Consider the following 132,353-nt stretch of genomic DNA (forward strand, 5'->3'; position numbering starts at 1 on the left):
GACTGCACACACTGTAAGTGTTTTGTTCTTGTACTGAGTTGGGTAGCCTATGTTGCAAATGCTGTGCGCTCCTGTGGGGGCTTTCCTCGGGCTGTCGCCCCTCTCCTCCTTTACTGCTGTTTTGTTTGAGTGTATATTTACGGAAGCCGCGAGAGGCCCTTCATATAATCTTTTTTTATTCACCTTGTTATCCCGAGATAACGACATAATTAATTCAGGATCTCGAGAAAACAACACAACTAATTCGAGATCTCGAGAAAACAAAACAATTATTTCATGATCTCAGCTGGATCACTGTATCTCCGTCAGTAGAGACGAAGCCGGGACAGTCTTCTGCGGAGGTGCCGCGGACTAATTTTGAAATGATCCCTTATTAAAAGACTTAATGCAATCTCTCCCTGTGTCAACCCCTGATCAAAATATTGCCTTATTAGGTGATCGATTATTCCAGACATTCTAATGACCAAGTTGCGTCTATACAGAATGAGAAATAGCCCCAAAGTCAGCATATCACAAGTCTCTTGGCGCACCTGAATGAACCATTTCTCAGCTGTTTACTCGAGATCATGAAATAATGGTTTTGTTTTCTCGAGATCTCGAATTAGTTGTGTTGTTTTCTCGAGATCCTGAATTAATTATGTCGTTATCTCGGGATAACAAGGTGAAGGAAAAAAAGGATTATATGAAGGGCCTCTCTCGGCTTCCGTAGTATATATTCTCAAATCACTTGTCTCTTTTTTGTTTCTGTTTAACATACCATTCTGACAGTTTGGCCATATTGCTGTGTTGAACAGCTTGTTGCACCTTCCATTAAAGTGTTCACTTTTGTACACATCTTCTTGCTTTATTCATTCAGTTGTGGGGAATGGTTAGTAAGGTTGATTCTGACCGAGGCTATGTTGAGGTCACATATCTACTTTTTAAGTTCATGCTATAGTGCATACAATTTTAGAGATATAGCCTCCATGTGCATATGCATTCTTCTTGGTGTCTCACAAACAGGTGAAATAAATCAGTTTAAATTTGGCCTATGGACATAGCCTGGCCTATTCTCAGCCATTACTAAATCTGTTGTCTGACCATAATTTAACTGATCTGTATACCACTATGCTACTAGATAACAAAATGCCTGTTTGTTTTATTTCATGTGAGATGTTGATAAATGTGAGCTTCAACAAAATGATAAGAGCACCTCTCTGAGTGTCACGTTTACGTAAAAAAAGGTGTGCATGCACGAGCATGGTCGCACGCAAAAGTGTCCCGGTTTCAGACTAGGGAAATCTGGTCACCCTACCCAATACAAGATACTACGTCCTGCATCACATCATGTGGTGGGCTTTCCCTGTTCGCGCAAGGAGGCATTGTGGGATACAAATTCAAAACAGGAGAGAAAAATGAAGGACGTGAGTGTGCGAGATGTGAAACGTGAAAGACCGACTACAGTAATGGAAAGAAAGCGAGAAGAAATATGTTATTTACCAGCTGAGAGGTCCGTATGGTGAAATACCGTGACCGAGGTCTTGAATACTGACCTCGGCCCAGAGGGCCTCGTTCAGTATTCAAGGCCGAGATCACGGTATTTCACCATACGGACCGACCTTAAGCTGGTAAATAATATATTTATTTTTTTCTTTCCCAAATTCTAACAGAAAACGAGAGCGCCCGAAAGGGAAAACCGAGCCGAGCCGCCATTTTGAATCCTCATTCACGGCTGTAATGCAAATGGCTTCCTCCTCGGTATACAAGTGCACTTCCATGGCAGGAAAAAAAACTACATTTTGCCGCCTATGTAGTCCCCTATTTATACAAATCGGAGTTACTCAGGATTCAGCCATGTTTTTGCTCGGCGTTAGCAGCAGTTAGAGGTTTTTAGCTTTCTCCTGAAATGTTTTCTTTTATTTCTTCTTCCTCAGGGTAGTAAAACTCGCTTTCGCTGTGAACACTGTCGTTATCGCTATCCATGCTGTAAAATTAATGCTATTCTCCTGAGAAATGCTGGCAAAAATTTATAAGATTTTTGATAAATAAATCTTATTTAAAAAAAAAAGATAAATGTTGACAAAAAATGCGACTATGTTTGTTGTTGTTGTGAATAAGCGAGTCGCCAGAGGTCTGTAACCGGGATCCGTATCGTAGGATAAGGACCCGCTCGCCAGCCAATCAGAGCGCGGGATTTGATGGAAACCGCACCGCGAAAAAAATAATGTATGATATTTTTTAAATATTTTCCCACTGAATTGGATCACTGAGAGAAAATTGTTTCCCCTTGTATGTATTTTTTATTTATTATTTTTTTCCCTGCCTGTTTACTTATTTTTCTTTTTGTCTGTGTACATCTTTAACGACAACCTTTCCTACATAATTTTTTTAAATTTTGTATTAAAAGTTGTTCATTCGAGTGTTTTTATCACATTTTTCCCTTTGATAATTTTTGTTCTTCCATAGTTGTTTTGTCCATATGCACTTTTTTTTTGAATAAAGTGTTCTTTTCAAAAACCATCACAACAAATCAAAATATTAAACCCGAAGTAAATCCTAAAACTACTAATTATATTTCATGCAAGTGGAAACGTTTAATTTTCAAAAACATTTTCGCTGTTAAAGTTTGTCGAGAATAAATAAACTTTTTTCTTTTTTTTAAACAAAGGAAAATGTACAAACTCTCAGGGAGGATATGGATTAAAATTAAGGGGGATACATGTAAGAGAAAAACAACAACCAAAACAAAAAACAAACAAAAAAAACATATAAGCTACATGTAAATTACATTTTTAAATTAGGCAATTAAATAAACACATAACGGAGCAGAGACACAAAAGGAAAAGGATTCATAAATTACAATAACAAATAACGAGCAATATCTATACTTGTTTTTCTTGTAATTTTACAGTCTATTTTTTTGAGAGACAAGAAAAACATTTTAAAATCATTAATAAATCCAGGGAAGGAGGGCTTACAGTTTCTCCATTTTGCACAGTGAATATGATATTTCCCCCTTAATAAAATTATGTTAATAATGTCCGAAACAGAAGAGGGTAAATTATCCATGTAGAAAATAATATGATATAATTCAAAGGGGGGCGGCACGGTGGTGTAGTGGTTAACGCTGTCGCCTCACAGCAAGAAGGTCCGGGTTCGAGCCCCAGGGCCGGCGAGGGCCTTTCTGTGTGGAGTTTGCATGTTCTCGCCGTGTCCGCGTGGGTTTCCTCCGGGTGCTCCGGTTTCCCCCACAGTCCAAAGACATGCAGGTTAGGTTAACTGGTGACTCTCTAAATTGAGCGTAGGTGTGAATGTGAGTGTGAATGGTTGTCTGTGTCTATGTGTCAGCCCTGTGATGACCTGGCAACTTGTCCAGGGTGTACCCCGCCTTTCGCCCGTAGTCAGCTGGGATAGGCTCCAGCTTGCCTGCGACCCTGTAGAAGGATAAAGCGGCTACAGATAATGAGATGAGATGAGATGAGATGAGTCTCATTTGAATCGTTTAAATTGAATCATTCAAGTGAATCATTCAAAGTGAATCACTTAAATTATTATGATCACTTACCATATGACATAACTTATATGCACCTTTCTGAATTCTTTGGGAGATTGTGTGACTTCGGAAATATTATGCACAACAAATAAATACACACAGTTTCAATAATAAATGAATTTATTATAACAAAGATAAAAAATGGATAATAGCAGATTGAAATATATACAAACAGTGAGGTGTGTATGTGTGTGTGTTAGGCCTAGCTTGATTGCTAGCTGAGACAAAGGAATGTTATCTAAATAAAACAAAGGATTAGCTCTGTTGCTAATGTGTGCTTGTGTGCGTGGCCTGTGTGTGTGAAAGGCCCTAGATTAGCCTCGTGTGGCTAAGCTAAGACAAAGGAATGCTCGCTAAAGAGGGTGTGTCTGTGTGTGGGGGGGAGGACTGCCACGTGTTAGGATTAGCAATGTGTAGCTAACTCCACGTGGTGGAGGCCTTGTGATCCCTTGAGACAATACAATTAGCTTTGGCGGCTAATGGGACAAAAGAATTAGCCATAGGCTAATTTCACTAGCTTCCCAGATAGCAGAGGGACGTTGAAACGGCGCCGATTCTTGGTCAGAATGGTTGGTTTCCGTCGTAAGTCAGAAAATCAACGCTGAAACGGCGCCGTGAAACGTCGATTTCTCCGCCGTCGGAGAAGGTCGATTTATCACTGTTGAATCACCGTGGGTAAAGGTTGATCTGTCGACCGTCAGAGAAGGTCGAATATACGATGTTGAACCATCGTCACTTTTGCCGGCCAGTTTTCAACATTGGTAGGAAGATCATCGCTGTCCCATAATGCAGTGCGATTACCACTGCTAGCACGTGAAACTCCCACACCACTCGGTTGGATCGCGACTCTCTTGTGGATCGGCCTGCTGTTACGCTTGGACCATTGAAACAACATTGAGAAAAACACTGGACCACGCTACATTTTCATTCATCCCTGGACATCTGGTACGTACCATTATTCAGTCACTATAATAAAGGGAATTTCGAATACAATTTCAAGCAGTTTAAGAAGTTATGATGAACTTCAGTCATATCACGCGTTGGAGAAATTTCCCTCAACTAGTATCCATTTGAAACAACAACAATGCAGATGCATTATTCAATCGAAAAACGAGTCAAAGCACTTGTCTTGTTGGAGTGAAAACTTAGCGTTGGAGTGAAAACTTAGCGTTTAAATCGAGCATGTAGGCCTAGGTCGCATGTCGTTTTGAGCTGACCTGTTCTTTTGTGTAGCCATGGGTCGCGCCTCGCGGCCATGAACTTTAAAGATTATCCAGGCTACCAACGCTTCTGTAGTGACCACTACTGCTGACTTTCTTTATCAATGCTGCATCAAATTAATTTTGGTTATGTTTTTCTGTTTCCATGTACAGGTGTCTGCGCCGCAGGAGGAATAGGCCACAATTATAAATTATAAATAAATCATAAAATGTTTCTAAGAACTTGTTCAAGTGTGTTCTGTTCCTCATAAATGTTAAAAGTTATGCCTCATTAGATAGCTTGACAAACATTAGGAGAGGTGCATTGTTGCATGCATTTTTATATCCTGTTGTACATTAAACAGGACGTAGCCTACGCACATTGATATAAATTAAGTTTCACTTTCATGGTTGAAGTATGCATGTGTGTGTTCATCCTAGGCAAGAGCCCCGATGCTTTATTGTTAGCTAGTTTAATTTAGCCTGTTTTGCTTAATTTGTAGCCTTCCTGTTGTACATAAAACAGGAAGTAAAGTTGGATGAATCATCGCCGAAAATTAAACTATAAATCGACCGAAATCCGTAGTTGAATAAAGGGTGAAAGGGGGTCTATTCTCTGTCGGCCACCATCCACTTTTCAACGTCGTTTCAACGCAAACTCGTATGAGCAAAGCGGTGTTGAATCAACGCCGGTGATCCACGATGATTCGACGGCGTATGGTCGAAGAACATGCCGATGATTCCCCGTCGAATCAACGCCCTTTTGCTATCTGGGTTATAACAATACTGAAACCACTGAAATCTTGATGCAGTCAAGATGTATAATAAGAGAATTATGTTAGTAGGAATAAAGAAAAGCATGCACAGCCTATCTATTAAAAACAATTGAGAGATTAACAAAATATAACAATCATCAATTTGACACGCTGCGTGTCTAATAGTGTAAACAAAACCTTCCTGAGTTTAAATTCACACTGTTTCAATAAAAGCTAAATTCCTAAAGACTGATCTTTATTTATGCCCAGAATTTGCCAGTCTTACTTCCTATCCCGCTTCTACGCGAGATTATGAAAAGATTTTCCGAGACTTCGGAGGTTCGCCGTTGTGGAGCACGTGAGTCGATTCCGTGAGTCGATTCTGTGGACAGAGAACTTCTCTTGATCCGACGCGTCGCTCGTGATGAAAATAAAGTCTCTGATTAAATTAATGTGCACAGCGCTTCAATCAGGAGGAATTCTGGTCGCTCCTAATTATAAATTAACTGCTTTGAGCTGCAGTCGTACGTACTTAATGAATGAAACCGGTTGTAACTCACTGAGTTTAAAATCACGCTATTCTGGATTTTACCGTGGCCAGTGGTAAACAAAGAAATCACGCTAACTCGTGGATCTTGCAAGAAAGAAAGAAAAAGATGTCTTTATCCGGTATCTCTTTGTGCGTCCAGACTGCTTGGAATCCGGACATGAGAGAGAGAGATATGGCGGAATTCCAGGTCCTTTACGGAATCATGGAGGATGTGATGTTGGTGATCCCGCCCAGGCGTGACGTAGGTCAACGCGGAAGTTGGCTGATGGGAAATGTAGTTTCTTAAAGAGACCGTGGACTGTACCTACACCGCCTTTCGCCCGTAGTCAGCTGCCTGCGACCCTGTAGAACAGGATAAAGCGGCTAGAGATAATGAGATGAGATGAGATAATTCAAAGGATGGAACATCATAATTTTAAGTGATACCCAGTTTTTTATATCTGACCAAAAACAACGAGAAACAGGACATAAATAAAACAAATGCTCTAGTGTTTCATCGTCATTATTGCAGAAGGAACACTGATCCACCTCAACATTAAATCTTTTTTTTAGAAGCTCTGCCACAGGATAAATCTAATTGATCTAAATAAACTTCCCTGTCATCCCTCCTTTAAGTCTACTTTTATTTTGACATGTGTCGCTCCGACGTTTGAGATTTTACTTCCGTGTTTTTTCACGGACCAATCCCAAATGTCGCCTTTCTCCCTAGTTACGTATACAGCGTATGACCGCGCTGACATACCCTACCTAGTGCCCTATATTTCTACAGGCGGTTATTTGGTATACAAGTGTGTGTATGTTGCTCATGTGGATGATAAATCCCCTGCTTTTGGACAGTTTTGTCTGATTTCCAGGCGTTTCAGTGGTGAAGTGTGATCGAAATCTCACCTTTAGTTATTTTTAAGGTAAGAAAATGAATATTACGAATGAAAGTCAGGTTAACTGTGATAAGCATGCTGTTGTTTGTAGTGTCATGAGTGTAGGTTTTATATTTCTTAAAGCCCAAAGCAGGTAATGTTACTGTATTGAGCTTTATTTCTGTGATTTTCTTTTTTTTTTCTTGCCAAAATGAACACAATATTTATTAACTTAGTGTAGAAAAATGTACGGACCAAGATTAACGTGTTCCTTTTCCTTTGAAATTCTGTTTAAACGTACCCATGAAACTTAAAGGTGCCATAAGCGTAAGTGCCATATTAAAGGTGCCATAAGTGTTTATAGACCCTTTTCAGTCACGTGACCTTCGTAAACGCGACCACCATTTTGGACATGTAGCGGACTTCGGCTCGAATTGGTTTGAATGCGAGGAAGGCGACAAACGGAGAACATACAAGAAAAAGGAGCGAGATGCAGAAAACACCTTCGCTATCCAGCGACGTAGGGCATTTACAGGGCGAGCAGAGGGAGAAATAACAACAGTAACGACACATTAGCAACGCCGTACAGAAATAACGGTTTATGGCACAGACCCTTTCGGTTCTCGCTCATCTAGCTGCTACAATGACTGCTTAGACTGCAACAATAATACCTAACACACATTTAAGTATCCGTCGTAAAGACGTGAAACTCGTCGAGTGACGAGTGTGTTCATTGATAAGCTAACACAATCTAAAAGTAGACATACCATCACACTGCCCTGGCGCTGTGTACAGTTTACCTTCTATGGTTTGTGCACTCACTATTTGCCATTACTTTCTCCAACCGTTGTTAGAGATTACAGGGAACGGCCTGGATTTAAGAGACAAATACATGTTCCTCTTGTTTTGAACACTTAGCCCATGTTTACATTAGACCGTATCAGCGGATCATCAGATTAACGTTTTTAAAAGCGATTAGTGTGCACACAGCAACACCAATACACGATTCGTCTGCACACAGCAACACCAATACACGGATACGCTCGGCTCCGCAGGCATCCTGCGCTCCAAATCACTCCGCCCTGAACAGCGAGTGCCCTCTGGAGGGTGCGCACTCCGGCCCTGCGCAGCTCACACAGCGCGCGAGTGAAGTGCACGAGCCACGATTCGGGACTGAGCCGCTGTGTGTGTGATCCCAGCGCAGATCACTTACCACTCGCAAGTGGAAGGATGGCAAGCCTAAAGACAATCGTTTTTTTTTGTTGTTGTTGCATAGTCAAGAGAGGTGTCGGATCACCGGATCCAGTGTAAATAGCTGCCGGAGCCAACGCCCGAGGTTCCGGAGCGCGCTCCGGCTTGCTCCCCCTCAAATTAAGCGCTGTTTGTAGGACACTGCCTCTGATCTGTCCTACAGTCTGCCAACAGCAAAGGAACACAACGCTAGCTAATGTCGTTAGCTAATAGCTACTACAGAAGAACAAAGAGGTTACAATGGGTTATTTTAGCCTATTTGGTTACACACTCGCCGCCACAGAATGTTAACAGCAATGTAATGCCTTTTCTGGCTAATTTTATTCGTCTTACCTCCAACAAAGTGGTCACTACACAAGCGCTGGTATGCCGAGGGAGGGCTGCCAATCTGTTAATGGCCGCTATCCATCTTCTCCGTCGGGATCCGATAAAATGATAACCCTTGCCTTGTTTGTTGATGGTTACTACATCCAGGTGCACAACAATATAGTGGCATGATGGAAGTCTTGCTGAAAATAAACACTTTCTTTGCTGCCGTTCCTCAATGCTGGCTGTGGTAAACTACTGGTAGTACATGTCCAAAATGGCGGCCGCGTTTGTCGTGACGTCACGTGAAAAGGGTCCATAGAGATCTTGCAGTCACGTGACCGGAAAGTACACAGACGCCATCTTGTCGGTCAAAAACACCGCTGAATACTGCTGCACTCGTGTACAGAATGGATCAATTTCAACCGACGGACTACACGGCTCATTTTTCTAATGAACAGATAACTAGATATATGTCTAAAATAAACAATCTACAGATTAGTGACCCTTATGGCTTTCTGGACGTAGTTTTCACGACCGTGTCAGTGGATATGGAACTGCCAGCGGAATACCCAGACGTCTATGATTACCTCATTAACTTTCCCTCGCTGCTCAGTGGTGAAGCACTGCGTGCTTATAAATCTCTGGACAGTTATCTTTACAGAAATTCAGGATTTGTCAGCGACTCAGATGTGGCATCTTGTAAACAAGAAAATAATCCTCATTGGATGGGTAAGTCACTTAAGTATTACTAGTACTGCACTGACCAGCTGATTATAGAATAGAATAAGGTAATTCCAGCTGTAATTCCAAATCATCCATTTTGTTTACCATGGATCTGGCGTTGGAGAGGTAGAGGCTTAGCAGTGGAGGTTTGAGTGGCTGTTTTCTGAGCTTAGTCAACAGGCCGGCTCTGCAGCCTCGCTTTTGCTTCCGCTCCCGACGCCGCCTCCTTCGCTTTGCTTCCGATAACAATCCACGGAGACCCCGCTGGTCTCGCTATCTTGTCTGGAATGTTTTTTTTTTTTTCTCGTCCGGAATGTTGTGCATGCGATGGAAATCACTACAAACCGTCATTTTCTGCTGGAAACCAATGTCCAGTAAGTCCATACGGTTGTAGTGGATATTGAAGTCCGGTACAGACGAACAACGCGCAAAAATACACACAAAAAACATAAAAAACGTGCACAGGTAGGGAGAGCTTGTAGCTGCAGCCGTTGTAGTAGAATTGTATATAGTAGGGTTTTCCAGAAGAAAAGGTAGAAGCAGAAGTAGAAGGCGGAAATATGGCGTTTGACCGACAAGATGGTGTCTGTCACAATCTGGATCGGCTGTGACGTCACATGCAAGTGCTCCATAATGCAGAAAACGAGGTTCTGTCCGAATCAACCAACTTTCACGTGTGAAGTGCACTTCTTCAGGAATTTACCAAGATTGGGTTTCTGTTCATCTTTTATTCATCAGTAAGTGTTGCGTTTTGGTCAGGGCCGGGGTCAACCTGAAGCCTGTCCGAGGAAGATTGGGAATACATCATGATTGTCCATCATGGGGCACCATGCACACACTTTTTCAGACATTCGTTCACACCTCCCGGCATGTTTTTGGGGGGTGGGAGGAAACTCACACACACCCCTTTTCCACCAAATCAGTTCCAGGGCTGGTTCGGGGCCAGTGCTGGTGCTGGTTCACAACTCGTTCAACTTGCAAGCCAGCTGAGAACCAGTTTGCTTTTCCATAGCTCGCGGTGCTAAGCGGAGCCACGTCATTACGTCGCTGTATACGTCAGTTACGTCGCTGTATACGTCAGTTACGTCGCTACGTTCGCTTAAACCTTGGTGCGAATATCGAAGCAAAAACAACACGGAAGAAGCAGCAGCAGCAACAACAACACCAATAATAATGGATGACTTCGTGTTTGTACAGCTGCTGCCTCTCGTCGCTTAAAAATGGTGATCTTTCGCGGTCTTGTTATTGTTGTTGGTCTTAACTCCGCCCCCTGGCTGACGTAAGCGGTTCTTTCCTCTGGCCCAGCAGAGAGTTGGTGCTAGCCTGGAACCGGTTTTTCTGGCCCCAGAGCCAGTTCTTTGTCAGTGGAAACAGAAAACCCGGTTCCAAACTAAGCACTGGCCCCGAACCAGCCCTGGAACTGCTTTGGTGGAAAAGGGGCATTAGGGACATCATGTGAAACTCCACCTGAACTCAGGATCAAACCAGGGACCCTGAAGCTGTGAAGACCCAGTGCTCCCCCCTGCAGCATTGTGGTGCCTTGGACACCTGTACAATCCGTCTCGTTATTTCCGTGACTAACCTTTCATTCTGCGTGTTACCTCGGGTCATGTACTCAAAGCACCTCCCCGTCCTTGAGATCCCAGAAATAGGGAGAACTACTTCCCTGTGCCATCCTTTTATTCCTGATTAGTTTACATACTCTGAGCTTTTTTTTTTTCTCAACAGACGGCGTCAGCCCCATGAGCGCATCCGAGGGAGCCTTGCAGGCCCGTGTGAAGGCGTTGGAGGAGGAAGTGGAGCGACTGCAGGCCCAGCTGAGGGGAAAGAGTGATGGAGCACAGAGTGACAAGGGAACGAGCTCGGTCTCGAAGGTTCAGGAGAACGGAGGGAACAGAAAGAAGGGGAAGAGGGTGTTCGATTTTGCCGCGCATCCACGGCGCCATGTAGCTCTGCGCCTAGCGTACCTGGGCTGGCAGTACCAGGGATTTGCTGTACAGGAGAACACGGACAACACGGTGGAGGCACGAGTGTTCGAGGCTCTGCTGAAAACGAAGCTGATCCAGGACCGGCAGAGCTCGAATTACCACCGCTGTGGCCGCACAGATAAAGGAGTCAGCGCCTTCTCACAGGTACGACAATATGTGCAAGGTTTCGGTCCGAGGGAACGTGCGCGTTCAGGTCGAACATGAAGCGTATATAATTTAATAAACTCGGCTCAACTCAGACAGTTGATGATGGGTTAGTGAATGCTGATGCATTTAATAATGTTGGGGTTATTAGATACTACAGGGCACACGTGTAATAATGTACTCGATTATTCGAGTTGGAGTCGACTCATGCCCTTGGTTACTCGAGTTGGAGTATACTTGTACCCTCATGAGTCGTTGTGAACGCGTCCCTTCAGTTCTGTGAACTGGCGTGTGTTTGAGTTGGTGTATATCTGTCATCGGTTCTTTCGAGTTGATGTCCTCTTGTGCTCTGTTATTTGAGTTTGTATATATTTGTGTCCTTGTTTGAGTTAGTGTCAACCCTTGTGTTCAGTTACTTGAGTTTGTATATATTTGTGCCCTCGTTTATTTGAGTTATTGTGTACCCATGTGTTTTAGTTATTTGAGTTTGTATATATTTGTTCTCTTGTTTTGTTTGTGTATACCTGTGTTTAGTTGTTTGAGTTTGTATGTATTTGTGCCCTCGTTTGAGTTCTTGTGTTCTAGTTATTTGAGTTTGTATGTATTTGTGCCCTCGTTTGAGTTCTTGTGTTCTAGTTATTTGAGTTTGTATGTATTTGTGCCCTCGTTTGAGTTCTTGTGTTCTAGTTGTTTGAGTTTGTATATATTTGTGCCCTCGTTTATTTGAGTTATTGTGTACCCATGTGTTTTAATTATTTGAGTTTGTATATATTGGTTCTCTTGTTTTTAGTGTATACCTGTGTTTTAGTTATTTGAGTTTGTATGTATTTGTGCCCTCGTTTGAGTTCTTGTGTTCTAGTTGTTTGAGTTTGTATATATTTGTGCCCTCGTTTGAGTTCTTGTGTTCTAGTTGTTTGAGTTTGTATGTATTTGTGCCCTCGTTTGAGTTCTTGTGTTCTAGTTATTTGAGTTTCTATGTATTTCTGCCCTCGTTTGAGTTCTTGTGTTCTAGTTGTTTGAGTTTGTATATATTTGTGCCCTCGTTTGAGTTCTTGTGTTCTAGTTGTTTGAGTTTCTATGTATTTGTGCCCTCGTTTGAGTTCTTGTGTTCTAGTTATTTGAGTTTCTATGTATTTGTGCCCTCGTTTATTTGAGTTAGTGTGGATAGTGTACTTGATTTTCATTTTCCATCTTCCAAAAGTTAAAGAATTGCCTCACAGTTTGAACATGATGTGCACTTGATAGGGTGGAGAAACTCTTATGTACTGTAGTACTTAAATGGTTGGAAGGTAAATACGAAGCTTTCGAATAAATAGAATTTTCCAAAATAAATATATATAGACACTAATTTGATAATAATGATGACCCTGATGAAGGTTGTTCTGTATTCCAGGTAATATCCATTGACCTGCGCTCGAGTCAGTTCAGTGGTTTGGGTGTGACCGTCCCGGCTGGTGTCGAACCTAAAGCTGGCAGTGGAGCTGCGACGACCGAGTTGCCTTACGTAAAGATGCTGAACAGGGTCCTTCCTCCAGACATCCGGGCTCTTAGCTGGTCTCCGGTCCCCAGCGGCTTCAGCGCACGCTTCGACTGCCAGTCTCGAACGTACCGGTACTACTTTCCCCGTGGAAACCTGGACGTAGAGCTCATGGCTGAAGCGGTCAAACGGTACACTGAATAACGAATGAAAGACATGTCGCCTGTTGGAGTGTTTTGTGTTTTCTAATGCAGTGATCTGTGCAGATATGAAGGCACTCATGACTTCAGGAACTTGTGTAAGATGGACGTGGGTAACGGCGTTCTGCAGTTCCAGAGGACGATCACAGCCGCGAGCGTTCAGCCGTGCGAACCCCGTCACCCCTCGCACGCCGACCCTCAGCGCTTCTACATGTTCGAGGTCAAAGGTCTCGCCTTCCTGTACCACCAGGTCGGCGCATTCTTGAGTCAAGTCCAGACAATTTTATACTTTTCTTTTCAAGCTCAGTGATTGGTTGTTGCCTGGATCAGTTGTCCAGTCGCATCTTTGACATTGTCATGTCACTTTTTCAGGTTCGTTGCATGATGGCTGTGCTGCTTCTGATTGGCCAGAAGCTGGAGGCACCAGAGATCATCACTCAGCTACTGGATGTTGAGAACAACCCCAGGAAGCCTCAGTACAGGTGACACAATCAACAATTCATGTTTTTTTAAAGGGGAACTGAAGTCATTTTTAAACTTGCTTTATTTCTTCATGAACGTGTTATTCAATGATGTTTTCGGTTTTATTAACCTGACATCGTGACTCGTGTTGGCGTATTTCTTACACTTATCGGCCTTTTTGGTTTTTAGCCATGTTGGATGTAGTTCGTTTGGTCCACGGCAGGCGTCACTTATCTTCGCGAGACTTCAAACGTGAAGTGTCGGTGCCGCCATTTTGAAAACTGTTCACACAGCAGCCAGATCGCCATATCATCCCAATTTAGATTAATTTTGAGATTTCCCAGCTTCATCAGTGATGAAGATTATTCCACAAACGGCGTCCACGCTATACAGTGCCCTATATAGTGAGTCGGGAGCGATTTTGGACACAGGGAAAAATTCCAGCTTGATTACATCAGCATTTGAAAGAGGGCGCGCGCGTCTTTTGACAATGTTGGCAGATGTCGGTCACTTTGATTTCTGCTGTACATTTTACTTCCGTCCTACGATGTCTCGCACAGGTCTCAACGAATCTCGTTTACGGCCATCGCTTTGACATACGGACTGATATATTACAGAGCATATTTCAAACACTCAGAACTCGCTATAGCAGCGACAAAATAGCGATCAAACATGCATTCCTGTATTTAATAAAATGAGAAATAGAATTTTGAAAATAAAAAAAAAATTGCCTTTAGTTCCCCTTTAAGGATTGGTGCTGCCACACTGTCACTTGATTTATTGTTTTTCAATCATAGTCCATTTTTGGGGCGTGTAATTACGACTTTCCGCCAGGTTCTTCTTTGATCACAAGAATATATCAGTGCTTAATATTTCTCGTTCGTTAAAAAAAAATACAACCCCGATTCCGAAAAAGTTGGGACAAAGTACGAATTGTAAATAAAAACGGAATGCAATGATGTGGAAGTTTCAAAATTCCATATTTTATTCAGAATAGAACATAGATGACATATCAAATGTTTAAACTGAGAAAATGTATCATTTAAAGAGAAAAATTAGGTGATTTTAAATTTCATGACAACAACACATCTCAAAAAAGTTGGGACAAGGCCATGTTTCCCACTGTGAGACATCCCCTTTTCTCTTTACAACAGTCTGTAAACGTCTGGGGACTGAGGAGACAAGTTGCTCAAGTTTAGGGATAGGAATGTTAATCCATTCTTGTCTAATGTAGGATTCTAGTTGCTCAACTGTCTTAGGTCTTTTTTGTCGTATCTTCCGTTTTATGATGCGCCAAATGTTTTCTATGGGTGAAAGATCTGGACTGCAGGCTGGCCAGTTCAGTACCCGGACCCTTCTTCTACGCAGCCATGATGCTGTAATTGATGTAGTATGTGGTTTGGCATTGTCATGTTGGAAAATGCAAGGTCTTCCCTGAAAGAGACGTCGTCTGGATGGGAGCATATGTTGCTCTAGAACCTGGATATACCTTTCAGCATTGATGGTGTCTTTCCAGATGTGTAAGCTGCCCATGCCACACGCACTAATACAACCCCATACCATCAGAGATGCAGGCTTCTGAACTGAGCGCCGATAACAACTTGGGTCGTCCTTCTCCTCTTTAGTCCGAATGACACGGCGTCCCTGATTTCCATAAAGAACTTCAAATTTTGATTCGTCTGACCACAGAACAGTTTTCCACTTTGCCACAGTCCATTTTAAATGAGCCTTGGCCCAGAGAAGACGTCTGCGCTTCTGGATCGTGTTTAGATACGGCTTCTTCTTTGAACTATAGAGTTTTAGCTGGCAACGGCGGATGGCACGGTGAATTGTGTTCACAGATAATGTTCTCTGGAAATATTCCTGAGCCCATTTTGTGATTTCCAATACAGAAGCATGCCTGTATGTGATGCAGTGCCGTCTAAGGGCCCGAAGATCACGGGCACCCAGTATGGTTTTCCGGCCTTGACCCTTACGCACAGAGATTCTTCCAGATTCTCTGAATCTTTTGATGATATTATGCACTGTAGATGATGATATGTTCAAACTCTTTGCAATTTTACACTGTCGAACTCCTTTCTGATATTGCTCCACTTTTTGTCGGCGCAGAATTAGGGGGATTGGTGATCCTCTTCCCATCTTTACTTCTGAGAGCCGCTGCCACTCCAAGATGCTCTTTTTATACCCAGTCATGTTAATGACCTATTGCCAATTGACCTAATGAGTTGCAATTTGGTCCTCCAGCTGTTCCTTTTTTGTACCTTTAACTTTTCCAGCCTCTTATTGCCCCTGTCCCAACTTTTTTGAGATGTGTTGCTGTCATGAAATTTCAAATGAGCCAATATTTGGCATGAAATTTCAAAACGTCTCACTTTTGACATTTGATATGTTGTCTATGTTCTATTGTGAATACAATATCAGTTTTTAAGATTTGTAAATTATTGCATTCCGTTTTTATTTACAATTTGTACTTTGTCCCAACTTTTTTGGAATTAGGGTTGTAAGACATACTTTTTATCTGTTCATAATTCCACTCACCGGCCACTTTAATAGGAACTTGTTGTTGTTTCTAAGATCCCTGTTCTTCACAGGAGTGGAACCCAATGTGTTCTTCTTTCTCCTGTTGCATGCTGAGATGCTTTTCTGCTCACCACGGTTGTAAAGAGTGATTGATGCTATGAGTTCCTGGAAAAAAAAAAAAAAGCTTGAACCACCTCGAATCTGTCCATTTTCTTCTGACCTCTCTTATCAACAAGGCGCTTGTTTCCACCCACAGAACTGTCGCTCGCTCGCTCAATGATTTTTGTTTTTCGCCCCATTTTGTGTAAACTCTCGAGATTGTTGTTGTGTGAACAACAGTTTCTGAAATACTCAAACCAAAAATACTCATCTGGCTCAAACCAACACCCATTCCACAGCGAAAGAAAGAAAGTCACAAAAATTGAGATCACAATTTTTCCCGTTCTGATGTTTGAACGCGGTGAACGTTAACCGAAGCTGTTGATATGTGTCTGCGTGATTTGATGCATCGTGCTGCTGTCGAGGGATCGGCTGATTAGATAGCTGCAGAAAACAGCAGGTGGATGTCGGGGTGCTCCGAATAAAGTTGCCAGTGAGTGTACGTTTGATGTCTCGTAAAGTTAATGGAGCACTTGCATGTGACGTCACAGCCGATCCAGATTGTGACAGACGCCATCTTGTCGGTCAAACGCCATATTCCGCCTTCTACTTCTGCTTTTACTTCTACCTTTTCTTCTGGAAAACCCTACTATATACAATTCTACTACGACGGCTGCAGCTACAAGCTCTCCCTACCTGTGCACGTTTTTTGTTTTTTGTGTGTATTTTTGCGTGTTGTTCGTCTGTACCGGACTTCAATATCCACTACAACCGTATGGACTTACTGGACATTGGTTTCCAGCAGAAAATGATGGTTTGTAGCGATTTCCATCGCATGCACAACATTCCGGACGAGATAGCGAGACCAGCGGGGTCTCTGTGGATTGTTATTGGAAGCAAAGCGAAGGAGGCGGCGCCGGGAGCCGAAGCAAAAGCGAGGCTGCAGTGCCGGCCAGTTGACTAAGCTCAGAAAACAGCCACTCAAACCTCCACTGCTAAGCCTCTACCTCTCCAACGCCAGATCCATGTAAACAAGACGGACGATTTGGAATTACAGCTGGAATTACCTTATTCTGTTCTATAATCAGCTGGTCAGTGCTATACTCAATACTTAAGTGACTTACCCATCCAATGAGGATTATTTTCTTGTTTACAAGATGCCACATCTGAGTCGCTGACAAATCCTGAATTTCTGTAAAGAAAACTGTCCAGAGATTTATAAGCACACAGTGCTTCACCACTGAACAGCGAGGGAAAGTTAATGAGGTAATTATACACGTCCGGGTATTCCGCTGGCAGTTCAAAATCCGGTCGTGAAAACTCCGTCCGGTAAGCCATAAGGGTCACAAATCTGTAGATCGTTTTATTTTAGACATATATCTAGTTATCTGTTCATTAGAAAAATGAGCCGTGTAGTCCGTCGGTTGAAATTGATCCATTCTGTACACGAGTGCAGCAGTATTCAGCGGTGTTTTTGACCGACAAGATGGCGGTTGTGTACTTTCCGGTCACGTGACTGCAAGATCTCTATAGGATGTGGAAAAAATCACAGTTTATGTTCCTGAGCCACGGCAAAACTGAAACTTCATTGTTTTGCTGATTGTGAGATTATCCTAATTATGAGTTTGTTGTGGGGTTTTTTTTTTCCCCCTCCAGTATGGCAGTCGATTACCCACTGGTGTTGTACGAGTGCCATTTTGATGGCCTGAGTTGGATTCGTGAGCCTGAAGAGGAGAGCCACGTGCTCAGCTCTTTTCTCCAGCACTGGACTCAGACTGCAGTCAAAGCTCAGGTGCTGCACGGTATGATCCACGGCCTGCAGAGCACAGACACGGGTAGGTGTGTGTGTGAGATCAGCCACTGCGTGTCAGAAATACAACATTCATTATTTTCCATTTACAGTCTAGACCAGGGGTTCTCAACCTTTTTCAAGCTGGGGGGCCTTGCAAAGACCCTCAATTCTTGGTGCAATGTCTGATAACCAGCCTCAGATCATCCTCGATTTGTGCACGATTGCGGTATTTCGTTTTGAGTGCAGTCATTCTTGAGAATCCTGCCTCACACAAACATGTCGACGCGAAAGGGAGCAGACTCTTCAAGGCGACGTCGCAGAGTTGAGGGTATTCCTGCATCAATGCTGCCCAGAATGACGCAAGAGGGCAGGAGGTAAAACGTTCCTGCAGCCGACTGTCACTCTTCATAGCCCAGGAGTAATAGGGTTATACCCGGAACAAATTAGTAACAAGCTGAATTTTTCAGAATATGTTCAGAATACCTTTAGGAATAACATACTAAAAGTCCCCGGAAATCCCCCTTGTGCTCTCTGAGAAATTCAAGATGGCGTCCAAAATGGCCGCCAAATGGAGATCTGCCCATATCTCAGGCCCAAAACAAAATATTAATGCAATTAAAAGGTCAGAATATATGTTTTGTAGGGTAGGAGAATACATTCCAACATGTGTGTATTAATTACATTGTGTATTAACTAGTGCTGTCAAAAATGTCGCGTTATTAACGCGTTAACTTGACTCAATTTTAACGGCGATCATTTTTTTATCGCGAGATTAACGCTCTGTGACATGATGTAGGTTTTTCATAAGCTTTTGAAACTGCCAGGAACTTGGAACAGAGACTTTGCATAGCAGCTAGACTGTAATGCCACGCCCCGCACAGCCAGAGTCCTCTGCCCTCCTCCCCAAAGAACCAGCGCGGGCAGGGTGCGCTAGTAGAGATGGGATTTACGGCTCTTTGATGGGATCCGCATCTTTGTGATCCGTTCTTTGAAAAAGACTGGCTAATTTGGCTCTTTTTAAATATTTATTCAGTTTTAAGAAGACAGCGTCTAAAGAAGCCAGATCCCTCTGAACTGTAAACTCAATGCTATCCCAGAAATCCTTCCTGTAATATGCAAATTTGGCCGCCTCTGATTGGACAGCGCGACGCATCAGCAGGCAGAAAGTGTAAAAGTACAAAATGTGTTAAGTGAGCTGAAACAGTAAAGATCAGATTCAATGCAATATTTATCAACGAACAACTTAAAGTTAATATAGTAGTGTACTTTATATTACAGTGAACCCTCGTTTATCGCGGGGGTTACGTTCCAAAAAGGACCCGCGATAGGCGAAATCCGTGAAATAGTCAACTTTATTTTTTTTACAACTATTATACAATACAAATGTAAAGCATTTGTTTAAGAAATAAAAAAAAACGTTCTTGCAAATAACTATGACAGTTTTTAATACTTTTAAAATAATAATACTGTAATAATACTGTAAAATAATATTTTTAATAATGAATACGAGGTTAGACACATTGCGACTCACGCGTATTTCACAGTCCCTCTGACTGTGCCTCTTCGTCCTGACCCCGCTCCGCTGTAGCGTCATTTTCTGCTGAAGGCTGTGGTGCAGGTGTCTTTTTCCGAGAGAAGAACATAGTTATGGGTAGTTGTTGGTCTTGTTGCGGACAGTCACAACCCTTTTTGCATCCTTGTTAAAACTTATTGCTGCTGTCGTCCTTATTTTATTTTCCTCCTTCTTTATGGAACGAACCGAAGATTCATTTATTCCATAATGGCGCCCCACAGCAGCATAGCTTCTACCTTCCTTCAACATGTCCAAAAGTTTAACTTTTTCTGCGATAGTTAGCATCCCCCTCTGCCTTTTGGGCGCGTCTGGAGGTGCCTTTGTCGGTGCAGGACGTTTCGTCAACATTGTGGGTTTTGGCATGGAAAAAAATTGCAAACGTAAATTTGGCAGGCTGTACACTGGTGTAAGTGAAAGACCAATATCAACTTTTTTCACTTCTAGACTACAGTCCCTTAGCCAATCAGGATTCTGAACACAATGCACTGTAAAAAAAAAAAAATCCGCGAAAGATGAACCGCGTTATAGCGAGGGTTCACTGTATAATCAAGCATGTCAAGCCTACCGTCACTGTGTAACCTGTCTCACTTCACTCATGGTTCTTTTGCTAGCCCCGGTGCTCGGCTTAGGCTTCACTTTGCAGTGGCTGTGTCAAGACGTGTTATGCTTTACAATAAAAAAAACATTGGCACAAAACAAGCCCATTCACTTTTTTATGCTGATAAGAGAATTACAATGGTTTTTCATGTGACAAAAATGTGCGATTAAATTGCGATTAATCGTGAGTTAACTATGACAGTTGCGACATTAATCGCGATTAAATATTTTAATCGCTTGACAGCACTAGTATTAACATTATATAATAACAATGTACACATTATTATAACAGTATATTTGTGTATAATGTGTTCGCTTGCCATGTCTGGTTAGATTGTCATATTTTTGGCACTTCACCAGTTCACATTTATGAATGTGCACAGTACTATGAATGTGTGTAGGTTTCATCCAGTCCGATCCTTGAATCAAGTATCGATCTTGAAACGCCCTGGCCCATAAATTCACATCCAAGAAGAAATAACAATGACTGTTATGACAAAATAATCGTTATGGTATCATGAAGATATCTCATATATGTTTTTGAAATGGCTTCAGTTCTTAATGTTTAGGACTAATAATTACAGACTTATAATTGTAAATCTATCCATGTGCTATTTAATGTACACTACCGATTATAGAGTGTGGATCCATTGGTTACTCGTTCACTCCGTATCATCCTATTCTGTTCACAAAACAACCAACACAATTACTAGGGGTTGGAGCACTTATTTTCATTAATATTAATTAAAGTAAATTGGTGGTGTAAAATGAAAAATGGCATGTTAAAAGGTCATGCTGAGTTCAGTCATTTTTAAAAGGTCATGCTGAGTTTAGTCATTTTTTTGTCCGAACACATTGGCATTGCTAGTAGTAAAGACTGGCGCTAGAAACTCAAAGATTAATTTTTTCCACCCTTAAACAAGCTTGAATAAATTCCCTACTTCATTGATGGTACGACAAAGGTCCAAGCATTACAACTGAGGCACTGAGAAGTGTTTAAAGGCGTCACGCAGTGGCGATAAAAGTCGCATTATTCTGCACCAGAATGCTTTCGAGATTCGAAATAAATTGACCGTCGATTTTTCAAAAGCTTCCCGTGGTTGTAATCAGTCCTTATTTGGTCATGCCCATCACTTGAAATTTCCCGCGTTCGCAGCGCCCCGTCTCGGTCAGTGGAACAGCTGCGTGACGTCATACCAGTAACCACTCGGTGCAGTTGCAATGGCGGACACACCAGAAAATAGGAGCGATGCTGAGGAAATTAGCTTTGATTTTACCGATACAGAAGAAGAAAATGGCCCACAAGTAGAGATTTTGACAGCTGAATGTCCTGGTGGTATCCAGCCGTACAGATTTGAACCTGAGCGCTCATCTTCAGAAGAAAATGAGGACAGTTCTGACGAAGACGAGAATGAAGAAGACCGGCGACTTGAAGACTTGTTTTGGTTGGTTTCTCTGACTAAATCACTACTTGTGTGTATTTTTAAAGACCGTTTTCACTTGAATTAGAATGCTGTGTGATTAATCTATGATTATGTGTAATACTGATAGCTGTAGGGGGTGAAAGTATAGCTAGAAAGATTGAATTCTAGCAACTTGACAGCTTGCGATCTCGCGAAATGCAGTGGGGCTTCTGATACAGTAGACCCCTTGATATTCCAGTTTTCATCATTTTCCTTTTATTGCGGTTGATTTTAACTTGATGTTATAGGCTGGGAGTATTGAGCTTTGTATTGTATTGTTTAGTAAACGTACAATCGTCAGTAATAAGTGATAATTATTAGTTAAAGGCAGCTCTGTGGCATAAATCTTTCAATTAATCTTCTGTCATCCATTTGCTAAAATTATGTGCCGCATATGTTATCAAGACAACACTTCATGTGACAAAGAAAGATATGACAAATACATAAATGTATGAAAATCATTTTGTACAATTAATGATTGATACATAGAAACACTTAAAACAGGGGTGCCAGGGTGAAATTGGTAAGGGGCCAGATTTTTTTCAAGTGGGACCTTGGGGGCCGAATTACACTTTTGGCCTGAAAAGACCAGACACTAACTCAACAAAAGGACATTATTTTATATGATTTTTGAAGGCCTATACACCCAAAAGGAATTGTAAAGCTATAGCCTCAAAATGAGGCGCACAATAACATGGCAGACAAAAGCAATTTACCCTCTGAAAATGTGACAGTCTAAGCATGCAAGTAGCCTACATTTATAAAAAAAAATGCTACAGAAATGGACGAAGACACAAATAACACAAGTGTAAACTGTAAATGACTTAGATCAGATTTATTGATCTTGCACATCAAAAACATGTCAATGCATAGGCCTAATTAGGCCAATTAAAACGATTGGCAAGTAGGCCTAAACGAGTCAAAAGAAAAGTGCCAGGGTAAATAATTCCACCAATAGGTCAAGTGACTAAATATCCAGTAGCATTAGTTTAAAAGAGCCAAATATGACTGAACATACCAATAAAAATATGTAGTGAAAATTCATTATGTCTAATAATTATAACTATTCTTTTAAGTTCGTTTCTTAAGACACGTATTTTTAAGTATGTTACCTCGCTTGTTGACAGTTTCGGCGAACACTTCCGCCTTCTTCAAAACAGTCACCAGATGTCGAGTGGTGACGTGCCTTATCAGCTGATGTTACTCTAAGGAGGCGTGAACGTCCCGCCCAATTTGACAGGTAGTTCACGCCTCCTGCTGTCAGGTCACTGCCCCAGGACTGCGCTCCAGGTGTGTGACAGCGCGTACGCTCCCTCATCCCGGTTCATGGTCCTCATACGACCGAGCACAGAGCATCACAGAGGAGAAAGACAGACAGGAGGAGGAACAACACATCCAACAGGCATTAAAAAACTGCCAATATCCAGCGTGGGCAATTCGAAAAGGGAAACTACAGACACAAAAAAAGGAAAGAAACAAACAAACAAGAAAAAACACAGAAAAAACAAACCGGGGCTTTGTCACATTACCATATATAAAAGGAGTTACAGAACGCATCCAACGATCCATGAGGAAATACCACATCAACACCCCGGTCAAACCATACAAGAACCTCCGACAGCTGCTAGTTCACCCCAAAGACAAAATACAACTGGACAATAAATGCAACGTCATATATGAAATCCCTCGCCGTTCATGTAATAAAGTTTATATTGGTGAAATGGGCAGATGCTTCCACACTTGCAGGAAAGAACACCAAATAGAATGTGAAAAAGAAACAACAAAAAGACTCACAAGATCCGAAAAAGAAAAAGCAAACCAAGAAAACTTAAAATCAGCCATTTCAGACCACTGCAAACGACATAATCATATAATGAATTGGGAAGAGGCCAGAGTCATTCGCGCTGAAGAGAATAGATATCAGCGTTGGATTTTGGAGGCAGTGGAGATACGCAAGCGTGCGCCGAGAACGATGAACCGGGATGAGGGAGCGTACGCGCTGTCACACACCTGGAGCGCCGTCCTGGGCCAGCGACCTGACAGCAGGAGGCGTGGACTACCTGTCAAATTGGGCGGGACGTTCACGCCTCCTTAGAGTAACATCAGCTGATAAGGCACGTCACCACTCGACATCTGGTGACTGTTTTGAAGAAGGCGGAAGTGTTCGCCGAAACTGTCAACAAGCGAGGTAACATACTTAAAAATACATGTCTTAAGAAACGAACTTAAAAGAATACCAATAAAAACAAACTACAGATGGCACATTAACTTTGCTGGTCAAGTCCCACATATATTTCCACACACCCATCCTGTTTATTCCCCCTCAAGCACACAGCAACATGGGGGAGAAATACCAGCTACGTTTTACATGTGGAAGCCAGAAGTCTTTTGCTTTTTACCAGCTTGTCGACATTGGGGGACAGACTCTGGGCAGTTGCTATTTTCATGACATCGTTGAGATGTCCATGGGTCAGACGACTACACAGTTTCGATTTATTAATATTCATTACTGAAAATGCCTGTTCACATAAATATGTTGTCCCGAACATACAGAGTATTTTACCGGCAAAGGCCGTGATAATTGGGTACTCTGGTGGCAATGACTGATAGAAAGATTGGATTCCAACAGATGCGTATTTATCCTTGACGAATGCACCCTCCGAAAATGGCTTGGACACTTTTTTTTGCGATCTCCCACGCGATGATGTAGCTCGCCTTCACTGCCCCGAACATGAAATAAAATGTACAACAAAGATATTGAGACACCCCTCTTTGAAAACAGCCGTATTTAACATTAAAGGAGAACTGAAGATGATGTATGATATTAAAACGAACCTTCATGTGTCTCTCGAGACTTTGAGAAAGCTGCTTGCTGTTTTTGAAGGTTTGAGGCAAGCTCATTTAGCTTTCCAGTCCTGCGTTGCCCGGTGAATTTGTCGGCGTGGGTCTCGTAATGTCTTTTGACATTGTATTCCTTCGGTACAGCCACTTGTTGCGAACAAATCAGACAAACAGGTTTTCCCCCTACTTCCCAGAAAAAATATTTCTCTCTCCATTTTTCCTGAAAGATGCGACCCTCAGAATCAACTTTTCTCTTTTTAGACAACATCTTGTGAACGAGCAACAACTAGCCGACTCTACGTTAAATCCGGGTCACTGCACCTGCGCGTGCTGCAGCAAGCAGAGAGCAGCTAAAAACGAACCGATGGATTACACGAAAATGGAATCAAATTGAAACATTAGATTTAAAATCATTACGAAAAAAAACACAAAACATTCGATTTTTATTAATTTATTATTTAAAAAAAAAAGTCTCATGAACCACCGGGCCGGATGTGATGACCAATCGGGCCGTAACCATGGCACCCCAGACTTAAAACGTGTTTTTTAAAAAAATATTTTTTTTTTCTATCAATACCATGACCATGACCTTGAAATCAGAGCCATTGATAACAGTCACAAATAGTGTTCAGTGTTCGTTGTTACAGCCAAACACAATACACCGATTAGGCATTTTGAATCACAGAATATTAATACATCATTTCATAGTGTTTTGAGTGTTCAAAACTATCCACAAACTGAATAAATCCACAAAATCCGCAATGTAAACAACTCTGGTAAACGCACGCTATAGAGAAAACATGGCGACAGGCCAGCATCACCCAAGGGAGGTTACTGGTATGACGTCACACATAAGTTGACCTAGTTAACGGCTGGCTGCCTAAATTTGGCTGTGCGCGTCAACTTTAAATGCTTGTAGCGGGCGCATCGCGACCAGGGCTCGAAATTTAACTTTTTTTCTTTGTGTCCCCCAGTGGTCCCGAATTCTGTGTTGTATTGTCCCGAATGGAAGCAATAGTGTCCCCGTTTTTTTCCTCTCTGAAATAACCAGTGGTTAATATTATCATATGAAGTGACTATTATATTTGTAACTATGCGATTTTGAACCCTTTATATCATTTTTACAATAAGTCACAAGACACAAGCGACATGTCCTATACATCATCTACTTCAAAATTACAGTTATTGCATTTTCAGTTTATTAAACTTTGGCGATCTCACTGTATGAATAGATACCCGTTTATTTAAAGGGGCCAACTAGCTCATTCAGAAAATGTTTCAACTCCCTACATCTGCAGTACACTTTAGTTGAAAATAAGACCCCTTTTATGTTCATTTCATCTACTTATACCTTGAATATCTGTTGGCACTTATAAGGCCAACTTATCATTTTCACCATTACCGTTATCCATAGCCCTGTGATGACCTGGCGACTTGTCCAGGGTGTACCCCGCCTTTCGCCCGTAGTCGGCTGGGATAGGCTCCAGCTTGCCTGCGACCCTGTAGAACAGGATAAAGCGGCTACAGATAATGAGATGAGATGAGACCGTTATCCATTTTTATGAACCTTCCGTTATCCATTACCGTTATCCATTTTTATGAACTTTCGCTGCCGAAGCGTGGGTGCAAATGTTAGCAACATCAACATAGTGGCAGGTCCGAGCCTAGCTGTGCTGCTGACTGACTAAACTTTCTGAACTAGAAAGACACCAAGAAAACTCACTTATTCTGTTGAACGGTATCTTCCGTCAATATCATCCACATCATTCCTGTTGTATTTTATAACGTGTCTAACAGTGTTCATTCAGTTCATTCAGTTGCTAGCGTTGCCTGCAGACCAGGCGATGACACTTTGGATCCTGAAGGTCCCGGAGACGTTATGTCTGGGCTTTCAGTTTCTTCCCCGCGGTCGGTCCGCTTCAACCACTTCAGCATTTTTGTTCTGGCAAGAGTCGGCGCAGCGTGTGCGGTAGCAATTCCATTCCAAGTCCATATAATGCGGACACCGGCCGAAGATTCTAGAACAGAATGCGCTGCTCTGTAGCCTACGGATGCAGGTGCATCGAAAGTGTAGCTACTATGTATTTTTCGCTGTTAACGTTTTAAAATTAAAATTGACAAATTAGGTGAATGTCTACGTATGTGTTACGGCTTTGTAAATAATATTAATGTAGAACTTTTTTTCTAGATCTATTTTTTTCCATTGTCCCGGGATTGTCCCAGATATGATAATTTTGTGTCCCGATGACATTTTTTATGGTCCCCGGGACGTCGGGACACCGTTAGTTTCGAGCGCTGATCGCGACACTGAGATCGCGGGAAACCGAGGGGCTTGAATAACCCACCAAACCCGACATTTTGACACATGATATAGCCTGATTGCTGAAATTACCGCACGACGCCTTTAAGTCTACTCATTGTTTATAAGCAAGAGCTTTTATTGAGGCAGACCTTTTTGTCATGAAAGTCGCTGGAATGTTGAAGAAGTGTACTGAAACAGCTTGCCATTGTAGTTTTAGAAGATAGAGTTCTCAAATTTAATTTCCCTTTAATATTTTATCAAAGCTTAAAGATGCACTAAATATTAAGGAAATCGATGTCTAATTGTTGTCTTACATTATGTTCATGTATGTAGGTAGCCTACTAAGCTAATCTGTCAATCATGTCAACCATCAAATTCCATGTAATTTCCACATTAATGACCTTGTAATCTTGGTTAATTTTAACAGTGTGACATTGGTGAATTTGCATTGCTTGTATGCGAGAACACATAATTTAACATTTTAATTGCATTTATATTCTGTTTTATCCCTGAGATATTGAAAACTCTCCAATCGGCGGCCATTTTGGACGCCATCTTGAATTTCTCAGAGAGCACAAGGTGGATTCCCGGAGACTTTTAGTATGTTATTCTGAACATATTCTGAAAAATTCAGCTTGTTACTAATTTGTTCCGGGTTGGACTCAATTTTGAGCTAATGCTCTTGGGCTATCAGCTCAATAAGCTGTTCCTGCGGATCAACTGATGGCTCGTTTGCTGTGCACACAAATGGATCTCGAACCCACGCAAAAGAGCGATAATCCTCTTTAAAGTATGTCGCAAATTCTTTTTTCTCTTTGCAGACAGGTGCTCAGACGCTGATTGAAATAGTGATAAAGTCTGCAAGGCTGGGGAACGTGTCGCGGTTCCCTCGACTGATGCGGCCATGCCAGAGGTCAATTTTTTGCGTGAAGACGTCCACTCTGTCTGCGAGGAGCAAAATATGAGTTTCGCAGCCTTGCAGAGACGGGCTGAGGCCATTCAAACGGTCAAATATATCGGCCAAATGGGACAGAGACGCAAGCCACATAGCGTCATCCAGATGCTTCGCCAGATCTGATTTGATTTCTGTCAAAAAAAACACTTCACCTCCTATCGCAGCTCATACAACCGCTGCAACACCCGCCCCCTGCAGCTGTTCGTGCCCTGACGCCATCTCCTGGCGGAGGACCCCAAACAAGCGAGAGTTTAGCGGCCGTGATTTGATTAGATTTGTCGTTTTCACGGATTGGTTCAGCACGGAGTCAAAGAGAACCGGCATTGTGTCCGACAATGTGTCCATTTCACAAGTGGAGCTACTTGCTGAACACGAGCAACTAGGCCACGCTCGCGGCCCGTCGTTGCCCGTGCACCATCCGTGCACAGGCCAACGCATCGGTCCCAAGCCAAACCATTTTCACGGATAAAAATATCAAGGACATTGAAGATGGCTTCTCCTGTAGTGTGCGACTGAAGAGGCCGGCAAAACAGGAAGATTGTAGTCCTGGGCGGCATGGTGGTGTAGTGGTTAGCGCTGTCGCCTCACAGCAAGAAGGTCCTGGGTTCGAGCCCCGTGGCCGGCGAGGGCCTTTCTGTGCAGAGTTTGCATGTTCTCCCCGTGTCCGCGTGGGTTTCCTCCGGGTGCTCCGGTTTCCCCCACAGTCCAAAGACATGCAGGTTAGGTTAACTGGTGACTCTAAATTGAGCGTAGGTGTGAATGTGAGTGTGAATGGTTGTCTGTGTCTATGTGTCAGCCCTGTGATGACCTGGCGACTTGTCCAGGGTGAACCCCGCCTTTCGCCCGTAGTCAGCTGGGATAGGCTCCAGCTTGCCTGCGACCCTGTCGAACAGGATAAAGCGGCTACAGATAATGAGATTGTAGTCCTGAGTGAGTGAGTGTGTGATTGTCTTAGTCGCGTGTGTCGTATGTGTTGCAACACGGTGAAAAAGGCAGAGGCTTACCCCATTAGCTACCGTAAGTGCACGCTTAGCAGTTAAAAAATAGCGAGGGCTGAGATTGGGAAAGTCTTTAAAAAGACTTTTTGGGTTTGAAGTAAAGGCCTAAAGTAGATCGATATCAACACTGATAACAGAAAGACTAGCAAGAGCTGGCACAAGCGAACTTGGCAAGAGACTAGACTAGAGTGAATGAAGCTCAACGCGTGCGCAGACACTTATATAGTAGGCTAGCCTAGCAGTTACGTGACATCGCGTCACGGGCTCAAAATACAGTACTACCCCCTGTATTGGTAAATTTGAAATGAAACTGTGTGGTTGATTTGTTTCTGTGTTATAGTAGTCCAACCACTTGCATTTTCGACATGGGAATTTTCCTGCTATTTTTTTCCCCCTCATCCTAGCCTACTCGCGCCCCCCGGGAGAGTGTCCGCACCCCACCGGTTGAGAACCACTGGTCTAGACCTATTGACCAATCAGATTTGAGGATTTAACAGCATGACCAAATGAGCAGTAGGGTGCATCAGTTGCCCTCACTTTCATAAAATCTGATGCATTTTTGTCTGGGTGTTCCTTTTCACCAATAAAGACGTCCTGTAAAATGTTTTGACCATATTCAAAAGTCTAATGGTGGCACCATGAGGTTCATTTTTTTTTTTTTTTGCCAAAAAACGCTTATTTTACAGTATGTTTTTGCGTAAGGTTTGAATCACAATGTTGGACTCCGTTTATTGATTTCTTGTGACCCAGAGATCATGTTAAAGGAACAGTCCACCGTACTTCCATCATGAAATATGTTCTTCTCTGAATTGAGACTTTATACTGTTGTTATTGACCTGCCACAACCACTGTTGCATGGACACGCGTGCACACAGAGTGATTATTGGAATAGGCAGTCACAGATCAATTCTGTGTGTGTGTTGGCATGCCTGAAGATAAGAGTCCAACATCTGGGAACAATAGGACAACACACACACACACACTAGGGTGCATCAGTTGCCGTCACTTTCATAAAATCTGATGCATTTTTGTCTGGGTGTTCCTTTTCACCAATAAAGACGTCCTGTAAAATTTTTTGACCATATTCAAAAGTCTAATGGTGGCACCATGAGGTTCTTTTTTTTTTTTTTTGCCAAAAAACGCTTATTTTACAATATGTTTTTGCGAAATCACAATGTTGGACTCCGTTTATTGATTTCTTGTGAGCCAGAGATCATGTTAAGAACCTTCACAAGGGATTGAGAAGCATTAATGTGATTCATAATACATTTGTATTGTTTAAAAGTAGTTGAACGATGATTCAATGAACAGCTAAAACTCAAACTGTGCTTGATAATATATTTAGAATCTGGACTAAAAATGTGTATCTAAGATATTTGGTATACTCTATAAGGTGCCATAATGTTTCATGAAAAGTGATCGAAATTTTGTCATACAAGTCATAAAATAGCAGCTTTTTCTAGCCTAGTAAACTAGACCCACCCGCCCGCCTAGCAGCCAAAAATATTTTTTGCCTAGCGAATGGGTCTAGCCTCGCACCATATAAACAAAAACACCCCGGGCATCAAATCGTGCCCGCCAATCACAACGCAAGGTTTTTGTTTGGATTCTTTGGGCGGGCTTTTGCAGGAGTGACGACAAAGCTGCGCGACGCTGGAAAAAGCGCAACAGGAAAGATGGCTACGGCTAGTGAACAGCGTGCGTTTGACTCCGCTTTGGAATCAGTTTTAGAAGAATTAGACTTGGAGTTTTCGTTGAAACATGAGCAGGAAGAGGCTCTCCGCTCATTCCTTTTCAAGAAGGACGTTTTCGCTGTTTTGCCGACCGGCTATGGCAAAAGTCTGATCTACCAGCTGGCTCCGCTCGTAGCCAAAAGGATGGGGCTAGTTTGTGCAGTACGAAGAATTAATAAACAGCTTTGAAACATTTTTTTTGGGGGGGCTTTTTTCACCTTTATTGGATAGGACAGTGTAGAGACAGGAAATGAGCTGGAGAGAGAGACGGGGAGGGATCGGGAAATGACCTCGGGTCGGAATCGAACCCGGGTCCCCGGATTTATGGTATGGCGCCTTAGTTGACTGAGCCAATATTTCACCCAGTGTGGTTTCTTACCAAAAGGAACATAAAAACAAAAATGCATCATGATCGGAGGAACTTTTCATTTTTAGGGGGCAACTGATGCACCCTAATGAGCAGAGCTAAATAGAGTTTGATATTCGATCCACAGATCGAGGACCAATTATGCAGTGTTGCCTCATGGAGGGATCCAAACAGCGCAACTATCGCCCCCTGCTGGAGCGGCCGTGCTGCGAGAGTCTGGAATCGCGCATCCAACACTTTGTGAAAAGAGGACGACTCGAGCGGGACGAAGGAGAGAGCGGGGAGGATGGCAACGCCATCTTCAGGGGCAAGAGGTCAAAACACTCGCATCAAACGAGCTCCACAAATCAAGAAGTAGCAGAAGAGAGTCTCCTGAGCCGAAAGGACGTTCCTTTACATCCCTCATAATAATCCTTTATCAACTTCTTCTGTTTTTAAGATGCACATGAAATGGGAAAAAAATGCTCTATTTTTTGGGCTCTTTATTTAGAAAGCTTCAGAATGCAATAGGGGTGGAGCTTGAGTTCAACCCGATCAGCCAGTCACACACTTGATTGTCTCACCACGAGTGTTTTTTTTTTTTTTTTTTCCAGTTCTTCAACCTGATGTACGACTTAATACGAAATGATTTAGTCTTCCAGTTCAGCAACATTAGCACTCGTATTAATGAGTTTGCCAGCGTGCAGGTTGGTGTTGCGCATGTTTTTTCTCCAGCGGTATCTGTTTTGGAGCGAAAGTTAGCAAACTTGTTTTATGTGAAGGGGGAAAAAACCCAGACGCTCTGGAGGATCAGGACATGTGTAATATTGATGTACTTATTTTTGTGTGCGTTTTTGAAAAGGTTTTTCCGAATCATATTTTTACTTTGAAGATTTTATTTATAAATTTCTTAATCACATTATTTTCAGCTGTGCATATTTTTAGTTGGATTAAAAAGTCATGAGCTGAGTCTGTTGTGAATTATACTTTATTTATTCATCATGGCAAAAAAACGACACTTGATGATAAATTGATTTGACAGTCATTTTAATCACTTTGGTTTTGCTGAACTTAAAGGGGCGGTATGTAATTTTCAAAGTCTTCTATTACACTGCAAGGCAAATTTTATGTTCTAGAATGAAAAAATGTAAAAGCCTTGAAAGCGTGGCCTTTCTCCCCGGTTTCCCACTTTTTCATGAAAAGGCAAAACCGGGTTGAGCTGAGCTGCTGTGTTTGGGTTGGCAGCAGAGCAATTTTCTGGGCCTGAAAAAAATACTTACAGATGCAAGAATATAAGTAACTGCAGAGTCACTGGCTGGCAGTGGTACCGTTTTTCCCACATGGATTTTCTTCCAAATTTATCCATCTATTCATCCTCAAGATCACTTTTCAGTCAGGGTTGTGGGGGAAGCTGAAGCCGATCCCAGCTGATATTGGTGAGGGGCAGAGGACACCCTGGACTTGTCACCAATCCAGAACGAACAATTGTTTACAACTCTGGGCAATTTAGTCTGTTTTGGACTGTGAGAGGAAACCGGAGCACCTGGAAGAAAACCACACAACATCCCGGTCAGCTACAAGGTTTGAACCCAGAACTAGAGGTCTGCGCGGGTCGGATTTTTCAGTCCCGCTCCCGCCCGCGCCCGCATTGTGCAGTCCCGCTCCCGCCCGCGCCCGCAAAGAATTATGATTTTCAGTCCCGCGTCCGCCATATTGTGTCCCGCTCCCGCCCACAAATCCCACATGATGCAGACGTTCGCGTTATTTCTCAGGAAAGTTCTTGTCTTGACACAGCGTGATGGTGCCCCGCCCCCTACTTTGAGTGGATTTGAGCATAAATATCTACAGCTCACGTTTGTTATTATTTACCTTGTTTCTGAATTCGGAATGTTGAAATGGCAGCATGTAAACCTAATAATAATAATAATAATAATAATTATTATTATTATTATTATTTAAGTAGGCTAATCATTTAAGTATGCGCTCTCTCGTGTGAAAGGAGAGATGGATCGCACTCTTGAACTTATTCTTTTAGTTACATTTCTTTTCAGTTGTTTTTAGCAGCAGAAGGAGACAAACGTTTTGGCCGTTGCCTTCGTCAGTGTCTCTAATAATAATAATAAACAATAAAAAAAAGAGAGGCGAGCACGTAATTCCAAGTGGAAATTTGGTATATTTATTGTTCAGCCATACAAAACATTAGGCTAACCCAGTTTACATTTGTAAAGCATTTCTAACTAAAATGTCCGATTTCAGGACTCTTGACTTTTTAACGGTAAATGCACCTCTTTTTAAAGCAGCACTTACTTTTGAAGCACTGTGAGCTTCAGTAAAGGAGCTCTGCTCTTCTGCCATGATCGGAGATCTCAAACACGGAAGAGGAAAGGAATCGGAAACGTACGAGAGTTATTTATCCTCTCCTGGATCAGAATCAGAATTCTGATGACCAGCTCATCTAAGGTGTCATTAAGGCCAAGTTTACATTAGACCGTATCTGTCTCGTTTTCTTCGCGGATGCACTGTCTGTTTACATTGAAACGCCGGGAAACGGGAATCCGCCAGGGTCCACGTATTCAATCCAGATCGTGTCTGGTCCGGTGCTGTGTAAACATTGAGAATACGCGGATACGCTGTGCTGAGCTCTAGCTGGCGTCGTCATTGGACAACGTCACTGTGACATCCACCTTCCTGATTCGCTGGCGTCGGTCATGTGACGCGACTGCTGAAAAACGGCGCGGACTTCCACCTTGTATCACCTTTCATTAAAGAGTATAAAAGTATGAAAATACTGCAAATACTGATGCAAATACTGCCCATTGTGTAGTTATGATTGTCTTTAGGCTTGCCATCCTTCCACTTGCAAGTGGTAAGTGACTTGCGCACAGCGGCTCAGTCCCGAATCACTGCTCGTGCACTTCACTCGCGCGCTCTGTGAGCTGCGCAGGGCCGGAGTGCGCACCCTCCAGAGGGCACTCGCTGTTCAGGGCGGAGTGATTTGGAGCGCAGCCGCTGAGGAGGAAGCGATGAGCCACACTGACACATTTCTCAACTTACGTGCCGAATTAGCCCATGTTTACATTAGACCGTATCAGTGGATCATCAGATTAACGTTTTTAAAACGATTAGTGTGCACACAGCAACGCCAATACACGATTTGCGTGCACACAGCAACACCAATACACGGATACGCTCGGCTCCGCAGGCATCCTGCGCTCCAAATCACTCCGCCCTGAACAGCGAGTGCCCTCTGGAGGGTGCGCACTCCGGCCCTACGCAGCTCACAGAGCGTGCGAGTGAAGTGCACAAGCAGTGATTCGGGACTGAGCCGCTGTGCGCAAGTCACTTACCACTTGCAAGTGGAAGGATGGCAAGCCTAAAGACAATCATAACTACACAATGGGCAGTATTTGCATCAGTATTTGCAGTATTTTCATACTTTTATACTCTTTAATGAAAGGTGATACAAGGCGGAAGTCCGCGCCGTTTTTCAGCAGTCGCGTCACATGACCAACGCCAGCGAATCAGGAAGGTGGATGTCACAGTGACGTTGTCCAATGACGACGCCAGCTAGAGCTCAGCACAGCGTATCCGCGTATCTCAATGTTTACACAGCACCGGACCACACACGATCTGGATTGAATACGTGGACCCTGGCGGATTCCCGTTTCCCGGTGTTTCCAGGCGGTTTAATGTAAACGGACAGTGCATCCGCGAAGAAAACGGCACAGATATGGTCTAATGTAAAATTGGCCTTAGTCATGTGATTAGCGTATCCGTGTATTGGCGTTGCTGTGTGCACGCTAATCGTTTTTAAAAACGTTAATCTGATGATCCGCTGATACGGTCTAATGTAAACCCCACCTGAGGCATCATGTTAGTGTGGGTCACTGGAGGCTGGGTGTGAACGGCGAGCCATTAGAGTGATCAAAGGATTGCCCGTTAGGGTGATCAATGGCAAATTTAAGATGCCATTCCTCACTCAATCTGGCAATCTGACTCTCTCTGCAAATTTAGGCATCTTAAAATGTTTTTATTAATGCCAAATAAAATATCCAGCACAAATTATATATGAAAGACATAAATTAATAATTTATAAATTTTATTTTAAACACGTTTTTAGTTAGCGGGACTGCAGCTTATCACCGCTCGCGCCCGCAATGAGCTTTCAAAATTTGTCCCGCGCCGCACTGCTTTGCAGCGGGTCCCGCGGGGCTCCCGCGGGAGTGCAGGGCTCTACCCAGAACCATCTTGCTGCGAAGCGGCGCCGCACCACTGTGCCACTTTTTTTTCTAATTTTAATTGTTGCAAATTCATCCAATAATTTTGAACTTGTATTATGACAGGGCTGGGCATGCTTTTAGACAAAAAATACAAACAGCTACTTTCAGATTTTTGAGCTTTAAATGCATTCACAGACAAAGTAGTTCATGTATTCCTTTAGTTCAAGTCACTAACTGTGACATTTCGTGTTGTTTTTGGAAGGAGTCTCCAGTGTCGGCGCTTTGTAACAGTCAAAGGTAAAGTGGTTTTCCCAAACAGGAAATTCTTCAGGAGTTTATGCATTACAGGTTCTTGGTAACAAGATGTTTTGTTTTACCAAAAATGATAACAGTAACGAACTTGTTTCACGGATATTACACAAAGTTGCTCAAAAATAATGGGAGTAAAAGCAATTTTTTTTTTAAAAGACATTTTCTTGAATAACAAATTGCAATTCTTGGCAAATCACTGTGGTAGAAAGCTACAGTCACACGACAGCTCATGATGGATCTGCGAATACGGGGCAATGAAAAATTGGTAGCATCGCCACCAATTGTGCAACGCGTGACAGGACTTGTTTTTTTGGTGTCTCTCCGCCTCATGAGTGGCCAAAAACGTCACGGAAAATTTCAATGCGTGCACTGAAATTCAGTGGCAATGTTTGTTTTCATTAGCAATCCAAGCGGTGAATACTCACAGATGGGTTTGGGAATACAGTGCCTTGCGAAAGTATTCATCCCCCTTGGTGTTTGTCCTGTTTTGTCGCGTTACAAGCCGGAATTAAAATGGATTTTGGAGGGTTAGCGTCATTTGATTTACACAACATGTCTACAGCTTTAAAGGTGCACGTTGTTGTTTTTATTGTGACACAAACAATAATTAAGATGAAAAAACAGAAATCTGGAGTGTGCATAAGTATTCACCCCCCTTCGTATGAAACCCCTTAATAAGAGCTGGTCCAACCAATTCACTTCATAAGTCACATAATTAGTTCATTAAGATCCACCTGTGTGCAATCAAAGTGTCACATGATGTCTGTATAAATCAACCTGTTCTGGAAGGACCCTGACTCGGCAACACGACTAAGCAAGCAACATGACAACCAAGGAGCCTCCAAACAGGTCAGAGACAAAGTTGTGATGGGTCATAAAAAAAATATATCCCAATCATTGAATATCCCAGGGAGCGCCATTAAATCCATTCTAGCAAAATGGAAAGAATATGGCACCACTACAAATAAGGCCCCGCCCACCAAAACTCACAGACCGGGCAAGGAGGGCATTAATCAGAGATGCAACAAAGACACCAAAGAGAACACTGAAGGAGCTGCAGAGATCCAGAGCGGAGATGGGAGGATCTGTCCATAGGACCACTTTACACCATACACTCCACAGAGCGGGGCTTTATGGAAGAGTGGCCAGAAAAAAGCCATTGCTTAAAAAAAATCACGTTTGCCCAACAGCATGTGGCAGACTCCCCAAACACATGGAAGAAGATTCTCTGGTCAAATGAGACAAATTGAACTTTTTGGCCATCGTGGGAAATGCCATGTGTGGCGCAAACCCAACACCCTGAGAACACCATTCCTATCATGAAGCATGGTGGTGGCAGCATCATGCTGTGGGGATGTTTTTCATCTGCAGGGACAGGAAAGCTGGTCAGGACTGAAGGAAAGATAGCTGACACTAAATATAGGGTAATTCTGGAGGAAAACCTGTTTGAGTCAGCCAGAGGATTGAGACTGGGACGAAGGTTCACGTTCCAGCAGGACAACGGCCCTAAATATACCGCGAAAGCTACACTGGAGTGGTTTAAAGGGAAACATTTAAATGACTTAGAATGGCTTAATCCAGGGCTTTTCAAAGTGTGGGGCGCGCCCCCCCGGGGGGCGCCAGAGTTCTTCAGGGGGGGCGCAACGTGAGAGACAAAATGGATCGATTTTTAGTACCTAAAGCTACAGTGAGTGAGGAGACAGAGTCTGGGCCAAGCAAAAAAACAGAGCCTCCAGGATGTTGCGATTTGCAACTTCAGCGCAAATTCAACCAATCCCCGCGAATTCAGGGCGGTGTTGCAATTATATCCAATCACCGCAACTTTCCCGCAAATTTGACCAATCGTTGGCGTCGTCTTGAGGTGACGTCGACAAACTACCTTCCGCCTTACTTCCGTGTGTTCAAGAGAAGCAGCATGCGCGTCGTGTTGCCAGATTGGACGATTTCAAGTGCATTTTGACGGGTTTTGAACATATTTTGGACTGGAAAACGTCAGCAGTATCTGGCAACACTGAAAGTGTGTTATGTTTACAGTGAAGGACTGTGTGCACTTTTTATTTTTTATTTTTTTTACTTAATACAAGAAGTTAATGGATGCCAACATTTTTGCCAAAATGGTATTTTATTTCCCATTGTTTAGGCAGCTTCAGCATCATACTGTGAGATTCTGTTCAAATTGTTTTTTTTTCTTCTCTGAAGCCTGAGCCATTTATTTTATTAGTTTATAATTATTGTTTAATTTAGTCTTCAGGAGAGACTGCCTGCACACAGTACTAGTATTAATAGTTTTTTTTTTTTACATGAAAGCTGAGGCATTTATATTATATTTTAAGGTAACTTCATGTTGTGCTGTGAGGTTCTCTGCACTTTAACTTTTGAACCAACAGGTGCATTTGGATAAGTAAAGCCTATTTTTCTGCATTTTTGTAGTCCTGGTAATCTTTTATATTGGCAAAGTTGTTTATAGGACCATTTCTCTTTGTTTTTTTAATCAATAGTTTTTCAGTAATAACTTAATATTTAACATATCACTCAATTTTAATCACAAAAAGAGAAAATCGCAACAATTTCTCGCAACTTTCACTTCCTCCCGCAATGTAATCGCAACAAAAACCTAAAAAACACCGCAACTTTCATCGCAATTTTTTTGGAAACCCCCGCAACATCAGACATTTTAGCCCGCAACAATCACAAAAAAGGCCCGCGGAATCCTGGGGGACTGGAAAAAGAAGGAAGTATGACCACGATTATTTAAAGTTTGGATTTTCATGGACTGGATCTGAAGATGCTCCACTGCCACAGTGTGTTGTCTGCCAAGAGGTGCTAGCTAACGATGCTATGGGATGTTTAAAATGTGTAAAACAAGATGTTTTAAAAAGCACAGATGTTTAAAATGTGAAAAAGAAAAAAATAATGTGTACAACAACCATTTTTTAAAAATACGAATGGAACATTAAGTATAGCAACAACAAAAATTGTAAGGGGGGGCACTGTTGTTTATTTGCTCTCCGAGGGGGGTCCGACTCTCCCACACGAAAACCCCTGGCTTAATCAAAGCCCAGACCTCAATCCAATTGAGAATCTGTGGCATAACTTGAAGATTGCTGTACACCAACGCAACCCATCTAACTTGAAGGAGTTGGAGCAGTTTTGCCTTGAGGAATGGACAAAAATCCCAGTGGCTAGATGTGCTAAGCTAATAGAGACACACCCCAAGAGACTTGCAGCTGTAATTGTAGCAAAAGGTGGCTCTATAAAGTATTGACTTGGGGGGGATACTTTGGCACACTCCAGATTTCTGTTTTTTTCATCAAAAACAACGTGCACCTTTTAAAGTGGTAGGCATGTTGCGTTAATCAAATGGTGCTAATCCCCCAAAATCCATTTTAATTCCAGCTTGTAATGCAACAAAATGAGACAAACACCACGGAGGATGAATACTTTTGCAAGGCACTGTACTTCCCAAAGCTTGGCGAAGTATCGCCACCAAACGCCTCATTTTCATCGATAACCCATCGCAAAGCATCGCCAGCTGTAGTGTGACCGTAGCCTTAGAGAAATAAAACACCTTTTGATGCCCTGCTATTGGAAAATAATCAACTTCAAGGTGGTAAAAGAAGCTTTGCTTCATCACATCAAGTCAAGTTTACTTGTATCGCGCTTTTAACAACAGACATTGTCGCAAAGCAGCTTTCCAGAAAATTAAAGACTTTAAACATGAGCTAATTTTATCCCTGATGAGCAAGCCTGTGGCAAGGAAAAACTCCCTTAGATGACACGAGGAAGAATCCTTGAGAGGAATCCGACTCACAAAGGAACCCATCCTCATCTGGTTGATAGCATGATTATAAATAATTTGCTTCGATAACAGTGTCCTATAGAGTCACAAAGTACAACTGTGTAACCAGGAAAATCATTATAGTCTTAACATTAAGGCCAAGTTTACATTAGACCGTATCTGTCTCGTTTTCTTCGCGGACGCATTGTCCGTTTACATTAAAACGCCGGGAAACGGGAATCCGCCAGGGTCCACGTATTCAATCCAGATCGTGTGTGGTCCGGTGCTGTGTAAACATTGAGAATACGCGGATACGCTGTGCTGAGCTCTAGCTGGCGTCGTCATTGGACAACGTCACTGTGACATCCACCTTCCTGATTCGCTGGCGTTGGTCATGTGACGCGACTGCTGAAAAACGGCGCGGACTTCCGCCTTGTATCACCTTTCATTAAAGAGTATAAAAGTATGAAAATACTGCCCATTGTGTAGTTATGATTGTCTTTAGGCTTGCCATCCTTCCACTTGCAAGTGGTAAGCGACTTGCGCACAGCGGCTCAGTCCCGAATCACTGCTCGTGCGCTTCGCTCGCGCGCTCTGTGAGCTGCGCAGGACCGGAGTGCGCACCCTCCAGAGGGCACTCGCTGTTCAGGGCGGAGTGATTTGGAGCGCAGCCGCTGAGGAGGAAGCGATGAGCCGCACTGACACATTTCAACTTGCGTGCCGAATTAGTCATGTGATTAGCGTATCCGTGTATTGGCGTTGCTGTGTGCACGCGAATCGTTTTTAAAAACGTTAATCTGATGATCCGCTGATACGGTCTAATGTAAACCCCACCAAAGTCCGTTTTGTTGAAGTTCTCAACTGTTCATTGATGGAAACTTGAGTGCAAAACTGTTCATGACAACTGCAGTCCTCAGACATTAAAGCATGACTGTAAGAGTCCTTCCAAGTGTGACTTTCAACTGTCCATATGGGGCCGTCGTCCACAGGAGCGATGCGATGAGACTCCAGACAGACACAGGGCATCAGGATTGATCAGGCAAGTATGAGGAGCAGAAGATCAACCAACATTGATTTATTATTTTCCTGTAACAGCATGACACAGGACTTATTTATCAGGCATGAAAACGGGTAAGGGGTGAAAAAGGTGAGAAGGGTGCGCGAGTGGTGACGTGGCCTCTGGTGTTGTTTTATTTTGTTTGGGCGGTCCTCCTGACGATACCCAGATTTATATGCCACTGAAGCCCACTAACTCCCAGTCAGTTTCTAAGCTCATTGATTGTCTTGAGGACATTAAAGCCTGGATGTCCTTGAATTTTTTAAGTTTAAATGAAAACAAAACTGAGGTTTTACTCTGCAAACCCAGCAAGGCCTGCAAAAATAACTTGGACCTTGGCCCTCTGAGTCTTTTTGTCAACGATTCAGTAAGAAATCTAGGTGTAATTTTTGACTCAGACTTCAAAATGGAGAAACAAATAAATACTGTTGTCAAATCTAGTTTCTTCCATTTAAGACTCTTATCAAAGGTCAAACCTTTTTTTATCTCCTAGTAATCTGGAGACTGCTATACATGCTTTTATTACGTCCCGCCTTGATTACTGTAATGCTTTGTATGCTGGTCTTAGCTGCTCTTCCTTGTCAAGGCTCCAACTTGTTCAGAACGCCGCGGCACGGTTCCTGACCAGAACACGCAAGCGTGAGCACATCACACCTGTTCTGAAGGCTCTCCATTGGCTCCCTGGGCGTTTCAGGATACATTTTTAAAATTCTGTTGTTTGTTTTTAAGTCTCTGAAACATTTAGCCCCATCCTACATACAGTGCCTTGCAAAAGTATTCATACCCCTTGAACTTTTTCACATTTTTCCACCTTACAACCACAAACTTAAAAGTTTTTTATTGAGATTTTATGTGATAGACCAACACAGAGTAGCACATAATTGTGAAGTGAAATGAAAATGATAAATGGTCTTCAAAATTTTAAACAAATAAAAATCTGAAAAATGTGGTGTGCATTAGTATTCAGCCCCCTGTACTCTGATACCTCTAAATACAATCCAGTGCAATCAATTGCCTTCAGAAGTCATCTAATTAGTTAATAGAGTCCTACTGTGTGTAATTTACTCTCAGCATAAATACACTTGTTCTATGAAGGCCTCAGTGGTTTGTTAGAGAACACTGAAGAACAAACAGCATCATGAAGACCAAAGACCTCACCAGACAGGTCAGGGATAAAGTTCTGGAGAAGTTTAAAGCAGGGTTAGGTTATAAAAACATATCCCAAGCTCTGAACATCTCAAGAAGCACTGTTCAATCCATCATTCAAAAATGGAAGAAGTATGGCACAACTGCAAACCTACCAAGACATGGCCGTCCACCTAAATTGACAGAATGAGCAAGGAGAGCACTGGTCAGAGAAGCAGCCAAGAGGCCCATGATCACTCTGGAGGAGCTGCAGAAATCCACAGCTCAGGTGGGAGAATCTGTGCACAGGACAACTATAAGTCGTACACTCCACAAATCTGGCCTTTTTGGAAGAGTGGCAAGAAGAAAGCCATTGTTGAAAGACAGGCATAAGAAGCCATGTAGGGGACACAGCAAACATGTGGAAGAAGGTGCTTTGGTCAGATGAGACCAAAGTTGAACTTTTTGGCCTAAATGCAAAGCGCTACATGTGGCAGAAAACTAACACTGCTCATCACCCTGCACACACCATCCCCACTGTGAAACATGGTGGTGGCAGCATCATGCTATGGGGATGCTTTTCTTCAGCAGGGACAGGGAAGCTGGTCAGAGTTGATGGGAAGATGGATGGAGCTAAATACAGGGCAATCCTGGAAGAAAACCTGTTGGAGGCTGCAAAAGACTTGAGACTGGGAAGGAGATTCACCTTCCAGCAAGACAATGACCCTAAACATACAGCCAGAGCTACAATGGAATGGTTTAGATCAAAGAATATACATGTGTTAGAATGGCCCAGTCAAAGTCCAGACCTAAATCCCATTGAGCATCTGTGGCAAGACTTGAAAATTACTGTTCACAGACGCTCTCCATCCAATCTGGCTGAGCTTGAGCTATTTTGCAAAGAAGAATAGGCAAAAATTTCAGTTTCTAGATGTGCAAAGCTGGTAGAGACATACCACAAAAGACTTGCAGCTGTAATTGCAGCAAAAGGTGGCTCTACAAAGTACTGATGCAGGGGGGCTGAATACTAATGCACATCACATTTTTCAGATTTTTATTTGTTTAAAATTTTGAAGACCATTTATCATTTTCGTTTCACTTCACAATGATGTGCTACTCTGTGTTGGTCTATCACATAAAATCTCAGTAAAAAACTTTTAAGTTCGTGGTTGTAAGGTGGAAAAATGTGAAAAAGTTCAAGGGGTATGAATACTTTTGCAAGGCACTGTAGCAGACCTCCTTCATCATCATACACCCCTGAGATCACTGAGGTCCTCTGACCAACTACTGCTAACTGTCCCACCCTCTAGACTAAAGAGTAGGGGGGATTGTGCTTTTGCAGTTATAGGCCCCAAACTATGGAATGAACTCCCACTGCATGTAAGGCTTGCCCCCTCAGTGCCCATCTTCAAGTCCCGCCTGAAAACACACTTTTTCTCCCTGGCGTTTGACTCTCTATGAGTGGTGTGATGTTATGTGACTTGGTATAGTGAAGATCCATGTCTGTTGTCCATGATTTGGTTTTAGGGTCTATGTGTGATTTTATGTCTCTGTCCTTTATCTGCTTTTAGGTTTTATATATGATTTTTATGTATATTCACTTCATTCTTACTTATTTTTATTTATTTATTTATTTATTTATTTAATTACTCTCGGGGCGGCACGGTGGTGTAGTGGTTAGCGCTGTCGCCTCACGGCAAGAAGGTCCTGGGTTCGAGCCCCGGGGCCGGCGAGGGCCTTTCTGTGCGGAGTTTGCATGTTCTCCCCGTGTCCGCATGGGTTTCCTCCGGGTGCTCCGGTTTCCCCCACAGTCCAAAGACATGCAGGTTAGGTTAACTGGTGACTCTAAATTGACTGTGAGTGTGAATGGTTGTCTGTGTCTATGTGTCAGCCCTGTGATGACCTGGCGACTTGTCCAGGGTGTACCCCGCCTTTCGCCCGTAGTCAGCTGGGATAGGCTCCAGCTTGCCTGCGACCCTGTAGAAGGATAAAGCGGCTACAGATGATGAGATGAGATGAAATGAGATGAATTACTCTCATCTTAGATGGACTGTACAGCACTTTGGTCAACTCTTGTTGTTTTTAAAGGGCTTTATAATAAACTTGAACTCCCCCAGAATAAATATTATAGCCACCTTACTAAGTATACTGTATTGACATTTGCACAAGGACATACAGTACAAATACAAATTCAAATACATGCAGTTATAGTGAAATTATGCTCTGGAAAAAAATGCGAATAATAGAACGAAGAAAGTGGAGAACACACAAGGAATAGTGATCATTTTTTCCTTTCATTTGCCTGGACCACCAGTGTCTCCATGGCCCGCTTTCGCCGAGTTGCCACATGTTTCAGCCTTGCCCGCTTCTCTCCTTCAGCGGTCGGTTTCTTGGCCTGCTGAGCACTGCAAGTTGCTTGAGAGCCATACTTGCTCTGCTGCTGCTGCTGCTTTTCCTCCTTGTTCACCCTCTGCTGGTGTTTGTATGTGGCTGCTGCAGAGTTAATGTTCTGTCCATGTCCCCAAACTTCACGTCCTCCCTTCTAAAGAGCTGCATAGCTGTCTTCCCCCTGGACATCAGCGTCTACTTGACCGTCTGTATTGCATTAAAGGTTTCCACATTCATGTTGCCACTCCTTTGATCAATTACATCATTCATCAGACTAAATGAGGACTCGACTCGAGGTCCATGAAAGATGGAGAGGCAACACTTAACCAGTGCACCCAGGGAAGGGTACTTGTCTGGTTTGTCGAAGACATGACCCCACCACTCCACGATGCTCTCTCCGTCCTTGAAGCTGGGGATGGTCAGGTCAACACTGAACCGCACAAGTTCCCTCTGGATCTCCTGGTCCGCTGGCAAGAGGTGCCCCAGCATACCACTCAGCCTGCCGAGATATGGAAGTACCTGCAGCTTTCAGCTCTTTTTAAATCAAGGCTGAATACTTTCTTCTTTGCTGCTGTCTGTTATTAAATCAAATTTGAGACTTTTTTAATTTGATTTCTTTCAGCACGGACAGCACTACAAAATGGCGTCTCCACTATACATTGCCCTATTGAGGTATTTCACGTGACGTCACAGGGTCACGTGACGCCCCGGTGTCCGCCATTTTGAACGTCAAGCTACATACTAACGCTGCAGACAGAGAGGGAGAACCGGCTTGAAAAAAAACGTGTTACAGACACCTAGAATCGATTAATTTGTCAGTAAGCACTCTATAAATAACCATGGTGTTTGCTTGTTGTGCTGTGGGCTGCCACAACAGACAGGGACAGCGTGCAGGACGCTCCTTTTACCCGTTTCTAGTGATGGGAATTTCGGCTCTTTTGGCTCTTCTTACTATAAGGAGCCGGCTCTTTCGGCTCCCAAACGGCTCCCGAGATTTTATTTTTGATTTAATTGCTGCAATTAACTAGTTAATTAATTACATTATTATTTATATTTTATCAATAGGATGTTTTCCATTTTATTTTTTAGTTTTTGTAGCCATTGTAAAGCTTTGTAAAGTATAGCAGTGTAATGCCGCTTTTCCACTACAAACGTGGCTGAGCCGTGCCGTGCTGAGTCGGGCTGAGCGGGGCTGTTGGAGTTGCATTTCGACTACAACCGCGCTGAACCGTGCTGGCTGGAAGTGGGTGGACACATTGGGTGGAGTTAGCGAAAGTGGGTGGACGTCATGTGTCGTTAAGCAGCGCAAACAGTGACATCAGTGATCTTTTAAGCGGTAGTCTCACGACCCGAATAGTAAACAATAAACATGGAGGACATGGAGTCGTTAGTGTTGCTGGTCTTGGTTCTGTGGCTTGTTGTCACCGACAACGCCAACAGATACTGGCAAGAGCGTATAGATGAGGCGAGGCGCATAAGGCTTCAGAAATTCTCGTAATTCATAATTATTATTCTTCCGGGTTTGCGGTGTTTACAGATCCCAGCGCGCTCGCGGGGCGTGTGTGGGCATGTGAGGACACTCCTCTTCACCAATCAGTGCACAGGGGAGTGTCTGCTCACGCCCCCAGCCTCACTCGGCACGGCTTGGCTCGCTTCAGCCCCACTCCAAAACGGTGCGAGTTTTAGGGGCTAAGCAGGGCTGAAGCGAGCCGAGTCGTGCTGGTTTTTGGTAGTCGAAACGCGAGCCGTGTCGGGCTGAAGTGAGCTGAAGCGAGCTGAAGTGAGCTGAAAAAGGGTAGTGGAAAAGGGCCATAACAATGTTCTAGCTATAGAAATAAAACTTACTTACCAATTAATAAATTATTTTCTCACAAACATAATGCAAAACTGTGTTATATTACCAATATAAAATACACAGCTGATTTTCTCCTCCTCAGGTGCCTCACAGACTCCTCTCCCCTGCGCTCCACAGCTTTAAGCATTACAACAATTTTCGTATTTTCGCAGCTGTGAATGACATCAACCCCCCCAACCAAAAAAAGTAGGCGTACACCATGCTACTTTTTTTCCTTTGAATGGTAATAGACAACACAAAGACGCAATCGGACAGCAACTTTTTTTGTGAAAGTCTCTCTCTCTGAGGCACCTAAGGACAAAAAACTAATTCGGCTCCCCAACTCGGCTCCCGTCGTTCACTTCGAAGAGCCGGCTCTTTGAACCGGATCGTTCGCGACCGACACGTCACTACCGGTTTCCTACTGACCCAGACAAGAGGGCCAAATGGATTGCAGCTGTGAAGAGACAGGATTGGGAGCCAACAGAGTCCTCCAGACTTTGCAGTGATCATTTCATTTCAGGTTAGTTTATCAGTTAACGCAATTTTGATAAAATATATAGCAAAAAGTAAATGGGTCAGTGTTTGTTAACCCATCTGAGCAGTGAAACAAGGCAGTGTTAATTTGTCTAGGGTTGCATGTAGCAGACATCAGACATAAAACGCAATAACAGAGGCTAGAAAGAAACGGGACACAGAAATAAATAAACAGGGCTCCATACCAAGGCTGGGTACAGTGTTTGTGATAAAAGACAGATCCAATTTAACACGAATCACAGCTTACTTTCTTGTTAAAATGTGCAAAGGTCTCCACCATCTCATACCGCCTTGGACTGAAGGACTTAAGCGTGCCGTCCAAAATGGCTGCGTTACGTGACTTGGTCACGTGGGTGAAATACCTCAATATAGTGAGTAGCGAGCAATTTCGGACACAGGGATTGTCAAAAGACGCGCGCGCCCTCTTTCGAATGCTGACGTGATCAAGCCGGAAGTTTTGTTTGTTTTAATAGCAATCAGGAAAGTTTGAAAAAAGTAGGAAATTCAGTCCGATGACTCAATCCAGCTTCTGGTGGTCTGGTCTGCACTCTGACTGATGTGTGCACGCTCTGGCCAGCAGGAGAAGAGGCGCGAAACGATGCTGCTTGCCCTTCGCAGCGAGATGTACTCGTCGCTATGGTGTCAATATCAAAGCAGGAGGAGGAGGCGCAAACCGGCACGAACTGTCTATGGGTGCGAAGCGACCTCCTTGCCCTTTGGGTCAATATCAAACACACCCCCAACCCCCCCAATTTTTTTTCTCATCGGATTGACACGATTCACGTAGGTCACCCATTTTGGTTTCAAAACGGCGAATTTATGTAAAATATCAATTTTATATACACAACGTTACTGAAGGTTATACAGCAATGGAGAGGAAAAAAAAGAGGCCGCTATTTCCCATTTTCTCTTCTATTCTCCAGAGCTCTTATTCCAACATCATAGAAGTTCACCACTGGGGCAGTATTTACGCTTTAAAGGGAGACTGCCTTTCACATTTTTCAAGTTTAGGTAAAAAAAAAAAAAAAGAATTTTCCCTGACACAATTATTTTTGTTTAGTGGACCAAAAGTTACTGCATTTGAATCATCGACTTCCAATTTTATTAGGTTTTTTTAAATCAAACAATTAATGAATTTCGGGCCACATGGCCCTAAATTCTCCGCTATGGTGGTGGGCTTTCCCCGTTCACGCAAGGAGGTATTGTGGGATACAAATTTGGAACAGGAGAGAAAAATGGAGGACGCGAGTGTGCGAATGAAACGTGAAAGACCGACTACGGTCATGGAAAGCGAGAAGAAAAGATGTTATGTTATATACAAAGGAAAGGAAACGCAGGACCAAACTAATAAATATGGGCGCTCAGCGAGCACCTCGGTGTGATCAGCTGTTCGTTTAGCGACAGAATGATGGAACTGTCGGTGCACGCTCAAAGGGAAACCTGTAGATGGCAGTAATGTGACACTGTGGATGCCAGCTGCTGTAAAACCCAAAAGAAGAAGATAAACCTGCGCATGCGCCCACGGACTTCCTCTGTCCGCTTGACTGCACCAAGCGAGCGATTTCATGCATATTATTTGCTTTAATCCCCTCAAATTAAATAACTTCCCAGCCACAGAATGGCCTGTTTTTTTTTTTTTTTTTTAGATATTACAGAAATAAACTTATCACAATGCCCACATTTCAGAGGGAACTAAATTTCACCGATTTTATGAAATCAAAAGGCCGTCTCGCTTTAATGGGACATTTAAGAACGAGACGGGAGTTCTAGTTTTCTATGAAACTTTATTGTAAACTCAACTGAACAATGTTTGAAGTGACTGTGACAGATGAATTTCCACAAATCTTTCCTCACTGTTCGCATCATTAGCATGTCGAGGAAACACATCTGAGCTGACCAATTAAACATGGATTACTGTGTACATTTCATTTATTGAGATGTAAACTCGTTTGTTTTTATTATCCCCCGCTGGCTGAAAGGTCCGAAATGGGGATGATGTCGTGGCGATGTCCATCCGTCCGTTCATCCCGGGAAGGGTACTCACCTTCTGAAATCAACTCCTCTCACGATTTTTGGAGGAATTTCACGAAGCTTTGCAGGACTTTGTTTTATGTCGGTAATACGCATGTTGTAATTTCGTTAAATTCGGTCACATTTCACCAGAGTTACAGCCTTTGATTAGCAAAATTATACTTTGACAATTTCATGAGTGTGTGTTTTCCTTTTGAAATCAACTCCTCTCACAGTTTGTGGAGTAATTTCACCAAATTTGGCAAAAGGCATTGTTATATGTCGGTAATACACACATTGTTTTGTTCAATTCAGTCACATTTTCCCAGAGTTACAGCCCTTGATTAACAACCTTGTACTTTGACAGTTTCATGAAGGTGTGCTTGCCTTCTAAAATCAACTCCTCTCACAATTTGTGGAGGAATTTCACGAAACTTGGCAGGATTCTTTGTCGTATGTCGCTAATACGCATATTGTAATTTCGTTCAATTCAGTCGCATTTTCCCAGAGTTCTGGCCGAGTTCCCAGCGGGGGATATTGTGCTCTCAGAGCACTCTTGTCCATTATGTAGCTATCTTTTTTTTAGTAGTCTATAACACGTCTTATTCTGTGTATCGCTTTTAAAGAGTCAGAATCTTTTGAGTGATTAAATAACTTGTACTTTGACAATTTCATAAGGGTTCTTCTGAAATCAACTCCTCTCGGAATTTGTGGAGGAATTTTACCAAACTTGGCAAAAGGCTTTGTTATATGACAGTAATGCGCATATTGAAATTGTGTTTAATTTGGGCAAATTTTCCCAGAGTTACGCCCTTGATCAAATAACTTGTACTTTGACAATTTCATGAGGGTGTACACTCTTCTGAAATCAACTCCTCTCACAATTTGTGGAGGAATTTTACCAAACTTGGCAAAAGGCTTTGTTATATGACAGTTATACGCAGATTGAAATTGCGTTTAATTTGGGCAAATTTTCCCAGAGTTACGCCCTTGATTATTAACAAACTTGTACTTTGGCAATTTCATCAAGGTGTGCTCGCTTTCTGAAATCAACTCCTCTCACAATTTGTGGAGGAATTTCACCAAACTTGGCAGGATTCTTTGTTATATCTCAGTAATACACATATTGTAATTTCGTTAAATTCGGTCGCATTTTACCAGAGTTACAGCCCTTGATTAACAAAATTATAATTTCACAATTTCATGAAAGTGTTCTTGCCTTCTGACATTAACTCCTCTCACAATTTGTGGAGGAATTTCACAAAACCTGGCAGGATTCTTTGTTGTATGTCGCTAATACGCATATTGTAATTTCATTAAATTCAGTCAAATTTCCCCAGAGTTACGCCCTTGATTATTAACAAACTTGTACTTTGGCAATTTCATCAAGGTGTGCTCGCTTTCTGAAATCAACTCCTCTCGCACTTTTTGGATGAATTTCACGAAACTTGGCAAAAGGCTTGTTATATGACGGTAATACGCATATTGCTTTTTAATTTCGTTTGTGAAAATTTTACCAGAGTTTTGACTCTTGATCAAATAACTTGTACTTTGACAATTTCATGAGGGTGTATGTTCTTCTGAAATCAACGCCTCTCACAATTTTTGGAGGAATTTCACCAAACTTGGCAGGATTCTTTGTTGTATGTCAGTAATACACATATTGTAATTTCATTAAAGGGGTACCAAACATAATATATACAGTTGCTGATGTGACAAAGTAACGTGTTCCTAAGTATTCTATCAAATTTATATACTAGAAAACAACGAAATATCTTGGTAATTGTAAATATAATAGTCGGTACGCTAAACAGCACAAGAGTCGCCATTTTTAAAAGACCGTGACGTCAGCCCTACCCACTGCACTAGGAGAGAAGCGTGTAATCATGGCGTCGGGCGCATCAAGTGAAAGCGACAGCTCTGTCGAATCGTACGAAGAGATCCCGCAAGACACACTGCAAGCAGGCTATGGCTTAGAAGGGTACCAGTTTGAACCTAGGAGAGGTACTCTCGACTCCGGTGATGACGAAAGAAGAGAAGAAAGCTCGAACTCGCTTGGTGTTTTTCAGCGGAAACGAGTGAAAAGACGCGTCTGGAGGATCGTTATGCTTTCCATCTGTCCTGTTATTACACCCGAAAGCAACACACTGTGGCATCGTGTAGCCGATCACTTACAATTCATCCTACTTTCCGATTCACACGTGCTATTCCCAACCAGGCCCGGCGCCAGGAACAGTTTGCTAAGGGGGCAATTAGAAATCGCAAGGGGGCAAATATTTTTTCATATAGTGTGTAGTAGTGATGGCGGTCTGACAACGTGTTTCAAACAATTAACTGCGCCAACCACAAAACCACGGCCCCGAAGGTTGCTTTAGTCCGGGAAAATCATGTGGCATATTACCAGGGCAGTTGCGCTTTATCAACCCCCGTGCCCACCTGTTACCCCTCCCCTCCAATTTTCTCACAGACACGCGTTACAACCGGAAAGATGCCAAACATAAAACAACACACAAACCTACAGGCAAGTCCTTTAAATTTAAAATACATACAAATAGCTCCGCAGCATGAAAACAAAACGTCAATGCAAGTCTAAGGTACTTGGCTCGGTGGCCAAAATCATAATTTAAAAAAATCAACAGACCCTGCGGCGGCACCAGTAATAGCCTTCCTGACTCGCACCAAGTCAACGCTAACCACTTAATCCGCGATCCCAGTTTAGGCGTGTAGGGGACTAAACACTCTGAAGTGATGAATTTTCACCCCCGCTGCATGGGGGGTGACGTCAACGACGCATATTCTTACGCTATTTGCGCACAAAGCGGACCATATATGAACACGTACACCAACATAAACGGAGATAAACTTAGCCTACAAAGAAAGAAAATGGATTCACAATATTGTGATTGAATTCGTTTAATTCGGAGGGGGAAAGACTACTCCCGTAAACTGACTGCGTATTGCAGGATATTGCAGAGACAGTGCACTTGTAAGTGTGCATGTAAAACCCCCGCCCGCCCGCACGACCCCGCCCCTTGTCCTTATCACAGGTCTGTGTGTGCGCGGCTGTGTCAGCATTTCACACATACACCCACAATAACTAGTCCCCAGCAGTTAGGATTGATACATATGTCTAAAACAGGGTTAATATTAAATTCAGGCTTTTTGAAATAATCCTACCTTAATACAGTTGAATTCTACGATTGCAATGTAAGAATCATAACAACCAATCAGATTTGTTCTACCGTGCCAGTTTTAGTAGTGATTTATGTAAAATGTATTTTTGTGCAATGCGCAACCACTTAATATTTCATATTTGAAAATGCAAGTTATTAATACGTCTATAATACATTATATTTTCATAAGAAAACAATTAAGTGATCTGAGTCTCCGTTGAGGGGGCGGGGCTGTAGCCACGAGGGGGCGACGCCCCCTTTCGCCCCCCCATGGCGCCGGGCCTGTTCCCAACCTCAATGAGCCAACACAACTGGGCACATACATACGTCATGAGTGTTACGCAGAGAAAATGAACGTGCATTCTGATTGGATAAAATTAATATCATGGCGGGCTGTTCAAACTGCGGAAATAGTTTGCTCGAGCTACTTTCAAAACACTATAACTTTCCAACCTTAGAACAAAAAACTTTTGTAAGTCTTGAATAAGATTCGTTAATGTGTGTTTTATTGTTATATTTACTCTATATATTGCCCTCTGTTCCCCTTTAAATTCGGTCACATTTTCCCAGAGTTACAGCCCTTGATTAATAAAATTATAGTTTCACAATTTCATGAAAGTGTTCTTGCCTTCTGAAATCAACTCCTCTCACAATTTGTGGAGCAATTTCACCAAACCTGGCAGGATTCTTTGTTGTATGTCGCTAATACGCATATTGTAATTTCATTAAACTCAGTCGCATTTTCCCAGAGTTCTGGCCGAGTTCCCAGCGGGGGATATTGTGCTCTCAGGGCACTCTTGTCCATGATGTAACTATCTTTTTTTTTTTTTTAGTAGTCTATAACACGTCTTATTCTGTGTATCGCTTTTAAAGAGTCAGAATCTTTTGAGTGATTAAATAACTTGTACTTTGACAATTTCATAAGGGTGTACGGTCTTCTGAAATCAACTCCTCTCGGAATTTGTGGAGGAATTTCACCAAACTTGGCAAAAGGCTTTGTTATATGACAGTTATACGCATATTGAAATTGTGTTTAATTTGGGCAAATTTTCCCAGAGTTACGCCCTTGATTCTTAACAAACTTGTACTTTGGCAATTTCATCAAGGTGTGCTCGCTTTCTGAAATCAACTCCTCTCACAATTTTTGGAGGAATTTCACGAAACTTGGCAGGATTCTTTGGTGTATGTTGATAATACACATATTGTAATTTCGTTAAATTCAGTCGCATTTTACCAGAGTTACAGCCCTTGATTAACAAAATTATAATTTCACAATTTCATGAAGGTATGTTTGCCTTCTGACATCAACTCCTCTCGCACTTTTTGGATGAATTTCTCGAAGCTTGGCAAAAGGCCTTGTTATATGGCGGTAATACACATATTGCTTTTTAATTTCGTTTGTGAAAATTTTCCCAGTTTTGACCCTTGATCAAATAACTTGTACTTTGACAATTTCATGAGGGTGTACGCTCTTCTGAAATCAACTCCTCTCACAATTTGTGGAGCAATTTCACCAAACTTGGCAGGATTCTTTGTTGTATGTCGGTAATACGCATATTGTAATTTCATTAAACTCAGTCGCATTTTACCATAGTTACAGCCCTTGATTAACAAAATTATAATTTCACAATTTCATGAAAGTGTTCTTGCCTTCTGACATCAACTCTTCTCGGAATTTGTGGAGGAATTTCACCAAACTTGGCAAAAGGCTTTGTTATATGACAGTTATACGCAGATTGAAATTGCGTTTAATTTGGGCAAATTTTCCCAGAGTTACGCCCTTGATTATTAACAAACTTGTACTTTGGCAATTTCATCAAGGTGTGCTCGCTTTCTGAAATCAACTCCTCTCACAATTTTTGGAGGAATTTCTCGAAACTTGGCAAAAGGCTTGTTATATGGCGGTAATGCACATATTGCTTTTTAATTTCGTTTGTGAAAATTTTCCCAGTTTTGACCCTTGATCAAATAACTTGTACTTTGACAATTTCATGAGGGTGTATGTTCTTCTGACATCAACTCCTCTCACAATTTGTGGAGGAATTTCACCAAACTTGGCAGGATTCTTTGTTGTATCTCAGTAATACACATATTGTAATTTTGTTAAATTCGGTCGCATTTTACCATAGTTACAGCCTTTGATTAACAAAATTATAATTTCACAATTTCATGAAAGTGTTCTTGCCTTCTGACATCAACTCCTCTCGGAATTTGTGGAGGAATTTCACCAAACTTGGCAAAAGGCTTTGTTATATGACAGTTATACGCAGATTGAAATTGCGTTTAATTTGGGCAAATTTTCCCAGAGTTACGCCCTTGATTATTAACAAACTTGTACTTTGGCAATTTCATCAAGGTGTGCTCGCTTTCTGAAATCAACTCCTCTCACAATTTTTGGAGGAATTTCACGAAACTTGGCAAAAGGCTTGTTATATGACGGTAATACGCAGATTGCTTTTTAATTTCGTTTGTGAAAATTTTACCAGAGTTTTGACCCTTGATCAAATAACTTGTACTTTGACAATTTCATGAGGGTGTATGTTCTTCTGAAATCAACTCCTCTCACAATTTGTGGAGGAATTTCACCAAACTTGGCAGGATTCTTTGTTGTATGTCGGTAATACGCATATTGTAATTTCATTAAACTCACATTTTACCATAGTTACAGCCCTTGATTAACAAAATTATAATTTCACAATTTCATGAAAGTGTTCTTGCCTTCTGACATCAACTCCTCTCACAATCTTTGGAGGAATTTCACGAAACTTGGCAAAAGGCTTGTTATATGACGGTAATACGCAGATTGCTTTTTAATTTCGTTTGTGAAAATTTTACCAGAGTTTTGACTCTTGATCAAATAACTTGTACTTTGACAATTTCATGAGGGTGTACGCTCTTCTGAAATCAACTCTCACAATTTGTGGAGGAATTTCACCAAACCTGGCAGGATTCTTTGTTGTATGTCGCTAATTCGCATATTGTAATTTCATTAAACTCGGTCGAATTTTCCCAGAGTTCTGGCCGAGTTCCCAGCGGGGGATATTGCACTCTCAGAGCACTCTTGTCCATGATGTAGCTATCTTTTTTTAGCAGTCTATAACACGTCTTATTCTGTGTATCGCTTTGAAAGAGTCAGAATCGCAGCCATGTTCGTGTTCCTTCCCACACCGCGGAAATGAAGTAATCCGGACTCTGTTTGGAATTCGGCCATGTTGGGTTCTGTCACATGACCGGAGTTTATATGTCACGTGAGCTAAGCTCGTATGTCAGTGTATTATTGAGCACTGCAGCGGCTTCCGGCTCTCAGACACTTCAGGACCCGAAGCTCGGCACGGTAAGCTGCTTTAAACACTCAAACCGCTGAGTTTTATTTTGTTTTGTTTCTTTGTTTGCCTTTTTTTTTTTTAAACGAACGAATTCGGCTAGCTTATTGAGTTAACGCAGTTGAACCCTGTGTTCATCCCGAATGGCTCTTCCGTCCCTATCTAGGGTCACTCAGGAGTCTGTGAAGTCTCGCTGTATTGAAGCAGCGTAGTGCACTCGGTAGTGTTTTTCGAAGCCGTTTGACACCGAGCCGCTGTTTTGGGAGTTATTTGGGATTGAGCGGTTTTAATCACAGCAGGTTTATGAATATGACGGTATTATTCAGTGCATGAGGGGAATAGAACCTTCACTCAGGCGCAGATTGAGGTTCTAAAGTGACACTGTATCCCTGGAAATAACTGCACGGTCATCCAGAAGAATAGTTTTTGAAGGTGCAATAGTGAATTATTATTGTTTATTATTATTTTTTAAATTCCTGATTTGTTGAAATAACTTGTTAAGTGTGTAGAATATGGTAGGGGGGAAAAGCAGCAGCAGCAGTAATGGTGGATGAAGTTGTGGCTGTGTTAAAAGTCTATTCTGTTGTTAAGACCTGTTTTTGAAAACTGCTTCCGGTCTGTAAGGCTTGTTTGTGTTGAGCTGAGGCTCCTGTCAGTCACCTGATGGACTCTGGAGGAAGGGAGGGAGGAGGTGGAGGAGGTGGTGGGTTCTAATCCCGGAAATTCTCAGTGATTTGAGGTGACCTAGTCCTCTTAAAGACTTGTTTGGCTCTCACTTCCGGAAAGACCTGTATATTCCAGCTTGTTTGTTTGTTTTTGTGCACTTGATTCCTCTGAATCATTCAGCTCCTCCTTTTGCTGCTTTCAGTTTTTGATTGACATGCCAGTGAGCCAGTTGGGTTGTTGTACAAAACAGGAGCAGGGTGATGAATGAACTCTGGAGATGAACAAATGAGTCCGGGCTCGATTGGAAAGACAGTCGGACGAACAGATCAGTGGTGAGTTTCCCAAGAGCATCTTAACGCTAAGAGCATCTTAAAGCGCATATCCTGGACCAAATTCCGTTTTTTTTTTTTTTATATGAAAGTACACTACCGTTCAAAAGTTTGGGGTCACTTTGAAATGTCCTTATTTTTGAAAGAAAAGCACTGTTCTTTTCAACGAAGATCACTTTTTAAACTAATCAGAAATCCACTCTATACATTGCTAATGTGGTAAATGACTATTCTAGCTGCAAATGTGTGGTTTTTGGTGCAATATCTCCATAGGTGTATTGAGGTATTTCACTCACGTGACCAAGTCATGTGACGCTGCCATTTTGGACGGCACGGCTCGAATCAGTTTGAATGCGAGGAAGGCAACAAACGAAAAACATAAAAGAAAAAGGAGCGAGATGCAGAAAACACCTTCACTATCCAGCGACGTAGGGCATTTACAGGGCGAGCAGAGGGAGAGGTATTTGCAAAAATTGAGGTTAGCAGGCTTAGAGAACGACGTTTACCTGCTTCCACCAGGATTGTTCACTGACGTACGGAAGTACACGAAGCCCTCGTCTTTACCTGACTTCGGCCCACATGATCTGTATACCTATGTCGTTAAAAACCCATCGCCATACACAGGTATTGATCTGAAAGCGTATACAAGTTTGGATGCCTACAAATATTTTGTGTCAGGCTGGGTAACATGCCTACATCAGCGGGTCGTCCCTGGAGCCGGTGGTCGCCATCTGATTACAGCTAAGGTTTGTTCACATTTTCATTTACTTTCAGTCCTCAGGATAAACAAAATGTTATTAAATGTCATTGAAATAACTTCTTAGTCTGTTGAGACATGGCCCGTTATAAATTTGCTGTTACCAGGCAATGACCAAGAACTGTATTATTAGGGTCGGTGTAGTTGTAGCAGTGTATTAGCAACTAGCTGTTAGCAGGAGCTAATGTCAACAACATCATAGCTGGTATGTTACTGTAGCAATGTTTACGTTCAGTCATTTGGATGACTGTTAAAACCTTTCAGTCTCAAGTTTTTCCTTTACTGGATTTACTAGTTTACTGAGCTAGCGCGCTCTCCGGCCGAGCCGGGAGCCATCGCGCGCTCTCCGGCCGAGCCGGGAGCCATCGCGCGCTAGCTCAGTAAACTAGTAAATCCAGTAAAGGAAAAACTTGAGACTGAAAGGTTTTAACAGTCATCCAAATGACTGAACGTAAACATTGCTACAGTAACATACTAGCTACTGTTGTTGACATTAGCTAGCTTGCCGTCCAAAATGGTGGACACCGGGGCGTCACGTGACCCTGTGACGTCAGGTGAAATACCTCAATAGAGGCCCATTTCCAGCAACTCTCACTCCAGTGTTCTAATGGTACAATGTGTTTGCTCATTGCCTCAGAAGGCTAATGGATGATTAGAAAACCCTTGTACAATCATGTTAGCACAGCTGAAAACAGTTGAGCTCTTTAGAGAAGCTATAAAACTGACCTTCCTTTGAGCAGATTGAGTTTCTGGAGCATCACATTTGTGGGGTCGATTAAATGCTCAAAATGGCCAGAAAACCGTCTCGACTATATTTTCTATTCATTTTACAACTTATGGTGGTAAATAAAAGTGTGACTTTAAATGGAAAACACAAAATTGTCTGGGTGACCCCAAACTTTTGAACGGTAATGTATGTCCCTTTACACACTCATCCAGAAGGGTAATTTTTTCACAAGGCCGTCTGTATACAGCAGAAAAAAAGTAAAATAACAAAACGCGTCTGGAAAAATCCCAACGGAGTCTGGAGCCAGATTCGTGACGTCACCTGCGGAACCCACAGCAGGCTGCACGAGCTTGCACGGTTTCAGTGCACAGCCTGTGTAGACCAAGTTTAGCAGCTAGCGGTTTTGCATTGGAATCGTCACTGGAGTGCAATGTGGGAAACGATGAGTACTAATCCCATCGTGATTGGTGTTGCTACACCCTCCGATGACACGTCTGTTAACCATTTTAATAATTACGTGATAATGTTGAAGAAATTTGCAGAAAACCACCAGGTCGTTTTCTTATAAACAAACCAGCGCTGACGTAGGATTCAGAATGAGGCGTCCCGCACGCGACGTCACGAAAATCAATGTTTGCCAGGAAATCCAAATGCCAAGTTTTTTCAGAGGCGGACCAATTTGTGTCAAATGGCTCGATTTCAACTGAATTTTTCAGGTGTTGCGCAAGGTAAAAAAATTGCACAAAACGTGACAGGTATTTGACATTGATCTCGCTCCTGAATTTACCCATGATGTGCACTTTAAAGCAGATACGCAGAACCTTTATTTTTAAATACGTTTCTGAATGGATAGTATCTCCATCCTTGACTCTTGTATGCTGCATCAATGGGAATTTTAAAAAATATCTATTTTTGAGAGTTAAAATCGACCGCGAAGTTAGTGTTCGAGCTGCCCCGCTGAGCCAGCCAGCCAGCCCTGAGTGCGTGACGTCATAGCGGGAACCGGTTTTAAGGCCGAGGCCTTTTACAGCTATTGACCAAAGTCATAAAAATAAAAATTTACAGTGAAAGTAAGAAATAGCGTTACCGACTTTCTCAACTAAGACTGATTACTTCATTGATTGTGGGTTGACACTCATTAAAACAGGATGGGTGCTATAACTTATGCAACATACATGTACATGCATGCATTTTCACTGATAAAACGTAAAAGGCTCATTAAATAATCAGATGAACTGAGACAATCGCATTCTGAAGCAAATTAAATAATCTTATCCCGCTAACTTAAACACACAATACAAGTTACATGGATTAATCTAAATGCAGGTAAACAACGTGTTGTTTTTTTATCTAAATGAGAATCGGAGTTGACCCGTCTGTGCTCTCGCTTGTCGAAGGCAGATTGTTTTGAAACAGTCTGACTTTCAGTTGTTCGTTCAGTTCTCCGTTCATTCGCTTCTTCCATGTAAGGGAAAGATGGCAGCGATATCCAGTTTAGAAAAAAGACGGCTGGTCCATTCATTCTCTCCATACTGTGTATTCCACCATTACTGCTCGGCTCAGGCGATTACTAAAACCCGGGACGGGACGGTATGTCACCGGTTTAAGCAGCAACCGCGGAGAGGTCACTGCTCGAGCGATATGTCCCATCCCGGGTTTTACCAACAACCCTCGGTTCACGCTCCAGGAGGACTGGTGCAACTGAACTCACTTTTTAAAAAGATAAAATAAATACTTTCCTTTTCTTGTTTTATTTTTCTTTAATTGTTGGGACTGCACCCTCTTTCAATACGGGTTTATAGCCAACGCTCCTCAACAGATCAGAGGTCTCGTATGAGTCTTCAGTAAAAAGTTCAGAGCAGAGGAGAGACCACTTCATAGGCGCCCAATGTGCCCGTGAACAACTCGCAAAACGTGTCCAAATCTTTGCAGTTTGAACATTCTTGGGCCATGAATGCAGCATAAATCCACCTTCTGCTGTGTTGCTGCACCGGCCAAAAGCACATCCACATGTCATGGCGATAAATTAGCTCAAAACGGAAGCTCGGAGCTGCAGTCAGCTCTGTGTTTTAGTATCGCGGAAATGGCGTTGAGACCGATGGACTTCCTGCTGTGACGTCACAGATGTCAAGGTCATTCACTCAGACCGCTACCCATATAAGTCACTTTAATCGTAAAAATTACTATATTAGATTTATCGTCAGCGCTTAAAACTATTCTTGTGCCATTCTTGAGGTCTCAAGGCGTTTATAAACGCAAGTGAGGCCATTGTTCTGCGTATCTGCTTTAACTAGGAAAGCAGGGATGGCAATTTTCCGCCGAACGGCGGAAATCCGCCGTTTTGAATTTCAATTTTATCATTTTTGTGGAACGTCTAAATCCGTAGAGAAAAGTTTTAGGGGGGTTTAGGTACCTAACTTTTATTGCTGCTACCGAGATTAGTGTCAAATCGTATCGAAACCACATGTCTCGCGAACAACGGAAGCTTCTATATCGAGTGTAACAATGAAAATAAGCAAACGAGTCTGTGATTGGTTGCGAAGTGAAGGATTCAACCAATGCGAAAGCATGTTTCATTTCACTGGCCACCATTTTGCCTTTAGCTAAATGTCTTGCATGAGGTTTTGAGAGCATTGTTTTCCGCGGAAATATGAAGTTTTTATCACGAGATCAAGAAGCATCGGTGGCTGAAATTGACAAAAATGTCAAGAACAAATTTCGTTGGGATTGGCTACAGCGGACAGTTACTACGAAAGTGAAACTTGGAAAAAAGATCGAGGAGATCAGCGAGACGCTTGAACAGTTTATCAAGAAGTGCGATTTGCCTGGCAAAGCATTTTGCATTTATTGTAACGATGTGATCACCTACGGATCCCGTGGCTGTGTGGCATTAATTGACCATGCTTCTAAGGTCAAGAAACACTCGGATGTTATTGCACTTCGTAAATATGCCTGGGGCAGTCAGAGTAAGTTGTCTTTTTTTCTATTAAACTTTAGATACTTATTTTTATCATGTATTTTTCACACAATATACATGTAAAATGGCTAGAAAATAGGTAGAAGAGGCTAAAAAGACTAAAGATTCAGGGGGGCTCCGGCCCCCTGAACCCCCTGTTCGGAGTTTCAGCTGAAATAAAATTTTCCTGTTGCCATCCCTGGGAAAGAGAGAGAGAGAGAGAGAGAGTGTTCGTTGTGCTGCTTGCTCGACCATTTAACGATGATCTTTGTGCTATGATGCTTTTGGGAAACTCAGCACAGTTCATTTTCAGTTTGTTTGGGCGATGCATTTGAAAACCTTCCTTCCCTTTTCCCTTCTTTCTCTCCCTCCCTCGGGCTCAACAAGTGGAAAGAAACAGTAAACTATCAAACCTGCCTCACGTTTAGAGATGAAGACCCCGTCCACACGTAGCCGGGTATCTGCTAAATCGAAGATATTTTTCTACGTTTTGGCCTGTCATCCACATGAAAACACATCAAAAACGAATATTTAAAAAAACTCCGGGCAAAGTGAAGATTTTTGAAAACTCCGTGTATGCCTTTTCGTGTGGACAGAGATAACCGGAGTTTTGCGTTTTAGAACGTCACAATCTGCGCCAAAAAAATGACAACAAATCTGCCCTGACGTCAAACGTGTGACCTTTGTTTACTGCAGAAGCCAGATTAAGCATGGACTTAAGCTAGCCGCACACCACGGCGATCCACGCGGTACCGAACCGACCCATTTCAGAGCCGACTCCCGACAGGGCACGCACATATCCCCCGACTGCTGACGAGTGCAGTCGCGATTGAAGCGACACGTGACAACTTAATAGCTTTGTGATTGGCTATTGGATATAGTTACTGTTAAATCCAACACTTGAAGATGCTACAGGCTGAATTACAAATGACACAACATGGAATATGTAGCGCACTATCTAGGCTGCATGAGCTATTATTCCCAACCTTAAATAGTGCACTTATATAGGGGAGTTAAAGCGATTTGGAATTCAGCCACACAACTTGAGCAGAGTGGCTTTCCAGCCCACTGTGTCTATGGATAAAGCTTCAGTCTATGGAATTACAGTATATACCTGCATTAGGTGCTACCAACACGTATTTCTCGCGCTAGAAATTGTGTTTAATGATGTCACGTGTTATATGCGAAAGATATGATTGGCTATTGCTAGCGACTCTCGCCGATCAGTCTGGCTCCCGATTAGTTTTTCGAATCGGCTGTGAGATGAGTCGGTACCATCGAAAACTAGTCTTTACGCCTGACTCGCGACTTCAGTTGGCTCGGTACGCTGAAAATCGGCGTAGTGTGCGGCTAGCTAAAGAGTAATGGATCGGAGTAGTGCCTTGAAAGCGTTAATTATTGTGCAGGTGCTATTTACATGTTTAATTTTAGAAGCCCGACTACTGCTCCAAGAGCACAGGCGATGTGATTAGGCGGTAGGATTTGGGGAAATAATGCCATCTACAGGTTTGGAATGCTTATGAATGTGATTGAAAACGCAGATGTTCGGTTATGTGTGGAAGGGATTTTTTTCGAAGACGAGGTGGTGTGGATAAAACATTTTTATAAACGGAGGAGGGGGAAATGTTCGGTTTTAAAAATACCTGGCTACGTGTGTACATGGCAGAAGTCTTTGGAAAAACACTGTTGCCTAATGTAAAGTATAAACATGTAGATGTTTTGGCATGTGTGTGGTTTTAGGTTGAAGTTGAAGGACGGATTTTCGTCGGGAATTCAAGTCAACCGACGCCAGAGGTGAGCGTCGACATCATTCTTCTAGTTCTGAGATGTTTCGCAGAACAAACGGCGACCAGGTCCGAATACGGTCTCGTTCCTCTGGGAACAGCAGCTGAGCGACTGATTATTTTCCGAATATCTTGTACCACAGCAGCATGTTGCAACATGAGCGACCAGAGGATTTTACTTGTTTCGTGGACGTCCCACAACATAAAACATGACAAACTGGTCACAAGTTAAAATTTCACAAGCATAGATTTGGAATGATCTGCAGGAGCATGTGTAAAAGTCATAATGATGTGTCGGTTTTAGGGATGTTAACCGATGACCGTTTGACCGGTGGTTGACCGAATCAACGTCAACCGGTTAATTTTTTTTTTTGGTTGTCGGTTAAAAAAAAAAAAATCAATCATTTTGAAGCTGCCGATTTTGGAGCGGAGGACTTGGAATTCTGTGTTGTAAACGCTTGGGGCATGCCATGCGGTGTAAAGGCCAATTTATGCTGACAACCCAGTCCTCGCAGATAGCGTCTGCGTAGCCCCCCCACCTTCGCAGACGCTCTGCGTGCACCTCCCAAAAATTGTGACCACCGCAGAAGCCTCGCAGACAGCATCGCAGACAAGAGGGCTCTGATTGGTCCACTCTACATCCGCTGTACACGCACTTCCGCTTCCCTACTTTCCCGGTTTGGTTTGTTTTCACGACCGCCATTTTTAAAAACACGAGCGAAGATGGAGCAGCACGAAGAGCGGTTGATCGAGGAAGGGAGGAAGTACGGACATCTATACGACTCCAGTTCTAGTCATTATAAGTAACCGGAGGATAAACACTCCACTAACCACACCCACCAACTACTCCTAGCGACTTTGCGCCCCCTTGCGTTGTGCCGGTGAATAACATCGCGCACGCCTATTCCTCCCCGCTCAACGATAAATTACAACTGTCTGCGAAAAGCTGTCTGCGAAAGCCTTGTTGCAAGAGCATGCAGAGGCCTTGCGGACGACAGCGGACGAATCAGAAACACCCATTCAGTCATGTCCCGCCCTCCTGCCCCAGTTAAAGACAGCTAACAAATCAGAAACACCCATTCAGTCATGTCCCGTCCCAGTTGAAGACAGCTGCCACTCGGCGAAAGAAAAGTGTAGACACAGGCTTTTTAGCTTACAAATTACTATTGTTTTTTATTTTTTATTATTATTAGAAGGCCCATGGAGTTTAGTCCTGCCTTGGCCAGTGCATTCTGAAAGTATGTTTGGGTCTGTAGCCAACAATGCATGTTACTGCAGATCAGATCTCTCCACACAAACTAAAGGCGCAGATGCCGACTTTTTCATGGCTGAATCGTGCAGATCCGATTGCTTTCCTTTGAGCATTTACTCTGATGAAATTATTCAGACACTCCAACGCCCCCCCCTAAAAAAAAAATCGGATCTTTGCACGATTCAGCCGTGAAAAAGGCGGCATCCGCTAAAAGGCGCGTCATTTGCATCCCTGTTTAAACTCATAGGTTAACCGACTTTAACTGGCTAATGAGGCTCGGTGGTCGGTCAAGATTTTTTTTTAGTTTTCGCCATCCCTAGTCGGTTTATTTTTAAACCGTCACTAGAGCACCCCCCTAAGTATTCTTTAAATTCGTTTCTTAAGACAAGGATTTTTTAAGATGTTACCTTGACAGTTTCGGCGAACACTTCCGCCTTCTTCAAAACAGTCACCAGATGTCGAGTGGTGACGTGCCTTATCAGCTGATGTTACTCTAAGGAGGCGTGAACGTCCCGCCCAATTTGACAGGTAGTTCACGCCTCCTGCTGTCAGGTCGCTCGTCCAGGACGGCGCTCCAGGTGTGCGACAGCGCGTACGCTCCCTCATCCCGGTTCATCGTTCTCTGCGCACGCTTGCGTATCTCCACTGCCTCTAAAATCCAACGCTGGAATCTATTTTCTTCAGCGCGAATGACTCTGGCCTCTTCCCAATTCATTATATGATTTTGCCGTTTGCAGTGGTCTGAAATGGCTGATTTTAGGTTTTCTTGGTGTGCTTTTTCTTTTTCGGATCTTGCGAGTCTTTTTGTTGTTTCTTTTTCACATTCTATTTGGTGTTGTTTTTTGCGAGTGTGGAAGCATCTGCCTGTTTCACCAATATAAACTTTATTACATGAATGGCGAGGGATTTCATAGATGACGTTACATTTATTGTCCAGTTGTATTTTATCTTTGGGGTGAACTAGCAGCTGTCGGAGGTTTTTGTATGGTTTGACCGGGGTGTTGATGTGGTATTTCTTCATGGATCGTTGGATGCGTTCTGTAACTCCTTTTATGTCTGGTAGTGTGACAAACTACCATACATCCAGACATCTATGAAGAAATACCACATCAACACCCCGGTCAAACCATACAAAAACCTCTGACAGCTGCTAGTTCACCCCAAAGATAAAATACAACTGGACAATAAATGCAACGTCCTCTATGAAATCCCTCGCCGTTCATGTAATAAAGTTTATATTGGTGAAACGGGCAGATGCTTCCATACTCTCAAAAAAGAACACCAATTAGAATGTGAAAAAGAAACAACAAAAAGACTCACAAGATCCGAAAAAGAAAAAGCAAACCAAGAAAACTTAAAATCAGCCATTTCAGACCACTGCAAACGGCAAAATCATATAATGAATTGGGAAGAGGCCAGAGTCATTCGCGCTGAAGAAAATAGATTCCAGCGTTGGATTTTAGAGGCAGTGGAGATACAAAAGCGTGCGCAGAGAACAATGAACCGGGATGAGGGAGCGTATGTGCTGTCGCACACCTGGAGCACCGTCCTGGACGAGCGACCTGACAGCAGGAGGCGTGAACTACCTGTCAAATTGGGCAGGACGTTCACGCCTCCTTAGAGTAACATCAGCTGATAAGCCACGTCACCACTCGACATCTGGTGACTGTTTTGAAGAAGGCGGAAGTTTATCGCCGAAACTGTCAAGGTAACATCTTAAAAAATCCTTGTCTTAAGAAACGAATTTAAAGAATAGTTTCAATAGGTAGACATAATGAACTTTCACTACATATCAGCACTAAGTAGTTGCGTAACCTCATGACACAAACGCACTGTAGATTTGAGCTCAAAATGTCTTCACGAAAAAACCAACAGAGGTCTGAGTTAGCCTGGGCCCGCCCATCCTAAGCGTGACGCAACACGAGGGCCTGTTCCGAGCTTAGTCTGGCCAGGCAGGCTATCTACAGCTCTTCCAAGCTCCCGAAAAATCGGGAGCCAATCAACTTTGAGCATCTCCAACGGCCCTGGGTAGAGGCGTGTTCAAGGCACTGACGTACGGTAGTAGAACTGCGACCGGAAGCCATAGATTGTTTACAGAATCTATGCCAGAAGCGCTTCATTCACTAGAAACATTACGAACATGGAGCAAGTTCTCATTGAAAACGGAGCAAAGAGCAGCCCTGGAGGTATTTATTGAAAGGAAGGACGTTTTCGCCTTGCTCCCGACCGGCTTCGGTAAGAGTTTAATCTACCAGTTAGCCCCGTCGCGTCACATACGTCAGAGGAAAGAGTGATGTGATTGGTTTAAGCTTCGTCACAGCCTTCGACCAGTAGCAAACTGAGGCATTTCAGGGAGGCGGGTCAACCACGGGCTCTGGGAAACGGTTTGGCTTAATAGCTTGGGCAGACCAAATGCTCGCAGAGCTTTGAAGTCGCGTTAGCCAGGCTAGGTCTGAGTGACATCCCTTAGGGTGGGGGGGAAAAAAACGTGCACACTCACAATACCCGCATGAGTGTCGTCCTGTTCTGATAAAGCCCTGGACTCTGTCCTCTTGTTTATGAGCTCGCACTGAGCCCTGGCTAAAGGATCTTAAAGACTTGTTGTTGTTTTTTTACAAATCTAGCTGTATTTTTGTCTTATCGGTCAGCCTTCCTTCCTTCCATAGTTTTCCCTGAACAGGAAAGCTCTAAAATGATGACACTAGATGTAAAAATAAATGGTTTGATGTTAAGACCAGGTCTGTGTGTGTCTTACAGATGCGTGTGTGTGTGCTGGTGGGTATGCTGAGTGTGTGCAGCGCGCTCATCTGCCCCGATGGAGGAATGTGTGACGACGATAACACCTGCTGCAAGTCACAGCGGGGCGGATACGGGTGCTGCCCGCTGCCTAACGTAAGTGTGTATAGGCCAGAGAGAGAGAGACACACGTTTTTGATAAAATCTGTCCATTCTACGAAGTGTGTGTGTGTGTGTGTTCTTGCAGGCCGAGTGCTGCTCAGATCACCTGCACTGCTGCCATGAGGGAACGCTGTGTGACCTGGAGCACGGCAAGTGCGTGAACAGGACACACACTCTGGAGTGGGTCAGTAGAGTCGCTGCTAAGCAGAACACCCTGCTTCAGGTAACACACACACACACACACACACGATTTGCATTGCGCTGCATTATTAGGCGACTCATTTTAGATTTTTCGGATCACGGATCCGCCGACGGCAGTTAAATACTACCGCTAGAAAAATAAAAAGTCTGTGCGTATTTTTATTTTAACCACTGGGCGGCACGGTGGTGTAGTGGTTAGCGCTGTCGCCTCACAGCAAGAAGGTCCGGGTTCGAGCCCCGTGGCCGGCGAGGGCCTTTCTGTGCGGAGTTTGCATGTTCTCCCCGTGTCCGCGTGGGTTTCCTCCGGGTGCTCCGGTTTCCCCCACAGTCCAAAGACATGCAGGTTAGGTTAACTGGTGACTCTAAATTGAGCGTAGGTGTGAATGTGAGTGTGAATGGTTGTCTGTGTCTATGTGTCAGGCCTGTGATGACCTGGCGACTTGTCCAGGGTGTACCCCGCCTTTCGCCCGTAGTCAGCTGGGATAGGCTCCAGCTTGCCTGCGACCCTGTAGAAGGATAAAGCGGCTACAGATAATGAGATGAGACGAGATGAGATTTTAACCGCAGAAACATACAAAAAGAAATGGAAAAAAAAAAATAGTCACACATTTTTCTTGTAACAGCACTGTATCCCTGGTACTAGGTCATATTTCTTTGAGTGAAAAGTATTAGAATTGCAAATACAAACAACAACGTGTGTTGTACATATCCACTTCAGCCGAGTCCGAAAACGAAACTATTTACGACACTGAGTATTCACTTGAATGTTTTTATGGCGTTTACGACAGTGTCAACCTCGTGCTGACCATGCCTGACGCTGACAGCATGGATTCCGAGCTATCGCCTCGACTGTACGTAAGCATAAAGTGTGGTAAAGAAAAGTCTTTTCACTGTCTCACTAACCAAAACGTGGGCGATTTCGTCTCTCAAGCGTTGAAAGTAAACAATGAAAAGATCAAAACGATCTTTGGTTCTCAGAAAGAAGGTGGTGAGGTAACGAGCGCGATGCCGAATACGCCTGCCGTAACGTTAGTTCGCGATTTTGGCTGCAAGTATCTGAGTGTGGAATTGGAAGAGGATGGAGCCGCAGAGAGTCCTATCGAATCAAGTAGCACGAACGGATCAGCCTTCGATGTGCTCATGAGAGCTCAACGGTCATGTGACCACATGCCTTCAGAGAAGTAAATACTGGAATGCTGGTCCGTGTTATAAACTTATACACAAGAGAACACACACTATATATACCGTATTTTTCGGACTATAAGTCGCACTTTTTTTCATGGTTCGGCTGGCCATGCAGCTTAAGTCCTCTGCATGCTCTTGCGACAAGGCTTTCGCAGATAGCTTTTCGCAGACAGTTGTAATTTATCGTTGAGCGGGGAGTAACGGGCGTGCGCGATGTTATTCACCGCCACAACGCAAGGGGGCGCGAAGTCGCGAAATCGCTAGGAGTAGTTGGTGGGTGTGGTTAGTGGAGTGTTTATCCTCCGGTTACTTATAATGACTAGAACTGGAGTCGTATAGATGTCCGTACTTCCTCGATCAACCGCTCTTCGTGCTGCTCCATCTTCGCTTGTGTTTTTAAAAATGGCGGTCGTGAAAACAAACCAAACCGGGAAAGTAGGGAAGCGGAAGTGCGTGTACAACGGATGTAGAGTGGACCAATCAGAGCCCTCTTGTCTGCGAGGCTTCTGCGGTGGTCACAATTTTTGGGAGGTGCACGCAGAGCGTCTGCGAAGGTGGGGGGGGGTTACGCAGACGCTATCTGCGACGCCGTCTGCGAGGACTGGGTTGTCAGCATAAATTGGCCTTTATGCTCCAGTGCGACGTATATATGTTTTTTTTTTCACCGCGAGAGGGCGCTATGTAGCTTTGCATGCAAGTATGTGCTGTGTACTCTATTAATACCACTGAAAGAAAAAAAATACCGTTACAACGGACAACAACAAAACAAATTAGCATTACAACAACGACGACTGAACAGAAACATGCCGCCAAAAAGAAAATCATATACTGCTGAATTCAAGCTGCAAGTAATTAAATATGCAGCCGAAAATGGTAATAGGGCAGCTGAACGAAAGTTTGGATGCAGTGGAAAAACTTGTTCGGGACTGGAGAAAAGCGGAGGATAATTTGAAGGGAATGAAGAAAACAAAAAAAGCTAACCGAGGGCTAAAGGCTAGATGGCCACGTTTAGAAGAGGAGGTATACAAATGGGTCCTCTACAGCTTTAATAACACAGATGAAAGAGCCATGGGGCGATAATAAGCCCTACCGGTAAAAATATTCTAAAAGCAAACTGATTAATGCATCAGTAATAGTCTACTAATATTAGTTATAATAATAATAATATAGGCTATTAGTAATAACGATAGTGATAGTATTAAAGATAGTAGTAGATATTTAAAATAATCAGACTAGGCTACTTACAGGGCAAAGGGCGCGTTATCACTGCTCAGCTGTTCGTTTATTCAAGGTCCCATGGCATGAAATTTTCACTTTCTGAGGTTTTTTAACGTTAAAATGAGTTCCTCTGACCTTCTTAAGTCACCCCAGTGGCTAGAAATTTCATGTGTAAACCAAACTATGCCCAACATTTGAGAATGGCGCGTCAAAACGGCGCGTTGATAAGCTCTTCCCTTGCCTACGTCAGCAAGGGAGATGATCCCCACGCCCCCCCTCTGGATTCCCACCCACTGTATGGATTGCCCCGCCCAGTTGTAGTGAGGAGACCATAGAGGACACAACAACATGGCACCACCTAAGCGAGCGAAACATGGAAATTGCACTGTACATGGATGTGACAACACAGAAAGGAGTCTGTTTTTACTGCCGACGGGAGAGCCCCTGAAGACGCAGTGGCTTAATTTTATTTACTCCAATAATACACCGTCGAGTCTACCTAAGACGGTGTATGTTTGTCGGAAGCATTTTCCTGAGGAATGTTTCCACAACTCGGGACAGTACAGGGCAGGTTTTGCACATCAACTGTCACTGAAGCCTGGGTCCGTACCAAGCATCCCTGCCGCATCAGCCACAAACACCGAACAAGTAAGTGTATAACTGTTAAGTCGTTTTGCCGTGTTTTAAAATTGGTGCCATGTTAGCCTTGCAATGGCTACATTAGCTGTGCAGCTAACCGCTTCCTGCAGTTAGCCAGGTACTCTGCGCTACAAAACCAAAAAGCATGCAGCATGCTCTGTTAAACTGAGTTTAGTCTGGAAATTGACTGTAACTTATGAGCTTATGTTTGACTATCGCTCCGCAATGCATGTCTTCTGTTGGATAAGCGATATGTTGTTGTAGTTGCTGCTTCTATCCTCTTTGGTTATGGAGTGCGTGTTGAAGCCTAGGGTATCATACGTTCGTAAACTACCACTCCGAACACTCTCACTCGCTGTTCTCTGTGTCATGTTGAGTTTACGAAAGGAGTCCGAGGTTTTGTCTTAGCAGCGTGGCTACAGGCGCTGATAGCAGCGAGTATGTGCGCGCGCAGCTTGGTCAATCCCCTCCCCCCATGGCCCGCCCCCACCCTCTACCCTTCCCCTCCTCCCATGGCCCGCCCCCACCCTCTACCCTTCCCCTCCTCCTGCTTCTCATTAGCAAAACGACGCACTGGGAAAAGCGCTGAAATGGGGCTTTCTCCCAGGAGGCTATATCTACGTGCCGAGGGTTCATTTCGAGAAAGGCTGCGGATATAACATCCGGAAACCTCCACGAGCCCGTTTAAAGCATCAACAAACCACCATGCCATGGGACCTTTAAATAAACAATGCAGTCGCGCAGTAACCACGCGCCGCTTATCAGACAGAATCACAGATTCTGTGGATAGAATAACCCTTCAAAAAAGTGCGACTTGTAGTCCGGTGCGACGTATATATGTTTGTTTTGTTTTTTTGTCTTCATAATGCATTTTTTTGGCTGATGCGACTTAAACTCCGGAGCGACGTATAGTCCGGAAAATACGGTGTGTATGTAAAGTGTGTCTCTTGAATTTAAATTATGTTATCTTAATCCGACATTGAAATTTTGCCATGCAAAAAAAAAAAATTGGACAAGGACACTTTATTTTTATTTTTATTTCGACTGACATCAAAAATATGTTGAAAAAATCCGTGAACCTAAAGATTAAAAAATGGGTGGCCTTATTTGCATTCCACTGGGTTGGTGTCAACAACATGCTCTACTTTTTATCCGTTTCTGGTTGCATGTGCATTTCTCCGGAAGGTCATAAGACAAAAAGGTTTAATATCCTGTACGTGTTCAGCTACTGTTTTAGGAGCTCATGATTATTGAACAGCGTGTGTCCAATCCTCTTTTGGTCGCTCACAGGCAGTGGTGTGTCCTGACCAGGAGTCTGAATGTCCTGATGGCACGACCTGCTGTCAGATGCCTGATGGGAGTTGGGGCTGTTGTCCAATGCCTGATGTACGTGTCTCTCTGTCTGTGCATGATGACTTTGTGTGGAGTTGATTTTAAGGCTGATGAGCTTTTCTAACTCATTGTCACGTGTGCGTAGGCGGTGTGTTGTGAAGATAAAAGACACTGCTGTCCTCACGGCACGACCTGTGACCTCTCGCGCTCCAAGTGCGTATCGTCCACGCTCGGCTCCACCCCTCTCCTGAGAAAATTCCCCGCCATCCACAAAGACGATCCAAAAGGTACGTCGTCACTTCCTGTCCCTCCTCTCACTAATAATCGCCAATCCATATAACGACTGTGTTTATATCCGTCCACCTTTCAGACGCAGTGCGGAAAGAGACGTCCGTGAAGTCCCCGCATAGTAACGATGGTAAGGCATCAAGCTTCGCAAAACGCCTTTTCACAGACTCCTCTTGGTGACTCGAGTCATTTTAATCGATTCGTTTGCTCCGTTTGTCCAAATGTGCGGCTGGTCCTGTCACTGTTGAATGTAAAAATCATACTTGTTGCTCTTTCGCATGATCTTGAAGTCGCTGGCTCATGATTTGCTGGACTCAGATTGAATCAGTGGAGCTCGGTCGAAAAGGATTCACTGAACCGCGAATATGTTTTGCGCAATTTGTGGCGGATCCCCCTCCATTTATTTATCGGCAACTGAAGAAAAGAAATGACTCCAATTCATCTTGGTGACTCAAAGACTGAATCATTTGCAAACGAATCATATCGAGCACTGATGACACACTCAACCCATTTCCTGTTGATTTATCCAATGACATCGGCTCCTGCGGTGGAAATACCGTACGGACCAGGAACTGTAGAGTTGTTCAGTTTTGTTTTGTCCCTCCAAAAATCCTGTCACTGTGGTTTAAATTTACTTATCGAAAACCGAAAAGATGTCACTCTTTCTTCTGAGGTTCCTGAACATTCTGAGGACATTTTTAGGGAGCAAAAAAGGTTCCCGAGGAAGTCCACAGTTCCTGGAAGAGTTCCATTTCAGAATTCCCACCCCATTTCAGAAACATGCCTGCCAACTAGTACGGTTTGCCCGTCATCGTTACGCTTTTCACAGCTACGGATTTTCATGCATTTGTTACGGTTTTACGTAATTTTATAGATTGATTTTTTTTCTTTTCTGAAGAAATAAAAGAAAACCAAACCTTTTGTTGATGATGACATTGAAAATAACCTGAAAGCTTCGCTGTTAAACTCCGCCATCTTGCTTCCTTATACAATACATACGGGGCTACGGAAATGACAGAATCGTAATTGGCTATGGCTGTTTTTAGCACAACAGTATTCCGTGCCAGCACCACTGGTCAGTTGCTCGATACAAGCACACGATCGTGTCATGGATGGTTATGACCTCATTTCTGAACAAAAGGTCAAACAAAAATGCAAGTTGCAGACATTTCCGGAGGAAAACTCCGTTATCCAGGTGTGTTACTTCCTTCACGAAAAGGGGAAAATGACGCACGTTGCACCTCGTGCCGCCAGGACGTGGAGAAATCGGCGACACCAAAGATCGCGTGGGTACGAAAAAGCACAAATCTTTCATCCGTGCTTTTGATTCTCGTAGCAAACTCGGTACTTTTGTTGTTGCTCCTTCTGACGCGTTGGAAATCATCAATGCAGAAGCGTCAGTTACGGAAGCAGTTATTGAACATGGGCTTCCAATAGCCTTGTCAGACCACATGGGACCTCTCTTCAGAAAAATGTTTCCAGACTCTAATATTGCCAAGAAATACGGATGCAGTAGAACGAAAACATCCAGCGTTCTTCAGTGTCTGGGTCCTGAATCATCGTCCTCAAAAATTGGCACAGCAATTTAAAAAAAAAAAAAAAAAATGCACTGACTCCGAGGACACGAAACCGTCCCCAGTCTGTGTTTGATGATGAAATCGGACAAGTTCTGTCTGTTCTTCTTTCCCTCTGGAAGTCAACTGGAGAAAAATATATATTAACATTTCTTCAAGAGGAATTGGAAACTCGAGGAATTCTATGGAAAAATGTAGTTTGTTTTGCAGTTAACAGCACATCAGTCATGATGGGCACGAAGAAAGGAGGTGCAGCTTTCATCACGGGGAGGGGGATCCATCGGTCTATTTGTCTGGTTAGTTGACCTACGTCAACTTATGCTGGGCATACACTGTGCGATTTTTGGCCCGATTTTGACACGATTTTCGGCTCAATCGTGCGTCTCGGATCGTGTAGTATACATGGGGTAACGACAAGCGATTAACACCTCACGACCTCCTCCCGATCGATCGGATGAAAATCAAACCTGTTTGAAATCCTGAGCATCGCATCCGAGCATCGGATCGTATAATTAGTGTGAGAACAGGAATCGTAAGCTGCGTGCCGTTTACCCCTGCGATTCACTCGTACAGTGTGAGCAGCAGCTGAATACCGCGATTGAAAAAAATTGCAGTGTATGACAAGCTTTAGGAAAATTTTAATCTCGATCTCATCGTGGTTCAGGTGGCTAAGGCGGCTACGGCGCCATACCATAAATCCGGGGACCCGGGTTCGATTCCGACCCGAGATCATTTCCCGATCCCTCCCCGTCTCTCTCTCCCACTCATTTCCTGTCCTGTCTCTACACTGTCCTATCCAATAAAGGTGAAAAAAGCCCAAAAAAATCTTTAAAAAAAAAATCGTAATTGTCGATATAATTTCACAAAAAGAGAAGCGTTTTCGAGCGTGTGCTAAAAATAAATTCAATCACGTGAGCTTTACAAAATGACAGCTCGTTTGGCCTGCTGGTGACGCTTGTCAAGAAATCTGATTTCCAAGACAAAACAAAAACCTGAAGCCTTTGATAGATACCTGCGGCTCCTGGACCCTGGCGATTAGGGTTTTTGGTTTCCAGAAGTTGGCAGGTCTGCAGAAACCTTTCGATTCCTACCTGTATTTGACTGCTTGCTTGTGTGTGTGTGTCTGTGTGTGAAGTGACTTGTCCAGATAAGGTGTCCATGTGCCCAGATGACACGACCTGCTGCAAACTAGAAAACGGGAGCTACGGCTGCTGCCCGATGCCAAACGTATGTCTTTTGAATGCTTATTTTATTTTAAAAAAAAAATGTAGATGTATAATTCTGTGGTCTTTTCTCTCGAAGGCCGTATGTTGTGAAGATCATGTGCACTGCTGTCCCGAAGGCACAACCTGCGACCTTGCACGCAGCACCTGCGTCTTGGACAATGAGCTCACAGGGATGGCTCGCGGCAAGGCCCCGCCCATTCTGCGCTTAAAATTGACGAGTAAAGGTGAAAAGCTTTGAACTTGAAAATTAGGTTAAATAAACACTTGGGGGGGGGGATCTTGCGAACAGAAGCGGGAACGGTCAGCTCAAGAAAATAATGGTGTGTGTGTGTGTGTGTTAGTGGACGTGGTGCCCTGTAACGAATCGGTAGCGTGTGCAACCGGCAACACCTGCTGTAAGAGACAAGACGGTCAGTGGAGCTGCTGTCCGCTGCCTGAGGTATCAAAAATCCAAATTTTAGTTTGTTTTTTTTTCAAAAGCAAGACGTCAATTTAATTTGTTTGTTTGGGTCCAGGCGGTGTGTTGTGAGGACCACATCCACTGCTGCCCTCATGGCACTGTGTGTGACCTGTCCAAGGGCACTTGTGATGACCCTCTTGACCTTTCGCTGTCCGTTCCCTTGGTGAAGAAAGTTCCCGCCTTCCCACATCTTTCGCAGCCTGCCAGTGAAAAATGTGACGAGTCGTTTTCATGCCCACAAGACACGACCTGCTGCAAGACGGCTTCCGGGTCGTGGGGATGCTGTCCTCTGCCACAGGTGGGCACACGTGTAGCCAGTGTTCTCAAAATGCAGCACGATGGCTGGCTTTTCGATCGTGAATAAAACGCTGTTATTGGAACCTAATCAACGACAGGGTGATGTGATGTGACGAAGCGGGGTTACTGTTCGCACCCGCACGTCCCGGAGCCTTAGTACGACAGAGACAGCAGTTTGGCAACAGTTATTTATTACTTTATGAAAGAATATGTACTTGTTACATTTCCTGTTATAGCAGCTATAAACATTTTGCTGGTGCCGACACTGGAGAGTGTTTCCATAAAAGTGAAACTCCCAGCTGTTGCTATGGAAACTATATTGATGGAGCAGCGCCGTAGCGTGATGGAGATGAAACCATGATTTCTTTGTCGCTCTCTACAGGCTGTGTGTTGTGAGGATCATCGACACTGCTGTCCCCACAACACAGTGTGTAACTTGGTGACCGAGACGTGTGACAGTGTCCTTGATGCGGGTGTCCGCTTGACCGTGCCCTGGGTGAGCAAGATGCCCGCTGTGGCCCTGGTGTCCGAGAACGAGCACTGTGACGAGACATCAGTGTGTCCGACCGGTACAACCTGCTGTAAAGAGAAATCAGGAGCTTGGGCCTGCTGCCTGCTGCCACGGGTTCTCTCTCTCTCTCACACACACACACGGAGTCTACTGTATGTAAGGATGCGTGAAATTATTCTCACACGTACACGTCCGTCTCCTTCTAGGCTGTTTGCTGTGAAGATCATGAGCACTGCTGTCCTCAGGGATACAAGTGTGACGTCGCTCATGAGTCCTGTGAACACCCTTCTCTACCCAGTGTGCCGTGGGTCAGAAAGCAGCCCGCGCTGAGGGTGACGCACAGCTCAAACCCCAGCGCGAACATGGAGTCGGGCTCGCAGCACGGACACAAGTGTGATGCGTGGACCAGCTGCCCCAAAGGCAACACCTGCTGCTACATGGCAAAACTCAGCAAATGGGGTTGCTGCCCTCTGCCACAGGTCTCTCTCTCTCATACACTAGTGCATCTCAAAATATTAGAATATTTCATTTCGAGTTTGAGTAAAACAGTATGAACACAGTGTATCTCTCGGTCTAGTTCAGTACACACAACCGCAATCATGGGGAAGACTGCTGACTTGACTGTTGTCCAGAAGATGATCACTGATGCCCTCCACAAGGAGGGTAAGCCACAAAAGGTCATTGCTGAAAAGGGTGGCTGAAAAGGTGCACAAGCAACAGGGACGGCCGCAGTTTTGAGAGGATTGTCAAGAAAAGTCGATTCAGGAACTTGGGAGAGCTTCACAAGGAGTGGACTGAGGCTGGTGTCAGTGTATCAAGACCCATCATGAACAGACAGCTTCAAGAAAGGGGATACAACTTTCGCATTCCTAATATTAAGCTACTCCTGAGCCAGAGACAATGTCAGAAGTGTCTTATCTGGGCTAAGGAGGAGAGAAAGAAATGGACTGTTGCTCAGTGGTCCAAAGTCCTCTTTTCAGATGAAAGTACATTTTGCGTTTAATTTGGAAATCACGGTTCTGGAGGAAGAGTGGAGAGGCACAGAATCCAAGGTGTTTGAAGCCCAGTGTGAAGTTTCCACAGTCTGTGATGATTTGGGGTGCCATGTCATCTGCTGGTGTTGGTCCACTGTATTTTATCAAGTCCAAAGTCAACACAGCCATCTACCAGGAGATTTTAGAACACTTCATGCTTCCATCTGCTGACGAGCTTTTTGGAGATGCTGATTTCCTTTTCCAGCAGGACTTAGCACCTGCCCACAGTGCCAAAACTACTACCAAATGGTTTGCTGACCATGATATTACTGTGTTTTGATTGGCCAGCCAACTTGCCTGACCTGAACCCCATAGAGAATCTATGGGGTATTTATTGTCAAGAGGGAGATGAGAAACACCCGACCCAAAAATACAGATACACTGAAGGCCACTATCAAAACAACCTGGGCTTCAATAACACCTCAGCAGTGCCACAGACTGATCACCTCCATGCCACACCGCACTGATACAGTAATTCATGGTAAAGGAGCCCCGACCAAGTACTGAGTGTATAAATGAATATACTTTTCAGAAGTTGGACATTTCTGTATTGTAAATCCTTTTTTTGATTTTTTTGATCTTAGGGAATATTCTAATAATTTGAGATACTGGATTTCTGATTTTCATGAGCTATAAGCCATAATCATCAAAATTAAAACAAAAAAGGCTTTAAATATTTCACTTTACATGTAATGAGTATAGAATATATGAAAGTTTACCTTTTGGAATTAAATTATGAAAAAAAGGAACTTTTTCATGGTATTCTAATTATTTGAGATGCACTAGTATATCACACGCGCGCGCACACACGTGATGTAGTTTCATATGTGACAGATTACTTGTTCTCATTATATTATATTCCAAATAGTCTCCTTTTTCTCAAATCATTCTTTGATTTTTTTTCTTTCCTTCAGTCTTTTTCTAATATTCTACTTTTTTTTCCCCTTGTTATTGTTCTTCACATATATATATTTTTTCCCCTCCTTCAGCCTTGTCTTGTTCTATTTCCTTTTTCCCCTTCTTTGTTTTCTAACTCATCCTGTCATTGGTTGAACATGAGCAGAGCCTGATCAGCCCCGGGTGGGTCACCTGAGTGAAGGTGTCTGGTGTTCAAATGACCCCAAGTTGCATCACGGGATGTACTGTGTACTCTCAAATCTTTTTCCTCGTTACACTATGATTACACGGTCGTCATCATCGTGGTTGGATTTCACTGAAGGGACCACAGTTCAAGATCCTTCATTTGAACTCTGCCAATTTGCACCCCAAGCTTTTTTTTTTTTTTTTCATCGATCCAAACTGTATCGTCTCTTGTGTTTCAATGAATGAATGAATGAATGAATGTTTTTGAGCATAGTCACTATATTAATACAACATTCCCACCTCAACATTTCCAGGCATGAAACCTTTTTTTCTTGAAACCATTTCCTTGGACGCATTAGATTCTGAGTGTCGGGTAAAAAACCCCTCGTCTGTCCGCAGGCTGTGTGTTGTGGGGACGGAGATCACTGCTGTCCCAGCGGATACACCTGCGATCAGGAGAAACCTGCCTGCGTCAAGGGAAACCTGCAGATCCCGTGGTTCACAAAGCAGCTGGCTGTGAGCACTCAGGGGTCAGAGGTCACGAGTAGCCTTGGGGATGTGAAGTGTGACGACACGACCAGATGTCCAGCGGGCACCACCTGCTGCAGATTAAACACAGGGACGTGGGGCTGCTGTCCACTGGTTCAGGTGTGTCTGGGCTGGGTTTCAATAACCACTCACTCACTCACTCACTGGGATGTGGATGGTAGACGTTTGAGCCCCGTTATGTACAATTTTTATTTTCTCCCTTGTAGGCGGTGTGTTGCGAGGACCACGAGCACTGCTGTCCTCATGAATACACCTGTGACCTGCAGAACAAAACCTGCATTAAATCTTCCAACACACGCACCGTTGCACTCACGCTCGTGAACGCGCACTCTGACCAAGACGAGGTGACGTGTGACGCGACAAGACGTTGCTCGAAGAGTCAGACCTGCTGTCGGATATCCGACGCTGAGTGGGCCTGCTGTCCATTTCACCAGGTAATGTTGGTTTGTTTTTGTTTTTTTACATTTCCGGGTTGTTGCCTTTTCTCTAATTTGGTTGGTCAGAATTTTCTTCCGTAACGGCCTATTCACAGGAATGCTCCACATGTGTACCTGTTGATGTGGTGAAATTTTTCATCAGGACATGTGTAATGCTCATTATTCTATCCACACTCACTGGATATGAGCAATCGTGCACTCTGATTGGCAACGACTAGGCTATCCGCTCATATACCGTGAGTCGAGAAAAACAAAACGGCGGAGCATGTTGCTGAACCAACCAAGGACGAAATAAAAACTCTACTCAAAAACAAAACCCCAAAAATGATCAAGTATTTAAAATCAACAAATGGCTAAAAGAGTCGTCTTGTCACTCTCACACACACACGTACCACCATTTCCTGTTCCACACTCCAGCCCAGTCGGGGGCAGTAATGCACTTTGAAATTGGTTTGCCAACCGGAAAAAAAAAGCCTAAAGAAGGAGAACTCCAAAAAATACAAAAACAAGTCAAAATATGGAATAAAAGTATTTGATGGTAAGAACATAATTCCCCCCCCCCCCCAAGTATTATTATAGTACAACCCCGATTCCAAAAAAGTTGGGACAAAGTATAAATTGTAAATGAAAACGGAATGCAATGATGTGGAAGTTTCAAAATTCCATATTTTATTCAGAATAGAACATAGATGACATATCAAATGTTTAAACTGAGAAAATGTATCATTTAAAGAGAAAAATTAGATTTTAAATTTCATGACGACAACACATCTCAAAGTTGGGACAAGGCCATGTTTCCCACTGTGAGACATCCCCTTTTCTCTTTACAACAGTCTGTAAACGTCTGGGGACTGAGGAGACAAGTTGCTCAAGTTTAGGGATAGGAATGTTAACCCATTCTTGTCTAATGTAGGATTCTAGTTGCTCGACTGTCTTAGGTCTTTTTTGTCGTATCTTCCGTTTTATGATGCGCCAAATGTTTTCTATGGGTGAAAGATCTGGACTGCAGGCTGGCCAGTTCAGTACCCGGACCCTTCTTCTACACAGCCATGATGCTGTAATTGATGCAGTATGTGGTTTGGCATTGTCATGTCGGAAAATGCAAGGTCTTCCCTGAAAGAGACGTCGTCTGGATGGGAGCATATGTTGCTCTAGAACCTGGATATACCTTTCAGCATTGATGGTGTCTTTCCAGATGTGTAAGCTGCCCATGCCACACGCACTAATGCAACCCCATACCATCAGAGATGCAGGCTTCTGAACTGAGCGCTGATAACAACTTGGGTCGTCCTTCTCCTCTTTAGTCCGAATGACACGGCGTCCCTGATTTCCATAAAGAACTTCAAATTTTGATTCGTCTGACCACAGAACAGTTTTCCACTTTGCCACAGTCCATTTTAAATGAGCCTTGGCCCAGAGAAGACGTCTGCGCTTCTGGATCGTGTTTAGATACGGCTTCTTCTTTGAACTATAGAGTTTTAGCTGGCAACGGCGGATGGCACGGTGAATTGTGTTCACAGATAATGTTCTCTGGAAATATTCCTGAGCCCATTTTGTGATTTCCAATACAGAAGCATGCCTGTATGTGATGCAGTGCCGTCTAAGGGCCCGAAGATCACGGGCACCCAGTATGGTTTTCCGGCCTTGACCCTTACGCACAGAGATTCTTCCAGATTCTCTGAATCTTTTGATGATATTATGCACTGTAGATGATGATATGTTCAAACTCTTTGCAATTTTACACTGTCGAACTCCTTTCTGATATTGCTCCACTATTTGTCGGTGCAGAATTAGGGGGATTGGTGATCCTCTTCCCATCTTTACTTCTGAGAGCCGCTGCCACTCCAAGATGCTCTTTTTATACCCAGTCATGTTAATGACCTATTGCCAATTGACCTAATGAGTTGCAATTTGGTCCTCCAGCTGTTCCTTTTTTGTACCTTTAACTTTTCCAGCCTCTTATTGCCCCTGTCCCAACTTTTTTTGAGATGTGTTGCTGTCATGAAATTTCAAAATGTCTCACTTCCGACATTTGATATGTTGTCTATGTTCTATTGTGAATACAATATCAGTTTTTGAGATTTGTAAATTATTGCATTCCGTTTTTATTTACAATTTGTACTTTGTCCCAGCTTTTTTGGAATCAGGGTTGTAAACCTCGATAGAGATGATGAGATGAGATAAAAATGCTCTGTCTGAAAATAGTGTGAAGGTGGATAGACTAAAAGTTATTCCACTCAATCTTGTCGTACATGGCTTCTAGCCGACTCTCCGCTATGCTACACGCCTTGTTGGCTATCAGCTGACGTACGACTCGATTTCGTGGAATAACTGTTCAATAGTTAAATAATTTACAGACGGCGTCTCCAGTGTCTGCACTTGAACAATCAGAGGTAACATTGTTTTCTGCCAATTTAATTTGATTGTTTATTTGTCCCCCCCCCTTCTATCCTTCTCTTTTATTCTCTAGGCGGTGTGTTGTAAGGACATGAAGCACTGTTGCCCCAAGGGATATACCTGTGACCCTGAACACCGTTGCACTAAAGCGTCTCCACTCACGTGGTGGGACAATTTGCTGTAGAGAAACGTCACACCAGGCTTTAGTTTAGAATGGCGCTCAAATCAGAATGAGGGACTACACTCCGACAGCATAGCTATGGGTTTTTTTAGGTTTTGGCTTTCTTTTTTTTTGTGATTGAGGAAGGCTGATGGCTCATTTGTGCTGTTTCCAGTCTCTAAAAAAAAAAAAACAACTGACCTTGAAATGATAACACTGATAGTTGTTTTTGTTTAGTTTATTCATATGCAAATTGTGCCGTTTAGTTTCCACATGCAACACCTGATTAAAACCTTTTCTGAACTTTGTCAGAGAAATTTTTACAGTTTTTCTTTCTTTTCTCCTCGGGTATGAAACAGATAGAAAAACTTCTTGTGCCATTTTTTTAAAAATGAAAACATGAAGTGTTGAGTCACTGAGACAGAACTGAATGTATTGCATATCTAAACTGCACAATCTTAATAGCCTTCAGTTCCCCAAGCACAAGCTGCAAGTCAGGAATAAAAATGCTCACGTTTGGAAAATTAGGAAGGCTTTATTTGCTGTGATACCATTTAAGTGTGATCGTGACTGGTCGATCTTCCCTGCCTGGGCAGTCCACTCTGCCCTACTCCTCCTCTGGATTATTGCTCTCCTGGCTGGCTCGCCAAATTTGTCATTAATTCGTTCCCTTCAAAGGAAAAGGCAACTTTTGTACAAAACCAGGTGTGTAATAGGAGAAAAACATGTACGTAATCAATTCCGTTAATTATTTCCATTATATATCGAACATGAAAAAATATTTTTAACTTTGAAATCATGAATTGACACAGAGGAGTCGAAGTTGGACGAGTCAGCCATTTTGAGATTGTGGGCAACTATAAACCAATCAGAATCTTTCGTTAATGCGCCTCCCTCTGATCTGTGACGTCATTGGGCCCATGAAAAGAGTGTTTACAAGCAGATCACTGTGATTCGGAGTCCCGGCGGGTGGCTTGTATTCGATTCGTTTATATCCCGACCTTATCAGCTGTCAGATTTATGTTCATGGACCCGGTAAGCTGGTAAATAAGATTTATTTATTTTTTTCTTTACCAAATTCTAACAGGCGGCACGGTGGTGTAGTGGTTAGCACTGTCGCCTCACAACAAGAAGGTCCTGGGTTCGAGCCCCAGGGCCGGCGAGGGCCTTTCTGTGTGGAGTTTGCATGTTCTCCCCGTGTCCGCGTGGGTTTCCTCCGGGTGCTCCGGTTTCCCCCACAGTCCAAAGACATGCAGGTTAGGTTAACTGGTGGCTCTAAATTGAGCGTAGGTGTGAATGTGAGTGTGAATGGTTGTCTGTGTCTATGTGTCAGCCCTGTGATGACCTGGCGACTTGTCCAGGGTGTACCCCGCCTTTCACCCGTAGTCAGCTGGGATAGGCTCCAGCTTGCCTGCAACCCTGTAGAAGGATAAAGCGGCTAGAGATGATGAGATGAGATGAGATGAGATGAGAAATTCTAACAGAAAACGAGAGCGCCCGAAAGGGAAAACCGAGCCGAGCCGCTTCACGCATGCGCAGTAGGCTTGGTAGGACAAATCCAAATAGGAGTCATTCAGGATTCAGCCATGTTTTTGCTCCGTGTTTTTACTCGACCAAAGTTCTACAGTATTATGAGCTTTAAGTTGCATAAATAAAACCATTTGGTGAAACTTTGAAGAAGCGATTGTACTGGTTTTTTACCTTATTACCATGAAGCACTGAAGAGTTATTTTCAGTGGTGGGCCGCATGACGTCACGCAGTAGATCAATATGGCGGAACGCATCTTCGCTGAGCTCAGCGCAAGCCCATATTATTAAAAGTTAAAAGATGCTGTTATGCGGTCTGTTCTTTCTCTATAAATTCCATGATCGATTACTTTATACATTTATCTATCTATTTGTGGTGATTTTGTACAAAAGTTGCCTTTTCCTTTAATCGTGGATAATAACCCAGAACCAAGCATGGCAAGCGCACCAGTTATGACACGTTATTACTACAAGTCATCCAAAGTTAGCTTGGGAGCTTTATTGATGAAGGAACACGAATGTTACTTTACCGTCCACTTTGGATATTTGATCATTATTTGCGACAGAATTCTTTGTGCACTTGGGAGATTTAAAATTTTTGCTTAATTTGTTAGATGGATTTGCCTTTTGATTGTGTGATAGAAAACGTGCTGCGTATTAAGATTTCGAAGGCCACGATCGCAACTCAAGCAAGTGTAGTTTTTAGAAACTAAGTTAGTTTTTTTTTTTCTTTTCATCCTCCCAAGTGGAATATCTGGCTTTGAGATAGGACTAAAATGTGATGTTTAACTTGCTTTTAGTGATATGTTATCTACATGGTTTAAATCAAGCATTGTTGGCTTCCCCCCCCCTTTTTTTGTTTTAATGGTTTTGTTTCTGATGAGACCTGTCAAGAATGTGGAAATAAACAGTTTGAAATTTGATTTTTCAAAATTTTTCTTTGACTGTTTTGGTAAACAGAAACCCTGGGTGATGTGCTGTGATGCGTGTCGACTGCTGATTGGTGTGCGAGGGGAGTTACAAAACCCGGCGGCATGCGTGTCATGTCGCTGAGGATGGATGGAATATCTGGGGCTGGCTTTAACAAGCCCCTTGGGGGACGAGATAATGGACAAAGAGCGAATGATGGATAAATCTAGAAAGCATAGAAAAATAGCATGATATAGAACAGCGATATTAAATAGAAAATAGAGTTGTTTTGGACTTGTTTATGAATAAGTATGTCAGCATACGGTAAAGTTCAGCTGACTCATAGTATCCTGGTGTTTGTGAGCCAGTGGGATTAGGTTCCACAAGGACTGCGTGGGTGTGTGTGTGTGTATTTCTTGCTCTTCTCTTGCTCACGAACACACTTTCAGAGTGAATGAACTGTGAGAAGAGTGACTCTTCAAACACTTTTTCATGTTGCGATAACTCAAGGAGAAGGAACCAAGCTAAACAAATGGGCTCTTTACACCGGTACGTATGGAATATTATAAATTAAAAAAAAAAAATCTAAGAATGTGTAGTGCAAATTTGATGAAATATGTAACTTGTCAAGCATGTAATACCTTTTTGTGTGTGACAGATAAGGAATGGGGATATCTGCTAAATTAAAAAAAAAAATTACATGATGTTTGTGCAACTAATAAACATAAATACACCATTCTATGCTTTAAAAAAAGTTGTGTTAAATTCTGACTCGTGAAATCATATCGAACCTGTTTATGCTGATGAGAACGTACAAGTCCTTGAAGTGCTGTTAATTTGGACAGTCTGCTGGGAGATGGGGTTGAACTTCAAAGCATGGCGAGTCGCTCAGGAGTGTGTGAGAGGTGCAGGAAGATTACGGAGGAAAGAGTGACTACGTTGGAAACCGAAAGAGTGACTGAAGCAGCTGAGGCACAAGCTGCTGCTTGCACCAAAATGTCTTTGCTATTTATACCACAGCTCTCATCCCACTATCTGCTCATTCACTCCTACATACTCCCTCTCTGTCTCTCGCACACACAGAGTCATGAGTATTACTATTGCACATAAAAATGCTCGTGTTCATTATATTTATATCTAGCACGCTCAAAGTACTCCTACGTTCACGTGGAACGTTCACACCTTCAAGTTATACCAATGACATTTGTATAAAATGCTCTCACATTAAGCATTTCTTATTAGTTACGTGAAAATTTGCGTCGTAGTTTTAGCCTTTGTTTACGTGAAATGCTTTTAAATTTATTAATTTAGCGCCTCACGTTCGCTATGTTTTCACATTCGGTAGTTTTCTCTCAGGTGGTGTGGTGTAGTGGTTAGCGCTGTCGCCTCACAGCAAGAAGGTCCTGGGTTCGAGCCCAGCGCCCGGCGAGGGCCTTTCTGTGCGGAGTTTGCATGTTGTCCGCGTGGGTTTCCTCCAGGTGCTCCGGTTTCCCCCACAGTCCAAAGACATGCAGGTTAGGTTAACTGGTGACTCTAAATTGAGCGTAGGTGTGAATGTGAGTGTGAATGGTTGTCTGTGTCTATGTGTCAGCCCTGTGATGACCTGGCCACTTGTCCAGGGTGTACCCTGCCTCTCGCCCGTGGTCAGCTGGGATAGGCTCCAGCTTGCCTGCGACCCTGTACGGTACAGGATAATTGGCAATGGGCAGATGGATTTTGTCCTTCACAAATTTGTGTAAAATCCTCTTGCATTTGCAAGTTTTTACCTCGTTTGAATCATGCTTTTGCATTTATTTTTAGCCCACATTTGCATCAGACACACATACATGACTTGTACCCCATGTCCACATAAAAAGCTCTTGCATTTGCAAGTTTTACCCACGTTTGCAAAAATCCCATTCTCATCTCATTATCTCTAGCCGCTTTATCCTGTTCTACAGGGTCGCAGGCAAGCTGGAGCCTATCCCAGCTGACTACGGGCGAAAGGCGGGGTACACCCTGGACAAGTCGCCAGGTCATCACAGGGCTGACACATAGACACAGACAACCATTCACACTCACATTCACACCTACGGTCAATTTAGAGTCACCAGTTAACCTAACCTGCATGTCTTTGGACTGTGGGGGAAACCCACGCGGACACGGGGAGAACATGCAAACTCCACACAGAAAGGCCCTCGCCGGCCCCGGGGCTCGAACCCAGGACCTTCTTGCTGTGAGGCGACAGCGCTAACCACTACACCACCGTGCCGCCCCGTTTGCAAAAATATCCCTCGCAATTGTTAATCAGACCTTAAATTTGTCCAAAACGTCCTTGCATCTGCTAGTTTTAGTTCACGTTTTCAGAAGATGCACTTGCATTTTACGAGAGCCATGGGCTCATAGTTAGAGAAGCAGCTTTGGGATCAAAAGGTCGCCAGTTTGATTCCCTGGACCAGCAGGGATGGCTGAAGTGCCCTTGAGCTAGACACCTAACCCCCAACTGCTCATGTCAGAGTCCTGTTGTACGGCGCTCTGGATAAGTCAAAGTCCCTCCCGTGCCAGGACCTGATCTTCCCAGGCAGTCTCCTGTCCCAGTACTAACCATGCCTTGAAGGCACGTTGGGTGGCACCGATCTCTGTTTTTGTAGCCCTTGGCCTCTCACCTACTATATTGTGAGGGTTACAGTGGGGGGCATGTCTTCTGGTAACCACGAGTGTTTGATTCCCCACTCGCATCCGTATTGCAGCTTTGCCAGATGGCAGTAGGTACCATTTTTTGATGGTCTTTGGTATGACCCAACCACGAGTAGAACTTGCAATCTCCCGGTCGAGAGGTGGACACACAAACCACTAGGCCACTGGGTGTCTGCTTAATGTCTGCATTTCGCTAATCACCCACACTTGCATTAAATGCTCTCCTGTTTGCAAGGCTTTGATATTTGCATAAAATGTTCACAATTGCTGGTTTCTCCACCAATAATTTTATCTCACAATCTCATAAAATGCTCTCGCACTCAATAAGTGGTAAACTGATAAAGACGGGAGCTGTTTGTGTGTGAGAGGTAAATATAATGTCCGACACGTGTCTCACCTCTTTCCTTCTCTTTCTCTTTTTTACTTAGTAATGAAGAGGACGACGAGTCCTTAACCAAGATGGAATCCGCATCTCGAATGCAGAAAAGTATTGAGGAGGATGCTGGAATTACAACTGTGATTGCCCAGGCACAGGGTATGGAGAAAGGAGGGGGGTGGGAAAGAGGTGTGGCTAGAGGTGGAGAACTGGGTATTGAAGTGCCAGGTGTGGTTATGAACGTTAAAGCCGAACTAAAAAGTAGGTGCATTTTCAGCCATGCTACTTTCAGAGCTGCTGTTCTTGAAAATCGATCAGCACCTTCTGACCAGCCGGAATCAAGAATTCAACAGCATGTGCAACAAATCTACAACTATTTATAAATAGAAATGTTGTTCATTGTGAATATTTGCTCTGTTGCAGCTGAGCAGTGTCAAGAATTCTGTCCATCCAGTGTAAAACATGGCAGACTTCAACCCCAACGTGTGGCTCTTTCCCGTAGAAAGCACCCAAAAACGTTCAGGGAAGGGGCAAGGAAGCAAAACAAGCACTCTGCATTTAGGCGGCCACTCTGGGGGAGTGCTGCAAGAAAGAAGTGTCGACAGATGGAAGAGGAGAGACAGACCCCCATTGAGAAACCTTACAGCAGTGTAGGGAGCCACAGGTTTGAAGTGAGCTGCTGCTCCGATATTTACACCAGCGTCGGAGGAACTCCAGAGCTCAGTTCTCAGCCTGAATCCATGTACATTTATGCTGAAAGCATCAAAGGTTGTGACACTTCCTGTTCTAGCGTCTCTCAAGACTGGGGCTTGTTTTGCCTTTATAAAGAGGTCAAGAAAACCTGCGGCATCCTGCAAGACCCCAGATCGGAGACTGCAAAAATAGGCAGCAGCATAGAAGCTTTGTTGGGATCCGATTCTTCCTGCGACGGCGAGTCCGTCAGAGGTTACTGTGACTCGGATTCAAGCTGCGTCAATGCAGACTGGGAACGGAGCTTTGACTCTGATGATGACTCGTGCAACTTGGTCTACAGCTTTGCCGAAGCACAGTGGGGCTCCGCTTCATCATGTTCCGGCTCTGCTGCCTCTGGTTACATCACTGACTATGATTTGGAATCCTCGTTCTCCACCACAGAACAATATAGCAGCTCTGCTTTTGGCAGCCGTTTTGAGGCAGGACACCATGACTTGTCAGCTGGTCGTTTTGATGCAGGACACTGTGACTCAGCAGTTAACCAATTTGAGGCAAGGGACTGTGACGCAGCAATTGCCCATTTTGAGGGAGGATACCATGACTTGCCAGTGAGCCATTTCAAGTCAGGACACCTTAACCTGCCAGTTGGGCATTTTGAGGCAGGACACTGGGGTCTCCCCATTGGCCATTTCGAAGCAGGACATTATGACTCACGAGTCAGCCATTTTCTTCCATGTGGGGTCTCTCTAGGGGGCCATTTTGAGCCAGGATACTTTGAGTCAACAGTTGATCGTTTTGAGGCAAGACACTGTGACTCTCCAGTCAGCCATTTTCGTGCATGTGGGGCATCTCTAGGGGGTCGTTTTGAGGCAGGACATCATAACTCGCCAGTCAGGCATTTTGAGGCAGGGTGCCGTGACTTGCCTGTTGGCCATTTTGACGCAGGATACTTTGACTCAACAGTTGATCGTCCCGAGGCAAAACATTGTGACTCGCCAGACACCCATTTTGATGAGGCTTCCTGTGACCTGTACGATGCTTTTCCTGAGAGTAGTGATGCAGTTAGTTCCAGTAACAAAGCACATCACTCCTTTTTAAATTTGAAGGACTATTCTGAACTAACTTGGAGGAAACTACGGGGTGTCGTGACCCATCCTGATCGCGATTGCGTCGCACCATTTTTCCATGAGATGATGAAAGAGACGGCGCATGATCGAAATCAAGAAGGAGTAAAGATAAACAAAGGCTTTCTTTTCCATCCACAAAGGGTAAAAACTTGCAAATCGTTTTTTAAAAGAATATTTAATATTTGTGTGGAACCTTCCAGAAATATTCTTTACAATGAAATAATCGGCGATTAATTCACAATGTTAATATCTCTCAGTTTTTACAGGCGAAAAACTCTGAATATCGGGAAGGCCAGGAATATTCCGTGCTTCGCCATGTCCAGAATGGATCGTATGGAGATGTGTTCAGCGTCCGAGACAAACAAACTGGGTTTACATGTGCCGCCAAAAGGGTAAGATCTCCATAACACTGAAACTGGATGGGTTTTTTTTTTGTCCTATTCCAGCACTCCTCAAGATTCAAAATTCAAAGATTTTTATTGTCAGTTCACTATATATCCGGGATATATAGGAGAATCGAAATGCTGTTTCTCTCTCACCTTACTTTTAAAATCAGATAAAAATATTTATATGAAAGAAAAACAAAAATATAGGTAAAAATACACTAAAATCAAACGATGTACAAAATAGCAGTCGTGCAAATACAGTACAATAAATGTAACGGAGAAGGTGCTTAGAAGAGCAGCTTATGAGTTGTATATGAACAGTAGTGCAAATAAGCAATAGCAGCAGATACAACAGTAATGCAAATGATTGTAGTGTGATGTGCAAACGGATGAGAGAGAATTTCTTGTGTAAATGAATGTGTTACAGACCAGGGGCAGGGGGTAGGTAGTGGACAGAGTTCAGCATCCTGACAGCCTGGTGGATGAAGCTGTTTAGCAGTCTTGTGGAGCGGGCCCGGAGGCTCCGGTACCTTTTCCCTGAGGGCAGGAGGCTGAAGAGTGAGTGTGAAGGGTGTCACCAGCGATGCTGATGGCTCTGCGGGTGAGACGGGAGTGATAGATGTCCGTAAGGGAGGGCTGAGGGGTACCGATGATCTTGCTGGCCGTGTTCACTATGCGCTGCAGAGTCTTCCGGCAGGAGGCATTGCAGCCTCCGTACCACGCAGCGATGCAGCCAGTGAGGGCACTCTCAATGGTGCCCCTGTCAAATGAGCACATGATGGGGGGTGGGACTCGTGCAGTCCTCAGTTTGCGGAGGAAGTAGAGGCGAGTTTGAGCCGCCTTGGCCAGCAATGCGGTGTTATTGGACCAGGAGAGGTCCTCAGTGATGTGCACCCCTAGGAATTTGGTGCTGCTCACCCTCTCCACTGCAGCACCGTCGATGGTCAGAGGGGGATGCTGTGAGTGACCTCTCCTGAAGTCGACTACAATCTCTTTGGTCTTCCCCACGTCCAGGGAACTCCTTGTCATATTATTACACCAAAGAGCTCAATTCTGATTGGTTGGCAAACTGCTGTGCTGTAAGAGAAACAAAATGCTCCAGAATGTGCTGTTATTGGAAAATAAACTTTGGGGTTATTCTCAGTATTGTTGGTTATTTTCCAAGAACAGCATGCCATGGAGTGTTTTGTTCCTTTGATATGCATCTACAGATTCCTCTAAGCAGTTTCAGCTGGAAGGAAGTGGAAACGTGGAGCAGGTTGGACTCGCCGCGTGTCCTTCAGCTCTACGGGGCTGTACAAGAAGGCCTCAATGTCATCCTGTTCATGGACCTTAAAACAGGTACATTTGGAGTCAAGTCCTTATAAGTGGCACCAGAACCACAGAGTCATGTTTTATGAGCCATAGAAAGACATTCAGGCATCAAACCTCATCAAGCAATCCCTGGAACACCCTCTTTTCAGGCTCGTTGGCACAGTTCCTCAAAGCAATAGGGCGTTTTCCTGAAGAATTGGCTCTTTATTATCACTGTCAGGTGCTGCAAGCTCTGGAACATCTGCACAGCAGAAAGGTGATTCACCTGGATGTTAAAGGTGAGCGTTCCACATGATGATACCAGAACCGATTGAGTTTTAAAGGAATATTAAAGCTGCAATATCGTGGATATTGTTCAAGGAGTGTGTGTGCATCTATTTGTGTGTGTGTGTGTGTGTGTGTAGTGGACAATGTTTTGCTTTCGAAGGACAAGAGAGAGTGTTTCCTGTGTGATTTTGGATTATCTGAGATGCTGGACTGGACCGGATACAGCACCAAGACCTTCAGAGGTAACACGTGCTCACGCATGCTGAAACTGCATGCCAAAGCAAGTCACAGTACTCTGCATGTGTCGGTGTTTGAACCTTTTAGGTAACGGTCTGCGTGGCACCGAGAGCCACATGTCTCCCGAGGTGGCTCGAGGAGATCCTCGCTCAGACAAAGCGGACGTCTGGAGCAGCTGTTGTATGTTACTGCACATGCTCAGTGGCCATCAGCCATGGACACGCTACTACACACACCCGCTCTGCCTCAAAGTAAGAGTCCCCCACCAACATAACTGATCAGAAATTAGACAGTGTTTCTTGAATTTACGTCTCTTTGAGTTGATTCTTCGCAAATGTCATACAGATCGTGAGTGAGCCAGCCCCTCTGTGGGAGATCCCTTCTGGCTGTGACCCCTTGACCTGTGATGTCATCAGAGGGGGACTGGTCAAGGAGCCGGGAGAGAGAGACTCAGCCAGGGAGCTACTGGAGAAAAGCAAGAGAGCTCTGCGAACAGGTTGGTAGTGTTTTGAGATGTGGTTACCAGGTTGATGCTGCTCCTCGGACTTTATGGGTTGGATCTTCGTGTGTGTGTAGTAGGTGGCCCTTTGGACAGGATCAAATCGGCCACACAGACTCTGCCCCAGCCTCAGATCTGCCCACCAATGCCATCACCCAGTGTCTTCACTCAACCTCCAATGGCCCCACCCCCTGTTTCCAATTCAACATCCCCTCCTCAGGACGAGCTCTCTCCTCCCAGAATTCAGTGGGTCAGCGGGTGGAGAGAACGAGCAGCCGAAGAGGACGGGACAGATTCAGAAGACGCGTACGAGGACAGCTATGGAGGGATGGACAGGACTGAAAGATGGATGGAGAGGTACTGGGGATTGAGAAACGAATACACATTTACCGAAGACGAGAACATCACTGAAGAGCTGAAGTACTCATCAGAAGGACGACAGAGAGAAAGGGCAGCCGGAGAGAAGAGGACTGAAGAAGAAGGAGAGAGCGATGAAGAGATGGAGAGCGATTTGGGGAGTTTGAGGGAGCTGGGCAGCGAGGATGAATGGGAGCCGTTTCACCGCATGCAGATCCTCTACGGTTCGAAACGGCAACCTGGTGGAGATGAAGGGTCAGAAACGGAGGAAGAGCGTGCGCCCTCTATCATGACAAGTGAGTTAAACCTGAACAACTTGCTGAGTTGTGCTTTTAAAAGCAGCGTTCACTTCCTTTGCGCCATTTCTGCAGTGTTGGTGCGATGACCAAGACCAAGAATTTCTATAGTGAGAAAAGAACAAAAAGCATCTTGAGATTCCTTTACAGTAGTCGACTGGGAGGCAGTTGTTCAACTCGACAAGAACAATTGTCGATATGTTACTCCTGTATTTCACCACCTTGACAAAAAAGGTCCTCACAAATCTTGTCACGATGATCAAAGTCCTCCTCCTTCCCGTGTCAGGACCTGGTCTTCCCAGGCAGCCTCCCATCCCAGTACTAACCAGGCTCTTAAGGCGCGTTGGGTGGTGCCAATCTCTGCTTCTGTAGCCTTCAGCCTCTCGCCTATTGACCCTTCCCACTCACGTGACCTTCGTAAACGCGACCGCCATTTTGGACATGAAGTGGACTTCGGTTCGAATCGGTTTGAATGCGAGGAAGACGACAAACGAAAAACATAAAAGAAAAAGGAGCGAGATGCAGAAAACACCTAACACACATTTAAGTATCCGTTGTAAAGACGTGAAACTCGTCGAGTGACGAGTGTGTTCATTGATAAGCTAACACAATCTAAAAGTAGACATACCATCACACTGCCCTGGCGCTGTGTACAGTTTACCTTCTATGGTTTGTGCACTCACTATTTGCCATTACTTTCTCCGACCGTTCTTACAGATTACAGGGAACGGCCTGGATTTAAGAGACAAATACATGTTCCTCTTGTTTTGAACACTTATTTGTAGGACATTACCTCTGATCTGTCCTACAGTCTACCAACAGCAAAGGAACACAACGTTAGCTAATGTCGTTAGCTAATAGCTACTACAGAAGAACAAAGAGGTTACAATGGGTTATTTTAACCTATTTGGTTACACACTCACCGCCACAAAATGTTAACAGCAATGTAATGCCTTTTCTGGCTAATTTTATTCGTCTTACCTCCAACAAAGTGGTCACTACACAAGCGTTGGTATGCCGAGGGCTGCCAATCTTTCCTGTTAATGGCCGCTATCCATCTTCTCCGTTGGTCAGCATCTGTCGGGATCCGATAAAATGATAAACCTTGCCTTGTGTGTTGATGGTTACTACATCCAGGTGCACAACAATATAATGGCATGATGGAAGTCTTGCTGAAAGTAAAAACTTTCTTTGATGGCTATATTCCTTTCGATGCTTCGCCGTCGTTCCTCGTTGTTGGCTGTGATAGACTACTGGTAGTTCATGTCCAAAATGGCAGCTGCATTTGTCGTGACGTCACGTGGGATGGGTCAATACAGCTAGGGTTACGGTGGGGGCTGGTCCTCTGGCAACCGTGAGAGTTTGACTCCCCAATCGCATCTGTATTGCAGCGTGCCTTGCCAGGAGGTACCATTTTTATGATGGTCTTTGGTATGATCCGACCGCGAGTAGAACCCGTGATCTCCTGATCAAGAGGTGGACACGCTAACCACGAGACCAGCTCACGATGTGTCACGATGATAGATGACTATTTAATGACAGGACTGGAATGTTCTTGAAGTTCTTGTTGTGTTTCAGAGATTATTTGTTTTGATGTTTTTGTCTCAACAGGTTTAAATCACGTTAACATGTACAAGCGAAACTCCAGATTAACGCTCACCTGCCATCGCAGCGTCTGCACTTCTGAAGCTGAGCTGACTGACAAGGTGCACTTCTGAGGTTGCCAGGTGTCCTCTGTGTGTCTGTCTCTCTAACTTGGCACATCTGAATCCTTTTCGTTCTTCTTTCAAGGGTTCCGATTGGTCGGATGACTTGAGCTCGGGTGTGTTCTCCGACAGCAACCTTGCAGACAATCGGAGCTTCAATGTGGATTGGTCCGTCTCCACCAACCAGCCGCCTTCTTGCAGCTTTGAAGGTACTGAGGTTGATCAGGGAATGATCAAGACAAAGGATTTTCTCTAGTTTTTAAAAAGTAACAAGACAAAAGCTGTCTTAAAGTTTAGTTGGGTTAATTTTCGATTAAATACAAAACAGAACGTTCGGAATTTCTATGCGGGTCATGCTTTGGACATGTACAAACCCTCGAGATTGTATGGTCTGTTGATTTCCAAAATGACAAAGGCTTCATGAAACCAAACTTTTAATGAATATGACTGTGTTTGCGTGTAGGCCTTGGAGTGGATATCTGGGTGGAGGATGTGAGTGGGGATACGTTTAGGATCAGAGAGAGATTAAGGGTGAAGCTGAGTCACGTTGCTATAGGTATAAGTGGACAGGTAAGCGGTCTGATTTGAACGGAATGTAAATTCATCTAATCCATTTAAATTGCTATGAAATAAGTGAACAAATCACAAGGCTTAATATGGCATCTCCATAAGGTCTCCATGAGAGTGTTCAGTTTAGCAACGCTGGACGGGAAGCTCGTCTCCCCTGACACCGAGGTTCTGGAGTCGCGTATGTGGCTGCTGTGTGTCCCTGCTCCAGACAACAGCACCAACTGGACCTGGAGGATCCGAGACGGCAAAATGGAGACTCAAGACACTGCTGGACTGCAATCGGACACCTGCTCCACTCTCACAGCCTGAAGATGATGGACACGACATTCCCTTTCTTCAGTTATGTGCTGATTTTTTTTTTTTTTTGAAATGGTGACTGAAATTAAAGTGCTGATTAAAATGTTTGGAAAATTGAAACATTTTTAAGTTCCTTTTTTTCCACGGAGCAAATATGTACCAAAGACTTGTTAAATTTATTGATGCTCGAAAAGGAAGGGGTTTATAATTTGTAGCGCCCTCTGGTGCTTGTCGTGGGAATTGCAATTTCTCACATGCCTTTCCTTTCTCCTCTGACCCTGATCCTGTTTTATTCGGGGTTATGCTTTGAAAGAAAAGAGGTGGAGCTAAGCAGCTGTATTATTGCTGAGGGTGGAGCTTTTTTCTGGGCCGGAAACATGCAACTTTTGATTCAAAAGATATTACAGAGTATTGTATTGCACGATTGTATTTTACATCTGATGAATTGATGCCTCTTTGAGATATGATTATGACAAGTCGAGAATCACTTTTTAATCTTACAAACCTCATCTTTAATTTGTTAGATGAGGGCCATGTGACTGTTGTGAGTTATCCATCTTTGAAATTGGTATTTCGTAAGGTGGAGTCGCTCCTAATATCCAGGTACTTTGAAAAGGCTTTGCTGTGACACAGGTATTTTGTGCACTGGTTCAGTTCTCACTGACTGCTGATTTGGATTTTATGTTGCCGTAGTACAAGCCTTTTTTTTTGTACAAATAAGTCGTCCTAATGTCCGTTGTCCAGAATTTATGATAAAGCCCATTTTTAAAAGAATGATGTATAATCACTGATGAAAATGACTATAAATTTGTATCATGAAGTATATTTCACACGAGAGACTCAATAACTAAAAGAATAAATGAACAAACAAACAAGCAAAAAAAACCCCATTCAGTCTGAATTTATAAAGTGTAAATTGTTCAAAATGCTCTGTTGAATACTATTCCAAAGATTGAAGGGTGAGCTATGACCGACTGTTTTATATCTCGAGAATCATTCACAACTCAGTTCAAGATGTACTTTACTCTGCCGGAGATCAGCGAGAAATAGCCAAGACTGAAACCGTTCTGGTCGGAAAACATTCCACAAATGAGGAATGAAGAAGACGGCTTGAATAACACCGACATCAGCTCTAACTTTCTTTTTGTGTTAACTCACTGAAACTTTGATGCTTCAACATTCCTGCTGATAACAATGTCCCTGACATGGCGTTCAGCGATCGTAGGTTGCGATGTATCTATGCTAAGTCTCGAGCATGTATTCTGGGACTTTGAATCCAACATTTGCTCTGATGTCACAGTGATATCGAGGTTGGATTTCTCACTAATGTGACATTATACGTTACTGGAAAATGGGAACGAAAGAATTTTTTTTTCTTATTTCAGTGCCATTGGGGGCAGCACGGTGGTGTAGTGGTTAGCGCTGTCGCCTCACAGCAAGAAGGTCCGGGTTCGAGCCCCGTGGCCGACGAGGGCCTTTCTGTGCGGAGTTTGCATGTTCTCCCCGTGTCCGCGTGGGTTTCCTCCGGGTGCTCCGGTTTCCCCCACAGTCCAAAGACATGCAGGTTAGGTTAACTGGTGACTCTAAATTGAGCGTAGGCGTGAATGTGAGTGTGAATGGTTGTCTGTGTCTATGTGTCAGCCCTGTGATGACCTGGCGACTTGTCCAGGGTGTACCCCGCCTTTCGCCCGTAGTCAGCTGGGATAGGCTCCAGCTTGCCTGTAGAACAGGATAAAGCGGCTAGAGATAATGAGACGAGATGAGTGCCATTGGAACTGCACTGTAGAGTTCTGTCCCCTTGTGACATCACAGTGGGACAGAACTCTCCAACCTCAGTCCTCAGAGGACGATACAGTATTCAGAATCAAATGATCAGAATCATGAAAAGCAGCACACGTTTCAATATAAACATATTTAACGTGTTTCAGAGTGGACTTTTCCTTTAGAAGCATGAGAGACGGTCAAGTTTGCACAACCATCACACTTTTTAAGGCGTGTTTGCACTTGCGACAGTAAATAAGAAGCGATTCCTTCCTGCTTTGTTCCGATTGGAGCGAAGCCGTGAGGGGCGGGCCGAAAACCCATTTTTAATTGACGCGATTGGTCGAGTCTGTGATAGTAGGCGGGGTTTTTGAAGCCGGTATCTGTGAGGTGTACGTGACGCCATTTTGACGTGACAGCGGTGTAACCAGCGGTGACAGACAACTCTCGAGAAGATTCGTTTACGAGTTGAATTTACTCAAAAAGAGCTTCATTTTAGAACAAGCGACAAGTAAGTTAACTAATATTATCATTCCTTCATTTTATCCTTGTCGGAATATGTTAATACAGTGTGACGTGGTTAAAGATAGCAAGTCAAATAGCTAGCTTAGCTCGTTTTTCCCCTCACATCCACATTTCGACACACACACACAAAAAAAAAAGACTCCTGCTCTATGGTTGGCTAATAGTTCGGTAATTCCGAACGGTTGACCAATTATTTAATCGGCCTTCCCTGTGTGTCACAAATATTAACCAATCCCAGAGCAGGAGGCGGGATTTGTCAAAATACGGGTGTGTGGGGAGGAAAAAGAACATAGCTTATAGAGCTAAGAGCTGGGAAGCTGTCAGCGAGTTTACTGTATGAGCTGGCGAGGCGAATTTATAACACGACTTTATAAAAGAAGAACCTTGTTTTCTTATTTTTTTAGTAAGCATGGCGTCAACATTCAAACAATTCGAACGACGACGAGTCAAGTCGTCAACTATACAAATGAGCTAACAAGTTAGCTTTAATGAACTCTGTTTCTGTACTTTTATTTCATGATTGTTGAGATCTTTTTTATAACTGTAAGAGCCAACCATACGAGATATATATTTTTAAATTTATTTCCCCCTATATTAAACTATTTAAAACGCATTTTTATCAGTCATAATAAACATGGCGAAGACCCGCCTACTTTCACAGGAAGATGTCTTCATTTGATTGACGTGGCACGTGGCCAATCAGAGACCGTTTTCCTCAGGCTGTTTGTTTACACGAGATGATGTGATGTGCTTATTATTAAGTGTTTCAAACAGATCTCTGATGTCTTTTAAAGCTGGGATTCTTAAACTTTAAGTGACTGCGTTGAAAAGTTTGTGATGTCGCTTGTCAGACTCATATTATTTATTTATATATATATATATATATATATATATATATATATATATATATATAAATATAATGAGTGATTCCACGCTTATGGGTACTGAAATGGGGACATGAACTTATTCACCTAAAACCATTTCTTTTTTTACCATCAGGTCACAAAACATGTAATCTTTAATGAATGATATGTTAAAAGATAACTTTAATTTTCTGAGATGTAATAAAAACATATTTATATGCCAAAGTCAAGCCTATGAGTTCCAAAATGATGTCTGTTACATTACTTCTGTTACTATTGTCCATCTCACGTCTGTTACAAATTAATTACAATCTCGCTCTATACCATGTTAATCTTATTGAAAGAATGTGTATGTTTATTCTACTACACATGTTTATTAATTATATTTGCTAAAACATCACCTTCCTACGTTTCAAAAAGTAATTCTACATTGTTAAAATTGAGAATATATATGTCCACAACACTTCTGTTACGTTCTGACTTTGGCATATAAATATGTTTTTATTACATCTCAGAAAATTAAAGTTATCTTTTAACATATCATTCATTAAAGATTACATGTTTTGTGACCTGATGGTAAAAAAAAAAGAAATGGTTTTAGGTGAATTTTTAAAAATAAGTTCATGTCCCCATTTCAGTACCCATAAGCATGGAATCACTCATATATAATATAAAAACTCTGATGCCTCGAAGAAATTGTCATGTGAGGATTGTTGTGATTGATTGGACATTTCTGTTTCTGTTTTCTCCCAGTCGGACCTGAGAGGATGGGGAATGTCTTTGCGAGTCTCTTTAAAGGCCTCTTTGGGAAGAAAGAGATGAGGATCCTGATGGTGGGCCTGGACGCTGCCGGCAAAACCACCATTCTGTACAAACTCAAGCTGGGCGAGATCGTCACCACCATCCCGACGATCGGTACAAACTCACTGACGACACCTGTTAAAGATAGCTGAGAACAGTGCTCAGTTTGGCGATCATAAGTTTTTGAACCCCTGGGCTTGTATCACATTGTCATCACTTTGACAGTCACAGATCAAACAAAATGAGACAGAACTGTAGTTAAATAAGGAATGCAAAGTTTTTGTGCATCTTAAGTGACCTGTTTTTAAAAAAAAAAAAACACCACCACTGGAGCATAAAATACTTTTTTTTTTTAACATCATAATCCAGACAGATCAAGCAGCAGATCATTACGACTGATCCTTTTGCTGGATTGTGTTTCTTGGTGACTGTCTTTGTCTTGTTCAAGGGTGTGTCTGGAGACGGAATGTAAATATAAATGTGTGTGTGAACTGAACGAGGCAGTTGTGCTTGCCCAAATGGAATTTTCTTTTCATGAGTGCAGGTTAATTCAGTTCCCTGTTCGAACCCTAAAGTTGATTTACAGGAAATTCTGTTCTATGAAAAAGGTGTTTCATGACTCATATATCCACCAATCAGCCGCTGATTATGAAAACCACTGAAAGGTGACGTGAATAACATCTCATAAGAGTGCCACCTGTCAAGTCAAGGGGTGGGGTATATCAGGCAGCAAGAAAGAGAACAGCCAGTTCTTGAAGTTGATGTGTTGGAAGCAGGAAGGATCTGAGCGACTTTGTAATGGTGAGATGACCGGGTCTGACTGAGCACCTCCAAAATGGCACGTCATGTGGGTTGTTCCCGGTATGCAGTGGTTAGTACCGAACAAAAGTGTGACAAGGATCCAAAGGACAACCGGTGAACCGGCGACAGGGTCATGGATGTCGAAGGCACAAACTAGAAAAAAGTTAATGCTGGTGAAAACAGGAAGATCTGAGCATGAGGGTTTTTTTTTTTTTCAGCAGTTTGTGCTACAGGAGCTCTTCTGCGGGATTGGACCATATGAGCTAGCCTTCGTGCCCTATCCGAAACTGGTTGTCCTTCCTTGGAGCACTTTTGTTCAGTACTCACTACTGCATACCAGGAACACCCCGCAGGATGTGCCGTTTTGGAGATGCTCAGACCCAGTTATCTCGCCATCACAATCTGGCCCTTGTCAAAGTCGCTCAGATCCTTACGTTCGCCCATTTTTCCTGCTTCCGACACATTACCTTCAAGAACTGACTGTTCTCTTTCTTGCTGCCTGATATACCCCACCCCTTGACACAGGTGCCACTGTAATGAGACTCCACATTATGGTTCTCTGATTGTGACAAAGTGCTGACACTGGAGACTCATTCCATAAATATTAAATGAACACCGGCATAAATAAAACTTATTCACCATGTCAGCAATTTACACACATTGCGTTTGTGATCTGCAGGTTTTAACGTGGAGACGGTGGAGTATAAGAACATCAGTTTCACAGTGTGGGATGTGGGCGGTCAGGATAAAATCAGACCCCTGTGGAGACACTACTTTCAGAACACACAAGGTAACACACACCGCAGAGGGCACGGAGCTTTTGTTTTGTTTATATTTTCCTTTTTAGTTTCTGTTTTGAATTCGGAATGATGCGCCAGCCGTTTTACAAAATTTAAAAAAAAAACAAACAAACTGTGTTTAGATTATTGGGTTAACAATGGTATAGTTTGGACGTTTACTGAAAAAAGAGACAATCGCAGTATGTTTTCACTTGTTTAGTATTAAAAATGAAATTGTGATCATGATAATGAGAGAGATGCAGTTTCCATGATTTCATATCCTGTATCTAAAATTAACGACCTCGCACACAGAATGCTTTTAAGATATGAAATCTTTTGAGGATCACAAAGGCTATGTGCAGTGCGGAGTGCTGGACGGACCACCGCCTCATTGTCTCCAAACTCAGCATCCGAGTGCAACCCAAGAGAAGACCTCAGGGCACCAAGGCGCCGAAGCGTGTTAACGTCGTCAAGCTGAAAGACGGCTTCGCCAAGCAGTCGTTTGCTGACACTTTGGAGGAGCGGTTAGATGCCACCATACTTGATGAGGAAGACGTTGAAGTGGCGTGGACCACTCTCCGTGACATTGTGTACAACACAGCCATGGAGTGCCTAGGGCCACCCGCTAGGAAGCACAAGGACTGGTTCGATGAGAATCACACCGAGATCAAGAACCTTCTCGAGAAGAAACGTGTCGCCTACAAAGAGCGTCTCCACGACTCCAAGTCAACAGCAAAGAAAGATGCCTTGCGGAGCATACGCAGTAATATACAACTCAAACTGCGCGTGATGCAAGACTCCTGGCTGAATGCAAAAGCTGATGAGATCCAAGGCTATGCTGACATGAATGACATGAGAAACTTCTACAGCAGCCTGAAAGAAGTCTACGGCCCCAGCAGCTCGGGATCATTCCCTCTGCTCAGCCCAGATGGGACCACGCTCATCACGGAGAAGGACAAAATCCTTGAGCGGTGGGCCGAACACTTTGACAGTGTCCTAAACAGACCGTCCACCATCAACGACGAAGCCATTGCAAGACTACCGCAGGTCCCAGTGAATGAGACACTTGATGCTGTCCCTACTCTGGAGGAGATTCAGAAGGCCATCCGTCAGCTGTCTAGCGGCAAAGCACCTGGATCTGACTCCATCCCAGCCGAACTTTACAAGGAGGGTGGCTCAGCGCTGACAGACAAGCTTCTCAATCTCGTCCAGATAATATGGGCAAAAGACGCAGTACCGCAAGATTTCAAAGATGCCTCGATCATCCACATATACACGAGAAAGGGAAACTGCCAAGAATGCGACAACCATCGTGGAATCTCCGTACTGGCCATCGCAGACAAGATCCTGGCCAGAGTCCTCCTGAACCGGCTCAACTTCCACCTTGAGCAGGGACTTCTGCCAGAAAGTCGGTATGGCTTCCGGAAGAATCGTGGGACCATCAACATGGTTTTTGCTGCAAGGCAGCTCCAGGAGAAGTGCCAGGAGCAGAATGTCGCCTTGTACTCAACCTACGTCGATCTGACCAAGGCCTTTGATACTGTAAGCAGAGACGGCCTCTGGAGAATCATGTCGAAATACGGCTGCCCTGACAAGTTCATCTCCATCATTCGACAACTGCATGATGGCATGCTGGCCAGAGTCCAGGACTGCGGAGAAACATCTGAAGCGTTCCCTGTCACCAACGGTGTAAAACAGGGATGCGTCCTGGCTTCCACACTCTTCAGTATGATGCTTTCAGCGATGCTATCGGACGCGTTCACTGGTTCGGATGCCGGGATTGATCGCAGATATCATACCGACGGCTCAATCTTCAACCTCAGGAGGCTCCAAGCAAAAACCAAGGTGACGTCAATCAATGAACTTCTGTTTGCCGATGACTGCGCCCTTAACGCTGCCACAGAAGCTGACATGCAGTGTGGTGTCGACAAGTTCGCTGAGGCCTGCAACAACTTCGGCTTAACCATCAGCACGAAGAAGACCGAAGTCATGCACCAGGGAGACCCTACATCGAACCCAACATTACCATCAACGGGCCAAGACTAAATGTGGTTGACAAGTTCACGTACCTCGGCAGCACCCTCTCCAGATCCGTTGTCATGGACAAGATGAACAAAGTCTACCATGCCGTAGTCCTCACTGCTCTTCTGTATGGGTGCGAGACCTGGACAGTGTACTGGCACCATGAAAGGAAGCTCAATCGCTTCCACACCACCTGCCTTCGGAAAATCCTCGGCATCAGCTGGCAGGAGAAGATCCCGGACACCGAGGTGCTCGCCCGGGCCGATCTACCCAGCATCCACACCATCCTGATGCAGTCGCAGTTACGATGGGCAGGACACGTCATGCGCATGGCCGACCAACGCATCCCTGCGGGGAACTGTCACACGGCAAGCGCTCCCAAGGAGGCCAGAAAAAGCGCTTCAAGGACACGCTGAAAGCTTCCCTCAAGGCATTCGGCATTGACCCAAACGGTTGGGAGCAGACTGCGCAGGATAGGGACAGCTGGCGGGGGGCAAATGAAGTTAAGAGGCAAGCAACAGCACAGCAGCGCAGGCAAGTAAGAAAAGCCAACGCCATTCCAGCGTCTGCCACTGCCATCCCGTGCCCACACTGCCCTCACCTCTTCAGAGCTCAGATTGGCCTTATTAGCCACCTGCGCACCCACAATTAAGCCCATCCCCCAAGCAAAGGTTTGACTCGATGGTCCTCATCATTCTGATGGACAAACCCCACAGTCTGGACGTTTACTGAAGAAAAAAAAAAGCCAATCTCAGTATGTTTTCACTTGTTTAGTATTAAATGATAATGAGAGCGATGCAGTTTCCATGATGTCATATCCTGTATCTAAAATTAACGCACAGAATGCTTTTAAGATTTGAAACCCTCGACGTCTGTGTTTTCGTTCTCCGCCTCTCTTAGGACTGATCTTTGTAGTGGACAGCAACGACAGAGAGCGAGTGAACGAAGCGAGGGAGGAGCTGACGAGAATGTTGGCGGAAGATGAGCTGCTCGATGCCGTTCTCCTCGTTTTCGCCAACAAGCAGGTGATTGCCCAGAACAGACTGTGTATTACCGTGTGTTTAATTTAATTTAATTCGATTTAACACGCCGTCATCGGAAAAGCGAGACACGTTTTTATTCCAGACGTCGATGATTGAGATAATTAGTATGATTTTTTTCATGCAGCATCACTCCTCTTGTAGTGCTGTCACTTCATGACACGAAATCTCGGGAACATCATGATGTTGTTTTGTTTTTTTAGGACCTGCCCAATGCAATGAACGCAGCCGAGATCACAGATAAACTCGGGCTCCATTCGCTGCGCAGTCGCAACTGGTACATCCAGGCCACGTGCGCGACGAGCGGAGACGGTCTGTACGAGGGCCTCGACTGGCTCTCCAACCAGCTCAAGAACCAGAAATGAACCATTCCACTTATCCTCAGAGAGAGAGAGAGAGAGAGAGAGAAGGGGGGTTGGCCTTGCCTAAACCTTAACTGGTCTCAGTATATTTTTATCCTCACTGTGTGTGTGTGTGTGTGTGTGTTTAAGTGCCATTTTACCAATTCGAGTGTGTTTTTATGTGTTGGACACCAAGTACATCATTCAGCACAAACCTCAATGGTTATCAATATTTTTTCAGAAGGGTTTAGGCTTCGTTGCCCTCCGTGTGTGTGTGTGAGAGATTGTGAGTGCAAGTGTTTACTTAAAGTGTGTCTGAGAGAAAGAACGTGTGTTTGTTTGGACCACAGATATACATATATGATATTATGACCCTACGTTTACTCGAGCAAGTGACCGTTTATTACACGTGCGTTACGTCTTGTGGTGCCGCAATTTAAAAAAAAAAAAAAATTTTATTTTCACATTTCTCACAACTTGCTTGCCGATCAGCCGAGAAGCACAAATCAATCACTTTTCTCCCGCATGAGCACGTTATTCCATTTGTGTTTAACTCCTGAGCATTTGAAGCCGTGTACAGCTACGATTGTTCCTTTTGTTTAAAAAAAAAAACACCACGGGGCTGGTCAGGTCGGGCCACACCCACAAGCATCTTCAGGAGCACCCAGAAGAAACGAACAAGAAGAAGTTACCTGCTCGAGTGAATGCGGAGTTAAAAATCAGAGACTGATGATGACGTTCTGTCTGGAGCCACGCTTGAAAACAAATGGTTGTGTAACTTATTCTTTATTCCAAAAAGAACGTGAGGTTGTATTTTTATTATTTTTTTAGAAGCAACAGAATTGAATTTGCTTGTTACATGACATTTCGTGTGTCAATTTATTTCATCGCTTTCACATCCGAAATGCGAGAAGGTCAAAAGCTTGCGCACGGATTGTTTACTGTTCGCTCAGCCACTTTTACGCGTTCGCTCCATCAGCCTGTCTGATTCGATTATTTATTTGAAGAACTTTAGTTGAGCAAGTGAATGGATTGGTGGGGGGGAGAACAAAAATCAGATATTGCTCTCCAAAGGACAAAATATTTAATATGTATATCTACGGCTCAGAACGAGGACGGACCCCGGCGTGCCTTTTACACACCTTTCCTTCAAAACACTTTTTTTTTTTTTTTTTTAAATCTCTCCTGTTTTCATTCTCGTGTATGGATTTCAGACCGAAGAGAAGGAAGGCTGGTTTTGTGACCTGCGTGATGATACTGCTCTTCACATAGCCTCGTCGAATAGTTGAAAAGGTTTAAAGTGGCATTCCACCATTGGATGTATTTTTTTGGCATAAAATACAATATATTTTCCGACAACATGACTACAGAGAAATCTTTTAGCTTCAAAATGATATATCAAACATAATTTTTTGACAACAAGTATATTAATTTTGTGACCAAAGTCACCTACCCTTTTAATTTCCGCGCAGTAGTGAAACGTGATGTCATCGGCAGGTTCCCCTTCTTGTGTACCACGTCACATGTGACGTGACACAGATTATCAGCAATGGCGGATAGAACGCGATTGTCAGCTTCGGAAAAGAAGCGAAGGAAAATAGCAAGTGATGACATCACGTTTCACTACCGCGCGGAAATTAAAAGGGTAGGTGACTTTGGTCGCAAAATTAATATAGTTGTCGTTGTCAAAAAATTATGTTTGATATATCATTTTGAAGCTAAAAGATTTCTCTGTCTAGTCATGTTGTTATAAAATATATTGTATTTTATGCCAAAGAATACATCCAATGGTGGAATGGCACTTTAAGTGTCAAGAAGCTCAGTGTAATACTTTATAAATATTTCTACGTTGTAATGTTCAGGTTCAGTGTGGCTGAGAATTTGGTCTGGACACGATCGCTGATAGCTCAGCCTGCGACTTATCAGACTCCTCATACGAGCCAATATTGACTTTGAAGATGTTTTATACTGCAGAAGGAAAACCAATAAATGGACAAGGAATTGTTCACCAGTGTTGAATTGTGTAAAACAGGTTATGAGCAAGCCTGGTTCTCGGCTGTGTCAGCTGATCATGGACGTGTCATAACAGGGCGTGTTAAAAGCAGTCGCGGAGAGCAGGATTCTTTGTTTGGCTCCTTGCAATAACTCAAAAATCCACCAACAGTGGTCAAGGCATGTTGAACATGGGTGCACATTTATTCTTTAACTAATCAAGGACATTCAGCCCTGGTGTGTGTGTGTGTGTGTGTGTGTGTGTGTGTGTCAGGAACAACTTTGTAACCTGTATCAGGTTGGGAAAATCCTTTTCCATCCGCAATTATCCTTTTCCATCATTTGAAACACTCCCCCCTCCTCTCCCCCCTCACACATCTGCTCTCATTTCTTCGTTTAGTTTTCAGTCCTGAACAGGCCTCGGATAGAGACGAGACGGCAGAGTGTGTCTGGGTTCTTGACTGTACGTTACCTTTCAACCAAGCACAATCGCAGTCCATTCCGCACCTCCTTGTACTTTTGGACTTAATTTAAATTAAAAACCCTTCAATTGTCTGTCTCGTGTTTCTCTGCTTTTCATTTCCAGGTGATTAAAGTTCCTTCAACGGTCCGCTGCTCAGAGCAGTCTTGAGTTCTTGATTCAGGTTGGACAGACCGTGTTCACAGCAATTCACGGGGTATCATTTCTTTAGTAACGGATCCTTTTGAAAGGATTTTCTAAAATTTGATTGATGGGGTCGAATTTTCAGTAATAAGATATATACAGTCACAGGCCACTTTAATAGGAACTTGTTGATTCTCAGGTGGCTGTTCTTGGCTGCACGACTGGAACCCAATATGTTCTTGTGTCTCCTGTTGCATGCTGAGATGCTTTTCTGCTCACCACGATTGTAAAGAGCGATTATACGAGTTACTGTATCCTTTCTGGCAAAAAAAAAAAAGCTCAAACCACAGCAACTTCTGATCTCTGACGTTCTCGTATCCACAAGGCGTTTGTTTCCTCCCACAGAACTGTTGCTCAATCACTCGCTCGATGTTTTGTTTTTCGCACTGTTCTGTGTATAGAAACTGTTCTGTGCGAGATCAGCCGTTTCTGAAACACTCAAACCAGAAATGCACATCTGGCTCAAACCAACACCCTTGCCACTGTGCGATCACAATTTTTTCCCATTCTGATGTTTGAGCATAGTTGTGAACATTAACTGAAGCTTTTGATTTGTATCTGTATGATATTTGATGTATTGCGCTGCTGGTTAGGGATCGGCAGGCGGATGAATGGGTGTTGCTAATAAAGTGGCCGGTGCATGTAACTTTTGATCAGGGTCTTGATGATGGTGTACGGGTGGTTCTCCACTGTAGTTGCAAATTGGGATATGGACCTTGAGCAAACTGATAAGTTCATAAGGCAGAATTCTGGTAGCCAATTTTGGAGTTTTATCAAAGTATCTTCTTATTGCTTGATATGGCAAAATTCAAGGTCATTTCAAGGTCAAGGTTGCCCTTGTCTCTGTCAGTACACAAACAGGTCTCTGAAATGTCTAATAAATCCATAATCTCTGACCAAAATCCAAATGAAATTGACCCCAATTACAAATCTGGGCCTTATTAGGATGCAGTGCAAAGCACTGCAACTATTGTTCTTCTACGTGTTTCTTCTTATATTTATTATTCCTACGCAAATTTCGATTTCGAATAACTCAATAACCGTACGTCGCACACAGACAAACAATATATCAAAACGTGCGGCTCGATTGGACTCGCTATGCTATTACTTTTCTCTACAGAATACAATTTTTTCGCGACATAGTCGTGAAAAAATCGCCCAAAAAAACCCCATTCATTTCTATGGAATTAATTGAAAAAAAGCACTTTTTCAAACATCCGCTGCTCTAGCATGCTTTCACCTAGAGACATGATTCAAACTCTAAAATGTAGGAAAACTTCTCCTCTGTGGATCTGGCATTCAACTTTTCTGCTAGGTTCTACACTTTCGGATCAGTCCCGGCTCAAACGCCATGTGGGTTCTGGGAGAAAATCCGGCTTTTGAATGGGTGTCTATTGTGTTACACACCAGTGGAGCTCGTTTAGTTAGTGTAGAGAGCTTGAAAAAATAGCTCAAACTTTCTCGCTTAAACTGTGGTTTCAGCCACAAATTTCACTCTACAGACATAAATTTCTCAAAAGTAGTAGTAAAACTTGTCCTGATTCACACAATGTGTCTACCTAAAAGATAGGATTTACAGTTTTTGAATGAGAAGCCTCAAACTGAGGAGAGTGCAGCCGAGAGGCCTCATTGACACCCATTATAAACGTGACAAAGTCACTCATTTTTAACTCGCTCTAGTGTCCTCATTTTTAACACTACAGACAAAAACTTACATCAGTTTATTCAGGAGACCCTTCTAGCGCTCACTGTGAAAGAAGTTTGTGAATAGCTGCTTTCGTTTTTGAGTTATTCGTCGTTGTTCGAGGCCTGCTCCTGAGCAAAAAACAGCAGAAAACTGACAATCTTGTGTGTCTTAACGCTCCTGCTGAGGCCTGTCGCCATGCCGACTGGGGCCAGTGAGGGAGCGGGGGGGGGCTGCTGTCTCAAGCACACACACAAATCATGGCATTGTAGCTTCATAGCAGGTCACACATTCACGGCCAGCAAACATGCGTGACCGAATTGCTTCGCGCACTGCATCCTCTCACAATTTCCCCCGGGGAATTGTCCGGTCTAGTTATAAATAATTCTATTTGAAAATGTATATTTATCGCAATAGAATAATAAATATATGTATTAAAAGGGTGCAGCGTTTGTGTACTGACAGCATGTTTGTGTACTGACATGTTAAAAAATTAGACAACGAAGTTGATTATTTGAGCAGAACAGTAATAGATTTAATTTTTGAACCAAAAAAATGGCAACAACATTAACCATGTGTTAACAAAATTAGGAACAAAACATATAAGAACCTAAGGCAACATTTCATGACCCCAATTATAAAGTAGCCTAATTAACATTTCCTCACTTTTTTCTAAATTTGCCTGTGTTTTTGACATTTTAGTCAATCCAAACAATGTCCAAATTCATGACTACACCAGGCGCTGGATAAATGTCCCAATCACTACACCAAATCTGGGTGATTTTTTTACTAGTTGGGTCCATGTAGATGTAGGAATCATCATGTGCCAAGAGTTCTTGGAATTTCTGGCGATGGGGACACTCTCAGAAATTGACTAGGCCTAATCAGAAAACCTTTAAAGATATCCTGGTAGGATACATGTACTAGGTATAGGCCTATATACTAGTAGGTTGACAAAAGGGATCGAGAGACATCAAATTGGTCAATACACTAACACAATAGTCAGTACACAAACAGACCCCGGTGTTAGTGTATGGACTGTTAGTGTATGGACAAATAGTTCATCATCTGGTCACCAGGGTGCAGATGTGTATATGATGCCTGTGCATTGTAGCCTAGTTGAAAGGTCTTCTAACTCGCATTCATGGCACAAACATGTTTTCATGACAAAGCTGGGCCTACATCATTCTAGAAGTGTTAGTGTATTGACTATTATAAATTCTGTTAAAAATTGCCATACAAACCTGAACAATGCTGGAAAACTACCACAATATGAAATTCAATGGTTCCCTCCCTTGAACTTGTGGGATTCCCACAATGCACTGCAGTCATCTCATTAGAATAGTTCTGTCCATTTTCCCCAGGTGTCTCTACTACAACCCCTGGCAAAAAGTATGGAATCACCAGTCTTGGATGAGCACTCATTCAGACGTTTTATTCTGTAGAACAAACTCAGATCACAAACATGATACAATAATAAAGTCATTCCAGAGTGCAACTTCTTGGCCTTCAGAAACACTAAAATAAACGAAGAAAATACATTGTGATAGTCAGCAAATGTTACTTTTATAGACCAAGAACAGGGAAAAAAATATGGAAATCACTCAATTCTGAGGAAAAAAATATGGAATCACTCAATTTTCAGGTAGAAAATAAGGACTCACCCAGTCAATTTCCTTTCCCTAAATTGACACCTGCCTCAGATTAGATCTGCTCGTTAGTCTGCAGTTAGAAACAGCGCAGTTATCACACCTTGGAGGGCTGCTGGACCAAGTGGATTGGCAAGAATCATGGCTCCAACAAGAGAGATGTCTCTTGAAACAAAAGAGAGGATTGTCAAACTTCTTAACGAAGGTAGCTCTTCACGCATGGTTGCCAAAGATGTGGGCTGTTCACAGTCAGCTGTATCTAAGATATGGACCAAGTACAAACAGCATGGGAAGGTTTTTAAAGCCAAGCGTACTGGTAGACCAAGGAAGACATCAAAGCGTCAAGACAAAAAACTTAAGGCCATGTGTCTTGAAAACCGAAAAAGTATAACAAAACAAATGAAGCATAAATGGGAGGAAGCTGGAGTCGATGTACAAGTATGTGACCGAACTGTGAGAAATCGCCTAAAGGAAATGGGATTTTCAACTAGGAAAGCTAAAAGAAAACCATCATTGACACCTAAACAGAAAAGAACAAGACTACAACGGGCTAAGGAGACGCAATCATGGACTGTGGATGACTGGATGAAAGTTATCTTCAGTGACGAATCACGAATCTGCATTGGACAAGGTGATGATGCTGGAACTTTTGTTTGGTGCCGTTCCAGTGAGATTTATGAAGAGGACTGGCTGAAGAAAACATCCAAATTTCTACAATCCTTGATGACCTGGGGCTGCATGTCAGGCAAAGGCACTGGGGAGATGGCTGTGGTTACTTCTTCAATAAATGCACAGGTTTACATTGACATTTTGGACAGTTTTCTTATCCCTTCAATTGAAAAGATGTTTGGGGATGATGAAATAATTTTCCAAGATGACAATGCATCGTGCCATAGAGCAAAAACTGTGAAAGCATTCCTTGGTGAAAGACACATCCAGTCAATGTCATGGCCTGCAAATAGTCCAGATCTCAACCCAATAGAAAACTTGTGGTGGAAATTGAAAAAAAATGGCCCACGACAAGGCTCCGGCCTGCAAAGCTGATCTGGCAACTGCAATCAAAGAGAGTTGGCACCAGATTGATGAAGAATACTGTTTGTCACTCATCAAGTCCATGCCTAAGAGACTGCAAGCCGTTATAAAAGCCAGAGGTGGTGCAACTAAGTACTAGTGATGTTTTGAATGTTCTTTTGTTTGTCTGTTTTTCATGATTCCATATTTTTTTTCCTCAGAATTGAGTGATTCCATATTTTTTTTTCCTTGTGCTTGGTCTATAAAAGTAACATTTACTGACTTCCACAATGCTTTTTCTTCATTTCTTTTAGTGTTTCTGAAGGCCAAGAAGGTGCACTTTGGAATAACTTTATTATTGTATCATGTTTGTGATCTGAGTTTGTTCTACAGAATAAAACGTGTGAATGAGTGCTCATCCAAGACTGGTGCTTCCATACTTTTTGCCAGGGGTTGTAGTTAGTACTCTTAGTGTACTGACTTGTGCTACGTTCACACTGCAAGGCTTAATGCTCAATTCCGATTTTTTTGTGAGGTCGTTCACATTAACAAATATATCCGACTTGTATGTGATCCTCAGTATGAACGAAAAGCGACCTAAAAGTGTTCCGCATGCGCATTGCAGGATACGACGACGTCACACGCAGTGAGCATGGCCAGTGTTTACGGAAGTAAAACCGCCCGGTTGCGGTATGACCCATCCAATCTAGCTTGAATAGCTGCATCCCCCCAAATGGAAATCAGCTCCCCAACCTCTGCGTCCTTCCATTGAGAAGATTCAGAACCTTCACAGCCCGAAGCGTCCCTCGCATTGATGTCATGCGCAGGGGCGCAGATACGTTTTTTGAACTGGGGGGGACAAAAAACTGGGGGGGACAAAGCTGCCAGCAAACCAACCCCAACCCCGATATGCCTGTCAAACTTGTTGTGGGTTACCATAGCAACCAAGCTCGAGCTCGCAACCTGTGCAGTCCGCGCAGCTCAACCAACCGAATATCAGTCTTTGTTTTGTTTTATGTGAATTGTTGCAACTATGTATGTACTGCCGTGCACCTCAATAAACCGAATGGTAATTAGTCTTTTGATTTTTCCGTGAGGTTTGCCTTATGCAAAGAAAGACAGCATAGACGTTTTTTCCTCCCTATAAGTGGGGGGGACCGAGCGAGGTGAATTTAAATCTGGGTGGGACGAATCCCACCCTCTATCTGCACCCGTGATTATGCGCCATGTTGTTGTAACTTTTTTGGAGAGACCCGCCGCCTACTTCAGCGCAGAATAGTGGCGTTTGTGGCTTGTTGATGACGTGTAAGTCGGATGAATGCGACCTGGCGGTTCAGACTGAAGTCGCATATGAAAAGATCGGATAGGAATCGGAATTAGGACCACATATCCAAACGGCCTGGGTCGGATTTGAAAAAATCGGATCTGTGTCGTTCATATTGTCAATAAAAGATCGGATACAGGTCACATATGGGCGAAAAGATCGGATTTGAGTCACTTCAGCCTGCAGTGTGAACGTAGCCTTAATTACTTGGGACACCAAAAATCAATTTCTTGGCGGGAAAATTTCTGACTAGTATTGGAAATGTTTTCAAAATGTGCGTTTCTTCATGCTGCATGGACAATATTGATCATATTTAAATGGGTGACACAAAATAATAACACCAATAAATATTTTTCAGCAAGGGTTTATTTTCCTTCTGGGATGTATGAGACACGCATTTTGGACCCGCTTGGGTACTTCCAATGAAAAATTCTACCAACACTATTATATTTGAGTGGATAAAATTTAATATCAATTAATTTTTATAATCAATAGGAAGGCATATGAACACAGACACCCTGATTTTATTTAAAGGCCTGGTCTCAGAATACTTGTTAAGTGAGGTGACACCAATTTGCAACTATAGTGGAGAACCACCCGTACACTACATGTTTTCTTGGTGAGTGACACATTAACACCTCCCACCCAAAAAAAAAAAAGCATTATGGAGCAGTTCAGTGCACACGGTTAATTAATTTAGGTTTGGTTGTGGAATTTTACACACACACGCGCACGCACGCACATTCCTCCTGATCAGATCTCTTTCGAAGTTTGTGAACATGTTTGAAATGTTTTTGCAAGAACTGACTTGTGTGTGCTTTTGCAAACACCAACTGATGTGGATGTGCTTTGGTTCTTATCAGTCAACTCGAATAACATTGATCAGAGGCGTCTGTCAGGTTTAATCTCAAACACACACACACTGAGCTCAAAGGTTACTGGTGAAACAACAGTACTATGATCACTACGACCCAGTCAAGACTCAGTCTGACGACTGTGCGTATTTTACAAAAGAAAAAAAATCAACTGACGGAAGGCACAGAGGCAACACAAATCTCAAACCTCTGGTCAGGTCCAGAATATATTTTTCTGTTAATTGGAAAGCAACACTGTTCATTCATGAATGCATTTGTTCATTTATAAATAGAAAGAGGAATTTTTTTTTTTAAATCTGTAAAAGAACCATTTGTTTTTTTTATTCCTCTAATGGAAAAAGTTTTTCACATGTGAGTACTGTAATATGATCTGATGTGTGAAAACATCAAGCCAATGAAAGAAAAAATATAACGTGCAAATAAATTGTGAAAAGTGGCGATTTTTTTTAATGACGTGAAAAAAAAAAGTAAAAAGTACACGTGTACTGGATGGATAATGATTCAAATATCAAACCTACGTCAACACATGGTGTCAAAGCAAACATCGTTCTTTTTGGAAGTGAAAGGTCAGCAGACATCGTGGACCCGAAGTGTTGATTTTGGAAAGAATGAAAAGAGCGTCAAACATGTTTTTCAGGTTCGAAAAAGTATGTGCTAATGTGTCACACTAACGTTCTTTGGAACAAGGAGCCAGAGGGTTGTCCTACCCGACGGTTGCCATTTGCTTATTTTGACTCTCCCAAAATAACCTGAAGTTTTTTTTGTTTTTTTTTTAAATATTCTTTTCAAGAGGGAATCTCATGACACACATTCAACTACTGATCCATCTCTGACCAGGTTTTTTTCCCCCTACGGTTTCTCAGCAGATGGTGATTCCATTTTTCTCAGTCCTGTTGCCAGGTGTTCTTTTAAAAGCATGTTGTAAATCATGTCAATGAATTCCTTTGTTTATTTAAAAGGAAGTGTTGGTTACACGTTCAACGATTTGATATTCGTGACTCAATGCAGTGGTGCTTGAAAGTTTGTGAACCCTTTAGAATTTTCTATATTTCTGCATAAATATGACCGAAAACAATATCAGATTTTCACACAAGTCCTAAAAGTAGATAAAGAGAACCCAGTTAAACAAATGAGACAAAAATATTATACTTGGTCATTTATTTATTGAGGAAAATGATCCAATATTACATATCTGTGAGTGGCAAAAGTATGTGAACCTCTAGGATTAGCAGTTAATTTGAAGGTGAAATTAGAGTCAGTTGTTTTCAATCAATGGGATGACAATCAGGTGTGAGTGGGCACCCTGTTTTATTTAAAGAACAGGGATCTATCAAAGTCTGATCTTCACAACACACGTTTGTGTATCATGGCACGAACAAAGGAGATTTCTGAGGACCTCAGAAAAAGCGTTGTTGATGCTCATCAGGCTGGAAAAGGTTACAAAGCCATCTTTAAAGAGTTTGGACTCCACCAATCCACAGTCAGACAGATTGTGTACAAATGGAGGAAATTCAAGACCATTGTTACCCTCCCCAGGAGTGGTCGACCAACAAAGATCACTCCAAGAGCAAGGCGTGTAATAGTCGGCGAGGTCACAAAGGACCCCAGGGTAACTTCTAAGCAACTGAAGGCCTCTCTCACATTGGCTAATGTTAATGTTCATGAGTCCACCATCAGGAGAACACTGAACAACAATGGTGTGCATGGCAGGGTGGCAAGGAGAAAGCCACTGCTCTCCAAAAAGAACATTGCTGCTCATCTGCAGTTTGCTAAAGATCACATGGACAAGCCAGAAGGCTATTGGAAAAATGTTTTGTGGACGAATACAACCAAAATAGAACTTTTTGGTTTAAATGAGAAGCGTTATGTTTGGAGAAAGGAAAACACTGCATTCCAGTAAAAGAACCTTATCCCATCTGTGAAACATGGTGGTGGTAGTATCATGGTTTGGGCCTGTTTTGCTGCATCTGGGCCAGGATGGCTTGCCATCATTGATGGAACAATGAATTCTGAATTATACCAGCGAATTCTAAAGGAAAATGTCAGGACATCTGTCCATGAACTGAATCTCAAGAGAAGGTGGGTCATGCAGCAAGACAACGACCCTGAGCACACAAGTTGTTCTACCAAAGAATGGTTAAAGGATATGGGACATGGATTTTTACCTGGGTATAATTATGTATAAAGGACATAAGAAATGCCATCTAAATCACTGCAGGGCGTCAAAAATGTGAAAATCATCACATTATTCAAGTTTTTTTATACATCAGCGTAAAACAAGGATTCGTTAATGAGCTAGGTGGTCACGTGACCCGTGACGCAACAAAAACTTTCCAAGGAGCCAGTGCTTGGGAATCTAATGTAAACAGGTTACCGAAATGGACACCATCGACAGTGATATTCCCGATGTTTCACAGAGATGTGAAGTTAGACCCTATCAATTCGAACCGATAGCTGGAAATTCACATGAACATGGATCTTGTCTTTACTCTGACGGGTCAGATGATTCTGAGAGTGAGAGTTCATTCAGCCCTCATGAAACTGAAAGCGGTCGGCTCGATAACACTTCCTGGTAAGTTAAAAACAATTCTGCTCAAAGGCTAATGATCTGTTGAAAGAAGTATTATTTTTGTATCATACATTGAAAGTTCATCATAGATCTAGCTAAAGTCCGTTGCAAGCTAGTTTTTTTTTTTTTGCTGATATTTTTCGAGATTGATTGAGATACAATGCTTCCAGAGTCCGAGATGAAAACATTCAAAATGGCGAAACGAGTCAGAATTATGATAATCAATAATTGATACACCCAAAATTATAATACTAATCCTTACCTCGGCTTTCAGTCGCTTAGCGCAGAGGTCTTCAACGGGGGGGTCGCGAAATCGCACCGGATCACTCATATCAACAAAAATATTCCTGCCCTGTCCCCTGGCCTCCGTGCAGGGATGCAAACAGCGCGCCTTTCGGCGGATGCCGCCTTTTTCACGGCTGAATCGCGCAGATCCGATTAAAAAAAATGGCGATATTAATTCATGAAACATGAAGTATAAGGATGAGAAAAAAAACAGTTTAAATCGGGAAGCTGCGCACATTTGTGCAGCCTGGCGCAAATGTGCGCAGCTTCCCGATTTAAACTGTTTTTTTTTCTCATCCTTATACTTCCTGTTTCATGAATTAATATCGCTCAGTACCTGAGTATTAATGTTGAAAGAATCCTCAGTGAAATGGTCCGAACACAGTTTGTGGGAAACAGTAGGTGCAAAGTTTTTTCAACAGGTGTTCTGTAAAGTTATCCTACCTCTTGGGTTTGTCCTACCAAGCCTACTGCGCATGCGCGAAGCCTACTGCGCATGCGCAGGTGAGCCCACACTTTCCTCAGCTTCGGGTCCTTGGGGAATGCAAAAAAACTTACTCCAGGGCATTTCCCATTGGAATTATTGCAACCATAAGCAGCACAATACACCATGATGTCCAATGTACTTTAAAGACTATAAAAACAATTTTCTTGTCATCCACTTCTCCATTCATCTACCCGCTTGTGCTGTGCCTGAAAGTTTTTGTGATGTATGATCACGTGACAGCGGCTCTTCCGGTTGCAAAAAATGCATATCGGAAGTCGAGCAGAAATGCCATATAATCATCATGAATATAACGATTTTGCTGAATTTAATAGATGATTTTGTATTTGTTGATGCAATTAATTCATATTTTTAATGGAAAGAAACTGATATAGCGTGATTTTATGTTTCATGTCCCATATCCTTTAAAGAAGAATAAAGTGAATGTTTTTGAATGGCCAAGTCAAAGTCCTGACCTTAATCCAATGGAAATGTTGTGGAAGGACCTGAAGCGAGCAGTTCATGTGAGGAAACCCACCAACATCCCAGAGTTGAAGCTGTTCTGTACGGAGGAACGGGCTAAAATTCCTCCAAGCCGGTGTGCAGGACTGATCAACAGTTACCACAAACGTTTAGTTGCAGTTATTGCTGCACAAGGGGGTCACACCAGATACTGAAAGCAAAGGTTCACATACTTTTGCCACTCACAGATATGTAATATTGGATCATTTTCCTCAATAAATAAATGACCAAGTATAATATTTTTGTCTGATTTGTTTAACTGGGTTCTCTTTATCTACTTTTAGGACTTGTGTGAAAATCTGATGATGTTTTCGGTCATATTTATGCAGAAATATAGAACATTCTAAAGGGTTCACAAACTTTCAAGCACCACCGTATATCACTATAGATGCACACAAGTTGTCTCATCTCATCTCATTATCTCTAGCCGCTTTATCCTTCTACAGGGTCGCAGGCAAGCTGGAGCCTATCCCAGCTGACTACAGGCGAAAGGCGGGGTACACCCTGGACAAGTCGCCAGGTCATCACAGGGCTGACACATAGACACAGACAACCATTCACACTCACATTCACACCTACGGTCAATTTAGAGTCACCAGTTAACCTAACCTGCATGTCTTTGGACTGTGGGGGAAACCGGAGCACCCGGAGGAAACCCACGCGGACACGGGGAGAACATGCAAACTCCGCACAGAAAGGCCCTCGCCGGCCACGGGGCTCGAACCCAGGACCTTCTTGCTGTGAGGCGACAGCGCTAACCACTACACCACCGTGCCGCCGCACACAAGTTGTATTTTTCTTTAAAAAAAACAACAGCTGGATAAATGATGGATTGAACATAATTGAAAATAATAGTGGTTTATCTTTATTTTATTTTGAGAAAACTATTTTGGAACAGGAATGAACAGCGGGTAACAGGATTGTGTGTGTGAGATTTGTGTGTTGAAGGGATATGTTATGTGCTTGCACTTCTTCACAGTGAAGGAGGTGAAGAGAGAAATCGGGAGATGATCATTTGAATTGTTTTCCATACAGGACACTTTTTCGATGGAATAAAAACGTGTTCTATTCCCTTCTAGCAGGTTTCATTCATTTGGTTCGATAGCATGCAATATTGTCAGCATATCACTTGTCCTAGATGTATAATAACAGGTACAACCTGGAAGCTGTTGAAAACTTCACTTACCTTGGGTCCATCATCTTCAGCTCGCTTACCATTGAGACAGAAGTGAACAGCAGGACTGCGAAGGCTGCAGCAGTTATGGCGAAGCTGAATCAGAGTGTCTGGAGTAACCCCAGCCTCACTGAGAAGACCAAACTGTGCATCTACCAGGCATGCATGCTCAGCACACTCCTCTACAGCAATGAGGCATGGACCACCTATATGAGCCAAGAGAAAAAACTCAACAGCTTCCATCTGAGGTGCCTGCGACGCATTCTACACATCCAGTGGCAGGACAAAGTGTCCACTACTGAGGTCCTGGAGCGAGCCAACATGAACAGCATGTTTGCCATTCTCAGAGAGAGGCGCCTGCGCTGGCTTGGCCATGTCAGGCGAATGGAACCTGGGCGCATCCCCAAAGATCTCCTGTATGGTGAACTCGCAGAAGGCTCACGGCCAATTGGACACCCACGCCTGCGCTACAAGGATGTCTGCAAGAAGGACATGAAACTGTGCAACATCAATGTCGCCACGTGGGAGAGCCTCGCAAAAGACCGTCCAGCCTGGCGCCTTGCTGTGAGAGGGGGCGTACAGACAGCAGAGGTGGCGAGAAACAGCCCTTGCTCAGAAGAGAGCCAAGCGCAAGGAGAAGCAAAGTCAGCCGCAGCAGCCATTACATTTCAAGTGCAGCAAGTGCAATAGAGACTGTCATTCACGAGTCGGACCACACAGCCAGTCGCGGAAATGCAACTAGATCCGCTTTTGGATGCTACTCCATCGTCTCACGAAGACAGAAGGACGCAGACGACGAGATGCATTATGTCTCCCAATGGAGAATGAGCGTTGAATATGGTTTATGATATTGCATGGTTGTCGAGACAACATGATGTCACATGTTGGAGACGTAAAACTTTGATGCTAGCGAGCGACTGTGACAATTTATCAACAAACATGGCCGTCACGTTTGCTTTGTTAAATACGAAAGATTTTGAGAAAATTTTGAAAGAGAAAGGCGCGTTGAACACCTGAAAGGAATCTCATCTCATTATCTCTAGCCGCTTTATCCTGTTCTACAGGGTCGCAGGCGAGCTGGAGCCTATCCCAGCTGACTACGGGCGAAAAGCGGGGTACACCCTGGACAAGTCGCCAGGTCATCACAGGGCTGACACATAGACACAGACAACCATTCACACTCACATTCACACCTACGCTCAATTTAGAGTCACCAGTTAACCTAACCTGCATGTCTTTGGACTGTGGGGGAAACCGGAGCACCCGGAGGAAACCCACGCGGACACGGGGAGAACATGCAAACTCCACACAGAAAGGCCCTCGCCGGCCACGGGGCTCGAACCCGGACCTTCTTGCTGTGAGGCGACAGCGCTAACCACTACACCACCGTGCCACCCCCTGAAAGGAATGTGTATGAATAATAATAATAACAATAATACTGGATGGCTTTTCTTTCATGGTATATCAGATATATTCCATTCAGCTCCTTGTCTTCGGCTCGTTCAATATCATGCTAGCTGAATGGACTGTATCTGATTTACCACGAAGAAAAAAAAAGCCAGCCAATATTGTTGAAATGATTTACCTTCCCCTTTCCCCCTGTGCTTCGTTGTACTTGTTACCTCCGCCAAGGAGGTTATGTTTTCGGTAGCGTTGGTTTGTTTGTTTGTTGGTTTGTCTGTTAGCAACATTACAGAAAAAGTACTGAACGGATTGCTCTGAAATTTTTTCCAGAGGTGTGACTGGGCACAAGTAACAATCCATTAAATGTTGGCGGTGATCCAGATCACCATCTGGATCCCGGATTTTTTTAAAGGATTATTGGTGGAGGTCTGCGCTCTCAGAGTGCTTTTCTAGTTTTGGATGTCTTCCACCAGAGCCTCACGAAACAAAAGGGACGCTTTCTCATCTGACTTCACTTTTGTGTGTTGACACGCATCGTTCTTTTTCATGCACTAGACTTGTTTCTTCAACAGAACCTGTAATTCTTGAATTCGTTTCTGAAGGTTCTTGTTCAGCTTCTTCTCCACCCTTGATTACGTTGCGGAAAACGTGCATGTGCATCACAATGAATGGCGCATTGCGATAGTTGTGATGATGGATTGTTACACTAACCTCTGTGACCTGAGAAGTCGGTGCACGTTCAGGTTCATCATGCCTTTGCCCTTGAAGGGCCGTAGGCGCTTCACTGAGAAGCTAAAGGCTAAAACAGTTGAAGGGGTGCCACTCTGTAATCGATTCGAAGGAATTGCTGGATGGCCATTGTTGGTTCGATGGATCTTGGGTGTCCAGTCACCCGCCTCACCGTACACCAAGTCCTTGGAGTCCTGGATTACAGGATAGCAGGAGCATGACATGATTTACAAATCATGCTGGATTACAGGATATCAGTTGACATGATTTACAACATGCTTTTAAAATGGCACCTGGGCAGCAGGACTGAGAAAAATGGAATCACCGTCTGCTTAGAAACCGTAGAGGGGGAAAAAAAAACTTGCCAGAGATGAACCAGTAGTTGAATATGTGGATCATGAGATTCCCTATTGAAAAGAATAATAAAAAAAAAAAATCCTAAGTTTATTTTGGGAGAGTCAAAACAAGGAAATGGCAGCCGTCGGGCAGGACGACCCTCCGGCTCTTTGTTTCAAAGAAGAACGTTGGTGTGAGACATCAGCATAGACTTCATCGAACCTGAAAAACATGTTTGACGCTCTTTTTGAGCAGGATACCTGACCTGGCTTAACCTGATCCACAGAATTTGGTTAATTGCATACTGTAAATTCCGGAGCACATGGGTGACTTCTTGTTGCAAGCGTATTGCGATTTTTGGACGCACGTTTCCCGTCTTGGGTAGCTGCGTGTGCGTGTTATCTGTGACCAGTGGGCGATTTGGGGAGGGGGATGCAAGTCACGTGGAAATCGCCGTGACCACTTTGTAAGCCGGGATTGGCTTAGCCTTTGGAGGTGATCGCTTCGTTATTGCAAAGACACGCACACGCGGCAATCTTCTCTGCAACAAGTCAGCGACTGGCAATTTTTATTTTTTTTGTCATGGCAGATCAAGCATGTTTGATACCTGCGATCTGTCTCAAGCAACAAAAAAATCGTCGCAAATATCCACATACGAAGCAATTTTTCACTTGCGTCAAAAAGTTGCATGGCCAAGCGACGGAAAATCACCTGTGTGCGCCGGGCTTAACGTTTCGATATTACACAACACTTATTACACCGTCACAAACACACACAAACCCTATTGCCCCCTTTCACGTTTTCTTTGCCACTTGATCCCTTTGTCGGCTGTCCATTGCTAGCGATGATGACTGCTTCATTAGGACGCACAGAAACTCAGATGGGCCGCGAGGCCTGCACCAGAGTGACACGAATGGCCTGGCTGAGCCACCATGGAACGTCTGGTCTCACCAGCTCTCGTATACTATTCTCCTCTCCTCACGAAGCGCCTTGCACAGTAAGGTCAGACAAACGTTGTCATGCCCCCATCGTGTTGTCTCTCTGGACCTCCATTGGTGCGAAGTGGTGCACAAAAGTGCCACAGACCTGATGGGTATGGAAGTTGTCCCGCAGTAATAACTGACTTGCTGAATGATGCCATCCGTTGGCCATTTGAGTGGCTCTTCTGCATGCCATCTGGTGGTGCGCCATTGATCCTGTTGGGTTCATCTGCCATATTGCACCAAAAAGCGCCCTGCTGCCAGCGCCTTATTGGTGATGTACTATTTAACCCATAACTGGAACCCAGGCAGGTGTTACCACTCCGGGTCAGAGCGGACCTGGGAGCAACGGTGATTCAGGAGTAACTCATCTCATCTCATTATCTGTAGCCGCTTTATCCTTCTACAGGGTTGCAGGCAAGCTGGAGCCTATCCCAGCTGACTACGGGCGAAAGGCGGGGTACACCCTGGACAAGTCGCCAGGTCATCACAGGGCTGACACATAGACACAGACAACCATTCACACTCACATTCACACCTACGCTCAATTTAGAGTCACCAGTTAACCTAACCTGCATGTCTTTGGACTGTGGGGGAAACCGGAGCACCCGGAGGAAACCCACGCGGACACGGGGAGAACATGCAAACTCCACACAGAAAGGCCCTCGCCGGCCACGGGGCTCGAACCCAGGACCTTCTTGCTGTGAGGCGACAGTGCTAACCACTACACCACCGTGCCGCCCCCAGGAGTAACTCGACTTTCCCCAATACTCAAGTCCTCCTGGTCCTGAGACTCACCACTGGTTGTAGTTTAAAGTCATATCCAGGACTACACTTGATCCCTTAAACTAAAACTAGACCTGGAAGTGCTTGGCTGTGGATCTACAGCTTGCACTGGTGATACCTGGGGGCTGTGTAGAAGGGCGATGAGGTGTTGTAGAGTCCTTGACCCAAAATTAGGTCTCCCTCCACTTTCTTCAATGTCTGCGCTTTTCTCTCTTACTGACATCCACTGATGGTTTTCTTCTTGCCTGACTCGAGGTCCTTCTTGTATTTATCACATTTCTTCTCTAAATATTTCTTTCTCCTTTCTGGGTCAGCATCACGTCGAGTACAAGAATGCTTCTGCTTTTCTTCAGCACTTCATGGTGGATTGGCTCCCTGGATGGTATTCACGTTGTAAAACTGATTTAAAATGTCAACAATTTCAGTGGGCGGCACGGCGGTGTAGTGGTTAGCGCTGTCGCCTCACAGCAAGAAGGTCCAGGTTCGAGCCCCGTGGCCGGCGAAGGCCTTTCTGTGTGGAGTTTGCATGTTCTCCCCGTGTCCGCGTGGGTTTCCTCCGGGTGCTCCGGTTTCCCCCACAGTCCAAAGACATGCAGGTTAGGTTAACTGGTGACTCTAAATTGACCGTAGGTGTGAGTGTGAATGGTTGTGTGTGTCTATGTGTCAGCCCTGTGATGACCTGGCGACTTGTCCAGGGTGTACCCCGCCTCTCGCCCGTAGTCAGCTGGGATAGGCTCCAGCTTGCCTGCGACCCTGTAGGACAGGATAAAGTGGCTAGAGATAATGAGATGAGATGAGATGAGATGAGATGAACAATTTCAGTCATTTCGACTGCAAACCTTAAAAATAAGGTGAAGAGAAAGGAAGAAGAAACCTTTATTTGTCACATGCACACTCAAGCACAGTGAGATTCATCCTCTGGATAAGAAATAGATCTAGATTAAAACAAAAGCTTGTATTTACAGACCGTACTCAATATGTCCGCCGTTTTACTGAACTTTGTGAAAGTTTGTCCACCCCGACTCATTCATAGGTTTTTCTGTATTTTCTACATTGGAGAACAATACTGAAGACACCGAAACTATGAAATAACATCTGAAACATATGTGGAATTATGTGGTAAACAAAAAAAAGTGTTAAAAAACCCCAAAATGTTTGATATTTTAAATTCTTCAAAGAATCCAGCGTTTACCTTGATGACGCTTTGCACACTATTGGCATTCTCTGAACCAGCTTCATGAGGTAGTCACCTGGAATGCTTTTCAGTTCACAGGTGCCTCGTCAAAAGGTAATTAGTGTACGAGTTTCTTGCCTTCTTAATGTGTTTGAGATAATCAAACAGTAAATACTGACGTCAATAATAAAAATATCATAAATAGCCCTCTTCAACACCACAACTGCAGGAATCCATACAGTATTACGTCAAGAACCAAACAACGAAGGAAAGAGAAACGACATCCATCGTTACTTTAAGACATGAAATGTTTTTTAATTCATCAAAATGAAGAAAAAACCCCACTGAATTAGGAGGTGTGTCCAAACCTTTGACTGGTACTGTGTGTATTGAATCAAAACAAAAGTTTGGATTGGCAGGACTTGTTTAATATGTACACCATTTTGTTTAACTTGCGTCACACCATGTGCATTAATGCCAGCCTTATGCCAAGCGATTTTTCAAGCGATGTCACTGCTGCAGACAAATGTCCAATGTCGGAATAAAATCATGACCGTGACCGTTTGGTGTACTGTAAGGTCGTTGGGATAGCTGTCTTAATTCAGTTTTTTTTTCTCCTCTTGACGTTCCAATAAAATCACCCATGTTTACTATTAGTTTGGAAGCAGTACCCGGCTGTTAAACTGCTAAAGAGAGAATGTAGAAAGACTGAAAGAAAATGGCGCAAATCTAAACTTCACATCCATTATCAAATCCATAAAGAGATGCTTTATAATTATAATTATGAAATTCGTAAAGCAAGACAGTCTTTCTTCTCCAACATCATCAGCAGGAATATGAACAATGCCCGTGTGCTATTTTCAACAGTAGAGAAGCTAACTAATCCCCCACCACAATTAGCACCTGAACTTCTCTCAGTTAATAAATGCAATGAGTTTGCATCCTTCTTCAAAGGTAAAATTTATAAAATACGGCAGAATATTTCTCATAATATATCTCAATTGCAAAAAATTGAAAAACTGCAATCACCAATGACACAGATAGATAACTTCAACACAATGTCAGAATTTTGCTTAATTGATTACGAGACTCTTGAAAAAACTGTACAAAATCTCAGTTCCTCAACATCTGAACTGGACATTCTGCCCACCAACTTTTTTAAGTCTGTTCTTCATCTTATAATTACAGATGTGCATCAAATTATAAATACATCCTTGGAGACTGGCATTGTTCCTGTGTCCCTAAAAAAAGCTGTTGTAAAGCCCCTTCTTAAAAAAAATAATCTGGATCCTTCAGTGTTAAATAACTACAGGCCAATATCAAATCTACCATTCATCGGGAAAATCCTGGAAAATATTGTCTTCAATCAATTAACTGCCTTCTTGTTATCAAACAGCCGTTTTGATAATTTTCAGTCAGGATTTCGTGCCAATCATAGCACTGAAACAGCGCTGATTAAAGTTATAAATGACATACGTCTTAATACTGATGCAGGCAAAACATCGGTCCTGGTATTACTGGACCTCAGTGCAGCTTTTGATACTGTTGATCACAACATACTGCTATATCGACTTGAACACTGGGTTGGATTGACTGGTAAAGTTATCAATTGGTTAAAATCATACTTAAAAGATAGAAGCTTCTTTGTTACCCTGGGAAATTGTTCCTCAACGTCAATGTCCTTGACCTGTGGTGTCCCCCAGGGGTCGATTCTTGGACCATTACTTTTCAACCTTTATATGCTCCCACTTGGGCAAATTATCAATAAAAATTCAATTTTGTATCACTGCTATGCAGATGATATCCAAATTTATTTTGCTCTATCACCTAATGATTATGCCCCCCTTGAATGTCTCTACCAGTGTATCGATCAAATCAATAGCTGGATGTCACAAAATTTTCTTCAGCTGAACACAGATAAAACAGAAGTAATTCTATTTGGAAAAAAAGATGATAGACTCAGGATTACCACTATTCTTGACACAAAAGGGATTAAAACTAAAGAAATGGTTAAAAATCTTGGTGTTTTCATTGACAGCGAGCTAAACTTTGACAGTCACATGAAAGCAATCACTAAAACGGCATTTTATCACCTAAAAAACATTTCCAAACTAAGAGGACTTGTGTCAAAAAATGATCTGGAAAAACTAATACATGCCTTCATCTCTAGTAGGGTTGATTACTGCAATGGCCTTTTCACAGGCCTGCCAAAAAAGACCATCAAACGACTTCAGCTGGTTCAAAATGCAGTGGCGAGGGTTCTCACACGAACAAAAAGAACAGAGCACATTACTCCAATTCTAAGGTCCCTTCACTGGCTTCCAGTAAGCTACAGATTGACTTTAAAGTATTGCTGCTGGTGTACAAATCTCTAAATGGTACAGGGCCCAATTACCTCTCTGATATGTTGCAGCGGCCTAACCCAATCAGATCTACCAGATCAAAACAGAAAAATTTACTATTAAAACCAGTTGTTAAAACAAAGTGTGGTGAAGCAGCTTTTAGCTACTATGCAGTACAGCTATGGAACCAACTGCCAGAGGACATCAAAAATGCTCCTGCTGTTGGCTGCTTCAAATCTAGATTAAAGACCAAGCTGTTCTCAGATGCTTTCTGTTAAATAATTAATATTGTCTTCTTTACATTCTTTATAATCTTTACTTCTCTGCATGTTTTAAATTTACTTTAACTTTATCCTATTTTATTCTTTATTCTATTCTGCTGGGTTTTTTTTCTTTTCTTTCTCATCCTATTTGAACTACTACTTCATTTTATTATTTTATTTTTACTATTGTTTAATTCTTATTATTTTCTTTTAATTCTTTTAATTAATTGTTTTAGAATAAAAATAAAATTATTTTATGTAATTTTATTTCTCTATTGTTTACTGTTTCTGTTTTTACTTCTGTAAAGCACATTGAACTGCCATTGTGTATGAAATGTGCTATATAAATAAACTTGCCTTGCCTTAGTTTGTAAGGATTGGCTTTTGCAAATAATGGCGTGGACATTGGCACCAACCAATTGGCGAGATCTCTCCAGCTTCAAACAAGAAGCAGTAAAGTGGGTCCAGGATCGTCTCTCAAAAGGACTCGAGTTGCAGCCTTTCAAATACTAACCATGCAAGATTCCAGGCTTTGAAAAATTATAATCTGTGACTAATTGTCTTTCAATGGGAGAGGACTTAAGTTTTCTTGTGTATGAATAGCATCCGTCAGACGTATATTCAGGTAAAAGTCAATTCAAGTTTATTTTTATAGTGCATTTAACAACCGACATTGTCGCAAAGCAGCTTTACATCGAAATAAAGGCTTTAAACATCAGCTAATTTTATCCTCTAATTTATCGCCAATGATCAAGCCTGTGGCGACGGCGGCAAGGAAAAACTCCCTCGGATGACAAGAGGAAGAAACCTTGAGAAAAGCCAGACTCAAAAGGGAACCCATCCTCATCTGGGTGACAACAGATAACGTGATGATAAATAACTTGCGTCTATAACCGTGTCCAAAAGAGTCACAAAGTATAACTGTGAAACCAGGAAAATCATTATAGTTTTAACATGTGTTGAAGATATAAACTGTTCATTGATGGAGACTTGAGTGCAAAACTGTTCATGACAACCGCAGTCCTAAACTTAGCAAGTCGACTGTAGTCCTCAGACATAAATGTATTACTGTAAGTGTCCAGAGCGTCTTCCGAGTGCGACTTTTGACTGTCCGTATAGGGCCGTCCTCCACAGGAGCGATGTGATGAGACTCCAGCCAGAAATAGGGCGTCAGGATGGATCAGGTGAGTCCAAGGAGCAGAAGAGGTCAGCATCTCGGTCTCAGGATTGACATGTAACTCAGAGGGATGGGGGGACGAAAGGGAAGAGAGAGAAAACACAGGTTGTTCGCGATGCCCAGTGTCATCTAAAGAGTAAGAACAGGGTATATTTTGCGCTGAGTGCAAGCAGAGACTCCGGCAAAACTAACTATGACAGCATAACTAAAAGGGGAGAGCCAGAAGGTTACACAGGCATGACGGAGCCCCGGGACATAAAGCAGCAGCCACTACACCGTCAACAAACCTGAGTGAGCAAGAGAGAGCAGGGGCCGACAGCATCCACCCATCCATAGAGTGTTTACCAAAACACTCTATGCCTGAGGATCTTCCAGATCTCCTCCTTTACCTCATAAACACTATTAACAAAAGGTTTGACTAAACAGATATGTTTTCAGCCGAGACTTAAACGCTGAGACTGTGTCTGAGTCCCGAACATTACTTGGAAGGCTGTTCCATAACTGTGGGGCTTTGTAAGAAAAGGCTCCGCCCTCTGATGTAGCCTTCACTATACGAGGTACCAGCAGATAGCCTGCACCTTTTGATCTAAGTAGGCGTGGCGGGTCATAGAGGTCCAGAAGTTCACTCAGGTACTGTGGTGCGAGACCGTTCAGTGCTTTAAAGGTCAATAGTAGCATTTTATAATCAATACGAAATTTGATTGGGAGCCAGTGCAGTGTGGATAAGACAGGGGTGATGTGGTCACATTTCCTAGTTCTAGTAAGGACTCTTGCTGCTGCATTTTGAACTAACTGGAGCTTGTTTATGCACTTATTGGAACATCCAGACAGTAAGGCATTACAATAATCCAACCTGGAGGGAACAAAAACATGAACTCGTTTTTCTGCGTCGTGTAGTGACATTATATTTCTTATCTCAGCAATATTTCTGAGATGAAAGAAAGCTATCCGGGTAACGTTATCAATGTGAGTTTCGAATGAAAGACTGGAGTCAATGATCACCCCGAGGTCTTTTACTGCTGCACATGAAGAAACAGAAAGGTCAGCCGGAGTTACTGGTAAAACAAAAGTTTGTATTTCCAGAACTTGTTCAATATGTCTGCCATTTTGTTTATCTTCTGTGACAGCCTGTATATAGAGGATATTACACGGTGGGACGAAGATCTAAAGTTTATCTTTGAGTGGTGAATGGTTATATCATGAGTGAGCGAAGCAAATGAGTGAAATATTTTTCAGCATGAATGTTAGGTTTTGAATTGACAAAGTATGATCAAGGAATGGCGATGTCTGCCAGCTAAGAGATTCTGTCTCACGGATCAGTCCTGGAGTAAACAGACACAGACACAGACACAGCTGCTCAGAGACGTTTCTCAGTTTATTGTAGGACAAACGTGAGTATATATTCACATTCAGGAGTGTGTTGTAGCTCTGTGGTTGGATGATGTAATTGACGAAGCTAACCTATCTATGTATAATGCAAATGGGTGATGAAGCATTACGTCACTGGTTGAGACGACACTACTGTATGAAAGAAGAGAGATGTTATTTCCCATTACATCAACCATCAGGATTATAGTCTTATGAAAAGAAGAAAGACATTACTGGTCAACATAACCTTCATTAAGCAGAGAGCAGAATGCACGAGCGAAGATAAATCTCAAGGATTTAAAGAACCAAAACAAGTTGCAATCAGGACAGCCCGTACCAGTTTCAAGAACAAATGGCAATCAGACCAACCTGAATCAGTTCAAGTATGCCAAACAGATATTTCTATCAGTGAGAAGATAAACTGCGTATCTTCGTGCTACCCTGTAAAGTTCTTTCTATTATATGGACACATCCACAAAAAATACACAAGTTAATCAAAAGAATTTTAATTTTGAATCGGTTCACCATTTTGACAACGTGCGTCTCGTCAGCAGCAAAACACTGGGAGTGACTTCATCGGAGTGAAATATCAGGAATTACGATACACACAGGACACTTTTTTGATGGAATAAAAACGAGTTCTATTCCCTTCTTGCACGTTTCATGAATTTGGTTCAATAGCATGCAATATTCTCAGCATATCGCTTATCCTACGTGTATTATGTCACTCTACCCAATGGAGAATGAGCATTGAATATGGTTTACGATATTGCATGGTTGTCAAGACAACATAAGAAGAAGAAACCTTTATTTGTCACATGCACACTTCAAGCACAGTGAAATTCATCCTCTGCATTTAACCCATCTGAAGCAGTGAACACACACACACACACACACACAGGATAGAACAGGATAAAGCGGCTACAGATAATGAGATGAGATGAGAGATTAATTAAAAAGGTCATCTGAAAAAATGTCGGGCCGAATGGCCCTCCACTCGGTCAATAAGTGCATATAATGTCAGGGATGTAGCTCGTATGAAAAATACGAGTGGTGTATTTCCCAGTAAAACACTCGTGTCCGTATAATATAAGATAAATCTCCAGGATAGAACTTAACCAAAACAAGTAGCAATCAGACCAGCCTGGACCAGTTCAATCATGCAAAATGAATTTCTATCAACGAAAAGATAAACTTCATATCCTCGCATCACTGGGTAATGTTTGTTATATTATATAGACACATCCACAAAAAACAAAAGACAAATTAATCAAAAATTACATCAGAAGTATACAGCAAAACAAAATGGCGGACGTATTCGGCCTGTTCTGTAAAAATATTTACAGTGGTGCTTGAAAGTTTGTGAACCCTTTAGAATTTTCTATATTTCTGCATAAATATGACCTAAAACATCATCAGATTTTCACACAAGTCCTAAAAGTAGATAAAGAGAACCCAGTTAAACAAATGAGACAAAAATATTATACTTGGTCATTTATTTATTGAGAAAAATGATCCAATATTACATATCTGTAAGTGGCAAAAGTATGTGAACCTCTAGGATTAGCAGTTAATTTGAAGGTGAAATTAGAGTCAGGTGTTTTCAATCAATGGGATGACAATCAGGAGCGAGTGGGCACCCTGTTTTATTTAAAGAACAGGGATCTATCAAAGTCTGATCTTCACAACACATGATTGTGGAAGTGTATCATGACACAAACAAAGGAGATTTCTGAGGACCTCAGAAAAAGCGTTGTTGATGCTCATCAGGCTGGAAAAGGTGACAAAACCATCTCTAAAGTGTTTGGACTCCACCAATCCACAATCAGACAGATTGTGTACAAATGGAGGAAATTCAAGACCATTGTTACCCTCCCCAGGAGTGGTCGACCAACAAAGATCACTCCAAGAGCAAGGCATGTAATATTCGGCGAGGTCACAAAGGACCCCAGGGTAACTTCTAAGCAACTGAAGGCCTCTCTCACATTGGCTAATGTTAATGTTCATGAGTCCACCATCAGGAGAACACTGAACAACAATGGTGTGCATGGCAGGGTTGCAAGGAGAAAGCCACTGCTCTCCAAAAAGAACACTGCTGCTCATCTACAGTTTGCTGAAGATCATGTGGACAAGCCAGAAGGCTATTGGAAAAATGTTTTGTGGATGGATGAGACCAAAATAGAACTTTTTGGTTTAAATGAGAAGCGTTATGTTTGGAGAAAGGAAAACACTGCAATCCAGCATAAGAACCTTATCCCATCTGTGAAACATGGTGGTGGTAGTATCATGGTTTGGGCCTGTTTTGCTGCATCTGGGCCAGGATGGCTTGCCATCATTGATGGAACAATGAATTCTGAATTATACCAGCGAATTCTAAAGGAAAATGTCAGGACATCTGTCCATGAACTGAATCTCAAGAGAAGGTGGATCATGCAGTAAGACAACGACCCTAAGCACACAAGTCGTTCTACCAAAGAATGGTTAAAGAAGAATAAAGTTAATGTTTTGGAATGGCCAAGTCAAAGTCCTGACCTTAATCCGATCAAAATGTCGTGGAAGGACCTGAAGTGAGCAGTTCATGTGAGGAAACCCACCAACATCCCAGAGTTGAAGCTGTTCTGTACGGAGGAACGGGCTAAAATTCCTCCAAGCCGGTGTGCAGGACTGATCAACAGTTACCGCAAACGTTTAGTTGCAGTTATTGCTGCACAAGGGGGTCACACCAGATACTGAAAGCAAAGGTTCACATACTTTTGCCACTCACAGATATGTAATATTGGATCATCTTCCTCAATAAATAAATGACCAAGTATAATATTTTTGTCTCATTTGTTTAACTGGGTTCTCTTTATCTACTTTTAGAACTTGTGTGAAAATCTGATGATGTTTTCGGTCATATTTATGCAGAAATATAGAAGATTCTAAAGGGTTCACAAACTTTCAAGCACCACTGTACGTCAGAAATATACAGCAAAACAAAATGGCGGACGTATTCGGCCTGTTCTGTAAAAACATTTATTGTCAGAAATATACAGCAAAACAAAATGGTGGACGTATTCGGCCTCATCTCATCTCATCTCATTATCTCTAGCCGCTTTATCCTTCTACAGGGTCGCAGGCAAGCTGGAGCCTATCCCAGCTGACTACGGGCGAAAGGCGGGGTACACCCTGGACAAGTCGCCAGGTCATCACAGGGCTGACACATAGACACAGACAACCATTCACACTCACATTCACACCTACGGTCAATTTAGAGTCACCAGTTAACCTAACCTGCATGTCTTTGGACTGTGGGGGAAACCGGAGCACCCGGAGGAAACCCACGCGGAGAACATGCAAACTCCACACAGAAAGGCCCTCGCCGGCCACGGGGCTCGAACCCGGACCTTCTTGCTGTGAGGCGACAGCGCTAACCACTACACCACCGTGCCGCCCCACGTATTCGGCCTGTTCTGTAAAAACAATTACGTCAGAAATATACAGCAAAACAAAATGGCGGATGTATTCGGCCTGTTCTGTAAAAACATTTATTGTCAGAAATATACAGCAAAACAAAATGGCGGACGTATTCGGCCTGTTCTGTAAAAATACTTATTGTCAGAAACATACAGTAAAACAAAATGGCGGACGTATTCGGCCTGTTCTGTAAAAACATTTACGTCAGAAATATACAGCAAAATAAAATCGCGGACGTATTCGGCCTGTTCTGTAAAAATGTTTATGTCAGAAACATACAGCAAAACAAAATGGCGGACGTATTCGGCCTGTTCCGTAAAATATTTACGTCAGAAATATACAGTAAAACAAAATGGCGGACGTATTCGGCCTGTTCTGTAAAAATATTTATTGTCAGAAATATACAGTAAAACAAAATGGCGGACGTATTCGGCCTGTTCTGTAAAAATATTTACGTCAGAAACATACAGCAAAACAAAATGGCGGACGTATTCGGCCTGTTCCGTAAAAACATTTACGTCAGAAATATACAGCAAAATAAAATCGCGGACGTATTCGGCCTGTTCTGTAAAAATGTTTATGTCAGAAACATACAGCAAAACAAAATGGCGGACGTATTCGGCCTGTTCCGTAAAATATTTACGTCAGAAATATACAGTAAAACAAAATGGCGGACGTATTCGGCCTGTTCTGTAAAAATATTTATTGTCAGAAATATACAGTAAAACAAAATGGCGGACGTATTCGGCCTGTTCTGTAAAAATATTTACATCAGAAATATACAGCAAAACAAAATGGCGGACGTATTCGGCCTGTTCTGTAAAAATATTTACGTCAGAAACATACAGCAAAACAAAATGGCGGACGTATTCGGCCTGTTCCGTAAAATATTTACGTCAGAAATATACAGTAAAACAAAATGGCGGACGTATTCGGCCTGTTCTGTAAAAATATTTATTGTCAGAAATATACAGCAAAACAAAATGGCGGACGTATTCGGCCTGTTCTGTAAAAATATTTACGTCAGAAGTATCCAGCAAAACAAAATGGCGGACGTATTCGGCCTGTTCTGTAAAAATATTTACGTCAGAAGTATCCAGCAAAACAAAATGGCGGACGTATTCAGCCTGTTCTGTAAAAATATTTACGTCAGAAATATACAGTAAAACAAAATGGCGGACGTATTCAGCATGTAATGTAAAAATATTTACGTCAGAAATATACAGCTGTAGCGGTTCACTATTGGTGGGTGGAGCACAGAGGACGGCCGGACAGAGATCAGGTTCACAATAGCGTTTATTGCTCGACTTTTCAGTTTCACAAACACACTCTCCAAGCCACACGCATACACACACGCAAGTCATCTGGTGCGGGAGAGACTCCCCTCTGCTCTCACTCTCCCTCCTCATATAGGGCGCGGTCACTGGGAAGACACACAAACACAGGTTAATTGCTCTCAGGTGTAGTGATTCTTGCCACTTATCTTCCCTGACTCCGCCCTCCTGTCACAGACCGGTGCTTGACCACGCCCCCGCTGCCACATACCCCCACC

General features: G+C 43.1%; 4 protein-coding genes across 12 annotated transcripts; all 4 read left to right on the forward strand.

Moving 5' to 3' along the window:
* The first annotated feature begins 6,827 nt into the window (after nt 1-6,827).
* pus3 (pseudouridylate synthase 3) lies at nt 6,828-31,595 on the forward strand. 2 transcript variants are annotated; one of them, XM_060920366.1, is made up of 7 exons: nt 6,828-6,941; nt 10,905-11,308; nt 12,702-12,976; nt 13,052-13,235; nt 13,358-13,467; nt 17,723-17,901; nt 30,815-31,595. In XM_060920366.1, exons 2-7 carry the CDS (start codon nt 10,919-10,921, stop codon nt 31,093-31,095), a joined length of 1,419 nt encoding a protein of 472 aa, XP_060776349.1. In that variant the 5' UTR covers nt 6,828-6,941; nt 10,905-10,918; the 3' UTR covers nt 31,096-31,595. The 2 variants fall into 2 exon arrangements, with proteins under 2 accessions (XP_060776349.1, XP_060776350.1); XM_060920367.1 differs by lacking the exon at nt 17,723-17,901.
* A 22,716-nt stretch (nt 31,596-54,311) lies between these two features.
* grnb (granulin b) lies at nt 54,312-82,833 on the forward strand. Of its 4 annotated transcripts, none has more exons than XM_060920996.1 (16): nt 54,312-54,434; nt 61,599-61,652; nt 65,652-65,786; nt 65,878-66,015; nt 70,326-70,421; nt 70,513-70,654; nt 70,738-70,785; nt 73,365-73,456; nt 73,532-73,679; nt 73,797-73,894; nt 73,971-74,213; nt 74,595-74,837; nt 74,930-75,202; nt 77,240-77,488; nt 77,596-77,823; nt 80,297-82,833. In XM_060920996.1, exons 1-16 carry the CDS (start codon nt 54,327-54,329, stop codon nt 80,405-80,407), a joined length of 2,406 nt encoding a protein of 801 aa, XP_060776979.1. In that variant the 5' UTR covers nt 54,312-54,326; the 3' UTR covers nt 80,408-82,833. The 4 variants fall into 4 exon arrangements, with proteins under 4 accessions (XP_060776979.1, XP_060776980.1, XP_060776981.1 ...); XM_060920998.1 differs by lacking the exon at nt 54,312-54,434 and adding an exon at nt 54,708-54,855; XM_060920999.1 differs by lacking the exon at nt 54,312-54,434 and adding an exon at nt 55,292-55,421.
* A 91-nt stretch (nt 82,834-82,924) lies between these two features.
* LOC132886403 (mitogen-activated protein kinase kinase kinase 14) lies at nt 82,925-94,491 on the forward strand. Of its 5 annotated transcripts, none has more exons than XM_060920990.1 (14): nt 82,925-83,368; nt 85,924-86,030; nt 86,295-87,832; nt 87,949-88,083; nt 89,289-89,418; nt 89,541-89,669; nt 89,796-89,900; nt 89,983-90,146; nt 90,241-90,391; nt 90,472-91,047; nt 92,659-92,753; nt 92,839-92,962; nt 93,217-93,323; nt 93,426-94,491. In XM_060920990.1, exons 1-14 carry the CDS (start codon nt 83,274-83,276, stop codon nt 93,630-93,632), a joined length of 3,663 nt encoding a protein of 1,220 aa, XP_060776973.1. In that variant the 5' UTR covers nt 82,925-83,273; the 3' UTR covers nt 93,633-94,491. The 5 variants fall into 5 exon arrangements, with proteins under 5 accessions (XP_060776973.1, XP_060776975.1, XP_060776976.1 ...); XM_060920992.1 differs by having other exon boundaries at nt 90,475-91,047; XM_060920993.1 differs by having other exon boundaries at nt 87,958-88,083.
* A 1,274-nt stretch (nt 94,492-95,765) lies between these two features.
* On the forward strand, nt 95,766-105,100 carry arf2b (ADP-ribosylation factor 2b). The gene is made up of 5 exons (XM_060921000.1): nt 95,766-95,892; nt 97,523-97,684; nt 99,051-99,161; nt 102,073-102,197; nt 102,416-105,100. Exons 2-5 carry the CDS (start codon nt 97,537-97,539, stop codon nt 102,575-102,577), a joined length of 546 nt encoding a protein of 181 aa, XP_060776983.1. The 5' UTR covers nt 95,766-95,892; nt 97,523-97,536; the 3' UTR covers nt 102,578-105,100.
* The last annotated feature ends 27,253 nt before the right edge of the window (nt 105,101-132,353 follow it).

This window comes from Neoarius graeffei, chromosome 5 (genome assembly GCF_027579695.1).
Source record: "Neoarius graeffei isolate fNeoGra1 chromosome 5, fNeoGra1.pri, whole genome shotgun sequence".
Taxonomy (NCBI): Eukaryota; Metazoa; Chordata; class Actinopteri; order Siluriformes; family Ariidae; genus Neoarius; species Neoarius graeffei.

Coding starts and splice junctions, on each gene's coding strand:
- pus3 (XM_060920366.1), top strand. CDS start 10,919: ATGAGCGCATCCGAGGGAGCCTTGCAGGCCCGTGTGAAGGCGTTGGAG. Junction 13,468..17,722: donor CCCAGGAAGCCTCAGTACAG/GTGACACAATCA, acceptor TTCCCCCTCCAG/TATGGCAGTCGATTACCCAC. Junction 17,902..30,814: donor CCTGCAGAGCACAGACACGG/GTAGGTGTGTGT, acceptor TTCGATCCACAG/ATCGAGGACCAATTATGCAG.
- grnb (XM_060920996.1), top strand. CDS start 54,327: ATGACCGGAGTTTATATGTCACGTGAGCTAAGCTCGTATGTCAGTGTA. Junction 66,016..70,325: donor AGCAGAACACCCTGCTTCAG/GTAACACACACA, acceptor GGTCGCTCACAG/GCAGTGGTGTGTCCTGACCA. Junction 73,457..73,531: donor GCTGCTGCCCGATGCCAAAC/GTATGTCTTTTG, acceptor TTTCTCTCGAAG/GCCGTATGTTGTGAAGATCA.
- LOC132886403 (XM_060920990.1), top strand. CDS start 83,274: ATGAACTGTGAGAAGAGTGACTCTTCAAACACTTTTTCATGTTGCGAT. Junction 90,147..90,240: donor CACACCCGCTCTGCCTCAAA/GTAAGAGTCCCC, acceptor AATGTCATACAG/ATCGTGAGTGAGCCAGCCCC. Junction 90,392..90,471: donor CAAGAGAGCTCTGCGAACAG/GTTGGTAGTGTT, acceptor GTGTGTGTGTAG/TAGGTGGCCCTTTGGACAGG.
- arf2b (XM_060921000.1), top strand. CDS start 97,537: ATGGGGAATGTCTTTGCGAGTCTCTTTAAAGGCCTCTTTGGGAAGAAA. Junction 97,685..99,050: donor CACCACCATCCCGACGATCG/GTACAAACTCAC, acceptor TGTGATCTGCAG/GTTTTAACGTGGAGACGGTG. Junction 99,162..102,072: donor CTACTTTCAGAACACACAAG/GTAACACACACC, acceptor CGCCTCTCTTAG/GACTGATCTTTGTAGTGGAC.